The following is a 135,881-nucleotide window of genomic DNA, read 5'->3' as shown; positions in this document are numbered from 1 at the left end:
AGCGCTCGCTACGAAGCATCCTGATGCTGCTCCGAATTTGATTGTGACGGAGGCTAAGGATCGTGTTGGAGGTAACATTATCACTCGTGAAGAGAATGGTTTTCTCTGGGAAGAAGGTCCTAATAGCTTTCAGCCTTCTGATCCTATGCTGACTATGGTGGTAAGTTCTTGGACTTGATTTTGAAAGTTTCACTCTTATTGAGAACAATGTAGTTGTTGAATTGCATGTATGTTTGTAGATGTGATGATGTTTTAAGTGTTTTGAATGTTTATGGTTTGTTCAGGTTGATAGTCGTTTGAAGGATGATTTGGTGTTGGGAGATCCTACTGCGCCAAGGTTTGTGTTGTGGAATGGGAAATTGAGGCCGGTTCCATCGAAGCTAACGGACTTACCGTTCTTTGATTTGATGAGCATTGGTGGGAAGATTAGAGCTGGGTTTGGTGCACTTGGCATTCGACCATCACCTCCAGTGTGTATTTCTGACCATCCTTTTAGATCAATTAAGTTTCTTGCAAAGCTAGGCTTTGTGTTGGTAGAATCTGCTCATGTTCTTAGAGTTTGGCAAAGGTGACAGGGTCGTGAAGAATCTGTGGAGGAGTTTGTTCGGCGTAACCTCGGTGCTGAGGTGTTTGAGCGCCTTATTGAACCGTTTTGTTCAGGTAGAGTGACAAATATAGCTTCATATGAACCATTTATTTGATTAGATGTCTGCGAATTTGATTATCTAGCAGTTTTGTTTTTGTTTTTTAGTGCACCATTAATGCTTTACATTTCATGCTTTAGGTGTTTATGCGGGTGATCCTTCGAAACTGAGCATGAAAGCAGCGTTTGGGAAGGTTTGGAAACTAGAGCAAAATGGTGGAAGCATCATTGGTGGTACTTTTAAGGCAATTCAGGAGAGGAAAAAAGCTCCCAAGGCTGAACGAGACCCGTGAGTAACATAACCTTTTTCAGTTGCTTTGGGTCTTTTGTGCCTTGATATATAATTGTATAACAACTCAACCTCCTACTCCAGGCGCCTGCCAAAACCAAAGGGCCAAACAGTTGGTTCTTTCAGGAAAGGACTTCGAATGTTGCCAGAAGCAATATCTTCAAGGTATGCCGTGACTTTTCTTTCTCTATTGGAAGTGAACAATGCAAACACTTTCAAATATTTTCTGAAATCCTTTTGCAATTTGACAGGTTAGGTAGCAAAGTTAAATTGTCGTGGAAGCTCTCAGGTATTACTAAGCTGGACAGCGGGGGATACAACTTAACCTATGAGACTCCAAATGGTGTAGTGTCCGTGCAGAGCAAAAGTGTTGTAATGACTGTGCCATCTCATGTTGCAAGCGGCCTCTTGCGCCCTCTTTCTGTAAGTTTCTCGTTTTGCGAACAAGGAATTTCACAAATATGGGTTCTTATATCACCTGCTGCAACTTTTTTTTTCAGGAATCTGCAGCAAACGCACTCTCAAAACTGTACTATCCACCAGTTGCAGCAGTATCTATCTCGTACCCGAAAGAAGCAATCCGAACTGAGTGTTTGATAGATGGTGAACTAAAGGGTTTTGGGCAATTGCATCCACGCACGCAAGGAGTTGAGACATTAGGTATATATCTTGTAGTTTTAATCTTCTATTATGTCAGAATGTTCATATAAGTTTCACTGGATTGCTTGGATTTCTCCAGGAACTATATACAGCTCCTCTCTCTTTCCAAATCGAGCTCCGCCCGGAAGAGTTTTGCTGCTGAACTACATTGGCGGGTCTACCAACACCGGGATTCTGTCCAAGGTAAAAAACAAGAAACACTTGTAACACATCTTCCTTCAAACAAGTAAACCTAAGAACTGATCTTTCATTCCACTCTTGGGTTTTGATTTCCGCAGTCTGAAGGTGAGTTAGTGGAAGCAGTTGACAGGGATTTGAGGAAAATGCTAATTAAGCCTAATTCGACTGATCCACTCAAATTAGGTGTTAGGGTATGGCCGCAAGCCATTCCTCAGTTTCTAGTTGGCCACTTTGATATCCTTGACACAGCTAAATCATCCCTAACATCTTCGGGCAACGAAGGGCTATTTTTGGGTGGCAATTACGTGGCAGGTGTAGCCTTAGGCAGGTGTGTAGAAGGCGCATATGAAACCGCGACTGAGGTCAACAACTTCATGTCACGGTACGCTTACAAGTAAATGTAAAAACATTAAATCTCTCAGCTTGCGTGAGTTTTATTAAATATTTGTGATATTGAACTTCAATTTCATTTGATACACAGATTGTAGTTTATAGTTATTATCTAGGCGAAGGGTGTTTGGTTCTCGCAGTCTAGATTAGATCCTGTATTGACTTTAAACAACTGAGCGTATCTTTGGAAATAGCCGACTCGGTCACTGACCCGTCCATCTCCTGGAATCCCACATTCTAAACCACCGTTTATGATGTTAGTGACTAAACCATAACCGACAGTTCGGTTTGTTGCTCTATCTGCTTTCGTCGGTCTGTATCGGTTGACCATAACGTCATGGCAGGACGGCTTAGGAATCTGTTCGGTCATCCAAAACCAAAGAGCTGTCTTGAACGCTAAAACAGAGTTGTTGGCAACAAGTTCTGGGTTCTGTAGACCGTCAAAACCCAATGCTCGACCCGCTTGTCCGTAATTGTAATTCCTATTTATTCCAAAAGGAGAGAGTAAAATTAACCAAAGGCTCTAAAACTGAGATACGATAATCAAATTGCAGAAAAGATGATTAAATTGTTTAATATTTTTTTTTTATTGGTAATAGATAAATAAATGGTTATTAGTTAATCAACTTAATATTGTAGACTTACCAAGAAAGTTGAATGGGACCTCTTCCTTTGTAAGACTTGCCAGGAACGCAAGGCCAATCCTTGTTAGTTTCATCACAATAATTACTCTGGACTCACTTCCTCTTTAAAACACAGTCCCCATGCGTACGGTCCGTCCGGTGCCGTGGCCCAACCACCTGTCGTCTCGTGAGATATTTGCGCCAAAAACGCAGCTACTTCGCGCCGCCTTGTCCAAAAGTTTCCTACGCTTCCGAACCTCGGGAACCACCTTGTAGCCTCCACAAAAGCTTCGTAGGGATAGAAACCTTTTGCAGGGCATGCGTTGTTGTCCTTGTGGATGAAGATTTGGTCGTAGAGAGATCTTGGGACTAGTCTCATGATTGGTGCGGGTTTATATTTGGAATGTTTACGAGCTTCGGTTTCATGGAGAGAGGATGATATTGAGAAGACGAAGAGGAAGAGACAGAGCAATAGAGGAATTTGTTTCTCCATATTTGTTCTTTATTGTGTTGTGTGAGAGAAGATGGGGGTTTGGCTTCGTTGTTATATAGAGAGGAGATGTAGTAGTGGAAGACTTGAGTTAGATGTTTTTGATTTGGTCAACGTTTTGACCTTTTTTAGTGGAGTTTATTGTTTTTATTTTTGTATATAGTTTTATTTCATTTTAGGGTCTACTTTATTTTTGTTTCTTTCTGTTCAACGGAGACCCATTCTTGAATATATAGGATTACAAATTACATTAGTTGCAAACCGGATTAATTATTGAACCATTTCAATTTGAATTGAACTGAGTAAAACTAATATGAAGACTAAAATGAATTATACCGTGGATGATAATGTTATTTGGAAGTTATAGTAACCCATATTCGAACATAACATTTTAACTCTTGAATTAAAAAAAATAGGGATGATTAGAATTTTTATTAAAGTCTTATTTTACAAACTACCAGAGACGAGGCTTGAGGTCGGTGGCTAACTAAACATGAAAAACGCCAAGCAACTTGTGAGATGAGTTGGACCAAGTCGTGACGACGACTTTTAATAAGATAAGCTCCAATTGTTTTAAGAAATATAGTAAAACACCAACCTATATAGCTAGTTGTTGAGGATGATTTCTACCTATTAATTTGGCAGTGAACCATCCATAACCATTACATCGATAAGATTGTTAGGATTGTTCTCAAAAACAAAATATTATTGACTTATTAGGATATGAGTTTATTATGGTGTATTAGTATATCTAAGTCTTTTTTACTTACTATCTTACTACACTTGTATAGAGTATAAATACTCTTTGTATGACCATTTTGTTTATTAATGAGAAATATATTTTTACATCAAAGTTTATATGGTATCAGAGCAAATTCAATTTCTCATTCATTCTTCCGCGTTACATCTTACTATACACTTTTAGTGACCTTACGGGAGGAGTGTAAAAATTATGTTGAATTACCAGTCTGCATTTGTGGTAAATGTGAGTATAATGCAGCTACTATATAGGAGAAGCTACATGAACGAAGTCGTGTAACTAAATTCTTGATGGGGCTTAATGAGTCTACTCGCATGCATATTCTGATGTTGAAGCCTATTCCAAGCATTAAGGAAGCTTTTAATATGGTCACTTCTGATGAGAGGCAGAAGACTATTAAACCGAAGCCTGATAGCATGATTTTTCAAACTTCAGCTCCTCCTCAAGACAATGCTCCTTATCTAGGTCTCTTTGACAATGTTGCCTATGCTGTTATTCAGAACAGTTATCGTCCTAGAGGATCTAGGCCTCTGTGCACTCACTATGGTCAGACTGGACATGTAGTACAGAAATGCTTTAAGTTGCATGGTTATCCACTGGATTATATACCAGGATTTAAGAGTACTTTTGCTAATTATCAGGCAAGTCAGCGTTCCTCTGCACCAGTAACTCAGTCTCGAGGACATGCACCTAACCTCCCTTGTTCCCAGACGCATGCGGTTGCTAATGTGATGACAGAGCATACTCCTTCTTATCCACAGTCTACTCCTGCTGCTGCTGTTAACTTTGATGTTAGTACTCTGATATATCATGGTTTTTAGGTGTTTTTAGCCATGATATAAGTCTTTTTTATAGAATCTTTTCAGTATTTTTAGAGTCTTTTGAGTCTTTATAGGATTTAGCATGGATGAGAACAAGCATTAAGGCTGAAGCTGTGAAGCATTGAGGCTGAAGCTAAATAGGAGGATTTGGAATACATTCAAGCATTGAGGCTGAAGCTGTGAAGTTGGGAGATGAGTTCAGAGCTATGCATCGACGGATGCAGCCATAGTGTCGATCGATGCAGTATCCACAAGACAAATCTGAAGTTTTCCCACAAGTTTTGAAGATTTACAAAGTTGTCCCAAAAGTTTTCCATATTTGCATCATTAGCCTCTGGACGTGTTTTAGAAATATTTATAGGATTTTTATGGTCATTGTTTAGACCTAAGTTATTTTCTGCAACCTTTTTGAGAGAAGAGATATTGAGAGCTTTTGGGAGAGAGATCTGAACTCCTTCGAGAGAAGAATTCCTGAACTCCTTCTTTTTACTTTTAATTTCTATTGCATATTATTCAGAATTATGTCTTGTTCTTCATTAAACATGTCTAAGTAGTTTGCTTGTTAGGTTTAAGGTTTTTCATAGGGTTTTTATGGTTTATTAGATCTGTTATTTTTAGGGTTCATTATCTTATATGATCTTCATCTTAGGTTGTTCATCATATTAATTCTTGATTGATCACCTAGAATTAATACATTAGGAAAATAAATTGATATGAGAGTGTACTTGATTTTCTTGATAAAACATTTTGATGAGCAAAATTATTTTCTGCAAAGAGATTTGATTTAATAATTTTGTGAACAATCTAAACTTGAAATTAAAGCTAATTTTTAACCTAGAATTTTGCAAAGAGATTTGGATTTTTTGATTTTAAATTTAGATAATATTTGCAGTGAGAACTGATTTATTTTACAAAAAAGTTTAGAGTTCTAGATCTGATTTTAATTGCTTGAACCTTATTAAATTATTGATTTAATAATATGTAATTTCCTATGCCTAGCTATTTGATTCTTTGAATTTACAACACCTTTTGATTCTGTTTCTGCATTGTTTTTAATTTAATATTTTGATTTAGCATAATTAAAAGATTATTAAATCTATTGTGTGATCTAGAGTCCTTGTGGATACGATCCCTAAGTACTGCAGTGATCTCTTAATTTGAGAGAGTAGCTCTAGGGTAAATTTGAGCATATCATACTCTAACTAGTGATCAGATACAAACCCTTCTCCAACAGCTGAATGCTCAGGTTAAAACTTCAGAGAGTCCAGTTTTATCTTCTCAAGTCTTGTCTATTACAGAACATGGTGCTATGACTATTCAATCTTCATCTCGTAGTCCTTTATCCTTTCCCACTTCGTTTCCTTCTGCATCTTTACGTTTGAAAATAACCGGCTCACTTTCCAACATCAATGTTTATCCTCTTTATCCAAACACATTTCTCATGGTAGTTGGATCATAGATACTGGAGCAACTAGTCATGTTTGCTCTGACTTGACCTTTTTTAGTGAAACAGTTACAGCCTCTGGTGTCACAGTCTCATTACCAAATGAGGCTAAGGTGGATATAACACATTGTGGCACTATTCAGTTGACAGACTCTCATTTTGCATAATGTTCTACATGTTCCATCATTCAAATTTAATCTCATTTCCGTTAGTAGTCTTTTACAACATAATCATGGCTCTGCTCATTTCTTTCCTGATTCTTGTGATCTTCAGGAGTCTATTCAGGGCTTGATGATTGGTAAAGGATTCTTATTGCATAATCTTTACATCCTACAACTTGATTCATCGTCTGCACTCATCTCTCCGCCATCGTCACCTGCATCTACACATTTTTTTGGATCCTTGGAAGTAGATGGACATCTTTTGCATCAATGCCTTGGACATCCATCTCCTGACAGGTTAAACTTCTCATTGGTACTTTACCTTTATCTAGTCTTAGGCATGATACTCCTTGTGCTGTCTGTCCTCTAGCTAAGCAGAAACGATTACCTTTTACATCTAATAATCAGTTGTCTTTTTTTCCTATTGACTTAGTTCATCTAGATATTTGGGGACCCTTTTCTGTTGAATCTGTAGAAGGTTTAGGTATTTCCTTACAATAGTTGATGATTGTACTAGAGCTACTTGGGTTTACCTATTAAGAAATAAAAATGATGTCATTATTGTCTTTCCGACTTTTATGAAGTATGTTTTTACTCAATATAATGCAAAAATTAAAAAGATTAGGACTGATAATGCTCCTGAACTTGCTTTCACTGATCTAGTTAAGACACATGGAATGATTTACCAGTTTTCTTGTTCATATACACCCCAACAGAAATCTGTTGTTGAACGGAAACACCAGCATCTTCTTAATGTTGCTCGAGCTCTCATTTTTAGTCTAATGTCCCTCTAGCATATTGGACAGAGTGTCTCCTTACTGCCGTATTTCTTATTAATAGGACACCCTCTCCTTTGTTGATGAATCATACTCCCTATGAACTTCTTAACAACAAGAAACCGGATTATACTTTTTTACGATCATAGAATATTCTTTTGGTTATAAGGGTTACAAAGTTCTTCACCTAGATAATAATCTGATTTCCATTTCTCGAAATATTATCTTTCACGAAAATGTTTTCCCTTTTGTTGATACTCAAAATGGTCCTAGTTCTAATGATCTTTTTGACATGTCTATATTGCCATTAGATATTCCACACAATATAGACTATTTTCATACCCCTGCATCTCATACATCTAGTACATCTCATGAATCCACATATGATGCATCTCGAACATCTACAAATACAAATGCTACTGGTGACTCTTCTGTTGATGAGACTGTGTCCGCCGAGACGACCATTATTTCACTATCCGATGTCAGGCCAAGGCGATCATCTAGAGCACCATGTTATCTTTTTGAATATCATTGTTCTCTTAATCAAATTTCTTCTTCATCATTGTCTTCTCCTTATTCTCTTACCACTAAAAGCTTACCACTCCTTATCCCTTGTCATCTTATCTCACCTACTCTAATATCAAACCATCCTATAAATCCTATATAACCTAAAAATTTTCAACAAGCTATAGCATCTCTGAAGTGGACGCAAGCTATGAATGTGGAATTTGGCAACATGGAGCGTACCAAGACTTTCAATGTTGTTTCACTACCACCAGGTAAGAATGTGGTGGGGAGTAAATGGGTTTTCACAATAAAATACCATGCGGACGGCTCTTTAGAGCGAGTCTGGTTGCTAAAGGATTCACACAACATGAAGATGTTAATTATTTTGGTACTTTTTCACCTGTGGTTAGACTTTTTAGTGTGAAGTTACTCTTAGATCTAACAGCTAAGAAGGGTTGAAGCCTTACCCAAATGGATGATACAAGTGCTTTTTTGCATAGTAAACTTGATGAGGAGATATATATGAGTCTTCCTCAGGGATACACACCATCTTCCGGCACCTTACCACCAAATGTAGTCTGCAAGCTCAACAAGTCTATCTATGGCTTGATGCAGGCCTCTAGACAATGGTATCGATGCTTTTCAAAAGCTTTATTGGATGATGGTTTTACCCAATCATATGCCGACAATACCTTATTTGTCAAAGAAGAAGTTACCTCTTATATTGCTCTTATTGTCTATGTGGATGACATTTTGATTGCGAGTAACAATGACGAAGTTGTAACTTCTGTCAAAACTTGCCTTGCTAAGCAGTTTAAGACAAAAAATCTAGGACCGATAAAATTCTTTCTAGGCTTAGAAATAGCTAGAAATGCTGATGGTATCTCTGTTTGTCAAAGGAAGTATTGCTTAGAGTTGTTGGCTGATGCTGGTTTGTTGGGTTGCAAACCTAACTCTGTTCCTATGGATCCTAAAATTGAGCTTACAAAGGAAACAAGTGTTTTACTATCTGACGAACAACCATACCGAGAGTTGATCGGCAGGTTGTTATACTTGTGCATCACAAGACCGGATATTACCTTTGCAGTTAACAAGTTGAGCCAGTTCCTTTCATGTCCTATGGATGTTCATCTCCAGGCTGCTCGCAGTGTTCTCAAATATATGAAGAATAGCCTAGGCCAAGGAATCTTCTTTTCTGCATATTCTGAAATTTGTCTAAACGGGTTTGTAGATGCTGATTGGAGAACTTGCAAAGACTCACGACGATCAATCACTGGTATGTGCATCTTTCTTGGAACTTCACTGATCTCTTAGAAATCAAAGAAGCAAAACATAGTGAGTTCAAGTAGCACTGAAGCAGAGTATCCACTTGAAGGGGGAAGGAAGTATATTGACTTATTAGGATATAAATTTATTATAGTGTATTAGTATAGCTAAGTCTCCTTTAGCTTACTATCCTACTACACTTGTATCGAGTATAAATACTCCTTGTATGACCACTTTGTTCATTAATGAGAAATATATTTTTACATCAAAGTTTTTAAAATAACAAAATTCTCGGTTTCTTGGAAATACTTCTTAGATATTTGACTGTTTTTTTTTTTTATGATAAAAATTTATAGTATAGGAGTCAAATCAACTGAGCGAACTCTCCTGTCCTCGACCAAGTATATGCAAAAATCTAATTTGGTTCACTCTTCAGTAGTTATATCTTCTATCTTTCCTTCGTTGTCAATCCAACATAATCGATATAATTTGTCCATGATAAACAAATTTAACCATTTAAAACCCGAAAACTCCAAAGTCAAAACATACTTAGACCATCTAGTAAAAAATAAATCTGAAATCACATTTCTATTATCTTTAGATTAATTTTTCTATTAAATTGGTCAAGTATTTCTAAATAAGGTTGTTCACTTATTATAATGTTTTTTTGTTTTGTTTTTTGGGATGTTATTTTGTTTTGGGTTATAATTGGTAAATGGTAGACCAATTAATTCGACCACGTGATAACAGAAAAGAGACGTTTAGTTCCACTACATTGGTGCGATATGAAGTGATCACCATTGCTTATAGTTTAATTCACACTTCCATTTTACATCATCAAAGGCTATGAATAGTTTATATATAGATCTATCAAGTGGTCTTACATCCAATCTCGTCAATTGATTGTTGCAAGAATATATATATATATATATATATATATAAATATATATATATATATATATTATATCCTTTCATATTTTGTTCAATCCAATCACATCATTTGAATTATATAAGAAAAAAAAATTACCAATATCGAAATAACCATGTTGGGAGACATATCACACTGTAAAATTGATCTTATCATGTATTTATAAAATAATAAGATTCTCATTTTATCATTGATTTATATTTTCTTTAAATTATAATGACAAATCTTAAGAAATATTTATATATAACCTTTATTTAAACACACAACACTCAACAAATAACAATTTGGAATATTATGTAAATGGGTATTACAATCTAAGCTCTACTAAATATTGAGAGCAAAAAAAAAGTTCATAATTCTTAGAAACACGTTAACAGTTTAGTAATTAGTAGTATCAAAATGAATTTTGTCTCTCAAACATAAGGCGGTTTGGGCATAACTTAGGCCCAGTATTGGAATGTGCCAGCCCACCAAAACTATATTAGTTTTCTACACTTATTTACTAACCAGAAAGATATATGTACAAAATATATATATGTATTATATATATATATATTTCTTTTAGTACCAGACTACTAGCCATTATTTACTTTCTCTTTATGTGAATGGATTTTCACATTGTTAGTCATTGATTTAGACAACCTTACTCTTTAATTAGCTTTATAAAACTTTTATATGATCTTCATTGTAGTAAACCAGGTTGATGAGTTCAAATGTCAAATACCATTTTAGTAAAATCCAATAGCGAAGAACAAAGAAATTTTATTTTGCTGTCTTTTTGACCTGATGAGTATACTTTTCTCCAAAACCAAATGAGTACTTAAGTAGTAGTAACAAAGTGGATCTTGGAAATAGAGTTGCTTTCACATTTGAGTAAAAATAGTCGGATTGGATACTACACTCACTAATAACGTGATTTGTAACTTTAATAAAAGAGTATACACCACAACTAATCTTTATGTCTTCGAATGTTTTCAGCGATAAATGGAGTATGATGTGAATTCAAATTTCAAAAACAAAAATCATACTGCAGCTGATCATATATGTATAACTGGAGTGAAAGGCCGCGTACTGATCACAAACTATACGCCATACATTTGATAACGGTTTATTAATTACAGCAGTTTCTAACCCTAAATTCGATCAGCTAAATGCATATTCATTATTTTTATATTTATTGGGTTAGAAAAGTTGATCAAATAGTCAGTAATTGGCTTTCGTTTTCACTCAGTAAACCCTAATTGTCATGATTGGAAAAGTATTAGACTTGGAAGTTAACATATATAGCGGCGAAGACAAATATCTACCTTTTATTTTTCTACGCTTTTGCTTTTGTTTTTGGCAAAAGCAATTGTTGAATTTCAATATATTTATAATATAATTAAGTTGATTTTAATTATTAAGTTTGGATGTAAGGCGTAGCTTGTTCGTTTCGTTACCGCAGGTATCGCAGGCAAACGGCGGTTACGACAGCCACAATTATCGTTGTTTATTTGGTTGCCGTAGGTACCTGCGGCATAACGCTGCGACAAACGCAGCTTCTGATTTTGAACGTCGATTAGATGCATCGATTAAAAATATTACGTTTGCCGATGTCGTTGTCGCTGCCGCAGCCGCCTGCGTCTACGAAACGAACATGCCCTATATGTAATCGATGAGCACGGGTTGGAATTCATTTTATTTATATTATAATTTTAGAATAAAATATAATTTATATGATTATTTTTAAAAGTTTTTTTGGATAAAACATTATACAATAAAATCATATGCTAAATATAATGGCTTAAAAAAATATCTATTTGTAAGTTTTAAATTGTTAATTTTGTAATTTTATGTATGAGAAATGATTATGTTTGTTGTTTGTTTTTATTTTAATTTTTGAACATGTTTGGTGAAAGTTTTTTAATATGACATGTGCTTAGGTAAGATTTTATTTTCAGTTGCACAATAAGATCTCGGAAATCACGATTAAGTGTGATAAATTGCCAATATTTTATTCTTTTTTTACGCCTATGAATATATTTTTATGTCTAATAGTATATATTTTGTAACAATATATCGAATACTAAAGATTTTATTTAGGAAATTATATAAATCATTGGAATATTCTCTTTAAAAAGATTCTTTAGGATATTCTTAAGTGTATTCATATAGCCCATGAATTGACCAATTAATCAATAACGTTTTTTTTGTAACCAACCTATATTTAATGATAACTTATTTTGTAACCAACTTATAAAAATTATATAGTCTACAAAAAAAGTTGTGTACTTCCGTTTTATTAAATAGGGGATTTGTAGTATACCTCTTTTTCAAAGTCAAGACTCAAGAGTCTGTGTTTAAAAAACTGCTTCAAACAAAAATTGTAATGTTGTAAATCACTTAGGATGGATCTCCATAACCGGCTCATATATTGTCTAAGTCCATAAGGCCCATCGACCATCTTCTCTTAGTCCTAGTCGGTTTTGTACTAAGGGTTTATCTATCCCTATATATATATGTATTATTCGATTGATTAATGATAATATGAAGAGAGAATACAAGCTTTGTTTCTCTAGTTTCACAACACGTTATCAGCACGACTTGTTCTAAATCTCCAACTGAGAAAATCCCTAAAATCCTAAACCGCCGCCGCACATAAGTTCTTGTTCGTTCAAGCTCGGCGACCGCATCAAGTTCGTGATTGTTCAAGATCGGCGATCAGCTTGTGTTCGTGATCAAGTTTTGTTCGTGACTAGTCTGAGGTTCGTGATCAAACTCGAGGTATATCTGAGGTCTTTAGCTCCCGGATCAATTCCAATCAACCCCAAAACGGTGGAAGGTAAATAAATCGAACTCATCGGACACATATATCGAACCTGATCTCTTAATCATATTGGAACCCTAAAACATACAATTACACAATCAACAAATCAAAACCCTAAGCTTTGAAACCCTAAACCCTAAAACTTTAAAATTCGGATTGTATGAGGTTTAGAATTGCTTAGAATAAGATGGATTGTTATTGTTTTGATTGATTCTATGTCTTGCATGAAACCCTAAAACTAAGAACTTAAAATCAAAACCCTAGAGAAAAGTTTTTCCTAAAACCTCTTGTCCTAATTCTATTCAGAATAGGAAAATTTACTAAACTAAAAAGGAAATAATCTTATCTAGAGAAAAAGAAAACTTTAAAACTTAAAATTATTTGCATATTTCCTTGTCCATACTAGATTATATTTTTGTCTAGGATTGTTTCATGCATATATTAACTATATATTAAAAGACAAAAACTATATATTAAAAGACAAGAAATTATTTACTAAAATTGGCATGGTTCGGTCTTAAATACCGCATGGCCTAGACGAAATTAATTCTATGGTTCGGTCTTAAATACCGCAAGGCATAATCCAAAAAAATTGGCATGGTTCGGTCTTAAATACCGTATGAAAATAATCGGGTGCATGTTTTGTATTTTATAGATGTCCAAGATCGACAATCTCCGATATGCTGCAATTAATGTCTCTGGAGACAATTATTTACAATGGGCATTGGACACTAAAATTACCCTGAAGTCAAAGGACCTATGTGAGTGCATTGAGGATGATAATGATTGTACTGAAAAGAGTAGGTACAAGGCGATTTTGCTAATACGCCATCATCTTGTTGAGAGTCTCAAGAACCAGTACCTTACCATTGAGAATCCTCTTGACCTTTGGACAGAGATGAAAAACAGATATGGACACCAAAAGACGGTGCTCCTACCAAAGGCTCAATTAAAAAATCTAAAAATCCAGGATTTTAAATTCGTAGAAGAGTATAATTCAGAGCTATTTAAGATAGTCTCAATCTTGAAATTATGTGGTAAGGAGGTTACTGAGGAAGACTTGCTAGAGAAAACATTCTCAACCTTTCACACCAATAACATACTGCTTCAGCAACAGTATCGTGAAAACGGTTTTAAGACATATGCAAGTCTAATCTCTTGTTTGCTGCTTGCTGAGCAGAATAATGAGTTATTACTAATGAACAGTGCAATGAGACCTCCTGGTACTGCCCCATTACCAGAAGCTCACAAGGTTGATATGTCCAAGAAAGAGCCTAAAGAGACTAAAGAGTCTAACTACGTCCAAAGAGACAAGTATCACGGCCGTGGCCGTGGTAGAGGACGTGGTGGTCGTGGCAATTACCAAGGAAACCATTATGATGGTTATGGCCGTGGGAACCGATCCGACTTTGGTCGTGGTCGAGGTAGAGGCCGCGGAATTTTCAAACCGCAACATAAGACCAAATCCATTTGCCATAGATGTGGTATGGAGAATCATTGGGTAAATACATGCAGAACACCTAAGCACCTTGTTGATCTCTATCAAGAGAGTTTGAAAAAGAATCCAGAAGCTAACTTGGTTCATCTCGTTGGTGAAGAAGATTTCGACCATGAGAATGATGACCTATTGGATTATGAGACTTCACATTGTCTAAGAAAGGATAATTAAATTTAAATATTGTCTTGATTTAATTTTCATGTTTTATGCTTTGAATTTTATTAGATTATAATTTTAGTTTAAATTCAATTATTTTATTTTCTTCAATATATATTTGTTTGTTTTATTCTGTTATGTCTAAAACATAATTCTTGTCCATATTAAGAAATAGCTGAGGACAAGAACATAAGAGATATTTTGCATAATCTCATTTTGAAAAATGCCAATATTAGCACAATAGCGGGTATAGCAAGCTTAATTGAAAGCTACGGCCAGGCCCATATACATTTACCTAATGGCACGCATCTTGAAATAAGTGATGCCTTATATTCACCCAGCTCAAAAAGGAGCTTATTGAGTTTCAAAAACATTCGCTTGAATGGTTTTCATGTTGAAACTAAGGGTGAAGGAAACCAAGAGTTCCTATATATTACTTGTAACATCCGCGAACCGAAATCCTGGTTTAGGGGTTGCAACGGTCGATGCACTATGTGCATCGGTCGATGCAAGGTTGGTTTTCTGCGGACGAGTTTAAGTTAAACGCTGCGTTTTGGGTTAGGAAAACCCTTAACTCGAGTTTTGTCTCATTAGTCGTGTTTAGCCGCTTTTGAGAGAAAAGAAAAGAGAGAAAAAGTTCTCTAAGTGTTCTTGAGTGTTCTTGGTGATTTATGGTGATTGGAGGCGTTTCCTGTAGAGATCTGTAGCTGAGATCGTTGTAGGAGCTTCCTAGGAGCGTGTTCTTGCTTTTAAGGTTCAAAAATTTCTTGGTAAAGGTAAGTGCATGACCATGGCTTATCTAAGCTGGAGATTTCTCTGATCTGCTTGTTTATGTGTTGTTTGCCTTGTTAGTATGTTATTTGGGACGTTGGGAAGCTTTCTTGTGACTTGGGATCGAGTTTTGTGGTTGTAGGAACGAAGATCCGGTGAGAAGCTTCGGGGAAAAACGATGCTTGGCATGTGCATCGGTCGATGCAAGTGCGAGGATGGCATGTAAAACTTTAGGGTTTTCATGCTATGTCGAGCATGCGTCGGTCGATGCAATGGAAGCATCGGTCGATGCAAGTGAACCTTGCATCGGTCTATGCATATCATGCGTCGGTCGACGCAACCCCAACTGGTGTCGGTCGATGCATGTTTGGTGTCGGTCGATGCATGTTTGGTGTCGGTCGATGCAGAGTCCTGGTTTGTTATTGTTGATTGTTGGTTGATGGTTAGAGATGTCTCTATTGCTTGTGTGTATAGCCCAGTAGATGGGAGGATTGCCTTACTGAGTGTTTTTAAAATACTCATGCATTGCAATTTGTGTTTGTGGTGCAGGTAAAGGCAAAGTGTGATCGTGGAATCAAGGCAATGAAGAGGAGGATGTTCTAGGGACTCGATTGGTTGTTGTCTGGTATTGCTAGGTTGCTAGAGTTGGGTCATTAGAAACATTGTTAGGTTGCTGGTTCTATGATTCCTGTTGATTGATTTTTTTGGATATTGGTTATGTTATAATTATTGGTTTATTATTGGATATTTATTGGATATTGGTATTTGTTATTCCGCTGTTGGTTGTAATTGTGGTTAGGTGGCTAGTGGATATGAAACCACTAGTTGTAATTATTTAATATTATTATTTTTTTACTATTTATTATTAAAAATAAAATAAAAAAACGGGTCAGGTCGTTTCAGTTTGGTATCAGAGCCCTTACGGTTCTAGGCTTGGGTTCACTCGGCTTTGTGCTGTAGATGTTTGGGATTGCATGTGTTGATTGATTATGTGAGTTAATAAAATTGTGTGTGACATGGAGTCCTAAAACATCCTCTTCGAGCCTACAGTATGATTCCACCGTGAGTTTATGTTTTTGTGTTTTTGTATTATGTTAAGGTTGCTTGTTAGCCTCTGTTCTTGGAGGTGCATTGGCTAAAGGTGTTGTTGGTCGTGGACGGGGACGTGGTCGTGGTCATGGTTGGGCGGGTCCTGAGGCCAGCGAGTGTGTGGTCCAGAGTTCCACGAGGAGGTACGTCGGAGGGTCACCAGAGGGGGTTAGCCGGTGAGCGTGCCGAGGGTGCTGGGAACCCAGGTGTGGGGTTGCAGCAGGTGGAGCCCATGATCGAGATGATCGCTTGGCGGATCTGTTGGCTTACTATTGGTGCGGTTACCGAGAGGGGTACCATTGCAGGCTCCAATTGTAATGCATGTGGCGTGGTGCAGCCGAGGGCTACGGATGTTGAGGACTTTCCATCTTATTTTAGGAGGATGGAGCAGTGGTAAATGACCGGTGCGAGATTCTTCGCGAGAGGTATCGAGCCTAGAGAGGTGGATAGATGGACATATGTAGTTGGAGCAGATATTTTTCTGTTTGGTGGGTAATCCAATTGGATATTAGAAGTTGAGTGGGTAGGTGTAACATTGTAATTTTATACTCGTACGAAGGGAAGTACCTTTGGTCGAAATATGGTTATAGTCTTTAAGGATTGTTGCTCCTGAGGGGATGGTGGTTTTCCCAGAATACCGATAGCTCGAGGGGTTGTGGGCTCCGAGAGTGGCAGAGGGGATGATGTTCTCCTGAGGGGATGATTAGTTCCTCTCATTCCGAGATCTTGAGGATTATGGTCCAAGAGTGAGATGGTATAACTCGAAGACGGTGCTCTGAGAGTGAGAACAGTATGGCTCGAAGGTTGCTACCTAAGGGTGAAAGAGTTCGGAGCAAGCAATGCCTAGGATGTGAGTATAAACATAACGACTGAATGTAGACCTCGAGAGAGTGATGGTGGTTTAATCTCGGGTTTTGGATTTGTTGACCAGTGGGTTAGGGCTTTATGACTAGAGCAGTCATGAATGTGTGGCTGTTGCGCCAGGATTGTGCGGCCGGTGGTGCTGGAGTCCCAGGAAGGGCAGTTGCAGCACTTATGTGCCGGGAAAAGCATGTTTGCCCATATACATAAGTTGACGAGAAGCCTTCATGGCAGGATAAACTAATCGTTACGACGATGTTGGATGAAGTTCATTGGAGATGGACAAGGTTGCTAGATTCAAGGTTTTGGTAAGCCTGTTGGAGGAAATAAGTCAAATGGTTTGAGTTAGCGGCCTGCAAAACATTTGATGCGGTGAATCAGAATATGCGAACGTATGGTACTTGTGTGTTTTATTACGCTCGTATTGATGATTTGCTGTGGAGAATTGTCAAGCGGAAAAGCTATTTTTGGAATAAGCTATATTGTGGAAGTTTCCTTAAGAGACAAGTTACTAGAGGCTCTTGGACAGGCAAAAGGGGTTGATATTCGGGTGGTGGTGAGTTGATGTCGGCATACTTGTTTATTAGTCTAGTAGATCTGAGAAAGTAAATAGAGGATTCTTTCGTCTTATCACTTCACCGTGGGGGCGTCGGTGGTGTTCATCAAGTAGAAGGACGAGGTATGGGTTTATGAGTTTGTGGTTTCGCCGTTTGGGTTGACTAACACGCCAGCAGCGTTTATGAGATTGATGAACAGCGTGTTTCAGGAGTTTCTGGACGTGTCTGTCATCATTTTCATTGACGACATCCTGGTTTCCATTAAGAGTCATGAGGAGCATGCAGTGCATTTGAGAGCAGTTCTGGAGAAGCTGCGAGAGCGGAAGTTGTTTGCTAAGTTGAGCAAGTGTAGTTTCTGGCAGCGTGAGATGGGTTTTCTGGGTCATATTGTGTCTGCAGATGGGGATTCTGTAGATCCGAAGAAGTTTCAGGTTATCAGAGATTGGCCTAGACCGCAAAATACCAGAGTGATTAGGAATTTCTTTGGATTGGCAGGTTACTACAGGAGGTTGTGCAGGGGTTTGCTAGCGGAGCACGTCTGATGACTAGGTTGACAGGGAAGGATGTTCCTTTTGGTTGGTCACAGGAGTGCGAGGAGAGCTTTGCAAGCCTGAAGGAGATGTTGACTATTACTCATGTATTGGCTTTGCCTGAGCAGGGAGAACCCTATGTGGTTTATACAGATGCATCCAAAGTTGGTTTGGGGTGTGTGTTGATGCAACATGGGAATGTGATTGCCTACGCTTCGCGGCAGTTGCAGGAGTATGAGGACAACTATCCTACTCATGATTTGGAGATGGCTGCTGTAGTTTTTGCCCTGAAGATTTGGAGATCTTATCTTTATGGTGCAAAAGTACATGTGTTTACATATCATAAGAGCCTGAAGTACATATTCACTCAGCCTGAGCTGAACTTGAGGCAGAGGCGGTGGATGAAGCTAGTGTCAGATTATGATTTGGAGATAGCTTATCATCCTAGTAAGGCTAACTTGGTGGCTGACGCTCTGAGTCGGAAGAGGGTAGCTTCGGCTCAGGAGCAGGATATGGAGTCTCTGATAGGAGAGATCAGTGCGTTGAGGTTGTGTACAGTGTCTCAGGAACCGTTGGGTTTGGAGGCGGTTGATAGAGCAGATCTTCTGACTAGGGTGCGTTTGGCTCAGGAGAGGGATTTGGGGCTGGTGAATGCCTCAAAGGATGTTGATTCTGAGTATCAGGTTTCGGCTAATGATACTATTTTGGTGCACAGGCGGATTTTTGTGCCCAATGATGAGGAGTTGAGACATGAGATCTTGAAGGAGACTCATGAGAGCAAGTTCTCTATTCATCCACTAGAACACCTAAGTGAACTTAGAATCCCTATCAGACACAATACTCGCTGGCACCCCATGCAACCTGACTATCTCCTTCACATACTTCTTAGCCAAGACCGCTGCTCCATCAGTCTTCTTAATGGCCAGAAAATGTGCTGACTTAGTCAACCGGTCCACAATGACCCGTGATCTCAAGAGGTACGATCACTGGGTCGAGATGAAGAAGGATGTAGCTAGTTGGGTCGCTAGGTGCGATGTCTACCAGCTAGTGAAGGTTGAGCATCAAGTTCCAGGCGGGATGCTGAAGAGTCTACTTATTCTCGAGTGGAAGTGGGATATGATTACCATGGATTTTGTGGTAGGATTGCCAGTGTCTCGAACCTTTGATGCTATTTGGGTCATTGTGGACCGGTTGACTAAGTCAGCACATTTTCTGGCGATTAAGAAGACTGATGGAGCAGCGGTCTTGGCTAAGAAGTATGTGAAGGAGATAGTCAGGTTGCATGGGGTGCCAGCGAGTATTGTGTCTGATAGGGATTCTAAGTTCACTTCGGTGTTCTGAAGAGCATTTCAGGCAGAGATGGGCACTAAGGTGCATATGAGTACTACTTATCATCTTTAGACAGATGGATAGTCAGAGAGGACAATCCAGACGCTGGTGGATTTGCTGAGGATGTGTGTGTTGGATTGGGGTGACAATTGGGCAGATCACTTGAGATTGGTAGAGTTTGCTTACAACAACAGTTACCAGGCGAGTATTGGGATGGCTCCTTATGATGCTTTGTATGGGAGGTTGTATTGTACACTGTTATGCTGGACTCAGGTGGGGAAGAGGAGCATTTACGGGGCAGATTTTGTTCAGGAGACCTCAGAGAAGATTCGGGTTCTCAAGCTGAACATGAAGGAAGCTCAGGATAGGCAGAGGAGTTATGCCGATAGGAGGAGGAGAGATCTTGAGTTTCAGGTAGGAGACAGAGTATACCTCAAGGCGGCCATGTTGCGGGGTCCGAACAGGTCATTGACAAAGACTAAGTTGAGTCCGAGGTATATGGGTCCATTCAGAGTGATTGAGTGGGTGGGACCGGCAGCATATAGGCTGGAGTTGCCTGAGGTTATGCGTGCGTTCCACAAGGTTTTCCATGTTTCTATGTCGCGGAAGTGTCTCTGTGAGGATGATCGGGTGTTGGCTAAGATTCCTAACATGACTTTGGAGGCGAGACCAGTGAGGGTTCTCGAGAGGAGGATCAAGGAACTTCGGAAGAAGAAGATTCCTTTGATGAGATTCCTATGGGATTGTGATGGTGTTGAGGAGCAGACTTGGGAGCCTGAGGCGATGATGAAGGCAAGGTTTAAGAAGTGGTATGAGAAGCAAGCCGCGACTTGAGCTTGTCTAGCCTGGTCCCATCTGTAATCCGTGGCTGGAGCGGGAATGGAGTATTCCAGCCCATCTCTCTTGTTTACTTGGTCGCTTAGGGGTGGTTGGTTGTGCGACTAAGTAACAAGATGAGGTGGTGCTCGGGGTACGAAATTTCCGTGAGACAGTGGTTTGAGGGAAAGTTTCCTAAAATAGAAGTTGCTAAAAGTGGAAAGTTTTTGGAAGTGGAAAGTTCTAAAAATGGAAAGTTTTATGTGAGTTAGAATTTGTCCATTTTAGTGGTGGAGAGCCTTGGAGGGGCTTGTGTGGCCTTAGTGGCGGACTTTTGAGTCATTGTGTGGCCTTTGTGGCGGGCTGTTTAGCCAGTTGTTCGCCCTTTATGGTGGGTTGTTTAGCGAGATGTGTGGCCTTTGTGGCGGGCTGTTTAGCCAGATGTGTGGCTTTTATGGCGGGCTGTTTAGCCAGATGTGTGGCCTTTGTGGCGGGCTGTATAGCCAGATGTGTGGCCTTTATGGCGGGCTGTTTAGCCAGATGTGTGGCATTTGTGGCGGGCTGTTTAGCCAGAGTTGCATGTTTAGGCGGTCCTTCGGGACGAGTGGCCTTGGTGGCGGTCCTGTTTAGAACATTTGTTTAGTCTTTGTGGCGGTCCTGTTTAGGACATTTGTTTGGCCCTAGTGGCAGTGAGATGATCCATGTGGGGTCATGCGGTATTCCAGTAAGGGGATATGTGGTTGGTAGGACATTGCGATGTTTTACGCGAGCCACGGGAAGGATACCTGGATAGGGATAAGACTCAGATGTGTTCAAAATTGTTTGCTCGCGACTCTTGGGGGACTTTGGTTCTCCTAGTACTGCCATATTCTGAGACTTTGTGCCTTGGGAGTATGGTTGGTATATCGACTTCGGATGACGATCCGGAGGCGCGCTGTAGGGTGGCAACCCGAGAGACGAGTATTGGATTTCCTTATATATTATGGAATGCGGGCTTAGGCCCGATAAGGAGCCAATATTATGGCATGCAGGCTTCGCCCTGATGAGGAGGCAATAAAAACTCAAGGTTTAGACCTATGGGTAAAGGAAAGTCCAAAAGTCGAGAGCAAATAATGCCTGGAACGTGAGTCTATCGCCTAGAGGTGACCTTCCGTAGATCGGTCGGAGGAGTGCGGACCGTGGAGACGGTCGCACGGGAGTCCTTGGCTGATGGATATTCGTGATTCGAGGACGAATCTATGTTAGTGGGGGAGAATTGTAACATCCGCAAATCGAAATCCCGATTTAGGGGTTGCATTGGTCGATGCAAGGTTGGTTTTCCGCGGACGAGTTTAAGTTAAACGCTGCGTTTTGGGTTAGGAAAACCCTTAACTCGAGTTTTGTCTCATTAGTCGTGTTTAGCCGCTTTTGAGAGAAAATAAAAGAGAGAAAAAGTTCTCTAAGTGTTCTTGAGTGTTCTTGGTGATTTCTGGTGATTAGAGGCATTTGCTGGTAGAGATCTGTAGCTGAGATCATTGTAGGAGCTTCCTAGGAGCGTGTTCTTGCTTGTTTAAGGTTCAAAAACTTCTTGGCAAAGGTAAGTGTATGACCATGGCTTATCTAAGCTGGAGATTTCTCTGATATGCTTGTTTATGTGTTGTTTGCCTTGTTAGTATGTTATTTGGGACGTTGGGAAGCTTTCTTGTGACTTGGGATCGAGTTTTGTGGTTGTAGGAACGAAGATCCGGTGAGAAGCTTCGGGGAAAAACGATGCTTGGCATGTGCATCGGTCGATGCACTTTGTGCGTTGGTCAATGCAAGTGCGAGGACAACACGTAAAACTTTAGGGTTTTCGTGCTATGTCGAGCATGCGTCGGTCAATGCAATGGAAGCATCGGTCGATGCATATCATGCGTCGGTCGACGCAACCCCAACTGGTGTCAGTCGATGCATGTTTGGTGTCGATCGATGCAGAGTCCTGGTTTGTTATTGTTGATTGTAGATTGTTGGTTGATGGTTAGAGATGTCTCTATTTCTTGTGTGTATAGCCCAATAGATGGGAAGATTGTCTTATTGAGTGTTTATAAAATACTCATGCATTGCAATTTGTGTTTGTGGTGCAGGTAAAGGCAAAGTGTGATCGTGGAATCAAGGCAACAAAGAGGAGGATGTTCTAGGGACTCGATTGGTTGTTGTCTGGCATTGCTAGGTTGCTAGAGTTGAGTCATTAGAAACATTGTTAGGTTGCTGGTTCTATGATTCCTGTTGATTGATTTTTTTGGATATTGGTTATGTTATAATTATTGGTTTATTATTGGATATTTATTGGATATTGGTATTTGTTATTCCGCTGTTCGTTGTGATTGTGGTTAGGTGGCTAGTGGATATGAGACCACTAGTTTTAGTTATTTATTATTATTATTATTATTATTTACTATTTATTATTTTGTTTTTTTAAACGGATCGGGTCGTTTCATTACTAAAATCACCCAAGACCATAAGAAGGTCCTAGAGACTATACCCGCATTATCCACTGGTCTTTACCATGCTAAAATAAATATGATAGATGCTAATTTGGCAATGAACAAGATGTTCAATGAACAATTCACTTTATGGCATGATCGACTTGGCCATCCGGGTTCGAACATTATGCGTAAGCTAATTATGAATTCAAATGGGCACACTCTTAAAGAGAGACGAGTTATCCCTAAAAATCTCACGTGTGTGGCATGTGCACAAGGAAAACTCATTATAAGGCCATCACCAGTGAAAGTCACTAAAGAGACTTTAGATTTTCTGGAAAGGATACAAGGAGATATATGTGGACCAATACACCCACCTTGTGGGACGTTTAGATATTTTATGGTCCTTATTGATGCATCGACCAGATGGTCGCATGTTTGCTTATTATCAACTAGAAACCTTGCGTTTGCTAGATTGCTGGCCCAAATCATATGTCTGCGAGCCCACTTTCCAGATTTTCCACTTAAGACTATACGTGTAAACAATGCTGGTGAATTTACATCCCAAGCGTTTAATGAATATTGTATGTCCATGGGGGTAAGTGTGGAACATCCCGTGGCACATGTACATACATAAAATGGATTAGCTGAATCCTTTATTAAATGTATTCAATTAATTGCTCGACCATTACTCATGAGGTCGAAGCTTTCTGTGTCGGCTTGGGGACACGCAGTATTACATGCAGCAGAGGTTATACGCATCAGGCCATCTAGTGAGCATAAATATTCGCCATCCCAATTATTAACGGGTCATGAGCCAGACATATCCCATCTAAAGACATTCGGGGGTGCCGTTTATGTACCGATTGCACCATTACAGAGAACAAATATGGGACCTCAAAGTAGGATGGGAATATATGTTGGATATGATTCTCCCACCATTATTAAGTATCTAGAGCCAACTACGGGTGATTTATTTAAGGCTAGATATGCGGATTGTCAGTTTGCTGAATCCTAATATCCTATGTTGGGTGGAGAGACAAACAAGTTGGTCAAAGAAATATCATGGAATCAAACATCCTTGAATTGGCAAGATCCTCGGACTCTAGCATGTGAGGCAGAGGTCCAAAAGATTATACATTAAGAAAAGCTAGCTAATCAATTGTCAGATTCCTTTACTGACCCAAAGAGAGTTATGAAATCGTACATACCAGCTTGTAATGCACCAATACGTATTGATGTTCACAAGGAACACAATCAAGTTGCTACATAGTCTAAGGCACGTTTGAAACGTGGTAGACCAATATGTTCCAAAGATAAGAATCCTCGGAAATCTAACAAAGGTGCAAATAAAACCGAGGTTAAGGAAACTATAGACATGACCGCGGCAAATCCTAAGGTACCGAATGAGGTTTGGGACGTTGAACCTCAAGGTCCTGAAAGTATTGATAATAATGAGATCGCAATAAATTATATCATGTCTGGAATTCAATGGAACCGAAAAGATGTCGACATCGATGAAATATTTGCATACAAGGTAGCACTTGAAATAAATGAGGATCATGAACCCACGTCTATATTAGAGTGCACTCAAAGTTCAGAATGGTTAAAATGGAAAGAAGCCATTGAAGTGGAGTTAAATTCATTAAAGAAAAGGAATGTGTTTGGTCCGATCTTAGGGACACCATTCGATATAAAGCCAGTTGGACACAAATGGGTCTTTGTAAGGAAGACAAATGAGAATAATGAAATCGTGAGATATAAGGCACGGCTTGTAGCACAATGATTCTCTCAAAGACCAGGAATAGATTATGAGGAGACATACCCCCCTGTGATGGATGCAACGACTTTAAGATTTTTAATAAGTCTGGTTATAAGAGAAAAACTTGATTTGCGGCTAATGGATGTAGTAACCGCATATTTATAAGGTCCACTGGATAATGAAATTTATATGAGATTACCAGAGGGTATTGAGCTCAAAGATAAGAGTGGTTCTTGAGAACAATACTGCATAAGGCTAAACAAATTCCTTTATGGACTAAAACAAAGTGGGCGCATGTGGTACAATAGATTGAGTGAGTACCTAGCCAAAGAAGGCTATAAGAATGATCCCATCAGTCCATGTATTTTTATAACGAAGTTTGCAAACAAAGGGTTTGTAATCATAGCAGTATATGTGGATGATTTGAATATCCTAGGAACCTCTGGGGAAATCTGGGGAAATAGCCCAAATAGTTGAATATCTCAAGAAAGAGTTTGAAATGAAAGACCTAGGTAAAACTAAGTTCTGTTTAGGATTGCAACTTGAGTACATAAATAATGGAATCCTTGTGAATCAAATGACAAATACTGAAAAGGTACTCAAGAGGTTTAATATGGACCAAGCTCACCCATTGCCTAGCCTAATGGTTGTGAGAAGCCTTAATTTGGACAGTGATCCATTCGGTCCAAAGAAAGACGATGAAGAGATTCTCGGTCCGGAAGTGCCATACCTCAGTGCTATAGGAGCGTTAATGTTTTTAGCTAGCCACACTAGACCAGACATTTGTTTTGCCGTGAACCTCCTAGCAAGATTTAGTTCTTTTCCGACCCAAAGGCACTGGAATAGTATCAAACATGTATTGCGTTACCTACAAGGAACGTTGGATTTGGGTTTATTTTATACTAACTATAACAAAGAAGGTTTAGTTGGTTTTGCTGATGCAGGTTATCTATCCGATCCACATAATGCAAGGTCTCAAACAGGCTATGTGTTTACACACGGTGGTACAGCAATTTCGTGGCGTTCGATGAAGCAAACCATTGCGGCACCATCATCTAATCATGCAGAGATTATAGCCATGCATGAAGCCAACCGTGAGTGTGTTTGGTTAAGGTCCATGACACAACATATCCGATCAGATTGTGGCATGGCCGATGACAAGGGACCAACTATCTTGTATGAAGACAATACAACCTGCATCGCACAGCTCAAGGAAGGATACATTAAGGGAGATCGGACAAAGAACATTTTGCCTAAGTTCTTCTTCACACATGAAGTACAAAAGGTCGGAGAAGTTCAAGTGGTGCAAGTTCCGTCATGCGACAATTCAGCCGATCTCTTCACCAAGTCATTACCGACATCGACATTCAAGAAGCTCACGCACCAGATTGGGATGCAAGGACTTAAGGACTTCTAGTGATGCTTAGAACAGGGGGAGTAATATGCGTTGTACTCTTTTTCCTTCACCATAGTTTTGTCCCACTGGGTTTTCCTGGTAAGGATTTAATGAGGCAGCGTCCCCAAACGTATTACGGTGATCTCTTAGCATTTGCACGGTTGTGTCATCCAAGGGGGAGTATTGTAAATCACTTAGGAAGGATCTCCATAACCGGCTCATATATTGTCTAAGTCCATAAGGCCCATCGGCCATCTTCTCTTAGTCCTAGTCGTTTTTGTACTAAGGGTTTATCTATCCCTATATATATGTATTATTCGATTGATTAATGATAATATGAAGAGAGAATACAACCTTTGTTTCTCTAGTTTTCACAACATGTGAGACTTTTTAGAATTTTAGTTGTAATTATTGCTAGTATACTGAGAAATAGAACATAAAAATGGTAGTTTCAAAAATCCTCTTCATATCTCTATATAGCAATGTTGTTAAAAGTTTAACCATATACTATCATGTGACATATTACAAAAAAATGTCATTGTATTTTAATTAATTTAATAACTAACAAAAAAACTTATATTGGTTTATAAACTAATAAAACAATATTTTTGAAATTATTTAACAGATTCAATTTATTGTTTCAGAAATCTTAGGAAACAATAACAAACTGTTTGGAAAAATTATAAAACTTAATTTTATTTATAAAACTAAGATTAAATATTTGTATCCCTAAATCGTTTAATGATGACTGATATATTTTAAAACTAAAATACAACATTTCTTATATTTTTAAAACAAAAATATTAGATCTAATTTATTAAATATTTTTTTGCAATGTACATTGACGCAGTGACATTTTATTAAAATTTAAGAAATCACAAATATTAGATTTTATTCAATATAATATATACCTATCTGTTTCATAAAAAGTATCATTTTGATACAATGCACACAAATTGGGATAACTATTTAAATTTATATTTTACCTTCTACAAATACACTAAAATTTTTTCTCTTTCTAATTAAATAAGTTTAAATAATAGAAATAAAAAAGATATTTAATTTTATGGACAACATTGAAAACATAAAATGACACTTTTTTATAACAATAAAAATGTCATAATGACATTTTTTGTGAAACAGAGGGTATAACTAAAAAAAATCAAAAAATTAAATCAAGATTTCTAAACACGACTGCTTCAATACGAGTGTTGTTTTATTTTATAGATTTTACCAAATTTATTCAGTTCACGGATTTGAACATTGTATCATGTACCAATTTGAAATCATAACATAATACTACGTAAATTAAATGTAAAAGATTATATAAAATATATAGAATAAATCAAATAAAAGTTCTACTATTATATAAACAATAAAATACAATAAATTTTACGCAAACATTTTCCCTTGCTCTACAACACGGGTAACTATTTAGTATGTAATATAAATTTTAAATGTTAACAATGACAAAAACGGTTTACTAGTATTATTTTTATATATAATTATATACTACCTATCTTGTTATTTCTTGTAATTTAAAAAAAAATGAAAACTGGTTTCAAATTTTTTCAAAATAATTTAACATATGATATAAATATTGCGTCGAAAACTTTTCAACTATTTCCAAAGATAAATATGCTTCTTGGCTCTTGCAAACCCATATGCATCACTTAAATGACTATGATGCATATCTCTATATACTTATTTAAGAAATGTTATTAAAATCAATTATTTGAATTAACATTTAACTAATCTCATATGAACTTGATATAACTTTTTAATTTATTTAGAAATCTCGATTTAACTTTTTAATTTAATTTTCTAGTTGTATATTCTATATTGAATAAAATACAACATTTGTAATTTTTTAGATTTTAATAAAATGTCACTACGTTGATGTGTAGTGCAAAAAATATTTAATAAATTAGATGTAATATTTTATATTTTTAAAATATAAGCAATGTTGTATCTTAGTTTTAAAATATGGTTTTGTGTATAGTAGTATTACTTTAAATATATAAATGTTGTAATATAAATTTTAAGAGACACAAACATAAAATTTTAATTGAAATGCATAAACCTCACACACTTTCCTCCACTTCCTTATCACCTTCACTTGTATCTTTTAGCCAAATCTCCATGAATGCAGATCTTTGACTATATCATATTGAACTATTTTCTATAGAATATGTTTTCGATATTGTGGGAAGAAGAAACTAAAGAATATATCTTCTCAATAACATGTATTGCTTTCTTTTATAGGCAAATTTTGTAACAAAAAGTAAGACATACTATTAATATATAAGTTAAAAATATTGCAAAACCTTTTTCATATTATCTAGAATCTGTTTTGACGATATTTTAGTTAATGTTGTATTGATATATCCGATTTACAAAATAATATATCGATTATTGAGTGTTATTCAGAGATATCCGTTTAGATTCTGTGATATATAGGTACAAAATACTTTTTCAAATATCATAGCTATACTTTTAGAATCTACAAATAAATAAGACAAAATAAAAAAACGTTGGAATAAAAAATGACAAAACAAATTTTTACTGTTTTCAAAATGGCATGCATAGGTGCAGCTTATGCAGTTCAATTTAAATCTTGTAATTGACAAAATCTAGAATCGTTAGAACAAAAAATGACAAAACCAATTTTTAATGTTTTCAAAATGGCATGAATAGGTGCAGTTTATGCAATTCAATTTAAATCTTATGTGTATGTCTCTTAAATTTTATATTACAACATTTATATATATATATATATATATTGCATCTATATATACTTATTGTTTTATAATGTTTGCTATTTTTCAGGATATGCTATTCCGTGAAGCAAATATACCAAAATGGAGTCACTTTACTGCAAAAAAGGTACTTGAAGATTCTTTTACCTTGTTTTTCATTATATATCAGCGGAACATGTACTATCAAGTTCATATGAGATTAGTTAAATGTTAATTCAACTATATATTTAAAGTAACAATACTGTATACAATACTATATTTTAACATTAAGAATATAAAATATAAAATATATCTATTTTATATTTTAAAAATATAAAATATTATATCTATTTTATTAAATTTTTTTTTGCACTGCACATCAACACAGTGACATTTTATTATAATCTAAAAAAACAAAAAATTGTGTATTTTATTCAATATAATATATACAACTAGAAAAATAAATTAAAAAATTAAATCGAGATTTCTAAACACGATTAGTTCAATACGGATTTTGTTATATTTTCTGGATTTTACCAAATTTAGATAATTTACGGATTTGAACATTATATCATTTACTAAAGATATAATCAGAGTATAAAACCAAGTAAATTTAAATGTAAAATATTTTAAAATATATAGAATAAATCAAATAAAAGTTTTACTGTTATTTTATAATTAACAAATGACAGTCAAATTTACCCAAACATTTTTCCGTACTGTATAGCACAGATAACTATCTAGTAAAATAATTACATGACACATAACAACCAAACTCGGGATCAAAATGTGTTTTTGCATTTTATTTTAGAACCGAGACAACCGTACTAATACTATTACTATCATATATATATACCGAGTGATATTGGTTCTGAAATTTGACCTTTAAGAAGTTAGCGATCAAACGTGAATTACGAAAGTAAAACAAATTATGTCCTAATCAACGTCAACCTCATCCTAAACAAACGTGACCTCTTTACACATTTAATTGGACTAAAATCCATCCACAGACTGGCAAAAGTATGACGGTTGTAAACTCAACTTTTTGGTATGTTTTGTCCTCGTCAAGAAAATTAAGGTTTGTTGTTTCTCTCGAATTATACTAATTCAATTATCTATAGATTAAAAAGAGCATATTTCGGAAATGGCACATGTGTATTTAACAAAAAAAATAATATATATATATATATATATAGCGACTTATAAAAGTAAGTTACTGATGAGAGTAGTTAATCTTTAATTTGAAGGTGTAACTAATTAAGTTTGTTTTTCGTTTTCTAGTTCTTTTCTCTGAAAGTTTGGTTTTTGAAGGAAGGAGAAGTTGACATAAAAGAAAAAAGAGGAGAGAAGGTAAGGAAGAATTATAATAATCAAACAGGTTTCTCCGTCACACATATATATATGATTAAACCTAATACATATATCAATGATAATTAAATACGTGGTTCATTAATTTGACTTTTGTTAGACCATGTGGATGGATGCACATATATACAAACAGTAGCAATATCTATACAATTATATAAATTACCGCCTTTAATTGGACGTGCATATCGGTGGATTTGTTAACTATATATATACATGAGCATGACAAGTTAACTATAATATTCTCCCAGTTGTTGTCCACAAAATAAATTAAAACTAAAATTCTGCCCGTCAAAAATATACTTTCTCCCATATCATAATTCAATAAGTGGATCTTCATCGCAATTTGAAAACGCTCGAATCGTGTTTGGAGGAAGAAAACTTTGATGTGCATTAAATCTAATAACGAATATCTATTATTTTGAATTTAGTACTATATAAGCTCAAAAAAGATAACTATTAGAAACAAAAACTCATAGTTAGGAGCAAACACAAAATCTATATATACATGTGAGACATTTATAAAATAAATCTTTAAGTTGGCACTTATTTACACGTATGCCATTGACATTAAATAATTAATTTAATAAATAAATTAATTCTATTTATATTTATTTTTTTTATAGAAACTAAGTGTTTTAAAAGGTAAAAACATAATTGTAAATGTATACAGATTTTATTTCCTTATTTTATAAGGAGGTGAGTGAAGAGGTAATATTCTTTAAAAATTTGAAAAACTGATTTGTTAAAAAGTGATTTTTAGCCTCACATACTATATTTTACTTTCATGGGTTTCGTATGATGAGTTTTTGCGGATTAAAAATCTTTGAACATGTTGCATGATCCGCCTAGCATGGCGGGTTTGGACTATAGAACCAACACTAAAACTATTAGTTTATTTTATATATTATATATTTGTAGTCATAGTTTGGAAAATTAACTTATAAATTATTTAGTATATGAACTACAAAATATTACACATACTACAACACATTCTTAATATTCCAACAAAAAAAACTTGTATACACATAAAAATATATACTAAGATACCATATAGGCATATACCTTTGTTTAATTATAGAAAACAAAACTAAGTATTTTAAAATTTTATATTCTATCTAATAACAAATTTAATATAATTAAGTTATAAATTAGATAAAACGTAAAAAGAAGAAAAAATATTCTAAACAAAATTATAAATTAATTAGATAAAATTTAATTAATTGGGAATTTGAAAACTAAATAAATTAAAAATTATTATTTAAAATACATTAATTTATAATTTAGTCCCACGGTGTACCGCGGGTGAAAACATAGTTGAAACAACATAATAAAATATCTACATTCATCAAGATATACATATTCATTGTATTTGTATACATTTTTCTGCTATTTTGTTCTAATAAAGATATAGACACATCCATGCGTTATTAACAAGGGTATGAACCCCTAAGTCTATATTCGACTGACGTGCTTGAAAACGAACACATGCGTCGTGATGTGCATAATCAACGAATGATATAAAAACAAAAAATTATAGAAAGATAAAATGACCAAATAATTGATTCAGGAGTGAGTGTGAAAGTGTGAAACTGTGAAGGAATTGTGGATATAAATTTAAAGAGGTCGCCCCCTTTTCAAAGTTGCTACGAAAAAGATTGGCAATTTGATGCCTAATCCCCCTACATGCTGGTCCCAGCTAGTTTTGGACCTCGTTGCTTCTGCATTATTTCAAGAAAAATACAATTAGTATGTAATAAAATATATATATACAGCTTTAACATTTGTAGTCATCGAAAATTTTATATTTCTTTTGTTTCACATGTTTAAATTTAAAATTTTGTTTTAAGATATATACATAAAGTATTCAAATGCTAATTTATTACTTTAGAAAACATACTTTTAAATAATTATGATAATATACAAGTCTTTATTTATTAAAATAAAAATATAAAATTTCATAAAAATGTACAAACATCAGTTTATATCTAATAATAGACGATGAACTTGTTTTGTTAAATAACATAGGATGAAATATGATGAAATTAGTGTCAAACAAGTCTTAAAAACATGAATGGTTGATAATCCACAGTACTTTAACTAAACGATGCAAAAGTATACTACTATAAACTTGTAGGTACATGATCCGAAGCTGTATAACTTTGGATTACATATGATGATTATTTAATAAATATATTTTACTAGATATATACAATACAATTTATATACAGTATTTGCATGTGAGGAGAGTAAATACAAGTAGCTAGCTAAGAGGTCAAACTTAATTAATAAATCTAGCTAGAATTCCACGATCCCTCACTAGTTAACAACTACGGGAAAATAGCCGCGGACCATATTGCATGATTAAAATCCTCTTATTTGATTTATATGTAACGTATTCTGTACGTTATACATTGCAAAAATACAGTATATATATCAAGAAGATCATTTAAAAAGGCAACAAAATGGACCATATCTTGCCTATCTAATTTCTTGTTTTGTTTCCCTCCCAAACGTGTGGGCAAAGTGTGGGACTAACTTGTAGACTTTTTCTTCTACTCTTTATTTGCTTGCTTTGGGCTTTACCTAAGCGCCGTTTTCGTTTACTCGATTTTTCTACCTTTCCCAATTTTAGTTTTCGTTTATGTTTGGAAAGTATTAAATATTCAACATACGTATATAAAATTTTTCCAGTCCAAAAACACTTTAGAGTTTGGCATATATCTGATTCTTTTTAGTTTTTTTTTTCTGGTAATTGTTTTTTCAAGTTTTGGGAATAATAGGCACTTCTATACATATCAAAGAAAGAAAATTAAAGGTCTATAGTTGGTCATTTCGCCAAACTCTTGTATAGCTCGTCTGGTCTATGAAGGCACTCTAAGTCTTGTTCATGACAAGTTTTAGGCTCGAGCAAGGCATTGAGATATATAACAAGAGAGAGAAGAAGACGAAGAAGAATATTAATGTGTCAATAATTCATAAACACATATATACATGGTAAATAAACTTTGCAAAATAATACTCAAAATTCGAAACATCCCCAAAACTTTTTTTTTTCCAGAGAATTATGGGGTTTGGGTAACCGTTTAAGTATATGAATGAATGAAAAATTTGTTATACCAAAAAAAGGGTAATGAACAAGGCCACAAGATTGACCTAAGCTAACCTTAAATTATCTTTTTGTATGAGAAAAGGATTTTAACGATTTCCAAAACGACGAATTATATGTATAATGTTTGGTAGGAGAGTTCCCCCCACAATTTAACAAATTATTAAGAAAAAAGTAAAACAAACTACACTTGTAACTAAGAAGGATTATATTTAATAAAAAAAGATATATATATTTTGGCAAAGAAATAAATAATTATATTTTGGTTACTATAAGAAAAATGTACATTGCTATTTTAATACTCCCTCCGTTTCAAAATATAAGATGTTTTGAGTGAAAGCATGGAGATTAAGAAATAACCACTTTAAAAAAATTCAACCAATCATAAACAAGACTGCATAAAATAAATAATAAGAATATATAAAAGTAATCTAAGTTACTTAAAAAGTTTTTTTTTTTTTTTTTTTAAGTTATTTAAAAAGTTGAAAACATCTTATATTATGAAACAAAGAAAAACCTCTAAAACATCTTATATTACGAAACGGAGGTAATTGTTTACTGCTATGTATATTTTTCAAATCATACCAAACAAAATTGCACATATTATTTAAAATATATTTAAACTAATCATTGACTTGCTGATATATGAAATCTCCTCACATGGAAATTGCAAAGATCACGACTTGAAAGTTGAAATGTTGGACATGTTTAAACCCCAAAAAAAAAGTAGAGAAAGAAAAAAACTCATATGTTCTTTAAGTTCTTAAATTATATGTTTATCAATTATGAAATGTTGTTTTCCGTTTTCTTATAGTATTTTATAGTACTAAGTACGATTTTTTAATAGATAATTAAATAAAACCCTAGAGGAAAAGGACCTTCCAGCTGTAGATTTCAGTGTCAACGGGAGACATGGCATCTTCTACATCATTGACCAAAGTTCTTTCCAGATCTTCCATTCAATTATTTTCCTTATATTTGGACAAGATAATGTCGACATTTATATTAACATCCTCATAAGAAACTGATTTTCTAATCACAATAGACTTAGACTGGTCGACGAATAGAAACGTGTAACGAAAAGGACAAAAGTCAGTTATATGTATTTAATTTATTTGAAAATTATATAGAGAAATACGAAAACCATAAATCATAGTTTTGAAAGAAATGTAATGATGTCAAAAAAAAATGTGACGTTGATTATGAAGAAATGAATATATATATATACGGTGTATAATACTTTAATTTAATTATTTGTCCATCAAGCAATAGGAAACAGTCAAATTCTTTCGTTCTCTCAGACAACTCATGCATAATTCTAATGAAATGAATAACAACTAGATTTTAAGATGCGGTACATTATGGAATGAATTTTTCTAATTTTAAAAAATAAATTTTCAGTTTTATTTTTGTGCTTTGCACAAGAAAAAGTTATATTTATGTGTTAATTTTGTTTATTTTGTTTAATATTTAAAATTGTATAATTGTATTTGATTGTTAATTTAAAATTTAACCCGTGATATATTGCAAAATAAATTACTTTTCACATTATTGTAAATTTATCAATTTTATTAAATTTTGATTCGCCAATAAATGATGATTTGCTGTGTTGTAACATGGAATTAGTGAGATTTTAAATTTATGTTACTACTGGCCAAAATCCATACCCGCCAGTGATATTGTCTTGTAATAATTTTTTATTCATCTAGAACCGAGAAGTATCTTGCTTTTTTTTTGGTTCAGTTTCCGATCTAAATTGCTCATGTAGTGCTCAAATTTGCTGTTTTTTTGTACAATGCAAGTTTAAGACTTTTATTACTTTGACTTGTTCATGCAGTGTTGAATTCTCAGCTCAAAATTATCTTGTTTAGTCAAAAAAACATACTTCATTTGCGGAGGTTAAAACAAAATACAAATAAAATCATACATTGTTAGTTTCTTTTTCTGTTTTTATCCATGACATCAGTGGCTCAATCTATTTTAAACAACTTATAAAAAAACGCATGTACGATGGAAAATCATTTAGTATTTTGCAAAATCTTTGGAAATAAATTTGCCAAACAAATTATGGAAAATTGACATTGAAAAAGGTAAAAAATTATAGTTTCTATTTTCACTAAAACATTTAAAACTTGTAATTAAAAAGGAAAATAGAAATTGATTTTGTTCATATATTTTAGGAAAACATGTATACCCGATTGCTTAATTATTTTGATTTTTTTTTTAAATACAATGGCATTGTCTGTAAATAAATCTGAACTCCAAGTCTTCTTCTGAAAATAATAATATATAGATATAATGATACCCAGCATATTAGAAATTTCCTTCCGTCTGATTCTAGATTTCGTTTAAGAATTTTCTATACTGTTAAAAATCGTAAGTTACGTTACTAAAATGATCTGAGGAAAAAGGTTTCATCCAGGATCAAAAAGAACAATAGTATTATTAACCCACTATTCAGTTTCTCATCTGATAGTTCTTGATTTTATTTTTTTTGGCAAAGCTTATCGGTTGTATCAAGTTATTGAAGTTACTACAATTCATTCATTTTCTTTAATGAATAAAAAAAAAGGGTGCAAAAATTTCAGCGCCACTAAATATAGTAGCCTTTAGGACGGTCCTAATATGGTAGTTTTTTTTTTTTTAAGTGAACAAAGATCATCGCTAAAACTTTGATCTAGAACTAAAAATAATTAACGTATGCAAATTTCCAATAATAATAAAAAATTAATCTAATCATTAGAAGTTCTCGTTAACTAAGTTACTTTATAAATATAAAACATCTAACTAGTTATGATCCCAATTAGTAGTAGCTTAACATCATCATTTATTGATCAATACTAGGTGTGAAATTAATTAGATATCATGAAAATGTATAATAGTACTTCAATTTGGATATTTCCGATCAGATGTAGCCACTATCATATATAATCCATCCAAACATAAAAATCAGAATATTGTGAACTAAGTTAATTTGTATATACACTACTATACTAAAAAAAAGCTAGAAAACGAATCAATATAAAGATATCAAATCTGAATCTGAAATAACTAACCAAATCATAATAATATCCATATATATATATTCATATACTCTAATGACCTTGCACGACGGTCTTCTCTGAGCTCGTTGACGATGACAGATATTAAGAAAATTGAAATTCGATTAAAATGTGAAATATTAAAAACAAAAAACAAAATGACTTTTAGTAGTTTAGCTTTCAATGAAATGGTCTCTCAAGTTGGTGATTAGGTTCTTTTTTCTTCCTTTTGTGGTTCCCACTCTTCCTCACCGTCCGATAGTGCCACCGTTATGCCGTGCCGTCAACTCCGTTGACTTCAAGACAACGCTTATTGTCTTTTTCCTCTTGAGTCTCTTCTCCTTAACGGCTACGATCGGCGTTTTAATTTATCTCCGATTTTACACGTCACTCTTTCGATCTTACCCTTTTGTACTTTCACACGTGTACATTTCTGGCGTTATAAATCGTCAATTTTAAATGATACTGGATATTACACCCGCGGAACTAATTTTTAATTTAAAAGTGTAAAATATAATTTTTATTATATTAAGTATATATGTAAGTAATATTTTCTAAATTGTAAGTTAACAATATGTTACATCAATATATTATGTAGTGTATCAGTAGTATGCTATAGGTGTAGTGTGTTATAGTAAAGTTAGGATATCATAGTGTTAATTAAATTTTATGTAATATTAAATCTACTGTTTTTTTTTATGTGTCTATTTAGTTTGCAATGTATAAATAATAGTATTTTAAATTATATGAGTATACTCTATTGTGACATTGTAATTTTGTTTATTTCATCTACTTTGGAATATTGTTGTGGTGTGTATATAATCCTTATAATTTTTGACGTATTAAATAAAGATAAGCTCTCTATGAGTAAATTTTTTTCTTTCTTATTAGTTATGATACAAATGTGTATATAATGTCTTAGCAATGAGTAAATGAAATTAAATAATAATATCTGTTATAGGGATAGATAATATGGGTCGTGTATTTTTCTACAAAAATGAAAGTTTTTTTTTTCTTGTTCTCAACCGGCAAAATTTGTGATATCTGAGAAAGCAATGAAACCACCATATCTTCTTCTTTCCTTAGCATCTCCGCCCAACTGTATTTTTTAAAGTCTGATAAAGCAATTGAACTGTTATCATGTTCTAATTTCAATTCTCAGTAGAATAAACATAGAGAGCTTCGATTTCATCAGATCCTAATCAAGAATTCCAAATGTAATCAAATTTTGGAAATGGTTCTGAGGTAAATTTCTCTCATTTTTTTTTTTTTTTAATTCGATCTGATATAGATGTTATTACATCCAGATGTTAATAGATTGTTTGGCAATACGAAAGATTATCCAATATGGAAACAGTATCATTGAGGATTGCTTTTCTCATCAAGTCAGCGAATGATTTATACAAATCGGAAGTGATGAGCTTATGATGATTCACCTAATATGAAGTGCTGCCAATATTCAATTATGACATGGATACATGATTTCCAAATCCTGTCCACATAAATCCAGTATTCACATATAAAACCTGAAGCTGCCATGAGAAAGCTAAGTACAATTGACCTTTACATAAATCTTTAGTAGTCAGTGTATTCATAATGATAATGACTAAATGCTTAACTTTGAAGGCTACTTTAATTTCTACACAACAGCTAATATAAGTGGCAGTAATAATTCAGCAATTTGAAAAGAAAAAATGGTGAGTAATAGAGGAAGGTGTTAAAGTTCTAATAATCAAGATTTATTGTTATTGTTATATATAGGTAATTGTTTTTGATTTCCTCAGGTTCAAGCTCATAAATGTAACATACTACTGGTGCCAACAATAACTGTCTTTAGTTCTTTACATATTCAGGTTAGTATATGTAGTAGATGTGTTTGTTGTATCAGCTTTTAAAATTTGACAAAATTTGAAACAGATTAAATGAATTGGCTCTCTGTTTTACATAAATGTAGTAAAGTAAAGAAACTGTGTTTTCCAAAAAAAAAAAATCAAGACACTTTCAGTAAAATATAGAGTTATGTTATTCCTTACAACCAATAATGATATGGCTGAGTCATGGATTTCGATTGAGAGGTCTTATTGTAATTGAATAGGTACCTGCATTTTTTATTAAACATAGTAATAGTTGTTTGCTTCTGAATTTTGCCTCTTTCTTTAGTATTAGTATTCTCAAACCTTTTTTGGATGTAACCTAGACAAAAGTTGGCCATGAGAGAACACGGGTTTAGGCAAATATTTTACTCTGAAATAATGAAACCCAAAAGATGCATTAGTAATAGAAAAGTCTAATATCTTAGTTTTGTTTCATTTATGCAAGTTTATTTGAAAATTTTCTTACTATGGAATCTGAGAAAACCAACTCTAGCGTTTCACCAGTGTTTTGGGTATATTGACGCCATGAATGAATGACCTTCATTTGGACCCTCCATGTGGTTTTCGAACATCTTTCAAGAAGGCAAAAGTAGCAGCCATAGAGAATTAAGAGAAAAAGTGTTTAAGATTTTTTGTGAAAGTGTACAGATGTGATTGTTTAGGATTATTCGAGTTTTAGGTTAGTATTATTTATAGGGAACCGATTAGGTCAACGAACACATCTGTTACGATACCAAAAAAGATCCGATCAAACAAGTAATTAGGGAGATAATTACTATATTAGTTTGTTATGGTATGTTTGTGTGATATGATATATTCTGACATTTATTTCTGTTTTGCTTGATTGATTTAGAAGATATTTGGAAATCAAAAGGTTTGGCCACAAATCTCGCTTAAGATCATCGTCGAAGGTAATAAAATCTTTGTATATTTAATATTAAATTTTTGAAATTTTTTTTTGGGGGTGGGAGGAAATTATTCGGATTAATATTAATAGTAGAACTGAAATGGGTTTCGGCCTTCAGTTGTTTATTGTTAATCGTAGAACCCAATTTATCAATTTCAAAAATTAACATAATAGCATTCCTGTAAATAAGTTGGAACTTCAATATTTTTTTCATAAACTGCTGCAAAAATGTATATATAGATTTTTGACAACCCTTTTGTATATTAAGTATAATAATTTTCTAACAGTTCTAAACAAAATTAGAAAGAATACAAAATAACAATAACGACATAGAAATATATCGAGATCAAATCTGACATTTAAGAACCACTCCAAGATCGATCAATCTTCCTATATTTTTAAAAGTTGAAAGAAAGAGTCAGACTGATACTTATCATCAATTTTTTTTAACACGTCATCATTTTTGAACATTATAAATTTCATATAAACAAACATTAAGAATTTAGCTCTATCGCAATTTTCATTTTATCTTTTTTTTTTCATTATTTATATAAGAACGACTAGATAAAATTTGCGTTTACACATAATTTACGTGATTTATTAGTGGAAAAATCAATCATTATGATATTCTGGAAATTATAAATTACCAACCAACTAATAATAATAAAATTAAATCTAACAGCAGTTGCTTGGTCGTCATTTTAAAAATGTGTAACATTTGACAAAAGAGTGATTTCTCGTTGAAAATAAGACACCTTTAGCTAAGACCTTACACAACTTTAATTATCCTCATAAATTGAGTCTTTATATATAGGGACTCTCTCTTTTTTTTGTTCTTTCCTTCTTTCTCTACATCTCTGTCTCTCTATCTCTTTATTTTGTCTGCAAATGGAAGAACATACTCAAGATCGCCGTGAAATTGCGTTCTTGCACTCCGGCGAATTTCTCCTGGGAGATTCCGACTCAAAAGATCATCAACCAAATGAGTCTTCGGAGGAACATCGTCACAAGTCGTCTATCAAAGAAGTTGATTTCTTCTCCCCCAAAAGTCAGCCGTACGATGATGATATTGGCCATGTGAGAACGACGACTACCATCGTTGGATCTTCCGGTTTTAATGTAAGGTTTCGAATTATAGATATGAATAAAATATACTATATGTTTGGGCGTTAGTAATTCATTACATAAACTTTTCATTGTCTATTAGGATGACTTAGTTATGGTAAATTCATGTCATGGAACATCAAGCGATGATGGCGATGACAAAACCAAAACCCAAGTAAGTGTTTCTGAGTTTTTAATTTTTTTCCTTCGCTGTAATTTCAGGGTTTATTTTGGTTAACAACTTAACATAGTTTCAGTGTTTGTATTGATGATAATTCACTTACCTGTATTTGTAAACAAAGTTAATCAGATAGTTAATTCTGTTGTATACTTGATTATCTCGGATCATGTGAGTTTCTAAATGCCCTTTTTTTTCATTTCTGTATATACACAATTTTAATTAAATTTTCCTGTCATATCGTTTAGTCCCGTATACAAAGTTGTAGGTTGTTAATATAATAAGTGAGTTGTTTGATATTATATTATTACGGTTAAAATCAATAATTTTTTTGCAGATTATTAGGCTGAAATTGGAGCTAGCGAGGCTCCACGAGGAGAATTACAAGCTGAAGCATTTATTAGATGAGATCAGTGAGAGTTATAACAACCTCCAAAGAAGAGTTTTGTTGGTGAGACAGACACAAGTGGGAGGTCTACATAAACAACATGAGGTACTTGATATATCATTTGATAAATTCATGAAAATGATATATACATATAAAGTAACAGTTATAACAGTACTTTATAACTTCATTTTGTTATGATATTTGTTCTTTTTTTTTAAGTTATTTAATATTTACTTGTTTTCACAGCTGGGAGATTGGTTTAGTTTTCAGCGTAGGATTTATCCGGTTTCAAAGTATCAATTAAAATTTGAAACCATGTGCAATATAGTTATCTAATAGATGTATAGTTCGGTTATGTATTCAGATTTTCATCCCCACCTGATTTAATAAAGCCATAAGCAAACTAAATGAATACAGCTTTTATTTTATAACATGAAGAAAAAAGAGAAAGAAAATAGCCAAATGAATCGGTCAAAAATACAACTAAATATTTAATGGAGAATTAAATTTTGTATTTTTTCGGAGATATTTCAGACTTAAAAATCTTTATTTGTAGTTAGGTACGTTCCTCTATATGCATCACATTTTTTTTCTGTCGACAGTATGTACGTATATGAATCTTCGATCACCTTAGATTTTTTTATAGGTGAATGCATATGTATGTGGTAGTTTATAATATGTGTGCGTGTGTGTGTATCTTGTTGTGATCGATCGATTGGTTTTATATGTTTAATTGACCAAACTAATATAATTGAATTATACCAACCCTATAAGATAATTATTATGGGGTGAATTTACTCTCAAATATTTTACTGTCAAACTTCTCACGAAACTAATACATTTTCTTAAACTTTTTAATTTTTGTTTTTGGTGATAAGGATACACCTCAAGCTGGTTCTTCACAAGCTCTAGAGGACATGAACAATGAAATCGCAGCCACTACCTTGAAACGACGGTTACTAGACGACGTGGACGATCGTGATATGCACCAAGGACGATCACCAAAAACTCCAAGATTAGACCAAAACAAGAGTAATAATCCTGACGAGCAACAAAACCCTCATGATCAGCTACCCTTTCGAAAAGCTAGGGTTTCCGTCAGGGCTAGATCTGATGCCACCACGGTAACTTTCTAATCTATATATGTTACTAAATTATTCTTTACACGTATATATAACTATATACATATAAGTTAGAGAAATTAAATTAATTTTGTTACTTAATATATAGGTAAATGACGGATGTCAATGGAGAAAATATGGTCAGAAAATGGCCAAAGGAAATCCATGTCCTCGTGCTTACTATCGCTGCACCATGGCCGTTGGTTGCCCTGTTCGTAAACAGGTTAGTAATAAATTTAGAATTATACCGGAAAAATGCAGAAAAAAAAAGAAGAAAAAAAATTTGATGTTAAATTTATGTATTGATTTATAAGGTTAATTATATTGGTCAATAATATGTATTCTGCGGGTTTGAATCTATATGCTGATACAATGACAACGCTAATAAATACATATCCTTGTCAACTTAGAAAAGTTTAAAAAATTTCAAAAGTTTTGCATATAAAAATTTGGAAAGTTTTCAAGAAGATTACATAAAAATTAACAATTCCAAATTCAGAAAGGCTTTACTAAATCCCTAGCAAAATTGTGTATATTATTTTTGAATCACAAAAGTAGAGTGCGACACATTTTTAAAGAATACTCAATTGTTTTTTTTTTTTTTTTTTTGTTGAATACTCAATTGTCTTACGTAACAAAATAATATAAATTGCTTATTGTGTACATAGGTCCAACGATGCGCGGAGGATACAACTATTTTGACCACAACATACGAAGGAAACCATAACCATCCTCTTCCACCGTCAGCAACCGCCATGGCCGCCACCACCTCGGCCGCAGCCGCAATGCTCTTATCTGGCTCCACCACAAGCAACCTCCACCAAACACTCTCTAGCCCTTCGGCCACGTCATCATCTTCCTTCTACAACAACTTCCCATACACCTCCACAATCGCCACACTCTCAGCGTCCGCTCCTTTTCCCACCATAACCTTAGACCTCACCAACCCGCCTCGACCACTACAACCACCGCCGCAGTATCTGAGCCAGTATGGCCCCGCCGCGTTTTTACCAAACGCTAATCAAATAATTAGGTCAATCAATAATAATAACAATCCGCAGTTATTATTACCTAATCTGCTGGGTCCACAAGCACTACCACGTGACATGGTCGATTCAGTAAGGGCTGCGATTGCCATGGATCCGAATTTCACGGCGGCGCTTGCGGCTGCGATCTCAAACATTATCGGAGGTGGTAATAACGACAATAATAATAATGATATTATTAATGATAACAAGGTTGATGCGAAAAGTGGAGGTAGTAGTAATGGAGATTCGCCACAGCTTCCTCAGTCTTGCACCACTTTCTCTACAAACTAATTTAGTATCACTATTAAATTGCTATCTTATAATTATTGTTATTACTACACACATCTTATAATGCGTATCATATGTTTTCTGGTGTACATTATATACAAATAGAGGGAGAGAGGGAGAGAGAGAGAGCTCTTATAGGTTTTTTTTTTGTTAATAGGGCTAGATTCCGGCTACTGTTTATTTTTTGTTTTGTTTTTCATATATGTTGAAAGAATGACACCGATGGATCTGTATCTGCATCTATATATATGTGTATCTTAAATATTTTATGTTAAAACGTTTTGGTGTTCCCATTATTTATATATAACAAATTAACAATGTAAGTATAATATGAGTAATTAACATTTTTGTTATATCTAGTGGATATATACTATAGGATGTCAAAAGAGCAGGTCCGATTCACAGGGAAAGCCATTGAAAGAAAAAATTCGGGTCTAAAATTTTGAAGACCTTTTTTACTTAAAAATCTATTAAATAAAAGTTTTTTTTGTAAGATATATATAAAGGTTTTTTTATTTAGATGTAAAATATCTTTTATATTTTGTAGATATGTAAAAAGCTATGAAATATCAAGTTGTGGTCTTTTCTAGAAAACCTAAAACTTTTGTAATAGATAAAAAATATATATTTTTTAATTTTTGCGTAGGACACTCGTGAATGTTGGGCCGGCACTGCAAAAGAGATATAAAATATAAAAAGTGGAAAACCAGTGGTACTATCAACGACAAGGATAAGCAATTAGTAAATTACCTACTAAAAATGTTAGCATTTTCAATAAGCGATGAATCGCTGAAACTTGTTGTTATAGCGGGTGAATAAAATAAATACGAAGTTGTCCCGCACGTCTCCATTCAGAACATTAAATAGTTATAGTCTATCGCTGGTCACTTAACTACTACTAAACAGTAATAGATTAATCATGGATCGGAAGCTGCTACTGTCAACAACTGTTACCAATGATTACAAACAAACAAAATATGTAAAGATGTGTAAAAAGCACTAGTTTTTAACAGCTTATAATGAACTCGATCTCGGGTTATTCTATCCTATAATGAGAATTATTAATTCACCCCATGTAGATGTAGTTTGTATTCTCCTTTTGAATTGTTCTCATCTTCTCTACTTACTCTCTATTTGAGGGTTTGACCACACGGAAAAAAAATAAGTTTATATTTACCACAACATATAAAGTTTAAGGCCCATTTAAGGCCCAATAGTTGACATCATCTCTTACATATATGGGCCAATTTATAAATTAGTCATGTTAAAAAAGAGGTCAATGAATGAAATGAATCATGAAAGAGTCGTCGGATGAGTAAAGTAAAGTAAAGTAGATCTCCGAGCGTTACTTCAAAATTTGAAAACCCGACCGTTGGTCTCGTCGTCGTCCTCTTCTTCTTAATACAAAACAAAGAAAAAACAAAAACCAAAAAACTCAACCAGTTTAATTATTATTAAATCCCCTTGAATAAAAAAAAAAAATCAGAGTAGTCTTTGAGCTAAGAGAGGAGCGGTCTCATGGAGTCATGATTTGCTTAGAGATTTCTTCTTCGGTGAAGATCTGAAAAAAAAAAAAAAAAAATCAAAACTTTTGGAGTTACAATGATGAGACGACGCCATGGCTGGCAACAACCTTTACACCCATTACAGGTTTCACCTTCTTTTTTTAGAAAGTTTCTTACTTTATTTGGAAATCTCCCTGTATCTATTTCAATTTCATCTTTTGCGATCTATTGAGGAGTGAACTGTGCTGAGAGTCTCTTCAATTTGTGAGCTGAATCATTTAGTTGATAATGTTTCCCAGGTGTATGTAGATAGTTTCTGAAACTTGTTGATTAGCTAATTTATGGGTCACCAGAATTTAAAAATCTTGACTTTTTTGATGAATCCTGTAGCAAAGTTCTCTTCTTTTGATTCTTGGTTACTAAAATTGAGCTGCTTTGTGTGCAGATTGTGGGAGCTGTTATTTATAGTGTTCTGGTGGCATCCTTTTATGTATTCCTCGGATTATTCATTGGGAATCGAATAGCTATTATCTCACTTCTTTCGGTTTTCTCCTTTGTGGTAAGAGTTAAACTCAACGAAGTTGGATTTGTTTCTTGTAATCGAATCTTGGAGAACCAACCTTGTGCTGAGAGAATTTTTCCCTTTTTTTCAGGCGGTTTCGGTTATAGCTTTATTCGTGAGGTGTACTGCGATTGATCCTACGGATAAGACTAGTGCTAAGAGAAAGAGAAAGTCTAAATCCAAAGGAGTCTTGATGAAGCTGAGATTCAAGGTTGTTTTGAGTCAAGTTATTCTGAGGTTTTTCAGGAGATTAGAGAGTAAGATCTTGAGAAATTTTCTCAGAAGAACCTATTTGGATCCATGGAAAAGCAGTGTGCAGCTTGAACCACTCCTTTCATTCCCACTTGTTATGAAAGATGATGATTCTTCTGTTACACCAGACCCTAAAGAAGAAGATGACATCTCTTACTGTTCACTTTGTGATTTAGAGGTTTGCCTTTCTTTTTGTGCGCTAAAATCAACCACTTCTGTCATGATTTAGAGGACTTACTTTAGACGTTTATTTCATATTTATATAGGTCAAACGCAGCAGTAAGCATTGCAGGACATGTAACCGGTGTGTTGAAGGGTTTGATCATCATTGCAGGGTAAGGTTTTTAAGGGAATCTTAGTTTCTGAAACTGCTCTTCTGTCTTAGATTTGTATACATAAGTTTTCTCTGTGTGTATTTGGTGTATTCAGTGGCTTAATAACTGCGTTGGGAAAAAGAATTACACTACGTTTATACTCCTGATGGTTTTCGTCTTGCTCATGGTGAGTATTGATTGCTCTCTCAACTACTTAAACATAAACCTCAAAAGTTCTGGTTCATTGACATAATGATATTGACTGCTTTTACTGTAACAGCTCATTATAGAAGGTGGAACAGCCATTGCCGTATTTGTCAGATGTTTTGTGGACAAGAAAGGGATGGAAATCGACTTGAAAAGAAGGCTTTACGTAGAGTTCCCTAGATGGGCTGTTGCTACATTATCTGTATAGTTTCCTATACATATGCTCTTTACATTTGCTTCCTTCCTCAAGACATCTAATGCAGCTTCATCTTGCTTATGAGTTTGTAATGTTTTGTTACTCTTACAGGTTATATTGGTCTTGTTCACAGCCTATGGCTCGGCTGCCATGGGGCAGCTTTTCCTCTTCCATGTAGTTCTCATAAGAAAGGTAACTCTTACAGTCTCCAGCTAGTATTTATCAGCAGAAATAGTTTGGTTTGACAAGTAATGCTCAAATATCTGCAGGGGATGAGAACATATGACTATATATTAGCGATGAGGGAGGAGAATCAATTTGCAGAAGTGGACCCTTTTGATGAATTAGATTCATCTTCAGATGAAAGCTCAGATTTTGATTCACCTGAAAGACCAAGACACACGTTTATCTCCAAATTCATGTGCAGGAAAGCAAATGAGGTGATTGTCTAAATGGTTTTGTTGTTTTCCTTTTCATGTTGTGTCTTTGAAGGATTCTCAAAGATTCTGTTTTGTTTTTTTTTCACAGAATCAGCAGAGACTATCTATAAAGATTGAAGGAGATGAACGTTCACCTTCCACACTGATCAACAAGAAACCTGGTTTTCATGTAAGCATAAACCCATGGAAACTGATAACTTTAAGCAGTGAAAAGGCTCTACTAGCAGCTGAGAAAGCAAAGGAAAGACTGAGAAAACCGAAACTAGTTACCGATACTGAAGAAGATTCACTTAAGCCACTTCCATTAGAGACGAAATTTGGACTTTTGTTAGATCCAGACAACAATACTAACGCCGTGTTACCACCATCAGCAACTGCAACAGTAAATCTTCAAGTTTCACCAGGAAGATTCTCAAGCCCAAGGAGAAGGTTTTCAGGATCTTCATCTGCCACTGTGCCATCACCGAAGCAAAAATACAGGAGTAACTTTGACTTGAAGCTAACAGAAGTCTCAAGGGAGCTTGAAAGTTACATCTCAAGACAGGTTTTATGTTCTGTGATAAAGCAAGATGGAAGTGAAGCATCACCAAGGTAAAAGATCAGAAACTGCTATTTTGATTGTTGTTCATCAATTCTGTTACTTATGTTCTGGTTGGTTTGTTCTCAGTCTCTGAGAAATATTTAAGATCTGATTAAACTTTTTGCATCCTCTTGTTCGACTTTATACAGAGTATATATATAAAAATATGTTATTGAGATGCCGAATGTTTTAAAAACAAAGCAAGAGAAAACCCTCAACTAACAAATGGATAAAGAAAAGAAAGGAATATTCAACTACAAGTTTCCTAATGTAGCCATTAACGTGGCTTCTTCTACTGTTATGTTTTGTCCAAATAATAAACTAGCAATCTCTGGATCCATCTCCTGAGTCAATTCGTTCCGAGTAGTGGCGGCTTGTTCACAAGGTTGCTGCTGTTCTCGAGTCAACTGTGGCGGCTTTGTTGTTTGATTCGTAGTCATCAACGAAACATTGTCTTCTTCCTCATTGCCTTGTTGTTGAGTCTCCATAAGAACCACTGAAAGATGATTGCTCTGATGATATGACTGACAATAATGCGGTTCATCTATGGCTTGGTTCATTGATACTGGAAGCTGTGAAGAGAGATGTGTGGCTTGTCCATTAATCTGGTGTTGATGTTGCTCCATTGAGAAGTTTTGATATTGATGATCACCCAATATGTATTCTTCTTGAAGCTCCATTGGAAGTTGTGAGGGGTCTGTGTCTTCTGGTAAACCTTCAAAAAGATGCATGAGATGGTTGTAATCGTATTCGTCTTCCTTGAAACTCGTAACGTTTTGGTGATTTTGATCATTGTGTTGAGCCGAGTATAAACCAGAACTTCCAATCCGATGATGCACCCCTATGGCTTGAGCCGAGAGTGGAGGATCCGTCTCTTGTCTACAAAACTGGTTAAGGTATTCATCCATGTTTCCATAACCATAATGCTCATGCACAAGGTTGTTAGTCGGCTGTGGCGGCTCTGTGGTTGGATTCATAGTCATCAAAGGAACATTGTTCTGTTCCCCATGTTTTAGTTGAGAAGCCGAGTTTCCGACCATATTGTCTTGTTCTTGAGTCTCCATATGAATAACTGAAAGATCATTGTTCTGATGATATGGCTGGCCATACTGCTTCTCCTCTATGGCTTGGTTCATCATCATAACTGGAAGCTGTGAAGAGAGATGGGTGGCTTGTCCAAGAATATGGCGTTGATGTTGCTCCATTCGCAACTGTTGATGTTGAACAGCCAATATGTATTGTTCTTGAAGCTCCATAGGAAGCTGTGAAGGATCGTATGGATTAGCCGTGTGTGAACCATCCATCTCTTGTCTCCGAGGCTGGTTGTAGTACTCAGAAATGTATCCATAACCTTGATGCTGATGATCAGACCCCTCCACTAGTCCAAGAATATGGCGTTGATGTTGCTCCATTCGCAACTGTTGATGTTGAACAGCCAATATGTATTGTTCTTGAAGCTCTGTAGGAAGCTGTGAAGGATCGTATGGATGAGCCGAGTGTGAACCATCCATCTCTTGTCTCCGAGGCTGGTTGTAGTACTCAGCCATGTATCCATAACCATGATGATGATGCTGATGATCAGGCCCCTCCACTAGTCCAAGAATATGGCTTTGCTGATGAGCGAGCTGGCCATATGAACCAAATTCTTGGTGATGCTCAATGCCTTGTTGAGTCTCGCGAGGAGGAGGAGCACCCAAGTATTGAATATCTTCAGCAGCAGCAACATGAACATCATTGCGATTCTGATTCTCTTCTTCCCCACGCGGCGGCTGTGGCTGTGGCTGTCCAATCACTATAGGTTCGAGTCTTGGAGCGTATGCATAAAGAGTCTTGTCCTTACCCGGTTTAAACTTGATTGTACACAGAACCACTTCCTGATGAGATCTCTGTTTTACTTGATGATCATCCAAAATATACTCGTGCATCACCCAACCCGTCTTTTCCTTTTTGATTTTAAAGCTTATAAGCTGCATAGTTCCGATCTTGACTCCGTCTTTTTTTATATCCAGATGACCATTCGTCTTCCACGTACCTCCCCCCGCCACTCGGCTCATTCTTTTCGATTCAGCTTTTGTTCTCGTAAAGAAGTAGAACCACATGTTCCTTTTGGATCTAAAGTGTCTTACGTGCTGAAGAAGCCACGGTTCTTTCTCGTATATATTCATCTCGTATATATAACTAGAGCTTTTCCCTTCCTTTCTCCACCGTAGATAACGGTCGATGAGCTGCAAATTTGTGGGATTGAAGCGTGAACCCGGGATTTGAGATCGTCGTCGAGTAACCATCATGCTTCGACGGTGGCTTTATGTCTTCACGGCTGTTGTACTTGTGGATGAAGCTTAGCTAGGTTCTTTGTGTCACAAATTGTGTATGCCCAAGTTTCTTTTTATATGGCGGAGAGGTCTTTTCTTTTATATATAGTCAGGGAAAACTTATACAAATCCTATTCGTAAAAGAACATGTTTTAGACACAATGCATGCTATTCAAAATTTAAAATAAATAAAAACTATTTTACCTAAATACAAAAATCTAGAACACACTATGTGATCTATAATAGACTTTGGATTTTCCCATAACGTTTTTTTTTTGTAACTCTTTCAGAAGTATTTTTTTTTGACATAATGTATCATATGGCCAAGCTAAAGAGAGTTTTTTTTTTTTTTTTTTTTAAATTATCAGCGTAAAAAGTATAACTATATTTAGGGCCGCAGGCCTCAACTGTTAGTTAGGCTCTACTCATCTAAAAAGTTTGACCAAAAAGAATGTACTGACGATTTATATTTTGCATCAAAAATTAGGATTAACCGATTAAGGAATCATACAAACTGGGATCGGCAATTATTGAATATATACCGAGATATTTTTGATTAATAAAAAAAATTACAAAGTAATGGAGACGTTCTTAAACATGTAGTACCAGTGCCGTGCCTAGGTACTTTGGGGCTTTGAGCGAAAAAAAAATGTGGCCTAATTAATTTAGTTAAATCACAATTTTTAACTAACCTAAATATAACCATAAGAAAATAAATGAGCGGCAATACAAAATTAAGGGTCTCAATGTATATAATGACATGCATATTTCAAACAAAATACATATGCAAAACAACTTAAACCAACTAAATCAACAAAATATTTTTAATAATGTGGCCTAAAAATCAAACGTATAATTCCATGTTGACTTAAACGTAGTAAAACTAACTGAACATGTTGACTTCATATTTTTAATTCCAGTAATAATATATATAGATACAGTATATTCATACTTGATCCTATGAATAACAAAAGATGGTCAATTTGTTGATGTCGTAGTAGCAGCCATGTTTTAAAAAAAAACAAAAACTAATTTTGGTAATTTGGCTCCATATTTTGGTATTTTATATATATATATATATATATATTTTAAATGACTTTTCTTCTTGCGTGTTAAGTCATCTTAAAACAACTGATATGTAGTTTTGACCAAGAATAATACAAATTGGGATTTTATATGACTTTATTAATTATTGACTTCAATATTGACTTCTTCATGGCCAACTTGTAATCTAATTATGAATAATTCAAATTGGGATTATATGTGACTTATCAATGATCCATTAACATAATTTTACTTATATTATAAAGTAATGAACAAGTTCGCGCTAGGTATTATTATATACTATACAAGTTATAAAACCTCACTCAAAGTGGCAAGAAGAATTCTCAGCTATTTTGGTTTTATATATTTTTCATATCTTAATTTGAAATCCGATCTAAGATTGTGAAACATTCTCTGCCAAATTGTGTTTCTGTGCAGCTACAACAATGGCTCAGCAACCGCAACGTATAATCAAAAGCTCATTCTTATCCTCTCCTCGTTCTTATTCTTCAATCTCAAACCGTCCTATCACGCTCCTCCTCTTTCTCCTTCTAGCTCTCTTCCTTACCCTCGGTGTACTCTTACCCTGGCCAGGATCTCCCTTATTACTATTTCCAAACAGAGTCTCTTCTTATTCTACTTCTTTGTCTCCGGAAGCCAAATCCAAATGGCGTGACTATACCCTCGCTGTGGCTGCCAAGTTCGTTGCTAAGAACGGCACTGTGATCGTCTGCGCCGTGAGCTCACCCTTCTTGCCTTTTCTCAACAACTGGTTGATTACTGTTTCTAGACAGAAGCATCAAGACCAAGTCCTCGTGATTGCTGAGGATTACACTACTCTGTACAAAGTCAACGAAAAGTGGCCTGGCCATGCCGTTCTTATTCCTCCAGCGCTCGATTCAAAGACCGCACACAGTTTTGGTTCCCAGGTAAACTAACTTATCATCACCTTTGATTGAGATATACATATCCTTAGCTTCTTTGAATTCATGATGGGAGATCTAGCCAAAAATGGTTTTGTTAATTTATATATGGATATCTAACTTAATATTAAACGGGGATGGATATATATAGTGGCTCTCATGTTGATTACATATATATCCCATCACATTTTCTGTCGTAGGCTTTTAACGGGTTTTCATTGTACATTGGATTTTGGATGTTCGTTGATTTCATATGTGATACCTGAAACCGAACCGAATCCCAAATTTCGGTTTGGTTCTTTGGATCCGGTTAATATGCCTTGTTTGAGTAGTCAAAAAGGATTTCCGTTCATATATCCATGACTGATCATATAACTAACTTATTCGTCATATGCGATTAGGGTTTCTTTAATTTCACAGCTCGAAGGCCGCAGCACCTCTTGCACATTTTGGAGCTAGGTTACAATGTTATGTACAACGATGTTGATATGGTCTGGTTGCAAGACCCGTTTCAGTATTTGGAGGGAAGCCATGACGCGTACTTCACGGACGACATGCCTAAAGTATGTGAAAACAAATCACACAAATAGAGTATTTGGAAATTTTAAGAGTGTTTTATTTATCTAATTCTCGGGTTGGTTTTTGTCTCCAGATTAAACCTTTGAATCATTCTCATGATTTGCCACCTCCGGATCAAAACGGAGAGACTTATATTTGTAGCTGCATGATTTACTTGCGTCCCACTAATGGTGCAAAGGTTCTATTGAAGAAATGGATAGAGGAACTTGAGTCCCAAGTTTGGTCTGAGTCCATCCGTTTTAAAGCAAATGATCAGCCTGCTTTTAACTTAGCACTTAACAAAACAGCTCATCAGGTATGTTTCTTCGTGCACATAAAATTCTCTAATCTACTAATTAATTAACGAATGCTGTTTTAAGGTTTTGTTTCAATCTCTTTGGTGTAATTTTAACTTGTTTTTTTGGTGGTCTTACTGTTGGACAGGGGGATCTCTATTTGCTTTCTCAGGTAGCTTTCCCAACAGGAGGATTGTACTTCAACAACGAGACATGGGTTAAAGAGACAAAGGGAAAACATGTCATAATCCACAATAACTACATTATCGGTTATGACAAGAAGATGAAACGTTTCCACAAATATGGTCTATGGCTAGTCGATGATCATGCTCTTGAGTCTCCATTAGGGAAATTACAGTAAATTCTAATGAGGTAAAGAAAGATAGTTCCACTGAGCTAATTACTTGACAATTTTTTGGGATCTTTAAAGGTATGTGTGAATAATGATTAACTCAGTTGGCACTTGAGTTTGGTTAAATCCACTTGTAATGTTAGTAGAAACAGAGGAAAACAGGGAAATAAAAAAGATAGGGAGATTTTTGTGGCAGACAAATTTTGGCATGTATGTAGTAAACAAATGAGATTCGAGATGTATATGTCTTTGACATTATTTGAATCACAAATAGTTAAAATATAATAATTACATGGAAACAGAGATGCAAAATGACAACATGTCAACCACTACTTCTTGACTTATAACCGAACTTAACACATGAGCCGCACAAAAGCAAACTAGACTTTTATTTGTTTATTGTTTCATGAAATTTAGGTTTATTACCGACAGAGCAAAAGCTAGTTTTATTACCCCTCCTATCTAATTATCTTTGTTTCGTTTCATTCACAATGAAGGGTTTTTTTGATCAATCAACGTACGTTCACAAAATGAGCTAGTGATTCTGCTTTTGCTTTTTCTCTGTATGAATCCAACAAACTGTATCGTATGGTTTAAGGACCACCATACGATATTATTTGACTTAGCTAGCTGCATTTTAAAGACTTAGCTTCTATTTTTCTTTTTTGACAAGTGGTTCGTGTTAATAAAATAATGCTAATGATTAATTATCATACAACCATATTTAATCATCTTTATTGTAAATGAAACACCACCAGTTCAAAAGTTTGACATTCCCTTTAAAATATGTAACTACCAATTTTATAAGAACATCGTTGATGAGATTAAGGAGAGAAGACTTTTGAGTTTTATGAGAGAGAGAGAAACGTGAAAGGAGCATCCTTATTAGCTTTGAGATTTCAGATCCAACTACTCTTTCTCCTTCTTCTTCTTCTTTCTTCTTCTTCGTCCAAAATAGTGTAGTATACGACTATGGATTCTGAGGGAGTGTCACTACCGTTAGTCCACAAGCATGTTATGATGCCTTGGAATGATCTGAGGAGAGGTGATTGTTGTGGGCACTTTGAAGCTACCAGCAGTGATGGCTACTATTGTAAAACCTGCAATTTTTTTGTTCACAAGAAATGTGTCGATGAGTCCTCCGAATATATCGAGCATCCATCTCACCCCGATCACACTCTTGAGCGTCAATTACTGGCGGAAAACTATCAAGCTGTCTGCGATTTATGTGGCAAGGCTATTTATCAGAAGACTTTAATATTTTTTGTGACATCTGTGGATTTGACGTGGATCTGTACTGTGCCAAGTACCCACCACCAGAGGTTATTGACATGTCCAAGACGCATCACCACAAGCTCACCCTTTTCAAAGAACGGATCCGGTTCGACTGTGGTGCTACATGTTCGAAGAATACTGGTTATGAGTTTCCTTACAAATGTCATGAATGTGATTTAGCCTTCCATGTGGGTTGCGTATGGGATCCGTCAGAGTTAAATATCCCTTTAGAGGTAAACCACTCTTACCACCCGTGGCATCCTCTTAAGCTCCACACAGGTCCACCACCGGACTATTCTGATCGAACATGCCGCCTTTGCGCGAGACAGATTGACGTTAGATTGTTTTATCATTGTTCTTTTTGTAACTTCACCTTGGATATGCGTTGTGTTTTGAACCCACCACAACAATATCTTCTGAATCTGAAAGCACATGATCACCAACTCACCCTTCTCCCACGACTCGATTCTTTTACATGTAATGCTTGCGGTTTGAAGGGAGATCGAAGCCCTTACATGTGTTTTCAATGTGGTTTTATGATCCATCAAGACTTTCTTGACCTTCCACGCGTCATAAACATTAATCGGCATGATCACCGTGTTACTCGCACTTCAGTTCTTGGTTTTGTCAATTCTTTATGTGGATTTTGCCACCAAAAGGTGGACTGGACTTGTGGAGGTTTTTCGTGTCAGAGATGTCCTGGCTATGTTATTCATTCGAAATGTGCTACTAGATGGGACGTGTGGAACGGGGAAGAACTCGAAGGAGTACCTGAAGAAACAAAAGATGTAGAGCCATATGTGGTAATAGATGACTAACACAATACAACATTTTAGCCACAAAGAGCATTACCTAAGACTCCACGTTAATGGTGTTCTTTGTGACGACAACAAGCGGTGTCGCGCATGCACACATCCCATCTTTCTCCAATCCTTCTACAGCTGTATGGATTGTGACTTCATTCTCCACCAAAACTGCGCTGGATTTCTTAGAATGAAACGGCATGTACTACACAATGAGCGTCTTACTCTTGTTACAAACGAGGCTAACTTTTTTACTTGTTATGCTTGCGACAAAAGGTCCAATGGTTTCAAATACCAGCATGGGAAGAAGATACTCGATGTTCTGTGCTCATCCCTTATATTATCAGAAAAGGAAGCTTTTGTTTGCAATCGGTGCAACAAGAAGATTTGGACAGGTCTTGTGCTCAGGTGCATTGAATTAAATTGTGGATTTGCTATATGCTTCAATTGCACCACTATGCCACAAGTGGTAAAACATAGAATTGAGGATCATCCTCTCTCACTATGCTATGGTGAAAAGGCTAGTGGCAAATACTGGTGTGACATTTGTGAAAAAGAAACCAATCCAGAGACTTGGTTCTACACATGTAAAGACCACCAGGCTAGTTTGCATACAACTTGTGTCCTCGGAAACTTTTCGGGGCTCATGCCAAGAAGTACAATAGAGGATTGGCAAATATCTTATGAGGTGGTGCTCAATAATAGTATATCTCGTCCACTTTGTAATGGTAGCTGTTTGTGGGGTTGTGAGTTGCATTGCATTTTTCCTATCATCTTGAAGAGAGTTGGAACCTCTGATAAATACGTTTGCTCTATTAAATGCCAATGAAGCAAAGATGTCGAGCTAGTGGGGTTTTCTTTCAGATCTACTGTACCATTTTTTTTACAAGTTCATTTCCATTATACAGTTGATTTCCTTAATGTATTATTTATGTTGATTTATATTAATCTTGATTGGTCTCATGTTCTGTATATACTATTACTTTATGCCCCGTCACACTCTCGATGTGGGATTTATTACTCGGATCATAAGCTTGAGTAGTAGGTAGTCCTGAAGTTTTCGGTTTTGAGCTGTGTTTTTTTGATCCGAAAAAAAAAACAAAAGATGGTCAAACTTGTGGATGTAGTAGCAGCCTTTTTTTTTTGTTCCCATCTTGATCGAATTTGAATGATTACGTATTCATTGTTTCTGTGTGTGTGATGTAAAACATATCTGTTTACTCATCTATTCATCATATATCCGAATAGGGTTTCTTCAATTTCGCAGCTCGAAGGCCGCAACATCTCTGTCGCACATTTTGGAGCTAAGCTAGAGATCAGTAATGAATGTTGATATGGTTTGGTTTCAAGACCCGTTCCAGTATGTGGACACAGAAGCCATGCAGTGAAGTATGTGGTCATTTTTTGGAAGTTTTATTTATCTTAGTTTATGGGTTTGATTCTGGTGCCAAATTAAACCTTTGAATCATTCTCATGAGATTCAAGATATGATCCATACAGTCACAGAGTTGAGTATAATTATATGTTAACATAGATGTACAATGAATGATGACAACATGACAAAACACTACTTAAATGACTACTTGATTCATAATCAAAACAAGCACATAACTAAGACGGTAACAAATTAGGCTCATCTTTGTTCCATGATTTAGACTTTATCAAAAACCATCACAAAAGATGCAAAGAGGTTAAGCCTTTCTTAAAAAAAAAAAAAAAAAAAAAAATGCAAAGAGGTAGCAACTCTTGAGTTTGAGTTTGAGATACTACAGTACAGAATACATTCGTCTTGGCTAAATACGGAAAAGACCTTTTTGTCGTCTATGCGAACACTGAACGCCCCCAATAAAAAAGTGGGTATTTCTGTCGAACAGTTGGTGTGCATAATATAACCCCACTAAAACTCTCGATGAGAAGCATCATACCCATAAACCCTGCGAAAAAGATAGAAGCTGATTCGAATCCCGTCAAAGAATCAGAGTAAGCTTTCTTATTATTTAGAATCAAATTCAATCTCTCCTTTCTCTCTACTCTGTTGTTTACGAAGTCTCTGAGGAGTTCGTGTTTGTAGTTACTATGAAGGCGAACGTCTTACGCATCTGCTCGGCTTGATTCAGAGGTAAACAACACTCTCTGGAATCCCTAAGACTTAACAATCACATATATCGATTCTTTTTTTCTTTTTTTTGGTTAAGAATTTGTCTTTTCTTTTGGGTGGAAATTAGAGGAATTGAGACTTCGAAGCTTTCGAATGTGAACTCATTGCCTGAGAAGATATGGCTCAAGGTTACTTTACTTCTCTCTTGCTATAGTTCCTTTCTTTCTTTCTTTCTCAATATTCGATTATCAAATACGATGGTGATGTTGATGTATCTCAGAAACAAATCGCCATTGGGATCAACGAAGTCACTCGTGTTCTCGAGAGGATGAAATCCAACAACACTAGTGACCAACAACAAAACCCTAAACAACCTCCTGTTCAACTTCAGGTACAACAACACTTAAACCCTCTTCTTAACAATCTCTCTCATTAGAGAAACTTCGAACTGATTTAGAGAGTTCACAGGTAGTGATTGTAGTAGCAGACTGTAAACCGAGGATGCTAACGAAGCATATACCCAACTTAGCTGCTTCGAGGGGTGTTCCTGTTCTCTATATTAGAGACAACAAACGAGCCTCTCTCAGATTAGGTGAGTTGGTTAAACTCAAGACTGCTCTAGCCATTGGTGTTAAGGCCAGAGGAAACGAACTCAACCTAATACTCCAACAGATTCTCCCCAGTGATTTTTTGATCCTGTAAGAGCAAAGAGTTTCTTTTGATCTTGTTTTGTTGTGATCCTTTCTCATTGTAGTACTAGTATATACAGATAAATGACATTAGACAACCAAATGTAGCGATTGAGCTATTTTTCTAAGGATGAATTCCCGCTCTTGTACCCAAAAAAGATTTACAGTTTACAGCTCCTAGGCGCTGGCAATTGAGGATGGCTTTTCACTAACATTATCCACTTGTTTGCTCGGTTTCCCGTTCTGAGACTTCTTCTCTTCGTCCTTCTTTACCCGCACTGGTTGAAACTGCCACAGTTGAGAAAAAAAAAAAAAGATAAAGAATCAAAACTTGAATGAATAAACTATTCTGTGAAGTGAAGCAAAGGTATTGAATTAATGAGGAACCTGATATATGGAGTATATCACATTTCTTCGTATTTGAGCCATCATCTCCAGGAACAGATTGTATCCTTCGAGCTTATACTCGATGAGTGGATCACGCTGCGCATATCCTCTAAGCCCCACAGCTTGTTGCACAAACTTGAGTGCTTGAAGGTGTTCTTTCCATAACCGATCAATATTGCTCAAGATTAAGTATCGTTCAGCATCTTTCATTAGGCCTGGTGATTGTTTCTCCACGATTTCCTGTAAAAATAAAAAACAAGCTTAATCAACCACGCAGCTTCTGGTATTTCATACCAATGTGAAAAAGGCTTAGAAACCATCTATAACTTACTCTTTTCTGCAAGTATGCATCGCGGCCACGCGCACGGAGATAATCTTGCAATTCCTCATAACTTGATCCTTGGCTTTTCAGTAAATCTGGAGTGAGGTCGTTCAACAGATAACAGTACCTAAGAGATTGGAGTTTGGAAGTTAAGAGCTTAAACAAATGGAAGTGATTTCTCTCTAATGACATATCTTATCTAAAGAAATGTAATTCTTACTGCTGAACTTTCGCAATGAGCTTTTCAAGATCCCAGCTTTCTTTTGGAGTATCCGGTCCAATATTAGCCTAGTAGTGGGAAAACCAGTGCCAGCTGTCGGTATTCAAAGACTCGAGGGAAGAAAGAACTTGTTTTAGCAGCATCAATTTCAAAAAGCTTACCTCGAGAATGTCATCCATTGTCAATTCAGCATACTCGATAATCAGAGGCTCGAGGCTGTCTGAGACAAGGGCGCGCCTTCTCTCTGTGTAAACACGATCTCTTTGGCTATTGAGAACCTCGTCAAATTCAAATAATTGCTTTCTGATGTCAAAGAAGTAATTCTCAACTTTTCTCTGAGCTTCATCTAGAGCTTTAGTAAGCATCTTGGATTCGATCGGTAAGTCTTCCACCCTGAATGCTCTCATCATACCCTAAGAGTTATATGCCAACTATGTTTAGGCGATTATTCTCCAGAAGAATGAATAAGATGTATATACAAATGTCACCTGAATCCGATCTCCACCAAAAATGCGGAATATGTTATCTTCAAGACTAAGGAAGAACCGGGAACTTCCAGGGTCCCCCTGCCGGCCACTTCGCCCACGCAACTGTATGAGGGAAACAAAACATATTCAAGAAGGTTTATTTTCGCTGGAAATGAACCTGAATCAACCATAAATATCCTCACAACAATTATTTTAAGGTAACCTGATTGTCTATTCGGCGTGATTCATGTCTCTCTGTCCCAACCACGTGGAGTCCACCAGCTTCTACAACCTGCAGCAATTTAGGAGAATAAAAGATCAACAACAGACACTTGACAGAGATTCACATACTGCTCTGCTGTAACAGAACTAACCTTCTTCCTTTCTTCATCCGTATAGCCCTTGTATTCTTTTGCTATCGCCAGAAATGCATTCCTCAGTTTACCTATGACTTCATCCTGGACGGGACCCTGAGAGGAGGAGGAAAGTTCAATGACTCAGATAACTAATTTAACATATCAAGATATACTTCCAGGGTATCTCAGTTGTTCACCTTTTCACAAGAATAAGATAGACGTTCCTCTGCTTCAAGCTCAGTTAACGATTTCTGGCCCCAAGCCGCTACAGCTGATTGTACAGCTTCCTCAGCTAGCTTTACTTTATCATCTGACAAATTGCATGGAAATAACTTCTCATTCACCTGAAACGTAGAGTTTTCTGTCTATTTAGTTCAGTGTATTCATTAGAGTCCATGCTTATCAAACCCAGACTATTAATAAGGCCAAACCTTCCACGTCCTCTTGGGAGGGGCCTTCTTCACAGATACGAAAACACCATCAGTAGGCTTTACCACTCTGTAGTAACAGTCAAAGTGTAACAAAATTTCAGGTAAAAAGAAACTATGAACTCCAAGGTTCTTCGTAAAACATACATAACCTGTAGCAATTATATCAAGGGTGGATAAAGGATCTATCTTATGTGCACAAAATATTTATTACCGAACTAGAGTTATGCTTACTCTATCATTAATCTTATTTATATCTAAGAATGGATCATGCATGTGATACCTGGGCATAAGTATCTCACGAAGCTTCAAACGTGCCATAAACTCTGCGTTTCCACCGAGAATTATGTCTGTCCCACGCCCTGCCATATTTGTGGCAATTGTTACTGCCCCTAAACGGCCACTCTGTGCTACAATTTCAGCTTCCCTCTCCACATTTTCTGGTTTGGCATTGAGGACCTTTTTATACAAAATATATATAACATCATCTGTCAGTTTTCTTGTACAGGGAATAGAATTGTTTAGATATTTTTAACTGGTTTATCTTTACATACAATGGTACACCATTTGTTAAGATTCCAACAAAAAATGGACTGATACATTGTTAAAAAATGGACTAACGGAAGCATAAATTGTTGGATTTAATTCTGCAAAAGATACACGTTGAAGAGTTTTAAATCAAAATTACATGCAAGCCTTACCTCATGAGATATTCCAGCTTCCCGCAATAGTTGAGATACTTCATCACTCTGCTCGACACTGGTGGTACCAACTAGCACAGCCCTACCTGTCTTGTGCATTCTAGATATCTCCACTACTACTGCCCGCCATTTGCCATTGACTGCCTTGAAAACAACATCTGACTCATCCTGCAGTGCTTTAACAAGGTACATATAAGACTTGGAAAGAGATAAGCTTTTTTTGAAAAGAATAAACACCAAAATTGGAATCTAGTACAGCAGACAATATCATTCAGAAAGCATGGATGCTTAACATTTTCCCACTTTAAAAGACCTCACAAGAAAGCACACCTTCTAGATCTTCCCATAGAGAGAAATTCAAAAGAACTAGTCTGAATATGGAGGTGCACGTTCAGAACATAAGATGCGAGACAAACCTTCCTTATCATGGGCTTGTTTGTGGGTACAATTGTAACTTTGAGCTTGTATATGCTCTCAAATTCTGCACTCTCTGTTGATGCAGTACCAGTCATCCCGCAAAGTTTTGGAAACTGCAGCATAATTGAAATTATGTAATACAAATGCGAAATGACTATATAATATGTGGGAAGTAGGCAATTCCAACCTGCAGAAAGAAATTTTGATAACTAATTGATGCCAGAGTGATAGATTCATTTTGAATAGGCAATGCTTCTTTTGCCTCAACAGCTTGATGTAGTCCGTCACTCCAACGCCTTCCCTGAAAGAGAAAACTACTTCAGTGGGATCCTACATACAGTTTTTTCCCTATGGCTTTTTTGTGGCCTAAGAATATTTATTTCTCAGCCGTAGCCATTGAGATCCCTAAAAAATGAAAAATAGTGATAATAGTTTTTATTAATATGAATATTTTATATGAATAAGCAAAAAACATAAACAAGCACCTGCATCACACGACCAGTAAACTCATCCACGATAAGAACTTCCTTTGCTCGGATTATATAATTCACATCTCTGAGAAAAAGTTCTTTTGCCTTAATGGCATTAAGAACATATGATGCCCATTGTTCACGAGGGTCATACAAATCTTTCACGTCCAGGATTTCTTCTGCATCCTCATAACCCTGTTCCGTTAATAAAACAGTCTTCTGCTTTTCATCAACCTACACCAAAAAAAACTCAGTGAGCAGTTAAAATTTGAAGATGGATGGCCAACTCCACTTAATAATTCATACTACGACAGGAATAACTAAGGAGTCTTACAGTGTAATGTATATCCCGCTCAAAGGCTGAAGCAATCTTTGCAGCTTTGTAATACTGGTCACTAGGTTTCTCTGCGGGCCCAGAGATAATGAGAGGAGTCCTTGCTTCATCAACTAGTATGGAATCAACTTCATCAATAACACAATAATTGAAATCCCTCAATACGAGCTCCTCCACACTCTGTACATTCAGTAAGTTAACTCAGTAATGACACTCAAAGAACATTCATATAATCCAGAATGAAAGGAAAAAAATAAAGCAAGAATTACTTTCCGTGGCAAGATTGTCTCTCAGATAATCGAATCCAAGCTCACTGTTGGTGACATATGTGATGTCACATAAATAGTTTTCCTTTCTTTGCTCAGGTGTCATATTCTCTGTCATAAGTAACAAAACATGTGAAGCAACTATAAAAAAACAGGGATAACAACACACACTGACCAAAGAGTTGAGAGAAAGAGACATACGTTGGATTAGACCAACCTTCAATCCAAGGAAACGAGGAACTTGACCAACCCATTCACAATCTCTCCGAGCCAGATAATCATTGACTGTTACCACATGAACACCTTTCCCACTTAATGCATTCAAATAAGCTGGTAAAATGGCAACAAGTGTTTTCCCTTCACCAGTTCTCATTTCTGCTATTTCTCCTTTATGAAGAACCATACCACCTGCAATTAAACCAAAACAGAGAGTTCTATTTCACTCAATCAACATTCCTAACAGTGAAACCATAAGATTACATTCCACCAAGATTGTGTTACCTATTAATTGCACATCGAAAGGTCTGAGTCCAAGAACTCTCCTTGAAGCTTCTCTCACAACAGCAAATGCTTCCTAACAATTTGAAAATTTCCACAAATTGAATCAAAATTTTGGTATCGAAAACTACAAACTGAAAGAAACTAAAGAGATTGGAAAAATTACAGGTAAAAGTGAATCCATGGATTCTCCTTTCCGAGCCCGTTGCTTCAACGCATCAGTCCTCCCACGCAACTCTGAATCCGAAAGAGCCGAAATCTCAGTCTCCAATCGATTAACGGAGGCGACGGTGGATGCGTACTGTTGCCTAGTCGACTCTCCGTTATCAGAACCCTTGAAAATCCCGCTAAGAAGACCACCTAGTGAAGCATTCACACTCGTGCTCCTCCGCCGAGAGCAGCTACTACATCCAGATACTCCCAACTTCACAGTGTTGCTGAATTTGGTTCCCCAAAACGACGACGAGTTTAGAAGACGGTTCTGACGGAGGATGATTCCATCGGCGATCACGAATTGAGGAGATGTAGGTGAGAAGATCGAGGGGCGGTGGTTAAGTAACTTAGAGTCGCAGAGTGGAGACACCATCCTCGACGGCGAGCCGGGAGAATTGCCGGCGGGAGCGACAGTAGCCTGGCTGTGGAAAACTTTGGCTTTCCGGTTTTCGTGTGTCGTCGAGCGAAGAGCACGAGAGAGAGAGGAATTGAGACGTTGGTGATAAGGTGATAGTAATTACCTTTATACCCCTGGACCCGACTTCGTGTGGATAACCTCTTGTTTTGCCACGTCATCGAGTTTCGAATAGCAGCTTCTACATTTTTTCACACAATATTTTTGTTATTTCCTACAGACGATTTGTTTTTTAATTTCTTTGATTACGCAGTTTTTTACTAATCAGTTATAACAAAAATAACAGGATTTTATATTCTGTAAGAGTTGAAATTTGAAAACATGACATGGTCATCAATCATCACTACTCTTTTTTATTTTGCTGTAATAACAAAAGTATAATTTTGTTCAGAAAACTATAAAGAGAATCCTAAAAAAACAAAAGACTCATTACAGTGTGTGTTACAGTAACAGAGAAACCAAAACAATGTTCGAGAAGAAAAGGAGGAGAAAAAAAGAAAAAGAAAAAAAAAAAAAAAAGGATGAAGCAGAATAAAAATGTAGACTACTACTACCTGGGCTCAGGAGGCACTATTTTCAAACTCCTCATCCATTCGCAGAAACTAGCTTCATCAAACTCTATAAAACTACTCTTTAGCTTCATTCTTTGCTCCGCCGTCAATGTTCTTATCTGTGGAAATCTTGCTTCCTGCACACACAAAAATTGGGTTCAAAAGGGTAAAAACCATTTAATGAACCAAAGATCGATCACGTTTAGAACTCGATCTGCGATGTTTTACCTGCTCATAAGGTGGGTCTTTATGTGCTGGTATAAGCCGGCAAACAAAATATCTAGCCTGGGAACTTCCCTCCTGTTATACACAACAATGTCCACAGGATTTAGAGTTTTGTTTCAGTGGATTACCAGATAGATATCGAAACAATGAGAAAAGAAAGACGAGAAAGCATGATTCTTTTGAGAAATGCGTATCGGATTCTGAAATGTTAAGGACCTTAAATGCTAGAATGCGGGGTGCTGGAAACCGGAATTCAGTAAGTTCTTCAGCCAACGTTCTGCAAGCTGCTAAGACTGCAGCACTCTTGATCTCATCAGCAGACAGTTCGGCTCCCTAAAAATCAACAAGAAGTAATAATTAATATAATGTAATCCAAAAATCTCTACCGACAATTGCATGAACATAATAAAGCCACAGAATTAAGACGAGAGAAACTTACCAACCAAATAAATACATCTGTGCCATGGTCAAGGATAACAGCCTTATCTGATTGCATAGAGAGATCATACGCTGGTAGTTCCTCGAATGTACCACCTTCTTGGTGCATCAAGCAACGTGGCGCAACCATTCGAACAGACAGATCAAAAGATGCATTTAGAAACAAATTCCGAAGCACAGATCTTTCATCTTCATGGCCAATTATGTTTCCCAATAGAGGACCCCTTCTAAGATGGAAGAGGAGTTCCGGAAGGGATGATAGTTCCTTGGGAAAGCTATAAAGCTTTGATTTTGGTACTTGAGAACCAAATTTTAAAGCAATGTCTTTGATTCTTTCGTCTACAATGGCGCGCATATCGACTGCGTCCTTCTGATTTTTCGCTAATAAAAGTGTTCTCTTGGAGATGAGAACCGCAGCAGCTTCGTCTACAACACTCTGAAGATATGCTGAGATACTATCAACAGTTGGCAATTTGAACGTAATTACCCGAGAAACATCTGCTTGATAGATATCAGAATAATGGAAACCAAACTGGAAAAAGACGTGATCGCTTTTGATGTCCCTCTTATTCTCCATCGAGAGAGAGAAGCTTTGTGTTTCTTCAACACTTAGCATCTGAATACAGAGAGCCGCATCACTCTTAAACGTCTCATGAGTTTCTGAATGTGCTTCTTCGCCAGGTCCGATCACTTGAGTTATAAGAATATCATCTGAACACCGTACTTCAAGCAGACCATGTGAACCTGCTGCCCTAGTGGCAGCCCTCTGCAAGTCTACACCAAAGGCTTCACCAAAATCATCGTGAAGAACCAAAACACCACCTGAAGTTTTTGCAAGTGGCTGTAGGACAGGAACTCTGAGAGGACAAGTTCCAGCACACAAAATGTCAACAACTGTATTGTGTCGGTGAGCTTCACGCCCCAAATTATCCATCCATTTTATGGCTGTCTTTTCCATATATGGGTAATTTGGATGACTCATTGAATGAGGCACTGATCCAGGACCATATGTAATGGGTCCACCAGCGCAAACAATGATTCTACTGTTACCTCCTGCTCTTCTGACCACTCCCCGGGACATCTCTGCTGATGGCCCTTGAATTATAGCCACAGCAGCTTCAACAGCAGTTCCAAGGCACCTATCTCTAGATGCTTCAGGAATATTCAATGTATATGGTCTCAAGGACGAGAAGATCTCATGTGCTACCTTTAGTGATGCATGCATCGGTGACAAGTATACACCGGTCCCATAAATCAGCGATTTCATGGACTCTGCAGATGGTGATTTTGCACCAGAAATAACATCGGCTGAAGCTACGGATTCTTCCGAGAAATCATATATCGAAACAGTACGACCATACAGTAGAATCCCAAGCCTGGTGGTTTGTGGAAGTGAGTCTACAAATGCATGCAAAGAGCTCTGCAAGTGCTGAAGGTGTGGTTCATCTAAACACTCATCTATAACAAGGACGACAGGTGCAGATGTCCGAGAATCAGAGGCAGGAACAAACCCAGGTCTCTTGTTTCCAGTCTGAACATAATCAACCAAAGGCAATGAAAGCTCTGGAAAATTTTGCAACTCATTCTTGCTCGAAGCCACGTATTCACCTTTACTACCATTCATGTTCTCGCAGATGACACACTGCCATTGGCCTGAGCCAATTAAAATGGAGCTATAAGGATTTGAATACGCTCCACAGTTCAGACAGCGATGTGGATCACGTTGGATAATCTGAGGACCAGGACTAATCTCCCTCCCCGCAGAAACTATTGCTCCAAAACCCAAGCTAGCAACATTTGCTAGCTTCTTCTGCTTTAAAACCTAGATGAAATGGACAGTGATGGTTGCATATAAATAAAATTATCACATAGCAGGCACTCGAGAGGATTAATAGAAAGGATCACACAGGCTGTTGAATAAGACACAATATAGCAAGTGAAACTGGGAGAGCTAATTCTGACACACACACACCAAATGTGAAATGAAAGGATAAGAAAAAAATACCTTATTTGCAGAAAACAAAACATAAGGTGAGTCTGCAGCTATTGGCTCCTCCATTCTAACAGCATCTGGAAGATCACGCTGCGATCCAACTGATGAACCGTTTGAGTAAAAAGAAGGTGTAGATACAGGAAGAGAAGAAGCCGTAGCTGAAGAGTATGCCATAGGCTGAGGAGTAGCTGGAGAAGTACGGAAAGGCACAGCAGCTGGTTTAACCGGAGTATTAAAGACAGGAGGACCAGGCGGAGTACTCAGACGAGGAATGGGACTTCCAGTTCTGATACCATTCGCAGGTGACAACAGATTTGGGGATTTCATCGAAGGCGAAGACATCTGATCTGGTCTAAAACTTGGTTGAGGAAACCTAGGAGGTATAGGTGAAGCTACAACTGGAGGAGAATGAGGAACTGGGGTTCTATCTGGCTGTGGTGATGGTCTATTTGGCTCTAAAGGAGTAAGAGTTCCCGGGTAATTAACCGAGGATCTTTGCGGTAAGTTAGCCATTGGATTCCAAGTTTTCTATAACTTCGGAACGCAATAAATCGAACAAAGTAAGATCCCACGATTCACAAGCTGAACAGCCTTAAACTGTTTCCAGATCAAGAATCTGCAGAGAATTACAACAAGTGAACAAACAAATCCTTATTCCTTAAAACTGAAGCTTGTAATTCAAATAACTCAAGCTCAAAAATTCCAAAAACCTAAAGTTTAAACACATTTCACAGGACAATTGCGAAGTTATACTAACCAAAATCACTAGTTCGTTTTGTTTCTATCATCCACAAAAGATCAAAATCCGCATAAGCGTATAGCAACTGAAATATACACAGTCAGTCTCCTACAAGTAAAAGCCCAAAGTAGACATAAGAACTCAAAAAGGCAAAATCACAAAATCAAGCAGAGAATTTAGGGCAAGGAAACAGAAATCTGAAGAAGAAGAAGCATGAACAATTGCGATACCTTAATCTGAGAAATGATTCGAGAAATCAGGAAGAAGAAGCTGGGCAGATTCGTAGACGAAATTTTGACTCGCATTGAATCGTAGCTTCCGAGTTATTACGATCTCTCTCACCAGTACTCCTCCTCTCAATTCTTATTTTCTTCTCTGCCTTTCACATTTTCCTTTAACTCGGTGCGTGGCAGTTTCGTAAATATTAACACTTTTGCTACATCTATTGGTCTTTCCAGTTGCCACTTTTGCCTTGCTGGCATAATTATAAGATTTTATTGGTTAAAAAATCAACTGCCAACACACTACATGACGTGGCATCAAACGACGTCGAATTTTAGATTCTCAGTAAACAAGTAAGTAACGGTTAAATTTTGAGAAAATGACGTCGTCTCATAAACCTTGTGGTTTAAAAAATTCAATGAATCTAATCAAAATGTGTATATACAGTATATTGTTCTGTTGTTCTTCACATAGGACATCAAAGATTTTACAGATAAATGTATTGTAGTATAAAATAATGGGCAAACAACAAAAAAAACTTAGATCGATATATTTTTGAGGACTTGAAGGAACAAAAAAAAAAAAAATCAATTAGAAGCATTGATGTGAAGTTGAACGAGCGAGGCATAAACACCACCTTCGGTATTGATCAACGTCTCATGCGTCCCATTCTCTACGATCACACCGTTCTTGACTACGGCTATGACGTCAGCGTTCTTGATCGTCGAAAGCCTGTGAGCCACTACTACGGTGGTCCGGTTGACCATCACCCGGTCAAGCGCGGCTTGGACCAACCGCTCAGATTCTGCGTCCAACGCGCTAGTTGCTTCGTCTAGTAACAGAATCTTAGGTTCTTCCACGATAGCACGTGCAATTGCCACGCGCTGCTTCTGTCCACCTGACAACTGTATTCCTCTCTCTCCCACCACCGTATCGTAACCCTAAAATGAAATGAACAAGGATTTTTGCTTGCGCAGTAAGTAATCTCTCTGTTTATCAAAACTGAATTAAAAACAAAAAAAGCCTTGTTTAAATTACCTGTTGTATACTAGATATGAAGCTATGTGCGTTAGCGAGCTGCGAGGCAGCTAAAATCTCAGCCTCCGTGGCTTCATTGCCACCTTTTCCGTAAGCAATATTGGCTCGTATGGTGTCGTTGAACAATACAGGCTCTTGTCCTACGAGCCCCATTTGTTGTCTCAGCCATTTTAGTTGCAGCTTCTTGAGGTCAACTCCGTCTAGATTTATATGACCCGAATCCGGATCGTAAAACCTCTGTAACAGAGAAATCACTGTAGATTTACCCGACCCACTCTCTCCGACCAAAGCAACCGTCTGAAATAAGCACAAGGGTTAAAAGAGAAACTAAAGGATATAGTAGTCTTTTGGTCATGTTTTGTTACCTGTCCGGCACGAATGGTGAAACACAGGTCACGGCTGAGAAATACAGGTAACTACCACCTTGCACTCCATCACCAATTTCCTGTTTAAGGACAGTAAAACGGTGGACATTAAACGGCTGTGTAGAAATATTGTAGGCCAATGTTATGAGAAAAAATAATGAAAATTTAGGTCTAACCTCATCTTCAGGGAGATCGCCGGTAACCTTTGGCTGAGAGGCTTTGAAAGATGTTGATATTGTTGACAGTTGCCATAATCAGCCCATTTCGTATTGTTGACTGAACCCTTCAAATCTGTCTGGGTGAGGGTGGTGGACTTATTGAAGATGCATTTTCCTCTTAGCGACCTAAGAATGTCATCATAAATTTCGTCCTTCAGTAGACTTCTCTCCACTGCCCACATTCTTTGTAGACTTGATGTGTGTTCTTTCAGTCTCCTGTCCACCTCAAGAAGAAGTTGTTGATCTGGGTAGTGGTCTACCCGATCACCATTGTTGGGGTCTTCGCTGTTGAGTTTGGTTGCTTTACCTTTTCCTTTGTTTGGTTTGCTCAACTTATCAGGTTTTGACTTCTAGGTTGGAATTGACGGTGGCTTTTGTTTGTTGGTTTTCACTTCCGGTTCTAAACTGATAAGTGGAAGGTCCGCCATTCCACCATGCCAGTCCCCCACCTTAAAAATGTGGCTGTTTTTAAGCTTCTTGTAAAAATAGTCAACCCGCTCATCTTCTAACTCATCCTCCCAGATGATGGACCGGTCAACCGGCTCTTCAGTGTACATTATACTCTCCACATCAAGCTGGTAATTAACAACTACGTCAGACATATGCAACTTTTTTAATGGAGGACGAAAAAAAGTAGCTTGGTGGAAACTTACATTTTGTCTATCTCAGTGGTGAGAATGTTAGAATTGTGGAAACTCTTCAACATTGAGAGGTGCTGGACTGAGCGATCAGAAAAAGTAAGCTCATCATCCGCGTCCGGGAGATAACTCTCCAACATTGGAATGGCATTGAGGATCAGCAACTGGAAAACGAGGGTGAAGCCATGTGTTGCTGTATGGGACCGCATCAGTTTTTGACATAAGACATCAGCAGACTGGTTATACTTACCCACCATAACTGTCTCTATTGTCCGTTCGAAAGACTTCCTCCCCCAGGGGTAGGTCATAAAACTCTCCAAGTCCTTCAGCATCTCTGCAACCTTCTTGCTTGCTCGGACTTTAGAGGAGTCACAAACAAGTATACCTTCCTGTTGACATTTCAGGATCTTACTCTCACTTGTAAGATCAGTTTCTCTCATCTCTCTATCTCTTTTTTGGACACTCTGTTTTGTTCATTGAATAACAAGAAAGTTAGAGAACTTAGAGAGATAACACAAAGAGATTACATTTTATTTTCGGATCTCTAGAATATCTTCCTTACAACACAAGCACACATACATATAGTAGTTTCTCTCCACTTGCCACACACATACTTATGCCCATACCTTAGGCCATACTTCTACTCTCTTACACAAGCCACACTAGTAGCCACTCTACTTACTCATTGGAACCCTAGTTCCTTGATTCACTCTTACACATTCAACAACTCTTAACAACTCACTTATACTCTAACTATGACTAGGTTTACTTTAGTTATCACAACTCTTCTTGTTGGACCTTAACTAAACACTTATTCATATGGGCCTTATCATCACCGATGGCCCAATTCACAAAACACAAACCCAAATGGTTTGTTGACTTTCTTCTCCTCCCTTGACTCCTCTCTTCACGTCGTCTCTTCTCCGACAACGTTTTCTTCTTTACGGGAGCTTTGCTGCTTTGCTTCTTCTTCTTTGTTCTTCGACTGACTGATTTCTCTTTGTTGCAGATTTAATCAAGAACTCAATTCTCAACACTTCCACTATGACAATGAGTGCAAGGAGTTTCCTACGTTCCCCATCCATTCTATTACCTGATGCCTTCATCTTATCACGCTTCAACATTGAAACAATTTCCTGTATGGTGTAAGTTTCTTTTGGTCCAAGAAGAGTATACCAATATGCATCATCTCCTTCCGCAGTAGTTTCGAGCTTCTTAAGCTGTTCTTTAGATGGATAAGTGGAACAATTCAAACCTGTGAGTAGACCAAACTCTCGGAGGGAGAAACGAATTGGGTGACCACCATACACAAACCACATTTCGTGACGCTTGCGTGTTACAAGAGATCGACTAGTTTACCAGAGAGTGAGCTTTTGCGGATAGGTAATTGAAAAAGACGGCCAAAACAAGATTCTTTCAACCACTCAAACTCCGGAGATCCCTTCAAAACTTCAACGATGTCCAACATATATTCCGGCTTTGAATATGAGTTGATACGACCTCTTGTAGGGTAGCGATTGGTTGCGAATAACCTAGGAGGGAGGAAGGAGGGGTTTATATCCTGGGAAAGTTCCTCCTGCAACAGATCAGCCTCCATCAAACTATGTCCTGGGCATCTGGAATGATGGACAACAATATTGTTAGCGAAGCAGTATATTGACAAATGTCTATCAGTATTGCCTATTAATTACCCTTCAACATTGTTGGAGCGGACTTACATAGTTGAAGCGGATGGATCCGGGCTACAGTGGTCCTTATCGATTTCCTCACCATTGTTACCTTCGTTTTCGCAACTGTTACGACGGAGAACATATGATAAGTGAATAAATATGCTCCCAAAGTAACTTCCGATGCACATTAATTTCTTGTATAGTGAAAGACAAACCTAGATGGGATTTGAACATTGTCCACCATAGCGGGAGGAAATCTACATTACAGACAAAGGGTTGATATTAATGTCATGGCTTGAGGGTTAAAAGAGATCAACATAAAAACACAAATGGTAGACGACAATTACGAAAAATTACTTGTATAGTGATGCAAAGTAATTTCTTGTATAGTGAAAGACAAATCTGGATGGGATTTGTACATCGTCCACCAGAACTATCGAAATCCTACATGACAGACAAATGTTTGATATTAGGAACATTAGAGAAACATACAAACAAATGGTACACGAGAAGGACAAAATGTACCTTTTTTGTCTACCCCCTCTTCTGCTTGTGATGTCCTCAGGAAACTTCGAGAGGCCATCGAAACTGCCTGAAACCCCAAAAAAAATTAAACGACGGACCAGATCTGCTGAAGTAAAACTAATACTTGTAGACAACATCATCGAGACAACCAAATATACCTATTTTGTCCAGATCTGAGGAAGAAACCTCCAGTTTCCGGGATCTCCGAGATGGCGTGTACACTGCGGGAGAAAAAAAAAAAGATAAAGAGTATGAGATCTAGTCGATTGATAGTCTTCAAAGGATAGACAACAGTCGAGACGGTCCAAAATAACCTTCGTGGTCCGTTGGGGATGTTGCTTTCGGTGTGGTCCAGAATTTCGTCCGGCCTTTCGCGGTGAACCTGAATTTCCGATATATCGGTGGCGATGGAAGGCCTAACCGACGGTCCAAGAGGTCGGAGAATTCGTTGGAGGAATGATTTGATGGTTGGTTGTTTATCCATAGTCGCCGGCGTTACGATGGAGATATTGAACAGTTAGTGATAAAGAGAAGAAAGGAGAAAGAAGAGAAAGAAAATGAGAAGTTTTGTTTTCGATTCAGAAGAAAAATAAAAGAGAACTTTAACCCGTTTATCATATTAAATGACTGACTTCTTTATGTCACATCCAAGAACTCGAACAGACGCACAGATTAGGGCGCAACTTCCAAAGGTTTCAATGGCCATACAAATGAAGGGCAAAACGATCTATTTACGTCAATGCGATGGCAGGCGGGAAAATGGAATTATGGAAATGGCAAAACCCAATAAGTTGGTCACTGTACATGGCATGATTGTTAGATTTCTCAAATATCATACCTACTTACTTAATTAAAAGATTATTGAGTCAAAAAAATATTAATAATCGATACAAACATAACACGGCTTAATAAATTAGTAAATTTAAATGTTTGATCAAATTATATTTTTGATGAGTTAAATTATATTTTTGATGAGTTAAAAACGAAGAAAAATTGATTTTATCAGTTAGAAGCACTGATGTGAAGTTGAACGAGCGAGGCATAGACACCACCTTCGATATTGATCAACGTCTCGTGCGTCCCTTTCTCTACGATCACACCGTTCTTGACGACGGCGATAACGTCAGCGTTCTTGATCGTCGAAAGCCTGTGAGCCACTACTACGGTGGTCCGGTTCACCATCACCCGGTCAAGTGCGTCTTGGACCACCCGCTCCGATTCTGCATCCAACGCGCTCGTTGCTTCGTCGAGTAACAAAATCTTAGGTTCTTTCACGATGGCACGTGCAATTGCCACGCGCTGCTTCTGTCCACCCGACAACTGTATCCCTCTCTCTCCCACAACCGTATCGTAGCCCTAAAATGAAATGAGAAAGAGTTAAGCTTGCGCATGCAGTAAGATATCTCTCTGTTGAATAAAAGCCTTGTTTAAATTACCTGTTGTTTACTAGATATGAACCTGTGGGCGTTAGCGAGCTGCGAGGCAACTATGATCTCAGCCTCGGTTGCTTCTTGACCACCTTTTCCATAAGCAATGTTCGATCGTATCGTGTCGTTGAAGAGTATAGGCTCTTGCCCTACAAGCCCCATTTGTTGTCTCAGCCATTTCAGTTGCAGCTTCTTGAGGTCAACTCCGTCTAGAGTTATATGACCCGAATCCGGATCGTAAAACCTCTGTAACAGAGAAATCACTGTAGATTTACCTGACCCACTCTCTCCGACCAAAGCAACCGTCTGACATATAAGCGCAAGAATTAAAAGAGTACTTTATTTGTGTCAAGTTGACAATAGTCTTTCGGTCATGTTTGTTACCTTTCCGGCACGAATGGTGAAACACAGGTCACGAAATATCTGAATGTCAGGTCTAGTTTGGTAAGCGAAGCTTATGTGACAAAGTTCGATATCTCCCTTTACGCTCCCCAACACCATTCCCGATTCATCTCTCGAATCTATCTTCGATTTCGCATCAATAATTCTGAAAATAGAAGCAGCAGCACCCTTAGCTTTACTCGAATCAGGAGCAAAAGAACTCGCCTGCGATATCCCAATTGCTGTCATCGTTAACGCCAAGAAAACCTGCAGATTATATCGTAAGAACTATTAGCTCTCTTCTTGTCAAGATTCACATTCACTATAGAAGAAAAAAACCTGGAAAACATCGTTGAAGTTTGTCTTTCCAGCTTTAACCAATCTAGCACCCGCGTAGAAACAAGTACCGTAGACAGAGTAAAGAATGAAAAAGGAGAGACCAAACCCTAATCCGCTGATTAACCCTTGCTTAATTCCAGATTTAATCGTATCTTCACATCGTTTCTTATACATCTCCATCACTTTCTCCTCCGCACAGAAAGACGCAACGGTTCTTATACTCCCCACCGCGTCGTTCGCTACCTGACTCGCCTCCTCGTACTTTGCCTGGAAACATTTTCTTCCAATACTTAGTTTCTTCTTGAACAAGAACCCTAAATCCTTGATAACTCATTAAAAAAAAGTAAGGTAAACAGAGAGTATCCAGTTCGCAGAGGACCAACCTTAGCGTCTGCACTGAAGCCTTTCATGGACATAATTTGAACATAACCATTGATTCCAGTTAAAGGAATCATTACTAAGATAATAACCGCCAATTCCCAGTTTGCCGTGAAAGCTATGATCAGTCCTGACACTGCGGCTGCAACGTTCTTAACAGATAAAGACAATGAGTCTCCCACAAGAGTCCTAATCAAGGCTGCATCTGCAGAGAGCCTCGCTCCCATTGCACCACTCGAGTTCTCTGGCTCATCGAACCACCCAACCTCCATGTGCACAACTTTCTCAAAACACATTGATCTTATCCTCCGAATCAGTCTCCCTCCAGCGATAGCAAACAAGTAACTATTCGTTGGATACAGTATCAAAGAGGCTACACCAAGAAGAAGGAATATCATCGACCAGAATCTTGAATCTCTCTGCATCTCATGAGGTGCTTTGAAGAAAGCTCCGATTACTTTAGCAAAGACGATCCCAAAAATTGGGAATATAGTTCCGCTCACTGCCCCTACTAAGGTTCCAAGTATAAGAATGGGAATCTCCGGTTTGTTTAGAGAAGCGATTCGAGTAATCGACACATTCTGTGATAGTTCTTGAGGCATTTTAGTATTATCTTGGCTTGCAAGTAAATCAAGATTAGAAACAGAGTCACCATCATGCCTTATGCTGTGGTTTTCTAATGGACTGCTCACTGATCTTGATCCATCTAGCAATCCATTAGAAATATCCAATCGATTTGATTCTTTATTTATCTCTTGTAACCGTATAAGCTGTGAATAAGCCCCTTCATGATCCTTGAGTAATTCCGAATGTGAACCTGTTAAACCAAAAAAAAAACAGAGAAATTTTTCGGAGCTGAATCAAACCCTAAAACTGAAATGCAGAAATGTTATTTTACCTTCTTCCACTATCTTTCCACGGTGAATCACAGCAATCGTATCAGCGTTTCTCACCGTGCTTAACCGATGCGCGACAATCACAGTAGTCCGGCTCATCATTACCCTATCTAACGCTTCTTGAACGACTCTTTCGGATTCCGCATCTAGTGCGCTCGTCGCTTCATCTAACAGCAAGATCCGCGGATCTTTAAGTATAGCCCTCGCGATAGCAATCCTCTGTTTCTGTCCTCCAGAGAGTTGAGTTCCATGTTCCCCTACCAATGTCTCTAAACCTCGAGGCAACTTGTCGATGAAATTAGCCGCGTTTGCTATCTTTGCCGCTGCTTTAATCTCTTCAACCGTTGCACTCTCTTTCCCGTACCCGATATTCTCCTTTATACTTGAAGAAAACAAAACAGGTTCTTGACTAACCAATCCAATCTTTCCCCTAATCCACTTCACCTGAAACTCCTTTAAGTCGACACCATCAATAAGCACTTGTCCAGAAGTCGGATCATAAAACCTTTCAATCAAACTGATCACTGTAGATTTCCCACTGCCGCTCTCTCCTACCAAAGCAGCGGTTGTGCCACTCGGAATCGATAGACATAACCCGCCAAAAACCTCTTCTTTAGGCTTTGCAGGGTAGCTAAAACACACATCTCTCAGCTCAATTACGCCTCTAATATCATCTAAAACCTTCCCGTTAAGGTTAAAAGCATCAATCGACGGCCTTCTTTCGATCGTTTCAAACATCTTATACGCTGCAGCTTTACCAGCCGCAAATGCGGTTAGACAAGGTGTTGTTTGCCCCAAAGACCTATACAAAGAAAAAGAAAAAAAAAAAACAGTTTTGTTAAACCGTTTTTAACTGTGTCTTGTACTTCAAAGAACAATATGTGTGTTTACTCTCACATGGAACTCGCAACCACAACGACCATTACATTGATCACTGCACCCCCTGTATACCCTTTTTTTAGTATCATTTCTCCACCAAACCATATAGCCAAAGCGTAGCTACAAAAGAACACCAAGAACATTACTCCAAGACCTAAACCCGTAACGAAACCTTGCTTAACATTGAACTTATACGCCGAATTTATAGACTCTCTGTAGCTACTCATCGCTTGCTTCTCTCCCATGAAAGAAGCAACCTGAATAAAACATGCATACATCTTGGTTAGATTTGCAAAACTTTTGATGAACAATCAACGCAAGAAATTTTAAAAACAGGGAAAAGGAAGCATTTTTACGGTTCGAATAGACCCGAAAGTTTGCTCAACAACAGTTGATGCTTTTGCAGAAGCAGCTTGTTCTTGAGAAGAAGCCCTAGAAACTATAATCGCCATAGCTGCACCAGCCATAGCAAGAAGAGGAATTGAGGTTAACATAACAAGTGTTAGTAACCATCCTTTTACAAACGCTAAAACAAATCCACCCAAGAATGTTGCAATCAGCTGAACAAACTTCCCAACCTGCCAAAAGTTTTCACTTTTAGAAATTTTTTCTATTTTTTTTTTTTTATAAATGCTCTGTTTTGCCTGCTTTTGGTTGTTTACCTTCTCACCCATGGCATCTAGTATAAGAACCGTATCACCAGACATTCGACCAATAACTTCTCCAGTGTTTGTTTCCACATCGAAGAATGCAATGTCTTGTCTTAGGATCGTTTGTAGATATAAACTCCTTATTCTTGCGGCTTGTCTTTCTCCCGTTATCATCCAACAAGCCACCTCTTTACAATAAAGAGTAAAATATATTCATTCCATTTGAAACATAAAACCAATGCTAAAACCATATTTTATGAGAAATGGACAGAGTATATGAATATTGCTTACGAAGAAAGGCTGCTACTAATGTCCCAAGCCCAAGGTAGACAAATTTCAAACAAACCTAAATGTAGAAAGAACCAAACATAATATAAAGTTAACATCCAAAAACAGCTACAAAAGATTGTTTCTTTTTTGGGTTATAATCTAACCTTGGAGACTATCTCAACAATGTCTTTGTTGTTCTGGTTTTGACCAATCGAGTCGATGAGATCACCAAACAAGAAAGTCATTAAAGGAAAACCAAGACCGTTGCCAATAGCTCCGATCGAACCAACGACCATCAACAACACATCCCAAGAATCTGAGAAGGAAAACAGTTTGTAGAATGGTACGGTCTTTGTCTTTGTCTTTGTCTTGTCTTCCTTTTTCCCCTTCTTCATCTCCTCCTTATTCTGAATGAACTAAAATTTTCGACTAGATTTGCTAAAGAGAAAAATGACCCATCAAGTTATTTAACAATGACACAAAGTCTTAAAGAGCCTATACAGAAAGATCATACAAAACATATGAAGGATCATAAAAACATTTCAAATTTTTGTTTACTAATTACTAGTTGTTTAGTAATACAAAAATCAGATAAATATTTGTTTAACAACATAAAATATTTTAAATAGTGTTATTTTTGGAAATTTGTGCAGTGTATTATAATTGTCCATAAAATTTGTTTTAGTGTTATTTTATGATATTTCTCATATGGTTTAAGAACCTATATATTTTCTATATTATTCCAAATTAAAAATATCAATAGTCGTCTTCTGTTATGGGGGTCTACTAATTTCTTTCATCAACTCAAACTAAACTTGATCGTGTATTCCATTATTCCTTATTGTATCAAAATGTTAAATGTTATAGTGTATTAAAACCTAAAAACAGGCATAATTGTAATGGGCCTTAGATAAGCCTAATCAAAAAGTAGGCCATAGTGATGTAGATTGCGTAGGTTTTTTATTGTCCTTTTTCTTTCATGAAGCTAGGTGAGAGCATCCATGCTCCATGAGATGATATATTATTTGAGGTTCTCAAACAATGTTTTTTTTTTTAAATATATAATTTGATTTTATAATTGAGTTTTAATTTGGAAAAGAAAAAATTGAACCATTCAATAAAAGTTAATTTGGTTTGCAAGTCTTCCAACATCTTTCTTACTCTCTCTATCTCTTTTTCCTTTTTATTTAATGTCGAATTGTCGATAATCGTTTTATGACACAGATTGAATAGAGAATGAAGTTTATTCACTGCACTGAAGTGTTTATGAATCGTGACCAAAGCTGGGCCATTGTTTGATTGTTGTATATTAGTAATAGTATACACATTTGTTAAATAAATAGAGAGTAACTGGTTAAAAATATAAGAAGAAAAAAAAAAGAAGTAAAAACCTAATGAGCACCTTTCACGAATCACGAAACGAACCCAACTACATATTCTCACTCAATAATACAAAAGAAAATAATATCTCACTATTAATTGAGAATATAAAAGAAAATAATTATTGATTTCATTAAATTCATTGGCTCACAATTAATGGTAATCTCTTATTGCTACAATTAAAAAAAAAAATCTACCCGATGTATAATAACGAAAATGATTAGCTAAAACCGTAAATAACAGTGTTGATTAGCATCTGTATCTTTATAACGCAATAAAATAACGTACATTTTTATTATTATTACTAATTATAAAATAATATAAAAGAGATGATATTAATTTTAAAATTGTATTTTTTTTGTTTTAGTGTTTTTTTGTATGAGCGGAGCCAATATAGGATATGTGGATCAAATGTCTCTGGTGAATTTTTAAAACAAATTAAATTTTTTATTTTTTTCCTATATTCTTTTTTCTCCTATACTCGTTAAATTTTTTCTCCTATATTCTTTTTTAATACATTTACACAATAATCCGTAGAATTTATATCGAACTCTTTTTTCGTCTTACTGTATTAAAGTCGGACCCATTAAATATCAAGATCTGTACTTTGCGTAAACTAATACGCATGTGGGTTAATATATAGAAGGAACATAACTTAAAGCTCCCGGTAATGTATTTTCATACGTGGCATATGTCCCCCATTTCTTAAAACTCTATAAAAATAAAATAGAAAAATTGCTAATCCAATCACACTTCTCTCTCTCTCTTTTCCCGATAAAAAAAAAAAAAAAAAACCTTTCTTATGGAATTTTCCGGTCAAAAAAAAAAAATCTCAAAAATTTTGATTAGCTTTTAGTACAGAGAGATTACTCATTTCTTTGGTAAATGGATCATCACCACCAACCTCTCATCAGCCCTCAATCACGTTTCCGTCTCGAACCCATCCCTGAGAACCCAAACTCCTCCTCCTCCTCCTCGGCCGCCGTCACAACAATCCCTCGCTCTATCTCAAACACTTCCTTCTTCCACGAGATTTCTCAAGAACGTCTTCTTCATCTTCAAGACCTCGAAGAATCCGTACAAAACGACGACGAAGACCAAGACGAAGAAGACAGAGACCAAGAAGAAACAGATCGGTTCTACTCCAATTATACAAGACCACTTCACAGATGTCGTACAGCTCCAGCTATGGTAATAATCAAAGACTTGAGACCAAACAAAACCCAAGAAACAAAGAAACCATCACCAATCTCAAAATCAATCATCAAACAAGCTCTGTTATTGCTGATCATCTACTTAACCTTAGGGGTTTCAATCTACTCCTTCAACAGAGACCACTACTCAGGGATCGAGACTCATCCCGTTGTCGACGCTCTCTATTTCTGTATCGTCACTATGTGCACGATCGGTTACGGTGACATCGCCCCGTTGACCCCATGGACTAAGATCTTCGCCGTTGTCTTCGTTCTCTTCGGATTCGGGTTCTTGGATATACTTCTGAGCGGTGTTGTCAACTACGTTTTGGATCTTCAAGAGAGTATGATCCTAACCGGAATCCAAACCAACCAGCAGCAGCAGCATCACCATCGCTTCTCTGCTAAAGATTACATCATCGATTTCGAGAAAGGGAGGATGAGGATAAGGATGAAGGTTGGTTTAGCGCTATGCGTCGTCGTTTTGTGTATCGGCGTTGGTGCTTTGGTTTTGCATTTCGTTGAGGATTTGGGTTTCGTTGATTCGGTTTATCTCTCGGTTATGTCGGTTACCACGGTTGGGTACGGTGATCGGGCTTTTAAGACGCTTGAAGGGAGGCTTTTCGCCGCGGTTTGGCTTCTTGTTTCCACTCTTGCGGTGGCGCGTGCGTTTTTGTATCTGGCGGAGGCGAGGATTGATCGGCGGCATCGGAAAGCTGTTAAATTGGCTTTGAATAGAGAGATCACCGTTGAGGATTTGCTCACTGCTGACACTTATCAACATGGTTTCATCAGGTTTAAACATTTCTAACTTTTAAAACTTATTTTTATAAACATTTTTGATTAGTTTTGGAACATTTTGGTTATAATTAAGATTGAGTTGGAGCTGTTTCTAATAATGGGTTTATGCCATTTCTTAAGGTTTATGTGTTCAGATTGTGTAAATCATTAATCTTTAGAGTAATCATGTTAATCTTGAGACTTTTTCTTGCAAGCAACAGTCTTTGTTACATCTTTATCCATATGAGATTAAGTGATTAATCTTCTGACACTTTTTTTTGTTTTGTTTGGATTTGACTTTGGTGTGTGTGTCTCAGTAAATCAGAGTATATAGTGTTGAAGCTTAAGGAGATGGGGAAGATCACTGATAAAGACATTAACCAGGTTGTGATTCAGTTTGATAAACTTGATTCCAATAATTTGGGCAAAATCACTTTACCTGATCTTTTGAGGGGTCCTTTGTGACAAAAGAACATTCTCTGTCTCTGCTTTTTTTTTTAGTGTTCCTTCTTGTACAATTATCTTAATTTTTTTTTTACCTTTTTAAGAAAAATAACTGAGTATATATATATATATAGCAGCAATGATTTATACAAAGAATTATCTCTCAATTTATAAGAGATAATATAAATGTGTATGTGTTTTTTCTTTTTTGCTTTGTATAAACTCAATGGCCAAAGATATTTTCGGACAAGGTTTCCTATTAACAATTTTCTTTATATTATTTTGTTTTTAAAAATGAATATTGAGATATTTTATTAAATAAAAGGTTGGTAAATGAATTTGGTGAGATATAATTAAGAAAATTAAAAATGATATGGAAAAAGAAAAACTAATCTTTCACTTCGTGAGATCATTCAGTGGGAAAAAGACTCTAAAGCTGACGCTTTTTTGTCTTTTGATTTAGTAGAAAGGTCGATTGACCAAGTCTCCCATCATAATCCATGCACAAAATTTAGCAGAACAAATATTTGTTTAAAACCGGTAACATTGATTAGAGAATCAGTTAAACACAGATTGGTTTAAGGTTCTTCTGCTTCTGCATAATCAATTTTATCATTTAAAAGTAAACAAGTTGAGAATACTTAAATGACACTATCCAGATTCCGGACAATGACTATAACAAGATAAACACAGCTTATTATCGTCAGCACTGTGTTAAGTTTTAAAGCTATTTACGAATCAATAATGGCTTTGATTGGTAACACATTTAACAGCGGTTGGAGATTCAACCGCTCATTTGTTTATCAATTGGATGAGCGATTGAAATAGGCGGTTGAAACGAGTGGTTTGAACAACTGGTTGAAAGAGGTGGCTAGAAGCTTAAACGAGGCAGTTTCCAACCGCCTTAAAATAGGTGAGTTTGCAACCGCCTTGTTTATAAAATGAGCGGTTAAAATTTTTTTAGTTATTAAAAAAAAAATTTTGTAAAAAAAAAATAGTTATGTATTTATATTATTTATGTAAAGAGTTTTAAAAATAAAATTGATAATTTCTAAAAATTGTTTAAATTTTAAACTATTTTTTGTTGTTATTTACAATAATGTTTTTACTATTCGACCGCTCGTTACCAATCATAACTATTATTTAACCGCTCGTTTGAATTTAACAATTTTTTTCTTTCATCTTTGTAACCGCTTTCTCTTTAACCGCATTCTTTACAACCGCTAAAAAAACCTTAACCGTCTTGTTTAAAAGATGTTACCAATAGAAGCCAATATTAAATGTTTTTGATAAGCTTTGAAAGAAAAAAAAAAAAAAAGAAAAATGTTTTTGTTTTCGTACGTCTGGTATCGTGTGAACCGACAAATAAAGAATCTCGTAAAGGCAATGTAAATGGCTTCCACATCTATATTCATTTTTTCCTTTTGAATGGATCAAACATATTATCTGTTTTTAAAATAAAATAATTAAAATCATTTAGCAGTGTCGTTGTTTGTTGAGAATGATTGTAGTTTCGTGTTGTACTCAAAGATAGATAATACGTGTAATTTCGTATATCTGACATAGATAGTTTTATACTTCCCACAGATATACGTTTGAAACTTTATAAAATATTCTAATCGGCTATATATCGGCATCGGTATAATCAATTTTGAAAATGCATGATATTTTTGTTGTTGTTGACAAGACTAGTCACCACCTTAAAAACGTACCAAAAATCGAACTGGATAAGTGTTTGGGTAGGATCTACATGACATCTGCATAGTCTATTATAGATTGGTGTGTATTCTAATAACCGAATTACCTAATCTATGTTCGTCGACAGTCCATCGTAACCAAGTACCAACATGTCTTTTCTGTTTTTTTTCCCCATAAAATTTTCAATTAAAAGAAGTGACCATACGAGCTAAGTTATGGCATTTACGTTATACAGTTTAAGAGTAGAGAGAGTTAAGCAAGAACTTCATCTATTTTCTTTCATAAAAAAGCTAACAAACAGAGTGGTAAAAGGTAAAAGAGAAAGAGTAGATTGTTTAGAAGCTTTTCAAAAGTCCACGACCTTCGACGCTCTCTTCTACCACGATCCCTTCGTCCTTTTACCGTTTATACATTGCTTTTCGGATCTTTTGAGTTGGTTGGTTTTAGACTTTTAGTTAACCAACATTTCTTACAACAGCCAAGAATAGGTAAATGACAACATAGATAATTAGATTTCGCTCCCGATCAGTATAGCATAAACCAACATTCATAATGATTAATGATAAACAAATTCAACCGTCTAAGCACAATTATATAGTTATCATATACTATAGGGTAATCAACATGCAACAGTTAAATGGTAAATGACAGCATAGACAAATTTATTCAAATCTGCTAATACTTCCCATTGCTTTAAATAGACAACTAATTGCATAAAATCCAGAAATGTAGGGCACAAACTACAACTACAAAACCCAAGAGAAAACATCGCAAAGATCAAACTTAATACTAGTAAACAAACCATAAACTTTCATTTGAAGAATACAAGAAGAAAAACAGAAACATAGGGATTTAATTATTCGTCCATGGTAGGTGTTTAAAGAAACATAGCAAAATATTAAAATCATAAATAATGATATTAAGCTTGAGGTTTGTCCCACTTGAGTGGCTTCACGACCTCCCAGGTGAAATCAGGGTCGTCTCTTCCGAAATGTCCATACGCCGCCGTTTTCAAAAACCTTCCATTTCCTCCTCTCTTCAAGTCCAAGTTAATGGTCATCATTCCTGGCCTGAAGTCGAAGGTCTCTTTCACGATCTTCAATATCTCCTTGTCTGGAATCAACCCTGTTCCGTAAGTGTCAACGAACACAGACAATGGCTCAGGGACTCCAATGGCGTATGAGACCTGGACAAGAGCTCTACGAGCCATTCCATTAGCCACCACACTCTTTGCTGCCTGCCTCACAATGTAAGCTCCACTTCTGTCGACTTTGGTTGGGTCTTTGCCTGAGAAAGCACCTCCTCCGTGAGCTCCCCATCCACCGTAAGTGTCGATGATGATCTTACGTCCAGTCAAACCAGCGTCACCATGTGGTCCACCGATCACAAACCTGCCTGATGGGTTGAGGTGGAAGATGGTTTTGTCATCGAGGTACTTCTCTGGGATGATTGGTTTGATCACGTGCTCCTTGAGGTCACGAGCGATTTCGTCATTGGTCACAGTTTCATCGTGCTGGGTTGAGATAAGGACGGTGTGGACACGGACTGGAACCATAGCTCCGTTGTCGTTGTAGTACTCAACAGTGACTTGGGTCTTGCCATCTGGTCTTAACCAACGGCAAGTTCCATTCTTTCTGACTTCTGTGAGACGAGCACCGATCTTGGTAGCAAGGACATGGCTCAAAGGCATGAGCTCAGGGGTTTCGTCAGTGGCATAACCAAACATGTGTCCTTGGTCTCCAGCTCCAATGTCTTCTGGACGCTTGGTGAAGTGACCGTGAACACCTTGAGCAATGTCTGGGCTCTGTTGTTCGATGTTGACAAGAACCTTGCATTTGTCAGCATCGAGACCAACATCATCAGAGATGAATCCAATGGCGCGGCAAGTGTCACGGACGATCTTCTCATAGTCGACTGTAGCCTTGGTAGTGATCTCACCAAAGACCATGACCATGTTGGTCTTGGTGCATGTCTCGCAAGCAACTTTGCTGTCAGGGTCTTGCTCAAGGCAGGCATCGAGAACTGCATCAGAGATCTGATCGCAAAGTTTGTCTGGGTGTCCTTCGTTCACAGACTCGGATGTGAATAGGAAAGTCTCCATTTTTCAAAAGCCTATAAGAAGAAAAGAAAGATTTGAATCATCAACCTCATAGAAATTAAAGTCAGAACAACATTATGAAAGCGTTTCAAAATCAAAAAGAAAGATGCTACACTCAAGTGACATAAAGATAGAAAGAATCCAGCAAAATCATTATCAAAACCGCATAAAAGAGATGCATCTTATCCAAAAAAGATTCGATTTTCTTCTGATACACAAAGATGCCCAAAGTGTGTTGTTATGAGAGACAGTAGCAATTCTTAAGTGATGGAGATCTCTATAGAAGAATGAACAGGAAATATCTTAATAGTTCATGGACTAATGAATTAATCAAGGAGACTCTTTTCATTAATAATAGCTCAGACTTAAGTGCAAATCATTTAAAACCCCAAATCTGTGAAAACTGATAAACCCATTACGCAGATCCGGTACAATGAAACCTGAATCGAGTTCCGAAACTTGATAAAATGAAGTAAGATTAGATACTACGAAAGGACTCGAAAACGAACAGATCCGGATACACCACGTATAACCTAACCTACTCATATCCTCAAATCTAACAAAAAAAAACTTCAGAATCTCATTTCATTAGGCACACTATCACAGATCCAGTTACAAACTATCAAATCTGAATCGTAAAGCATCGAAAAATCTCATTTCATTGCAGATTTAACGAAGCATACGACCCAAAACCCATGTAATCGCGAGAAGAAAAAAAAAATCGATACAGAGAGGGAGAAGGAGAAGAAGAGGGAAACCTGGGACGAAGGAGCGATATCTCAGATCTCGGAGAAACAGATCTCTGAAAGCGAATCTAATAGCGAAGAAGAAGAAACGAGTCGGGGACGATTTGTGGATGAGAAGGGGGTTGGGCTATTTATAGGGATTAACGGCACTGTTGACTGTCAACCGGATGGATGAGTAGGTCTTTTTTTTTTTACTTCTCATCGGCTTATTCGGCTACTTGCTCATGCTTTTAAAAACCCAATTTTGGAAAGTGAATCATTTTAATATATTATTTTCCTTCTCACTAAGATATAGTTATATACAATAAGGTGTTGTTGCCAAGGAAAAAGGTAGAACTTAAACTTTCATGACATAGTTTTGGTAGGTGAAAAACTATGTGGTTGTTAAGAAAAAATGATGACCATTGAATGTGTCACTAAACGGTTGGATTTAGACTAGAGTCTTCTAATGAAAGATTTGACCTACCTTATTCATATATTCTATATATATTTTTATACAGTTAAATTACTTTTAGAAAAATATATATTTTTTGAATTTGTATATATATATATATATATATATAGTGAATATATGGGTATATGTCTGACCATTGATGAGGAAATTTATTGACTTGGTTTAAGTTGGTGTTAGGACTCTTTTTCTCTCTTTTTTTTTTTCTTTTACCTTTTCTTTTGGTTTTCAATTATGAGTATCCATTCATGAGACAACTGACAATTACACAATTAAGATGACCCAAAAAAAAAACTAGGGGGTATAATCAAAACAAGATTTTGGATGATTTGTGATTTTTTTAAAAATCCACCGTTATTCAACTAGTGATTTTAAAATCACATCTCAAATACACCGTTATTGAAAATGAAACTTGTTAAAAATCATTCAAAATCACTCACAATCTACTGTTATTCAATCAACAATTTGCAAAAATCATAATAAATCCACTATTATTCAAAACCAAATTTTTTTTTTTTTTTTTAGAAAAACATAATAGTGATTGTGAGAGACTTTGGATACATTTTTGTAAAGGAAATCCTATTAAAACAATTCCACCTTCGAGAATGGTTTTGAAGAATTGGTTTAAAAAAAAAACAAATTACGATTTTGCTATAAAAAAAAATTATGGGCTCTCTTTCTATCTTATATATCTCAACCTCTGAGATAATATTACTCTGTACCTTTCTCTGTTCAATTAGTGCTGGTAACTAATTGGCTATGATATTATCTCAATCCATTGTTCTTCTCTCTCGATTACAGTAGTAATGGGGTTTGTGATCAGTGTAAGGTATGGAACCAATAAATTTATGCTTTGGTGGATATCGTTAATTTTTAGTAATGTTACTTTAGTCAAGTTGAATAATTATTTTGGTGGATAGAGTTGAAATACAAACTCTTTCCTTAAAAACAAATTAAAATATAGTCTATATATATAAAGAAATAATTACTGATTTTGGATTTAATCAATGAAACTTGAATAACTAAAGATATAATAAATATGACTTTTTTACCGCAAGAATTAACTATGACTGAATTATCATATTCGGCACATGTATAATAATAAGTAATAACACTATTAAATGTTTTGCAATCGAGCGAATCTCTCAATTAATTACTAATTTAATGTAGCCAACCGGGAGGTGCCGGTGTCCCCAACAAGTAGCTGCTGGTTTCGGGAGTTCTACTACTAGACTGATTCGGCTCGACTCGGCTCCTTAAAACGGCTAATTCGTGTGTGTAGCTGCTCATATTTCTCTAGTGGGGTTGGTAATGCAACTCTACCCATTTTTATTTAATTGGGAGAAGGATGTTTTTGTTCAAGGCATGATAAGCCACATAATGTTTATTTAGTTTTACTTAATCGTCATTTAAAGAGGCCCACGCCTAAAGTTTACACACAATAAAATCAACCTGGAACAGTAATGAATATACCCGTCTTGTCATACTCAATACCATTTGTGCCATCAGGTTGCTTCTAGCGGAGTGTAACATTGTTCAATTAGTTGGTGATGTGGTATATTGGCAAAATTTGTGGTTTGCGAGGAAAATTTTATTTTGGAAATTGAGTTGTTGTAAGCAAGAAAGCGCTAGCCGCTAAATGCTAAACAGACGGTAACATTTTAACATCTAATCAAAATTTATATAATTTTAGGCTGATTAGAAGTTTAGAAATAAAACATTATAAATATATCATAAATCGATAATACAAAAAAAAAAGATTATCAGACTATTAAATTATGAAATCACAATAAAAATAAAACAAAGTTATTTCTTTAATTCATATCAAATATGAATGTTTATAACTATATATGTACATGAAGATAAAATTTAATTAGATGTTAAAAAATACACTGAAACAAAATCTATGCAATTTTAGACAATCGTCTCAAATGAATTGATTTACCAGTCAACTTTAAGTGCTAGTAAAATAATCGTAAGTCCAAAATCGTAGAAGTCATGCGGGGAGATTACGATGAGATAAAGTTAGTAGTTGAAAGAATTGTATTTGTTGCATGCGAAACTCATGCACACAAAACAGATACACATATTACAAAGATATATGTTTTGAGACCAGTCTTGAAAAATCGTATTTTTAATTTTGAGTCTTGAAATGTCTATCTACTGTGAACAACATCTGATAATTACAGCCACAGGAAATGGTGTCTCCGATACGAGAAATTCAAATAAACATTAATTAAGTTCGTTAGAGTCATGAATTATTATACATATCCTCACTTCTCGTTTTCTTCTTTTACAAATAGGTATCAAGAATTTATATAATTAACTAGACTTAACTTTTTTGGATAAAATCTAAGTTCATGTAGTCATTAACAAGTGAACCGACACATCAATTAAGAGCAATACTACTAGTCTACTACTATAGACCTGTCAGTATATGGTACGGCTGACCATATAATATAATATGTACAGAACCACGGAAGCATCCGATACAGTCGACCGTTAGTAAATTTTAAAATAATATCCGCAATGATTTCCGTGAAGCAAAAAAAAAACGATCATCAATGAGTAGTGCCTACTGCCTAGTGGTTAAAATAAAATAGTACATAATGATGTAAAAAGATCTATATCCTTAAAACTACTAAAAAAAAATGGTTGGCCTCAAACTATAATTTAAAACACATTTTACCTCTTCCAAAACTAAAGAATAGTTTGATTGATCAGTCAACAAAATTTGGTGGATATGGGAAAAAACCATTGGTTGTTATTCTTCTATGGATCTGTACAATTATATATTTTTTTAAACAGATTTGGTCACCAAACACTTAATAGTCGAAAAATCAAATCTCAAAAGAGTTTATTAATAAAATTGTATTGATTGATTAGAAAATTGAATAAGGTCATGTGAAAATGGTGATATTTGTTTTCAAAAAGGTCCCCACATTGGCACAATTCCCCATTTCCCAAATCTTGAGCAATAATGTAAACTCAACATCAAATTGGGCTCAGACATGATACATACCACATTTAATAGAGCACCGACAAAAATCACAATTCTAATCAAACTAAACCAAAAAATCAAAATCCGGTTTACTCTGATCACCAGCACCTCAAAATTGGTTCTGTATAAACTACAGGTTTTTGAAATGCATCTTGTTATCTCCGAGCCTCACCCTTAGCAGAGGGTAGCTTTAGGAAGAAGTTATGGCAGCCAAAAAAAAAGAAAGGGAGTCACCTCAAAAATCGGGTTCTAAACCGAGCTGTTAACCGGAAAATTCAACCATTTGGATCCCACGTCCGGCAATAGCGATCTGGTATATCTTTCTGCAGATAGATTCAACATACAGATTTGGTGTGAGATGTCAAACAGATAAAAAAGATTATGGAAGTACTGTATGGGTGCATTATTACTTACTCATCAATGGCTTTAGCATCGAGCGCCTCTGGCTCAGGCACACTGACGACTATATGAGCGTGCTCGATCAGTTTACCATCTTTTTCAAGAAACCAGCAACGCACACGTTGATCAAGACCTGTCGAGAACACCCAGTTCGTGTCCATCCACACGCCTTCATCACATTAAAAACCAAGATTTCAGTCTTTCATTAGAGAAATGCTGAAAGATATATTAGTCTAGTAGAGGCTTATATCATTTGATCCAGAAGGAGTTTTCTAGGTACAGTACCTTTTATGGCAGAGCTATGGGCTGATGCAATACCTCCACGGTCTGTGAGTCTGATTCTGTAATTTGGGTTTTGGTTTTTATCTATGATTTCAGATTTGTTGGCTGGACTACCACTTTGGATGTTGAAGCTAAGACAATGAAGGGCTTGATCATCACCCCCGCTAATCACATTGAACAACATCATACCATCGCCATCACTTGGAGAACTGCTCGAGCGAGAAACATAAAGGCAGTTAACTCCAGATTGATGAGCGTTCTTCACGACATGTGAAGGCTTTATCTCGCTTGTCTCAGGTGGATAATCTCCTTCACCTTCGTTTTTATCATTTTCATGAGGAACGCCATTTGTGAATTCCAAAGACGTGGCTGGATCTTCTTCTGCAGCTTCACCAACTGAGTTGCTGCTGTCTTGTCTTTTATTAGATATGTTGCCTTTTAGCAGTTTCCATTTCCTACCACCTTGACTTCCTCTTCCAGTTCGTGGTCGTAACTGACAATCAATGAACTTCTCAATATGAATGCTGGATACTTGCTTTACAAAAGCTTCTACACATTTAGTTACATCCCAAAAGGCTATGCTTCCATCTGTGGCTCCACTGATGAGGAGATACACATCACTTGATGATGTATTACCTGTCAGGGTTTAGTTATCGAAAAATTATTACGCTAGTGGGATATTTAAGAAGGCTGTATCCCTTAATTTACGAAAAGACAAATTGGGTAAGGACAAAGGACTTTCATTTAGCATGAAAGGAAACGAATTGATAAGAAGTCAAATGATAGACAAGTATTAATATCAATGGCCTAACCTTCATGTGGGGGATGCAGAGGCACAACGGCGTGTTGTAGTGACAGAACTGGCGATTTCAGTGGAACTAAAGATGCAACATCAAACCTGAAATCAGACGCGGTAAATATCAAAATGAAACACAAAATCAAGGTCAAAATCCAAGTCATCAGACAAGTAATTACCATAATCTATGTGGCAAGACTAGGGCCCGTAAGGTAAGGGTGGCATCAGAGCAAGCCACAGCGACAAAACAGATAGTTAGCCTGAAAAGATGAACAGAAAACATTTCAACATTTGTTATCACTGATGGGTTCAATCAAAGCAAGATAAGGCTGTCCCTCTAACCTGGAACCAACACATTTTACAAGAAATGCAGTGGTAGCCATGTATCTCCAGTCATCTTCGTAGCTTTCTCGCCCATGATACGTATTAGATCCTAACTTTGTGACGTTAGCAGTAGTATCTTCTTCAACCCCTTCGAGTTTTGGAGATTTCTCAATCTTTCCACAAAGACGAGATTTGGTGGGCATGTCAGTAGCAAGCCATTGGAACGTCACTGAAGACACTTCCGATGAAGCTTTAATGTGTCCATTATCACTAATACAAGATTCTCCCTTTTTATTTTGTCTACCATTCCTTAGGAGCCAAGAAGTTACAACACGCTTGGCTCCAACAGAAATCAGTAAGCAAGGACTTTCACTATCATCCACTGCTGAGTCTTGTTCGCACACGTCTGGTAAGTTAGGTATATCTGAAACAACCATGTGCACGTTTGATACACAACAAACTGATCTCACAGCTGAGCCTCCAACATGTTCTCCTAGTAGCTCTGATGTTGACCAATTTCCTAACTCAGATGCATACCTAAATAACCCCAAACACTTAGACAAAAATACTAATAAACTGCCATCAAATATCACTTAATTAAACTTTAATAAAACTAGTACCTACCTAGTCAATCTCACAGATCCACCTTCACACCCTGTTGCAATCCAACTAGACTGATCAGATATTTTATGTTCTTCGGAATCAAACCCGGTTTTCGTATCCGCAGAGATGAAGCATACAGAATGCAATTCTCTTCCATGAAATTGTGTATGCAAATTTAGAGGAAAAATTTTGGTCTTCTGTCCTCCAATCCAGTGTCTATGAATATGAATGACATCATCCTAAAAAATTAGACAGGTTGACATCAGTCAAAGACCAAACATTATTATATAACTTTAACCGAGATAGAAGAGATGCACCTTCACATATGCAAAACAGTTTTGCCGCTCAGGGACTTCCCCGAGATAAAAGGAATGGGGTCGGCGCCATCCACCACATGAGATTTGTGCAACCTATTGACAGAATATCATTACAGCTCGCATTAAGAAGGTGAATAAAAGGAATAAGTCAAGGGTTGGACCTTTGCTTCAGCTGTTAAATTCCACAATATGAAATCTGTTGACGCAAATCCGGCTGCATAGTTAGTGTTTGGATGGTCTTTCGAAAGTTGCACCCCTTGACAAACAGATTGAACTAAGTTCAACTCTTTCAATTGTTTCAAACCCATAAACTCTAACGTCTGCCTCTCTCTGTCATATTCGAAATAGCATATGCAACCATCTGCTCCAGTCTAAACATGAGGTTGCGAAAAGAAAACGAAACAAAAGAAAATAATAGTGAGGATTGCATGATTTATTTTCCCTAATAAACCAAAAAAAACTACCAACAGCAAAAAAACGAGGTTAGATTAGGCATACCGAGCATATTTCAGCTTTGTTGGAAGTTATTCGAGCAACTGAAAGACTGGAAACAGTTGAAATCCCATGAGCACCTTTGAAATATATTAGTGAAGGTATCTTCAATTCTGAAGAAACAGAAACTCCGTTCAGCATGTCCTTTGACAGAGGAAATAGTGTGATATTGCCACGTAAATCTCCACACAGAATCACCTACAAACAACAAGGCTTAAGACACAAAACTCTTGGCTGCAAACTTTTTAGACTTAACATCTTAAGAAAATTTATGTCCTAGTCTTGGGGATATCCAAGAATGATTGGTGTTCTTTGCTCTACATTTAGTTGGCCATGGTGAGAAATTAATATGTCCAGCGGTTGAAACTAGGGACTATAAAGAAAGTAATAGAACTCAGACACATGGCAACAATTGAAACGGATATTACCTCATCTTCTACTGATGCATCTACACACATTATTCGCTTTCCAAAACAAGAGGAGAATTCAGCCAAGAGGGAGACATCATAAGTTCCAGCAGCACTAGAAGCAGCAGATTCTAAAGGATCGGATAGTTTCCACAGCTTCAATAGTCCTCTAGGATTGCAAGAAAAAACAAACCTGGAAGACAGAGACTGAAAATTGTAATCTCAAAAATATCTCCGACCAAATGATTCCACACAATTGATGCATTGTCCAAGAAATTATACAAATATATCATTGTTCATGCTCAACATCTACTTACCTATAGCCTAATGATTTGCACCAGAAAGCCCCCAGAAGTTGTCTCTCTGGGCTAGCCTTCCAACTTTGATTCATGCCCGCATGCGGGAGATCAATATCACCAATAACCCGAACAACTGTCATATTCCCTTTGCCATCTCCAAGAGCAACCCAATCATCTAATGCAGAAGACTCGCGTACCTCTCCGCTAGGCATGACATCCATGGTAATAATAGGCCCCCCTTCAGGTATGCAAACCAATTCAGTCCACCTTACATTTCCAGATGATAATAACCTTGCGTGGTACAAGCAACCATGGTTTGTGGCCACATACATGGTATCTTCCTGCGTGAACTGCAAGCAACGTACATACTCACTCTTGCTGCAAGGGAGAAACAATCATATTTACAATTATACACAAAATCTTTACAGTAAAAATAAATCCAAAATAACAAAAAAATTTAGACTCTTATCATTACTTTGCCATTACTTCCATTCATGTTCAATATCACCAACTTATGTATTCATTTGGCATACTGTACCGAAAAAAAGATTTCGTAGACACTAAAAATTTGTGAAGTGACATGTATTACCTGTCCATGAGACCAGTATGCTCCGCTGAATTTGGGAGGCAGGCTGAAAAATATTCCACTTTATCTGGTGAATTAAGCACTCCTACAGTATCTAACAACGCTTTAGACCCACATTTATGCAATTGATGTACTTTGATTGCAGAATCAAATCCGGCAGTAACAAGAAGGGATGAGTTTGGATCATACAAACATCTCCATATGCCTCTTCCACTGTATAGTACACAATATCTTTACATCAGTAATAACATAAAAGCATGATGTGAATAGTGTGATCAACAAAAACACCATGTTACCACTTACATATGTTCCTTTATCACTTCCAGCTGGGTACCATCCACACCCCAGACACGGCATGTACAATCCTCACCAGCAGTGACAATCAACTGTAACAGAAACACATCCAATTTCAACAATCTATAAGTTAAATTTTCAATGTACACATCATTCTTATATGATCATAGGTGCGAACAAATTTCTATGTAATAAAACTTATGTTTAGAAATTAGAACAGTGGCAGTATTATCCCTCAGAAGCGATGACATTCACATTTTTAATGTTTGTAAGCTCTTAGCATAATAATAAAATAACCAGAAATATAAGTCAAAGACAATCGAGGTACATACAGAATCTGAGATGCAGCAGTCCCAAACCCGAACACTGTGGCCAAACAGCACAGGGCCAACGACCTCCTGCGAATCGACTTCCCATATCCTAGCACTATAAAAGAAAAAATTATGCAAATAGATAAAGTAATCAAGGAAAGGTGAGGTATTAAATGCTTAACACACAAAATAACTGTTCACCTACGATCATCAGAGACGGAGACTAGTTTCGATCCATCCAAAGACCAGACAATGCGAAATATTGAACCCTCATGTCCAATAAGTCTAAGCATATGAGAAGCACAATAATTCCCATGGTCGACATTGTCACCATCAAGGCCAACTACCCTCCAAACAAGGATCTGCCAACAACCAGTCGATTCCAGTTACTAAAGCTATAGGCACCAAAATAGTAACAAGACTAAACAAAGTACCATTATACGTGAAATATGAAAGGAAAGAAAAGTTCACTGACCTCATTAAATATAGTGCCAGAAGCGATGCGGAGAGTAGAAATACTGTTTCCCCATAGACGCATAGTATACAGTAGACACCTATCTGCAACCAAACAAACAAATTACCTAAGTAAAAAATAGCTCGATAAATCAAAAGCTCTAACTTAAGAGTCTTCAAAACCCTTAAACCCCAGTACAGCAAAACCAACCTGGTGACTGAATTTCAAAAGCCATGAGCGATTCTTTAACATTCCAAATGCAGAGAGAATTATCACTACATCCAATAGCTAGAAGCTTATCTTCTTCTTCCAATGAACCAGTAGAGTCCTATCACAATAACAAACCTAACCCATGAGGTCTAATGTACATTATAAAACCAAGCAGAGACAACACAGAAACGGAGATATGAACCTGTAAGAAACAAACGTCGAAGACCCAATTGCTAAGCCTCGGCAAAGATTCAAATATTTCCAAATTCACGGAGATTTCACCACTGCTCGAGGCTAATTCAACAATCAATGAAAAGATCTTCACTTTCTTCTCCCCGAATATAACAAGTTTATACGTGTATCGCTCAGCCGAACGAACAAAGCTGCTGCTACAAACAGTTCCATGGACGCGAACCCCCTCAAACACTTGAAACGAGCGAATCAACTCACCGGAACTCAAATCGTAAAGCAGAATGTCCGAACCGGAACCTAATTGAAAAAATTGAAACTCCAATTACATCAGAAACTCCTAAAATTTAATCATTCTAAGAGTTTATGAGAAACACAAAAATTTCTCGGGAGAGCTCACCGGCGAGAAGATAAGGAATTGAAGAAACATGTTGAGGGAGATTGAGAAAAGCTAGTGAAGAGACTTCTCCGAGGTATGGACCGGCGTGAGGATTCCACTTGCGGCGGCTGTTTTCTTCCGCCATGTTAAAACAGTGCGGCTCCGACTCCGACTTGAGAAGTTCAAAGTTTAGACTTTAAAGGCAACACAAAACTTTTGCAATAGTAGTCAAACTTCGCACGTGAGTCAACGAGTTTCGAACATTTGGGCTTAAAAAATGTAAGGCCCAATGAGTTTTTTAAAAATTAGTAGAAAATAAATTATGCGGTGAGTGAACGAGATTCGAACATTTGGGCTTATTATTTATTAGGCCCATTAAGTGTTAAAAAATTTAAAGGAAAAAAATAAAATATGCGGTGAGCGTGGATCGAACACGCGACCTTCAGATCTTCAGTCTGACGCTCTCCCAACTGAGCTATCCCCGCATTAATGACTTACTGTTCGACACGTATTCTGATATATTAAAAATATTTATTTGTTTGTTTTATTCGAATAAAAAAGCGAGATTACATTATTTTTATTATTTTACTTTTGCCAAGAATATTGGCTGACTGTCTTATTCATATATCGCACGAGATCCACAACGGCTCCTCAAACTGACCTCCAAGCTTATCTCCATCCTGACCGTTCAAACTCAACCGAGTCAGATCCAATTCATCCACAGTATGCCACGTCGGAGTCCCATCCTCATACCCATTCCACGTCAGCCTCCTCAACCCCGTCCCGTCCACTTTGACAATGTACAAATCCCCATACGGCTGAAACTGATTCGGAATCGCCACCGGCTCCGCCGTTATCCCACAGAGGTTCGCCGTGAAAACTAGCCAATCACCATCCTTATTGAAACTCACGTGATTAACTCTCTCCCTTGCCGCTTCCTCCGAACCTTCCGGTCCCGCGATTTGAATCCTCCTCAAACCAGAACCGTCAGGTCTCACCACGTAAGCACCGAACGCAGCGGTGTTCTCTGGATTGTGCCGGTTAGATGAGAATCCGATCAGATCTCCTTTCGGAGACCAGCAAGGCATAGTATCGATCCACGGCCCTTCCGTTAACCGTCGTATCCCACCGCCGTTAGATTCTCCGTTAACGGCGTCTAGAATGTAGAGATTCTTATGACCTGATCTACCAGATCGGAACACTACTGATTTGCCATCGGGAGAGCAAGAAGGGAAAGCGTTGTTCCCAGTGTTATCGAGTGTGAGAATCTTCACATCACATGGAAGCTCTTCTTTATCGGCGGTGAGATCTGAGGGATCGAACTTAATTCGAGCTATCTGAACCGCCATACTCGCCGGACTGAAGATTGGACCGAGAGATGTGTAGATTACATGACGCTCCGTTGGACTCCATGAATTGTAGAAAGCTGTACGGTCTTTGATCAACGTCCATCGTTTTGAGCCGTCGGATTTCGCGACTTTGATACCACCGTTGATGTCGAAGTCGGAGTTTAATGCGATTAGGTCGCCGTTAGGTGATGGTGCTGGAAACGATCCGTTTATTCTGAGTAAGCTGAGGGTCTTGATTGGTGAAACGATGGATTCTATGTTCGGAACGATTGACTCGCCCTGAGTTGACTCGCCGCCTCTGAACCGGTGGTAGCCGAGGAACTCGGAATCGGCAGATACGAAGGGGTTGTAATGGTGGAAACTCGGATTGAGTGGCTCAGTCACTGGCTGAAACGTTTTGTGTTCAAAGTCGTAAATCTCGATGTGACGGTAGGTGACGCCGCGGCGGCGAGTTGCGACGGCGATTCGTTTCTCGTCGTGGAAAGCTGCAGGTGTGAAACAGTGGAGTCCAGATGGAGTGACTCGGATCGGTACGATTGGGTAATCGGGATGTTTCTGGAAATTTTCCGGTATATCCACCCGGAATATGCTCCACCAACCGTCGTCTGCTTGGTGGTGGAAGAAAACAGTTGAATCGCCGGACCAAGTCGGCCATCCGCCACGCTCGCAAATCACCACTCTTGTCTCCGGTTCAGATGCTTTGAAAACAACTATATCAGTGTTGATCTCGTGAAACTCACCTCCCCAAGATCGAGATCCATAGGACGCGACGGCTAAGAGTTCTCCCGATTGAGAAACCGCCGGGCTAAAATCGGCGACGTCTGGTGGAGTGACACGTGTAACCTCTCTCTTCTCGCCGTTGAGTTCCACGGCATAAAGCGCAGACCAATTCTTGAAATGACGATCAGGCTGCTCGTGAGCTGAGATGAAATAGAGTATGTTGGATTGAGTAACGATGGGACGGTCGTGGAAGTAGCTATCCGGAGCTCCGGGAAGCTGCTCGGGTTCAGAATTTCCGGGTCGGGTTCTGAAAATCGTAGCGGATCCGTTTCGTTCCGAAACAAAGACGACATTATCGCCGCTGGTGAACTGAGCGTTGAAGTTAACGGAAACGCCGTCTGTTAAACGGCGTTCGAGGGAGGTGGCGATGTGGAGAGAGAAGACGTCGAAGCCGTAGTGAGTTCGACCAACGGTAGTGAAGATGATGGTGCCTTTAGGTGTTTCCATTGCGGTGTATATTTGAATGATCTTGGTGGTGGTAAGCGATTGGATTATTTATAGAGTTGGTTGATGATCTGGCGAGTGTTTTGATTATTTGTCTGAGTGTGAAGTGTGAACGGAACAAAACTGATCCGTACGTACGTGCGTGTGTAATGACGTTGCAGTCTTCCTTCATAGGATCTTTATCCTCAGTTAAATTACGTGGGTAATCGACGCAGAAGAGAGATTCATGTACATGTAATAGAATGTGAGAAAATTGGTTTTGTATACTACTACTACTACAGTGGATTTGACCAAAGACAATGAGCTAAACAATAGTAAGATTTTATTCGTTTGTGTGATGATTTCGTAAAATTTGTATTGTAATTTGTAGTTATGCAAAAGACCATTCTGTTTTCCAAAGATTATCTCAACGACCATCCTTAAAAGTTGAAAAACACACGAAGTTGTGACTTGTAAAGAGGTTTATAAAATAAATATATCAAAAAATTGCTGGCGTGCACCATATCCATATGTATGTGTATATCTGTTCTATGTCTTCTTTCACCTACCAAGTATTGGAAAAACCAACAACAACAATACAACATCAAGCAAAACAAGGACTGGGTTATCATCCGGCGACCAGTAGAGTATTTTCAGGCGAGATGCTTGCCGGAATATACTTCACTAGCTTTGAATCTAACCCGTGTTTCTTAACCCACTTCATCCTCCCCGCATCAATTATCTGTTTGCATTTAAAACCTAAAACAGCTCTTTCCATGGGTTTCATTTTCTTCACAACTTCCTCCACGCTGCTCAAATCATCTCTCACTTCTCCTTCTTCTTCCTCCTTTGCACTACAGCATCAGAAGAACAATTAAAACGAAATTACTTATTTGAAGTAAACTTCTTTATCATCTCTTAACTCCAAGATATATTACTTTGCAACAAGAAGGTCAATGTCGTCAACACCAGGAACATTGGAACCGTGATCATCATCAACAGCCCAGCTAGTGAACGAAGTCATGATATGGAACTCGTCCTTGGAGATCCCCAGGCTAAGGATATATTCTTTATCTGCGAGACACATGACCATATTCTTGTTTAATTGAGAAGTTCTATAATACTCTGATAGATCAAAGACGAAGTAGTGACTGAGTTTACTTACTTATGTAGCTTTTCCATTGGCAAAGATGATGGCAACAAGTCGCAATAGCGAGACCTCTAGGTACCGGGCTTTCACCATCTTGTCTCGACAAACAACATCTTAAGCTCAAATCTATTATCAACGCATCAAAATGTACATCAGTTAGCAAAAACAGACACTCATTACGAAGTGGAAATCTAAAAGACTAAAGTGTAGGAGTAAAGACATGAGTGTAGTGACCTGTTGCAGGACCACAGAGATGTTTCCCAACAGCCACATAAGGAACACCATGTAAAGATTCAACTGCGTTAAGGTCCAAATCCTCGACTGAAAACACAAAAGAATTTATCTTTTGATCAATACTACATAACCCGGAACAAGTATACAAGAAAATGTACTAGATTTAAGGGAGCCTTACTATCGATTCTCATACGCTCTAATACTAAGTTCTCCTTTTGCCTCAATGACCGATCGGCCTAGAAGTGGTCAAATAGATGAGGACTGAGAAATAAGCTAAATTACTCAAAAGAATGAATTGAACACAAACAAAGCAAGCTAAACCAACCTTGAGCTTATAAGATTTCCTCTCAACTAGATACACCTTATTGATCCCATAGCAATCTGCTAGCATCTGTGTTAAGTATCCTCTCCCAGCGCCAAATTCAACAACCGCAGACACACTACTATCGTCTTTCTCTTCCAGATAACTTTCGCAACATTCCACCTTTTCGTTGCACTTGTTCAATACCCCAAACTTTTCCAAGTTACCAAGAATCGAACCTTGCTGCAAAACGTGCTTCTCTTGAAACGGTATCTTCCTGCCAAACAAATCACAGAAACTATCAGTAAAACAGAACCCTTCTCATCTCACTAAACCAAACCCCAACAACAACAAAAGCTCCAAACTTTTCTAACAATTTACCTATCTATCTCCTTATTAAACCATATGTTACAAGCTTCAGGTGACAGATACGAATCTTCGATATCTTTACAAATACCGCCATGAACATCATCAATTTTCTTAATTAGCTGACGAAACTTAGAAACATTCATACTATAGAGCAGATTCCTCTTCATCTCTGAAGTAACAACAGAACAAGATCCCATCTTCTTATATTCTTCTCCGGCATTAATACCTTCTGATAAAACCTTTTACCAGACAATGCTACGGTCTCTTTAAGTAAAGGACATCTCTTGATATGCCCTTCGAGATTCTCCTGCAACACAGAGCTACAAAATTCGAATCAAACAGTTTGGCAAACTAAAACCTTTGAAAAAAATAAAAGCTTTGACTTACTGAGATGGATCAATAGGGCATGGAATCCATTCACCTTCCAATCTCTGACTATGGTTCCCACAAAACCTGTTTAGCAAAAAAAAATCAGCTCTCCTCACTAATTTTGGAAAAAAAAAAAACGAAGGTTTAAACTTCTTCGAAAAATCAAAACTCACAAAGAACTCTCGATTGGAGAATTCGCTCATGATCTCTTCTTCTTCGGAAGCCAGAAACTGGATCGATTGCTACTACGTTTCGCCTCCATTCTCAGCGAGAGAGAGAGACAGACAGAGCAAAAGAGAGAGATAGAGAGAGAGACAAAGGTCTCCAACGGGCCCTAAAGTGAGCTTCGTTTGTAGCCCATTAAAAAGATGTAACCATTAAGTTCTTAGAAAGAACACGTGGCATGTGGAAAACAAAGAAGCATGTTTCTTCTCCTCCTTTCATACTCTTTACATTTTCTTCCGCCGGAAAAAACTTAAATCACACAGAAAACGCAAGGAAGACGACGAAGAAGAAGAAGAAGAAGAAGAAGAAGATGTCTGCGACGGCGGTTTTTTCTCTAACAAACTCCAGAGCCGTCTTCAACGGATTCGATAACCGGACATTTCTTTGCCGGAACGCCGTAGCTGCTAAACCAAGTTCGAGATGTTTTCCTTCTCCGATGAAGCCTTCGTCTCTTGCTTCTAGATTCTCTCCTTTGATTTTAACCAATAAATCCTTTAAAACCTCAGTATTCAAGAGATTTGATACTCTCATGGAATGGCAAGAATGCAAGTAAGCGAGATTCTATTTCCTCTGCTCTCCGACTTGAGCAAATTTGGCTAGATTTACTTTCCTTTGTAGAACTGATTGGTCTGGAGATACAAATTTGAATACTTCTTTTTTATCAACGGTAGCTTTAGATTGTCAAATTTTGATGCTTTTCACTGTTCATGTCAATGAAGGTTTTTTTTTTTTATCTCTGGAAAATTACAGAGTTAAGAAGAAGGTTGAAGTGCCTGTATCAGTTGCTTATGGACTCTACTCGGAGCGTGAATCAATTCCTAGATGGATGACATTCATTTCTTCCGTTAAGGTGATTTGACTTTGTTTGTTTGTTTGTTCATATGGTCATGACTGTTTCTGTTGGCTTTTGGATTTGTGTTTTTTTTGATGTTCCGGATTTAGTTCTTCAGATATTGAAGGACAAGCCTGATTTATCTCGATGGACCTTGAAATATAAAGCATTTGGTCAGGATCTTGAGTACGCTTGGCTTGCTAAGAACTTGCAGGCAAGTATCTTGAACTGTTGTTTATAATTAAAGTAGCTCCACTCACTCTTACCTTGTTAAACGACTTTGATGAACAGCTTCAGTGAGTAGTTAAACGACTTTGATGCTCTATATTTGGGTTTCACATGGATTCTGTTTCATGCAGCCTCTCCCGAACCAGAAAATACACTGGATTTCTCTAGAAGGCCTTCCTAACAAGTAAACAGAACTGAAACGAATCAGTGATTCTGAATCTCCATCTCTTGAACCAACCTTGATGTAAAGGTCTTGCTTTTTTTTTTTTTTTTTACAGGGGCACTGTCCGCTTTTTCCCGCTAGGACCTTCATCATGTGATGTAGAAGTGAGATTTCATTGTTGTTAGCATCATCGGTTTTTGAGTTCCCAATGATTATTTAACCAATTTCGTCTCTTCGTTTCTGAGTTCTTCTTTGCTTTGTTTGCAGCTAACCTTTGCATATGAAGTTCCGCTGCTACTTATTCCATTTGCAGCGGTAAGCAAGCATTCTTTATTCAACCTGTAAATTGTATCAATATTCAATGATTTCGGGAGTGAATATCATGTCTTCTGGTAACATTTACCTCTAATGTTTTACAATGCATCTTTGCTTTCTTCAGGCACTTCAACCGCTAATGCAAGGATTGATCAATAATAGTTTGGAGCAATTTGCAGAGATAGCAAAAAGCACTAAGACCACTTAGTTAAACATCACAACACAACATCACCCCACTGTTCTTACAGGAGTTTGCACAGAGAAACCTCATATAGATTTTTTTATAGTGTGCATTTCATACAAAGAACTGTTATATCTATATATAATATATATAATCACAACATTTTACTCTTCGTCTAAATTTCTGAGTTTATTATATCTATGTTGTCAGGAAAATAAATATACAACATTCTTATGTATCATTGATTCATTGTATATGAAAGAAATGAAGTAAATTTATAAAAAATATAGGATCAAGTTTCATCCTTTTTTAATATATATAAATGTACATACGTTTCTAACTAATTCCAATGTTGACCGTCCACACAAATCACCGCATGCTCTTTTCCTGTGTTTTGTGTTCACTCGTACAGTTCCGACAATTACTTTCCGGAATGTCACCTATCCTGAGACTATTTCAGGTCAATCAAGCTTAACTCTGGAGTTCTCTCAGGACCCTGACCGAAAATATAAGTACACTTTGGTGACATAAGTCGTCAAATAAATTCTTTTAAACCTCTATGCAAACCAGGGTGTCACAACTCTGGCCACTATGGATTACATGTGAAAGTAATAAAAAGATCAGGAAATCCAAAATGTTTAGATATAGTCATTGCATCTAAATAGTTTTCTCTCATATATCTAGGACAACCAGTGAATGATTTTGGTAAATAAAACTGCCTCCCTTGCTCATTCATATCTACATTCCAGTTTCTGCCGTCTTTTTAACAGTGCTAAAAATTCTCTACCGTTAAACTCGCTTGATTGTATTTGATGTAACCCAACCAGTTACTCGCGATGGCAGTATAAGAATCAACCAAGAATTGTTGGAATAAGCGTTTAGAGTGCAGAAGGGTGCTTGACTCGTTTTTCCTCTACTGAATTTGGAATGCAAAGACCTGTCTCATACTTATATGTTTTCTTTCTTGTTTACTCTTTACCCTTCCCATTTTTGTATGCCCTTTTTTAATTCCAAGCCTATAACCATCCTCTCCATAAAGAAATAATAAGAGATACTATAATGGTAGATAAGAGATATGCAATTCACTTATCCTTTGTAGTTCACCAGATTTTGCTTGAACAACAATGTCACGATGACCCATTTCCAAATTGAAATCTCCAGAAATCAACACAGTTACTTCAGAAGCTGTTGGCATGTGGTACGTCCTCCCATACTTTTCACGACTACTAACTATCCTCATATGGGAAAATTCATTAGGATTTGTATTGAATCTCTCTTGCTGATCTAAAGGTGTCCACATATGGATTCACATCAACATTTTCATGATCTTCTCGATTAGTTGTTAGAAGTTAGAAGTTTAACCCTGCTATCATTTGGCATATTACAAAAATATCATTGCATTTATATTAATTTAATAACTAACAAAAGACTAGCTTATATTAGCTTATAAAATAATAATAAAATATTTTCAAAATTATTTAATAAATTTTATTTATTGTTTCAGAAATCTTAGGAAACAATAACAAACTATTTAGAACAATTATAAAACTTAATTTTAATTATAAACTAAAATTAAAAATTTTTCTATGCTAAATCGTTTAATAATTAAAGATATAATTTAAAACTAAGATACAACATTGCTTATCTTTAAAAAAATATAAAAAATTATATCTTAAATTTATTAAATATTTTTTGCATTGTAGATCGACGCAATGTCATCTTATTAAATCTAACAAATCAAAAATATTAGATTTTATTCAATATAATACCTAAAATTAAAAATATATCAAAAAGTTAAATCGAGATTTCTAAACAAAACCGCTTCAATACGGGGTTTTTTTTATTTTATGGATTTTACCAAATTCATATAATTCACGGATTTGAATATTGTATCATGTACCAGGTTGAAATCAGAGTATGAAACTAAGTAAATTAAATGTAAAAGATTATAAAATGTATATAGTAAATCAAATAAAACTTTTATTATTATTTTATAACTAAGAAATTACAGTAAACTTTACGCAAACATTTCTCGTGTTGTACAACACAGGTAACTATCTAGTATATGAGTTATTATTAAAAACTTAAGAGATTAAAAAAATTAGTATAGAAAGGTAAAAAGAAGGGTTCAAAAGGAGTAGTAGAATTTGAGACATGGGGGTCAACTCACTAAAAACAAACCAAATTTGCAATTGTATAATACATATACAAGCCTAAATTAGAAATTTCATAAATGTTATGGGGTCAGTTGACCCCCTCCTTATTCACTAGCTCAGCACCAACCTATAACCATTTCTATATGTACACTCCATTTTAGAGAAATAAACTTGTCTAACCTATCCCAAAATAGAGATCTCCATTTTTGTGTCCATGTTATAGGGAACTTTTAATTCATTTTTCATTAAATTATAAATTAATATAATTAGTCCCTTAAAGTTTATATATATTGAAAATTTATACCCAAATAAAGTTAGTTATTATTTCATACTTAAACTTATAAATAATATGGAAACAAAAATGTTTAGCAATTCTTAAGCAAAATTAAAGCATTTTTTTTGCAATTTTTTACACTTGGTAATATTTTCAGATTTTCTTCTTCTTATTTACACATAGTTATGGGTTTGGTGTGTCGCATGTATCATTTTTATCTTTGCATTTTTTTCAATTATAAATATAGTTGGATCATATTTTTCAATTATAAATATAGTTTTAACCATGCTCTAAGAGTCTTCCTCTTTCTTTATGATTTGAAATATCGAAACCTTCCCTTCCACTTAGCATTTTTCAGACTTAGTAATAATTTTCTATTTGCTTCTCTTCGTCGTGAGGATTAAAGTGATAGTTTTTTTTTTCTTTTTTTTTCTTCATAACTAGAATCATCATTCAACATAGATTTGTTCAACAATGTCACACTCCTCTGCAGTAATCACTCAAGAAATCTAAGAAAGCTCTTCTGCACTCACCATGCCAAAAGCTTCATGGCGGTTTCTGCTACTGCAACGAAAAACCTAACTCTGGATTTGGTTCATAGCAGGTTTCGTCTTTCTCTTTACCTTTTTCCTAATTTTTTGATGTAAACCAATATAAGATTTTTAGTTAGTTATTAAATAAATTAAAATACAATAACATTTTTTTATAATATGCTATATGCCACATGATAGTAGAATTAAACTTTTAACAACATTACTTAAATAAATGTATAAAGATGTTGAAAAAATTATGATGAAATAAATGAAAGAATTTGACGTTTTTACCTATTATAAAAAATATTAAAATAGTGTTAGGTTAATGACTAATAGCAGTCCTGTAATTTAATTTTTAACAAAAAACATGTCATATTTAGTCTTCTCAATTAATAGTAGGGATTATTATATCTAGAGATACTAACAAAGTGATGGTATTATATTCGATTATCTTTCAATTGTCAATATCTCCATATACCAAGTATTGATATTAAAATTTGTGTATTTTAAAATTGTTCCGAAGATTGAATAGTTGTCGACATGAAACAATACTATTATTTTGCACACGAAATAGAAACATCACAATCTTGTGAATAATGGAATGTATGAGCACATGAATTCAAGAAAGTCAAAACCTTTTAGTGGCCAACGATGTTCAATAGTATCATATATGCATTTTTCCAACAAATCAGGGCTTTGTCATGAACACGATGACATAATGCATGTATTTTGAGCTGTCTTAGATAATACAGATAAGCCTATCATAAGCATTATGTCCAAATCATTAATAAGATTTACAAAAATATATATATTCTTGCTTGGCGTTATGTTTTTTTTTTTTTTTTGGTCAAATAAAACAAAGCTTGGCGTTATGTAAAAACATTAAATATCATCATATATATGCAACCAAACAAACCAATCCAAACCCTAAATCCAAAATGTTAAAATTGTCTCGTGATCCGATTCTATCTATCACTACATTGATTCTCATCACATTGTCTCTCTTCTCCTATGAAACTGAAGCAAGACTCCATCATCACAAAGATAATGACAATCCCAACCCAAAACCAGAGCCACCGTCTCAGCCTCCTTCTCTCTCACCAAACCCTAGTGACCCGTCACAATCTCCATCTCAGTCCCAAGATTCCGACCACGAAGTAGTCTACAACGTCAGGCACTATGGTGCGGTAGGTAACGGTGTCTCTGACGACACTGAATCGTTCAAAAAAGCTTGGGATTCAGCTTGTAGCAACGACAACAACAACACTGTGTCGGTCTTGCTTGTGCCTTACGGTTTTACTTTTATGATCCATTCCACTATTTTCACTGGTCCTTGTCGCTCTTACCAATACTTCCAAGTAAATCAATATCAAATTTATTTTTTATTTCTTCATGAGTATCAAACTTTTAAATAATTCGGGTCTAATAGTTATAAATTCTCTTGTTTAATTTTTTTTCTCAAATTAAATTAGGTTGATGGGACCATCGTGCCACGGGATGGACCAAAGTCGTGGCCGAGCGGTTTAAACAAAAGAGAATGGCTCGTCTTTTATAGAGTCAACGGAATGGTTCTAAAAGGTGTGGGAGTTATCGACGGCCGTGGACAAACTTGGTGGGATCTTCCCTGCAAACCTCATCGGGTAAATAACAATATATAATACTAAATGCACATTTTCACTAACCATAACAGAAATTATTAGAAAATTATATTATGACATGTGAATCTTAATATGCTCAAGCAGAATGTCAACAAAACTGCACATGCTGGTCCATGCGAAAGCCCCGCGGTAAGTAAAATCAAATATTTGAAAAAATTATGTTTTTCTTAAATTTAGTACATTACTTGTAATGTTGAAAGATGTTTACATGTTTTTGGTGTGGTCAGGCTTTGAGGTTCTTTATGAGCTCGAATCTAATTATGGAAAGTCTGAGTATAAAGAACAGCCCACAGGTTCACCTCAAATTCGACGAATGCCATGTAGTTCATATCAACCTCCTTCGAATAATATCTCCGTCTTCTAGTCCCAACACTGACGGCATCCACATTGAGAACTCCAACTCCGTTGAGATTTACAACTCTGTTATCTCCAACGGTATACATCTAATATACATAATGTCTATACACTTCATTTTTGAATATACTTAATTAGAGTGTAAGCAAACTCAAGATTCTTCATTTCTTCGATAGGAGATGATTGTGTCTCGATAGGATCCGGATCATACGATATCGATGTACGAAATCTCACTTGTGGACCAGGCGGGCATGGAATTAGGTAAAAACTACTCGTGATTTATAATTTAGTTTTTACCATTTCATAATACTCAATGTTAATGAAATGATATATTTTGTAGCATTGGAAGTTTGGGCGACAGAAACTCACGGGCATGCGTCTCCAACGTTACGGTTAGAGACTCTGTCATAAAATTTTCGGACAACGGAGTACGGATCAAGACGTGGCAAGGTGGATCCGGGTCTGTCTCGGGTGTAACGTTTGACAATATCCATATGGATACTGTCCGCAATCCGATAATCATAGATCAGTACTATTGCACGGCTAAAAGTTGTGCTAACAAAACATCTGCAGTTTATGTGAATGATATAGTATATCAAAGTATAAAAGGCACATACGATATTCGTAGTCCCCCTATGCATTTTGGATGTAGCAACAATGTCCCGTGCACAAACTTAACACTTTCGGATATTGAATTGTTACCTTCAAAAGGAGAGACTGATGTGGATCCGTTCTGTTGGAATGCTTATGGAATCACAGATGAGTTCTCTGTACCTTCAATCCCGTGTCTCAAATCGAATCCGTCGACGTCTTTGTTAGGTGGTCTTTCAGGGAAATGTGGATCACCATGACTTGATTTGTGGGAAAATAATGGAAAGAGCGATTATTTTCTCTTTTTTCTTTAATGGTATAATCTATATATAATAGCAAACCCATTTTTTGTGTCAATTTTAATCCAATGGATGAGATTAATTCTACTTTTCCATCTAACGGTTTAAAATTATTAATGACTCCAACAGTTGCAAATTATTAATCATGTCTTTTCATCGCACCCCCATCTTTTGAAAATCACACCTCTTAATTTTTGCATCTCTTTGTTGTACCTCCATGTTTCAAAAATCACATCTATTAATTTTTACATCTATTAATTTTTACATCTTTTTATTTCACACATCTATGTCTTACACCTCTTTGTTGTACTTCCATGTTTCACATCTATTAACTTTTACACCTTTTTATTTCACAACTCTATGTCTTCCACCTCTTTGTTTATTATATATAAACTTCTCTGGACTACATAAATAAGTTACGAAAAATTGTCTTGCTTTCTGAGTACTAAATAATTGTTTTATTGAAGTGTTTTTTAACTAACAAGCATCAATCTCTAATTCAAGGTAATTTTATATTTTCGCTGCGAATGACCTGTTAGTATTTCTTCACCGAGCATGTTAATTTATTTTCAGTTAGATTACTATTACTGTTAGATACGGTGGAACAAAATATGAGTGTATGTGGCTTTTTAATTTGTTAGGTTGGGAAAGAGTATAACATTCAAGCATATCCCCTATATAATAAAACGGAAGTACACAACATTTTTTTGTAGACTATATAATTTTTATAAGTCGGTTACAAAATAGGTTATAGATTAAATTAAACATAGGTTAGTTACAAAAAAAGGAAAAAAAATAATTGATCATTATGTGGGATATATGAATACAATTAATAATATCCCAAAGAATCCTCTTAAAATCTTTATTATTCCATGTATTGTTATACCATATATACTATTAGCCGTAAAAAGTAATAAAATCTTGGTAATTAATCACACTTAATCGTGATTTCTGAAATCTTACTGTACAGTTCAAAATAAAATCTTACCTAACATCCTTCCAAGCTTTTAATATAAATTATTCTTTTTTTTTGTTTGGAAAAATATAAATCATTCAGAACTGAAAGAATTCACATGAAAGAATTCCAAGAAATATGAGCACGAGTTGAAATTTCAACAAATATGATTTCTCAGATTAAATTAAATTTTGCAATAATGTTGTTTGGTAGACATTCTTGATCAAGATGATTTTGACAAACATATGTTACATATTTAGTCCTAAAATTAATATGCAGTATACTTTGGATTAAGTCATAGAATTAACAATCAAAATACAATATATAATTTTAAACACTAAACAAATCAAATAATAATAAAAAATTATCACACAACTTAACTCGTAGTATGCCGTGGGTAAAATTCTAAATCTACTAGAATATATCTTACAAAATAGTTGTTATTTTCATAAGTTATATTCATCATATGATTTCATGACATAGTGTTCCATCCAAAAAAACTTTTAAAATAAATAAAATAATCACAAATATGATGTTTTGAATAAAAATTACAAAATAAACAAAAAAAATTTCAACCCGTGATCTAGCACGGGTCATATTCTAGTAAAGTTTATAAGAGAGGCATGATTACATGCAGTGATACTAGAGCTACGAATAAGCCAAATTTTTTTAACAAACATGGTATAATTTTATATATGTTCTATTATTGACTTATTTAACCTACTTTTTTTTTTTAATAAACATGGTATGATTGTAAAAAAATCTTTATTTTTGTTATGTAGGATGTCCATTAGATTTAATGATCCAGGTTAGTTTCCATTTTTTTTGTAAATAAAGTTTTTTAAAATTTTAGTTGAATTTTATTTTTTATACTTTCTGGGTATTAAAATTTTTGATAATATATAGAAATATTACAAATGAGCATGAAAATAGAAAGTGCCGAAGAAAAAACCAGACATACTTGTGACAACACAAAATCAAATTCTAGAAAGCGTAAGCACGACCAAATGACAAGTCAAGTTAAGAAGAAAATGTCTACTAAAGGTAACTTATTTAGTCTTTGATGACTTTCTAATTTGTATATACAATTTTTAAAAACATAATGTATAGCAGTCACTTTTAGAGTGATCTAGAATATGCCCAAAAAAAGAAAAGCAAGAAATTTATAAAAAGAGTTTAACACAAAAAAGAAAACATCAAAAGGTGAGATGTTATTATCACCTGTTCACCACATCGACTTCGTTTTCAATGTCGTTGATTGAAGAACATGATGGTACCGATTCATAGACATAAGTGGGAAATCAATTCCTAATATATGGTGGTTCTGTACGTAATTACGCTAAACGAAAAATGTCAGGAAACCTAGAATTTGCAATAAGAGATATATTAAACCCATTAATTAGTTACTACTCACTTGAAATGGGAGTATCCAGGTTCGTCCTACAAAATATTAACCCGGAGGTTTCATAATAAAATATATCGAACAAAGGAGTATATACGGAAATAAACTTCTCACCACTATTGAGCGAAAGTTCTCCATTAGAGTTTTTTTTCCAATAATCGTGTTTCTTCGTCGTACCTCCATCTTTTAAAAATCGCACCTATTAAACCCTTTGTTAATGATCTCAAAAGTTGCAATGTTTTGGTCCAACAATTGTGTTTCTTCGTTGCACCCCAAGCTTTCCATGTTGGCACCTGTTAGTTTTCACACCCTTTTGTTTTACACCTATTTATTTATATAAAGTTGCAATGTTTTGATCCAACAATTGTGTTTATTCGTCGTACTCCTAGCTTTCAATGGTTGCACTTGTTAGTTTTCACACCTCTTTGTTTTCACACTCTTTATTTTTTTATATATACAGATTTTTATGGACTTTGAAAAGAGTTTTTGTTCTTTGAGTATTATTAATGATCTCACCCTTTGTTAATGATCTCAAAGTTGCAAAGTTTTGGCCCAACAATTATGTTTCTTCGTTGCACCCCCAGCTTTCCATGTTGGCACCCGTTAGTTTTCACACCATTTTGTTTACACCTCTTTGTTTATATAAAATTGCAATGTTTTGATCCAACAATTGTGTTTCTTTGTTGTACTCCTAGCTTTCAATGGTTGCAATTGTTAGTTTTCGCACCTTTTTGTTTCACACCTTTTTGTTTGATACCTCTTTGTTTTCACACTCTTTGTTTATATATATATATACAGATTTTTATGAACTTTGAAAAACGTTTCTGTTTTTTGAGTATGATTAATGATCTCACCCTTTGTTAGTGATCTCAAAAGTTGCAAAGTTTCGATCCAACAATTGTGTTTCTTCGTTGCACCTCCAGCTTTCTATGTTGACACCCGTTAGATTTCACACCCTTTTATTTTATACCTCTTTGTTTATATAAAGTTGCAATGTTTTGATCCAACAATTGTGTTTCTTCGTCGTACCCCTAGCTTTCAATGGTTGCACTTGTTAGTTTTCGCACATTTTTGTTTCACACCTTTGTTTCACACTTCTTTGTTTTCACACCTTTTTGTTTATATATATATATATATATATATATATATATATATATATATATATATATACAGATTTTTATGGATTTTGAAAAGAGTTTTTTTATTTAAGTATTATTAATGATCTCACCCTGTGTTAATGATCTCAAAAGTTTCAAAGACTCGATCCAACAATTGTGTTTCTTTGTCACCCTGTGTTAATTATTTAAGTATTATTAATGATCTCACCATGTTTTCACACCTTTCTGTTTCACACCTCTTTGTTTATATAAAATTGCAGTGTTTTGATTCAACAATTGTGTTTTTTTGTCGTACCCCTTGATTTCAATGTTTGTACTTGTTAGTTTTTGCATCTTTTTGTTTCACACCTTTTTGTTTCACACGTCTTTATTTTCATATTTTTGCATCTTTTCGTCGTACCCCCATCTTCAAAAATCCCACCTATTAATTTTTCACATTTTTTTACCCTTCTATGTTTTACACCTTTATATTTTACACCTCTTTGTTTATTATATATAAACTTTTATGGAATACAAAAACAAGTTTCAAATTTATTGTTTTCTGAGTATTTTTTATACTTACAATTTAATAAATAAAATTATAGGTTTATATGTTTATATATTTAGCAAACTCACTTTTAGGGGTCAATTTAAATATAACTGATGAGATTATTTTTATTATCTCATCTAACTGTTTAGATTTGTTAATGATCTTATAAGTTGCAATATTTTGATCCAACAATTGTGTTTCTTCGTCATACTCCCAGATTTCAATGTTCACATTTGTTAGTTTTCGCATATTTTTGTTTCACACCTCTTTGTTTATATATATATATATATATATATATATATATATATTATGGATCTTGAAATGAGTTTTTGTTATCTGACTATTGTTTAATACCTCCAAAATTGAAAATTCTGAGGATTATTTTCTTTCAATTTATTAATCAACATTAATATACTCATCTTTGTTAAAAAATTTGGATTGTTTTATTTATTGATTCATTCATCTAATTTTTGTTTGGTGTCGTTTCCCATCTAAATGTATTGATCATCTCTTTCAAGTATTAATTTAGGTAATTAATTGTGATTTCTAATTTTTCATAAATTTATCTTTTTAGTCATTTGGTTTGTTGCACTTGCAGCTATGAGCTCTTTCTCCATGATTCTCTTATTATTTTTTATAAATTTCGATAGAATAATAATTTAAATTTTATTTTATGTGAATATCTTTCAAAATTAGATTATCTGAGTATGATTCGGTAAACCTAGATTTATATATCTTTAACATTATTCTCTTATTGTCACTGAATCGATTTTTCGTTTATATATATATATAACAAATATTTTATTTAACTAATTTGGTTAATTCATCTTAGTTATTATTTATGACTTTTATATTATACAGTTAAAAAAATTACCAAAACATTTTCACTCGAAATGTGAAATTAACAATGTTAATCATTTCAAGTTTTCAATTTCCCATGCGGTTACGCACAGGCCGACATCCTAGTATATATAAATAGAAAGTAGACAGAACATTACAACTTTGGCAGTTGTTTATCTCCTTCATTTTTGGGTGTGTCGCAATTAGGGGTGTCAAAATGGGTAGAAACCCATGAGTTTATCCTGTTTGTCTATTATTTAAACGGGTATGTGTTAAATTTTTATACTCATAAATAAATGGGTTTTGATGGGTTTGTCCAATGGGTTTAACGGAATAAACCCATTAGGGTTATGGGTTACCCATGGGTTAATCGAAAAAAACAAAAATAATAAATATATAATATAATATAATATGTATCTATTAATATGTAAAATATCTTCTTTTTTGTAACTAATTTATGTAAAATATCTAAAATAAATGTTAAGTTTTTCTTCTTTGCTAAACAAAAAAAGTAAATAATAATATATATGTCAATGATCTAAAATAAATGTGAAGTTTTATTTTAATATCTAGATATTATTTTCTTAAGTTTGAAAACTTTGGTTGGTTTTATAATTCTATTTTATATAATATGTTATGGATTTAATATTAATTATTTTATTTTATTTTATTTATATACGGGTAACCCATATAACTCATTTAGCCATTAAGTTTTATATTATTGGGTTTGGGTATATAAATTCAACCCATTATAATAAATGGGTTGGGTTGAACCCATCTACGAAAATCTCGAACCCATGTGGATATAGGTCGGATTGGGTCGGATTACCATTTTGACACTCCTAGTCGCAATATATCAGAATATCCATTAAAAGTTCAAAATAGTGTGAGTTATGAGAAGTCCATTATTATAACTAAAACTTTAACAAGTAAAGATTCATATAAATTTGTCTTTAGAACATCAATATAAAGTAACCTAAAAGTCTAAAACGATACCATTTTGAGCAATTCTCCTTTTATGAAATCAGAATTGCTCTTGTTTTGTTTTTTTTTTTTTTTGGTTCAACAACCAACCAAGAATATATATTAATAGAGAAAGATTAATGAATAAAAAACCATGGAAAAGAAGAAGAAGCAAATCTGGCCAATCATATACTTTTTTTTCCTGCGTAAAATTCAAGTTTTTATATCTTCAGAAATATACAAATCAAGAACAAGCATTTTCTTCACCCTAGATGTAGATGGTCTACATACAATCACATTTTGCGAGTTGGGGATTTGACCAAAATCCAACGGCCAGTATCATAGAGCATCACAATCTGATACGCTAGATCAATTTTTCTAGATGCAAAGTAAAGGCATAGTCAATAATTAAGTTCCACAGTCTTCTCTAGACCCCAAAAACAAAACAAAAAATGCAATTACCGAGCAAATGGCGATGACTAATAAGTGTTAAATTATGGAGTATTGAATAAACTACCTGATTGTTTTCCACAATGTTAAATTACTTTCTTGCCCCCTGATCACGTTTTCCACAATGAACATAAATTATGGAGTATTGAATAAACTACCTGATTGTTTGACAAAAAATTAAAAAAAAAAATTACCTGACTATAATATTAGTAGTATATAATATTATAATATACTCTAATTGACATGTGTTATTAACTTGTTTTTAATATCAATTGCATTATTTTATTTAAATTTTCTTTAGTTGGTCATTCTTTATTTCATTTCATTAAATTATTATTATGTATTCATAGAGTTAAATATGATTTAAAAGTTAAATATTAAAATCCTCAAAATATGAATAAACTTTGTGATCTTGAAATCTAAATGATTAATTTTGTTTTATTTTGAATAAAATGAAAACAAAATAGATGGTGAAGTCAATGAGAATTTTCAATTTTCACATCCTACTATTCAAAATCAATTAAAATTCAAAATACCAATTAGTAAATATATATAAAAAAAATTATAGGTTAAAAGGGGTACTTTAGTCTTTTTAAAACTCCATCACCTAATATATTACGTTATCTTCTCACAAATAAACATTTCTCCTCGAAACCCTAAAAATTCCCCGAAATAAAAATAAAAAGAAACAAAAACCAATCTTTCTTCACTTCTTCTTCTTCTTCTTCTACCTCTTCCTCTTCCTCTTCATCATACTCTTCCTCCTTCCCCACATTGTCATGGCGATAATGAACAAAGAAGAGAAAAAGTCAGAGAACATGAGGATCAACGAGATCGATGACTCACACGAAGACGAGGAGTTGGAGAACAAGAAGATGGATATGTTCTTTAGTCTGATCAAAAACTATCGAGAGGCCAAGAAACGAAGACGACAAGAGTTAACTCAAGATTCCGGCGACGTTGCTTCGGTTCCGGCCAAGAGATCCGACTCCGGCATTATTCCTGTTTTCCGTCCCGAAGATTTCTCTCACTGTGTTGATTTAAACTTAAAGCCATCATCGAATTCGATTGTCCCTACCAACAAGAATCAAGAACAGGACAAGGAAGAAGAAGAAGCAGAAGACGAAGAAGAAGAAACAGAGAAGGAGACAAGAGAAGATAATGGTTTGGATCTTAATGGTGGTTTATTAGATAATGGTTTAGATCTTAATCTTGCATTGTAATGATAATAATACACTCTGTTTCTGGTTCTGTTTTCGTGAATAAGAAACAAATTTTTTTTTAATTACTTGATTATTAAAAGCGACATTGCAATTACACACATAAATCAGTGGATCATCAACAAGTCAAGAAGCTGCAGGTGAAATTGCCATTGCTGAATGTTAACTTCTCAGCTTTGACAACAGAATCTAGAGGAAGAGGAACAAAGGTTTTGTCTGGACCATAGAAGTGAGGGAAGCTATTCACTTCATCCACAGATTCATAGATCAATCCATCTCCAAGCTGCAAAACAAACACATGAGTATGTCAATCTCTAATGTTGCATACTCCAGTCTTAGAATCTATAGACTATATTGGCAATTGTCTTCTCAGCCCTAAAGCGTATTCAAAATATCATGGAAGCATAAGTTTAGCTTCAGGATTCAAATGATTCCCATCAGTGTGCATCCTAAGACTATTGTTCTATTACTTAGATGGTGTTTGTCCTTAACGCAGCTTGGTAAACAAACGAGTAGTACCTCGCTTTGTGTATAGTTTCTAAACTTTGGTAGCATAAACCACATACAATCAACTCTAGGATCAATCAACATCACAAAGTACACTAATACAAGGCAGGCTCAAGAAGTTTCTTGCTTTCATCTCAAACCCACTATTGTTAATTGTTCATCTACTTAAACATAAACAAACATTTGACAAGATCAACCACTCACCAAACTAGAGGATCCCTAATACCAAAATACTTATAATCCCCATATGTTTCAAAATTAAAGGATAAAGAGTCAACATCAAATGAACAAACCTTCTTAGGATCGACTTGGAGAAGGTAAAGATCTTCTTTAACATTCAAGAAAAAGTTCTTCAATGTTGATTGTACCTAGAAACCAGAGAAGCAATTTCATCACTAAAAGCAGCCAAAATCAAATCTACATAAAAAAGTATTGATCTTTCACAAGGTCAAAGCTAAATCTCAGTGTTTCGTAAACACCCATATGGAAAAAGCCGAGATCTTTAATATATATATAGAGAGACCTGATCGAGCTTGCTGAGATGGAAACAACCAGTAGACTTATCGAGTTCTCCACCAAGAGATGATCCATTCTTCTTAAACTCTTCCCATTCTTGATCCGTACTGATTCTGTATATGTAATCTTCCTCAGCCATTTATTTGTTTCACACCTCACCCTGTAAAATCGAAAAATCCTAACTTTTAAAGCAGACGAGAGAGACTCGATCAGAGCCAATTCACTTAACCGGTGTAAACCGGAAAATGAATTTTATACTTAACCGGTAAACCGACTCGTCGTCAACTTCGAAGTTACTTACTTACTTCCATTTATACTGCCTCCTCCTCCTTCGCTTTCGATGGTTGAAATCTCAGTTGGTAAGGAGAAAAGCAAACTCTCGAAAAGTTGTGTAAAACTAACAAAACAATCATGGCGGCTACAATGGCGAAACCCATCTCGATAACTTCACTCGGTTTCTGTTCTGATCGAAAGAACATTGCTTTCTCTGATTGCATTTCGATTTGTTCTGGATTCAGACATTCTCGCCTCGATTTGGTCACAAGATCACCGAGTAACACTCGTGTTTTACCTGTCGTTAGAGCTGAAGGATCTTCTGGTAAGCCAACAATGATGGGGGTTGTTTCTGATCTTTCTTTTGATCAATTGGGTTTATATTTTGAGTGTGTTCATAGCATTTTTCTTATCTTTGTTAGATTATGTTCCAGACTCAAAATTTTACAAGGTTGAAGCTATTGTCAGGTAAAGCATTGAAATTTTGTGGTTCCATTTGTTTTGTTGTATCAATCATTGGTATGTGACACAATGTTGTTTGTGTTTCTAAGTGGAGACCTAACTGATTTCTTCATTTTGAAATGTATGAATGTTGGGATATTAAAAGGCCATGGAGAATTCAGCAGGTTTCGTCTGTAAGATCTTCCTTGTCCTCTCTCAGTTTTGATTTGTGAAAAGATTTGAACTTTGCTACTCACTTGAGGTTTTCATTATTAGTTGTTATCCAAGAAGACTCTGAATTCTTTGAAATGTGGATTGGTCAAATCTTCATTTCTCTAGTGTTTAAAATGTGAATTCGAATTGAAGGGTTTAGTGTTGTTACAGTTATTGTATATACTTGTTACTTCCATTAACATACAGATGAGTATTGTACTTGTGAAAAATCAAACTAAATCTTGAGTTTCTCTGTTTCATGAATATATATATATATATATATGGAAAAAAATATCAAGGCTTTATTGAAAATCGGGATTCGAGGTGTTACTGTCTCTGATGTTCGAGGGTTTGGTGCACAAGGTGGTTCCACAGAGAGACATGGTGGTAAGACCTCGCATTCAAGAATTGGTTTTGATGATTCTTCTTATTGTCAAAATGTGTTCATGACTTTTCTATACACATGGGTTGCATTTTGCAGGCTCTGAGTTCTCGGAAGACAACTTTGTTGCTAAAGTTAAAATGGAAATCGTTGTTAAGAAAGACCAAGTAAGTATATGGTTCAAAATAATCAAAAAAATTTAAGCGAGATTCGAGTTTAGACCATTACTTTTTTTCTTGTTGCAGGTGGAATCTGTAATCAACACAATAATTGATGGAGCCAGGACAGGAGAGATTGGTGATGGCAAAATTTTCGGTAACTATACTCTTTTCAAAATATCAGATTTATGTTTCATACCTCAAAATGCACAATGAATCTATCCCAGATTGTGACCGTCTCTTGTTGGTTGTGCACAGTTTTGCCAGTGTCAGATGTCATAAGAGTTCGGACAGGTAAAAAACCTTCAAAAGTCTTTTTCTTGTTGTAAGAAAGACACAAATCTTGGCTTGCCTTAAAATATGTATGTATGTTGATCAAACATTTCAGGTGAGCGTGGGGAGAAAGCAGAGAAGATGACTGGTGATATGCTTTCACCGTCCTAGGAACAAACCGAGCTTATGAATGGTGTTATCATTTCGGTCTCTAGATCTTGTTTCTGCGAATAATAATAATGAATGGAGTCTGTGTTTGGTTTTCTGTTGAATCGATCAAGATGCGTTTTAACTGTACATGAATTATGCAGAAAACATCTGTCCTGGTTCTCAGACATCGAAATTATGTTCCTAATAAAAATTGAAGTCCCTGTTTTTATTTTGGCAATCTGAAACCACAATGCTTTGAAGACGCCATTGGCCAAGACTTCTGGCAACAAGGGTTTACTTTATCACTGTCAACAACACATGGCCCTGAAACAGATTAAAGTCTACAATGCTTTGAACATGTTCATGTAATGCACATTAACATTATGTTATGGGAATCATGGTTATAGTTTGCTCTTAAAACTATGTCAATCTTAGTACTTAGTAGTGTATAAGTATCTAAATTAGTTTAGAATATCTGTGAGTTTTCTCATAATTATCCCATTTATGTATATTGGTAAACCAGGTTAATTAGGATTAGCATTCTCCTCTCTATATAAATATATGTACCTTAAATTTTATGATCATGAGATCATTGTACAATACTTCCAATCTCTATCAATCATCAATCTCTATACAAGTAGTTCCTTGAAGTGTTTTTTTTTTTTTTTTTTTCACTGAAAGGATTAATTATATTGATAACGAAAGTTCGGAAAGTTTACAAATCACAAGATAAAAACGAATAATGAAATTACAATGACACAATGCTCAAATATGTAACACTAGTCTCTCGCTACCTGAAAATGGACATGATGTTCCCTATGATCAACTTGTGTTCAAGTCCTTCTCGTCAAAGTGCATTTGGAATCAGATTCGACACTCTAGGAGTAAAGTGCCGTGGTATAAAACGGTTTTGTTCCCGCAGAGTCCCCCGGTATTCTTCCATCGTTTGGCTCGCGAGTAAAAGATTGGCTCTCAACTGGCTCGAGAATGAGAGTATGGGGTGTGAACCAGCCATGTATCTTTTGCAGTGAGCGTGATGAGACCCGTGATCATCTGTTTTTTCGCTTGTCCGTACACATTCACAGTCGGGTCTGATTTAACTCGTCCTATTCTCCGGCGTAAGCTATCCCCGGCCTAGTCAAGAACGTTAGCTTCACTCCGCACAACACAGTTAACGCCACTAGATAAGACGCTCCTCCGTATTATACTCCAAACTACTATCTACATGCTGTGGCGAGAGAGAAATGAGCATATTCACAACAATGTATTCAAACCGACCAATCGACACTATTTTAAGGGCTATTGACAAAGCAGTGTGTGACAGCCAGGGACAGAACCGTTGGACGTCTGTACGTCGACTATAAGGTAGGACAGTTCACCGCATCTTGTCTCTCCTCTACTACGATCACATAAGACATAAGCATACGTTCTAACATATGTATAGTCATGTCTACTCTTGTGTAAATGAGGTTAGTATCAATAAATTTCACATTTAAAAAAAAAAAAAAGACAGTACACGTGTAAAATTATAAATAGTACATTAAGGAGACCAATGGAAATTAACTTGTAAAAGAAATTATACAAGAAAAAAGAAAACCCCACTCGCTAGACATCGTGCTTCAGATAGAAATGAAAAGTCATGCAAAACATAGAGCAATAGTATTTATCATAGGTTGCACGTTTCTTCAAGATGATAGGAAAAATGCAATGCAAGTTACACCACCTGCAAATTGGACGAGTTATACCATTATTGAGCACCACCTCATAATATTTTTGCTCATATTCAATGGTGCTTCTTGGCATGAGCCCCGAAAAGTCTCCGAGGACACAAGTTGTATGCAAACTAGCCTGGTGATCTTTACATGTGTAGAACCAAGTCTCTAAATTGGTTTCTTTTTCACAAATGTCACACCAGTATTTGCCACTAGCCTTTTCACCATAGCATAGTGAGAGAGGATGATCCTCAGTTCTATGCTTTACCACTTGTGGCATAGTGGCGCAATTGAAGCATATAGCAAATCCACAATTTAATTCAATGCACCTGAGCACATGATAACTCTTCTTTTTGCAGCCATTGCAACAAAGTTCTTCATTTGCTGAAGTGTAATATAAGGCAGAACCAAAATGACTTGGATGGAAAAATGGCTCAGAAATAGAACCGCACCGAACATCGAGTGTCTTGAGCCAATTATAGTATCTGAAACCATTGGACCATCTATCGCAAGCATGACACCGAAAGTAATCAGCGTCGTTAGTAAATAGAGTAAGACGCTCATTGTGTAGCACATGTCGTTTCATTCGAGGAAATCCAGCGCAGTTTTGGTGGAGAATGAAGTCACAATCCATACAGCCGTAGAAGGATTCGAGACAGATGGGATGGGTGCATGCCCTGCACCGCTTGTTGTCGTCACATATAACACCATTAACGTGGAGTCTTAGGTAATGCTCTTTGTGGCTGAAATGTTGTATTGTGTTGTCGTCTATGACCACAAATGGCTCTATATCTTCTGTTTCTTCAGGAACTCCTTCAAGTTCTTTCCCATTCCACACATCATTCCTAGTAGCACAATTAGAATGAACGACATAGCTAGGACACCTCTGACAAGAAAAACCTCCACAAGTCCAATCCACCTCCTGGCGACAAACTCCACATACAGAATTCACAACACCAAGAACAGAGGTTCTAGAAATGCGGTGATCATGCCGATTAATGTTTATGACGCGTGGAAGGTCAAGACAGCCTTGATGGATCATAAAGTCACACTGAACACATATGTAAGGGCTTCGATCGCCAGTCAACCCGCAAGCGTTACATGTAAAAGAACGGAGTCTTGGGAGAAGTGTGAGTTGGTGGTCATGAGCTTTCAAATTCAGAAGAGACTGTTGTGGTGGATTTAAAACACAACACATATGGTGAAATTACACGAAGAACAATGATAAAACAAGTCAACATCAATCTGTCTTGAGCAAAGACGACAAATTCCGTCAGAATAGTTTGGTAATGGACCTGTGTGGAGCTTAAGAGGGTGCCAAGGGTGGTAAGAGTGGTTTACCTCTAAAGGGTGTTTTACTTCTGACGGATGCCATACGCAATCCACATGGAAGGCTAAGTCACATTCATGACATATGTATGGAAACTCATAACCAGTAATCTTCCCACATTTAGCAGCACATTCGAAGTCGCGGACGCGCTTCTTGAGAAGGGTGAGCTTGTGGTGATGCGTCTTGGAAATGTCAATAACCTCCGGTGGTGGATACTTAAAACAGTATAAATGAACGAATAAGCTCTTACGAGAATAGTATAGGTAGTTATTGGTCTTTCCACAGAAACCGCAGTCAGTAAGCATAAGACTGGGATTTGGGTGAGATATATGTTCCATATATTTGGAGGACTCATTCATACATTTCTTGTGGAAGAAAAAATCGCAGCGTTTGCAATAGTATCCATCACTGAGAGCTTCAAAGCGTCCACAACAACGACCTCTTCTCAGATCATTCCAAGGCATCAAAAGATGCTCGTGGATGACCGATATTAACACTCCCTCAGAATCCATGGATAGATCGAGATGGTTAAAGAAGACGAAAAAAAAGGTTGGATCTGAAATCGAAAGAAGGTATGATCGATCCTTTAACGTTTCTTTCTCTCTCAACTGATGTTCTTATAAAATTAATAATTATCAGACTTTTGAATTTGGTGGTCTTTCATTAACAATAAAAAGATAATTATTATGCTTTTATGATGGTGACAATATAACTAATCCATTAGTATTTTTTTATTAAAACAAACCACTTACAACAAAATAGTAAAGCGGGGAAAAGGCTTTTGATTTCTAGCAATTTGGAACAGTCAGAAACGGTAAAAAGCGGTTTATATGATTAGTATCAACCCTTAGCAATTACAAATGCAGTGCTTATGGGTGGTGATAGCGGGAGAGGCCAGTAACACCTAAGTCTATACAATGCAGCTAAGTCAAATGCTATCATATGGTGGTCCTTAAAGCGAAGAATATACAATTTACACTTTGTTGGATTCATGCTAAATCATGCATATCTCTCGTTTAGATGAAAGGAAACAAAGATAATTAGATGGGAGGGTGCTAAAACTATAGCTTTGCTCTGCGGGTAACTAGCTTAATATCATCAATAGTTTTAAAAAAAAAGAAATTATTAAAATTTAGTTGAAAAAACTTTAAGTGTTAAATTAAAATACGTATACACATGCTGAACTTATGGACCTAGCCCAGGGCATATTATGCTGGACCCGAATCTCGAATCTAAACCGACCCAAAGTAGGTATCTTGAGTAATGCATCTTAAACTATTTTGCCAATATTAGTTTTTTTGTCCTTTGCCACATTAGTTTTTTTGTCCTAACGTGAAACATTAAATATTTATATATATACATATATTTTAAAATTTATAAAAAATAAAAAAATTGTTTTTTCTTTTTTATGGTTTATTTGAGTTCGAGTATACTCCAATTACCTGAACCCGAACAGATAATACCCACCCGACCCAATTGTATAAAAATCTCGAACGGTTCTATATGTCTAAACCTGAAAACCCGAACCCAATCCCGAATGCCCAGAGCTATATAGGCCCGTAGAATAGGATGAAATACTAAATCCGGTTTATTTTCAACGTATTTAAAATTTAACACTTAAGTTTCAAAATAAAAAATTATATTAATTTTTTTTTAAGATTATCAAAAATTAGTTGAAAAATCTAAGTGTTAAATTTAAAATGATTGAACTTATAACCAAACTTACAGATCCCTAGGATAGGACGGTATGCTAAATCCGGTTTGTTTTCAATGTATTTTAATTTAACACTTAGTTTTTTTAATTAATTTATTAAAAATTAGTTATATAAAAATAGTTTCAGAAATCCCACTTACCCGCGACATAATCGCACCAGTGACGTAATTGCTCAAGAAGAGCTCGCCACCTTGTTTTGCGTTTGGTCCCACCGTCCCAGTCTGAAACCACCAAACTAGAAAAAGTAAAAGAAAAGGAAAAGAACACAGTGCTCACAAAAGAATCACTACATACATCTAACGGTTGTTGATACATTTCCATCACATCCACAAAACAACAACCAATCTCATTCATCCACAAACATTATAGAATCTGAAGACATGGATTTAAAAAAAAAAAGTCTATGTATAAGGTGCAACTCTAGACAGGAAAATCTAAACAATCTCCAGCTAAAAAGCTTAACATAAACAAAATCAGAGTGTATTTAGCTAGCTATGATTGAAGCATACAGTTTCTACGAAGCCATCAATTAGAACAAGTTCGTACACTATAAACGATCAAGAAGCTCCATTTGAATTACACACACACATGAATGGATTGAAAAACCGCAGAGGAGAGGAATTGAAAGAGACCTGCCGATTCAGAAGGAGAAAGAAGCTGCGAGAACCTTTGCAAAGAAGAGCAGGAAGGAATCCAAAGAGCATTCATAGTTTGGGTGCATCATGATGATGATGATAATGATGCTTGATGATGATGATGATGAATATATACTCCATCATTTGCCCAAAGATCCATCCTGAAACGAAAAACAAAAAAGCAGACAGACGAAGTGAGAACGGTGACGGCGAGACTTCACCAGAGATCGTGAAACACAAGAAAAAAGAGAGAGACGTAACCAGACAGTGTGATAGACTCCTCGACTAGGATCTATGCCCAAGACACACTTTGGGTTTGGCTGCCATGAACCATACAAACCAGAGGAGCAACTTATAGTCGAGGAGCAGATTGTACCGGAAGAAGCATTAATTGTTCCGGCAGATCCTCTAACAAATCAAAATCTAAGAGATTCAATCAAGCAATCAATGGACTATTTAGGGAGCTGGACAAGGAGCAAGAAAACATGGTTCAAATCTGTTGGGATGCAATCCAAGTCCCACATCTGAAGTTTGAAAAGATTATCATTAATATATAAAGGGTTAGGGTCAATCTACTAATTGCCAATTAGTTTTTAGTTAGAAGCCCAATATAAACCCAAATTTAACAAAATCACCTTTATGATGATCACAATTCAAGGTGTTTGGTAAAGGGATAAGTGTTGCTTATACATTCTTTTTTCATTGTCAAGTTTTGTCCCAATGGGTTTTCTTGACAAAGTTTTTAATGAGGTCTAAATAACACTTTAGAAGCCTCCCTTTATCAGCCCTTTTCGTGGTCAAAGACCCATTACTTTGCTTTGACCTATTTTTTATCTCTTTTATTCAAACTTTACATTTATTGCTTTTGTAATTTCCAAGACTCTTGCATGACCTTGTAGTTTTTTTTTGAAAACCATCAAACATTTTAATCAAAAACCCTTTTTTTTACTTGTTTGATCTGAAAAGTGTGTAATATCTTCCCAACTTGTGTAATATTTTCCCAACTTGTTTACTTCTTCGTATGTCATATATAAGGTTTAATCAAGCCACTAGTTAAGAGATTTTCATCTCTTTTGGAATTACAATTCATTGCCCCTTCAATCTGCTGCATCCACTTTCTTCTTCATCTCCATTCATCTATCAATTCCGCTGCATCACCAAAGTTCTATCTTTTGTTCATCATATTTCCGTCCTTTCGAACTTCAAATCCAACAAAGTGTGTCTTGGGCATAGATTCACGGCCAGGAGTCTATCATGTGGTATCAGAGCCCACATGATAGACTCATGGACGAGGATCTATGCCCAAGACACACTTTGATAGTTTTGAAGTTGGAAAGGATGAAATGATGAGGAACAAGGATGGAACTTCGGCGATGCAACGAAATCAAAGATGAACGAGATGAAAGTGAAGGTGGATGCAGCAGATTGGACAGGGGGGATGAATTGCACTTCCAAGAGAGGTGAAAATCTCTTAGACTATTGGCTTGAATATAACTTAGATATGACATACTAAGAGATAAACAAGTTGAGAATATATTACACACTCTTCAGATTAAACAGGTAAAAAGAGAAGTTTTTGATAAAAAATTTGATGTTTTGCAAAAAAAAAACTACAAGGGGATTATATAGGAGAGGGAGGACAAAGGAGAAGAGGGGAGAGAAGAAAAACATGCAAGCTCATGCAAAGAGTCTTGGAAATTACAAAAGCAATAAATGTAAAGTTTGAACAAAAAGAGATAGAAAATTGGTCAAAGCAAAGAATGGGTTTTGGACCACGTAATGGGCTGATAAAGAGAGGCTTGAAATTGTTACTTAGGTCTCATTAAAAACTTTGTCAAGAAAACACATTGGGACAAAACTTGACAAGGGAAAAAGAGTGCATAAGCAACATTTATCCCTTTACCAAACACCTTGAGCTGTGATCATCATAAAGGTGGTTTGAGCCATGTCTTCTTGCTTCTTGTCCATCTCTCTAATTAGTCCATTGATTGCTTGATTGAACCTCTTAGATCTTGATCTTGTTAGAAGACCCGCCAAAATGATCAATGCTTCCTCCGATGCTTTCTTCGGTACAAGTTGTTCCTCAGCTTTGTGTGATTCTTGTGGTTGGGTTGGGTTGGGCTGGCCATGATCTCATCATGGTGGCGGTGAAATCTTTGATCGTGTGATCAAACACGAGCTATAGTAATGACATCGTTGGTACAGATGGTCATCGATCGAGCTTGACGGGGATGTAAGAGATTGGTTAAGAGATATTATTAAGAGAGCAAAGCAGAGCTTTCTCAAGAAGAACAGAGATCAGCAACGTGTTGGTACGGTTAGTTTTTTTTTGGGTTTTTGAATAAAAAAAGGAAATTTACATCTTCTATCTTAATGTTATCAGAAAAAAAAAAACAACTCAAACAAATAGTCTCTCTGTCCTTAAAAGATTGATGTTTAGAATCTTTTACACATTTTAAGAAAACAATGATTATTGAGTTTAAATATATTTTTTTCTTTGACCAAAAGATATTATTTAATTTTAAACCAATAATAATTCAAAATTTTAAATATTTTTAAATATTGAATTTTAAATATTGTTACCGTTACCGTTACCCCTTACAAAAATCATATAATTATATAATAGTGTATATTTCTTTTTTTTTCTTTTTTTTTACTGCCTAACAATTTATTTGATGGGACTTGCGTCGTACGTTTTGCTGTGAATGTTGTTAAGTTTCATCTGAAACGCTGTCGTTTGTTTCTTTGCAGTGGCAATGAAGACAAAAATTTATTTGAGCAATGTTTAACACTTTACACATGCATATATTTTTCACAATCCAATCGAGTTGAAAACAAAATAACCGCACAAACATTTGAAAATTGAGCTTTGGATAGCTTGGTCCAATCCAAGCGATTATACACATTAAACACCTAAATCTTGTCAAAGATCAAAGACCCTTGTGTACACGATCTTGTTATTGGAGTTTGGCTCTGAGACAAGCTATCTCAAGATAGGCTCCTGTACAGAGAAAGAAGGTATAACAAAATAAACTAATTATTGGAGTTAGGTCACAAGGGAGAGAGATTTTGTTATACCCTTGTGTACACGATCTTGTTATTGGAAAATTGAGCTTTAACAAAATAAACCAAACTCCAATAACAATATTTGTAATGCAAAAAGCACATCATCGGCGAGCCCAAATTTCTTTGGAGTTTGGTTTATTTTGTTAAAGCTCAATATGAGATTATTCTTTTTTAGCAGTATGTTGTGTAACTTGTATGAGTTTTTACTATGAAGTTATCAAATTTACTGAAATTTCGGTTTAGTTTTTTGGTTATGTTTCGGTTTGAGTAATTTCATTTCGGTTAGAGTCAGTTCAATTCTGTTTGATTTTTATACCCTTTCTTCAAACAAGTCCTTCCATTTTTTTTTTGTATGGATGAGAAGATTGGAAGATGTCTGTCTTAGCGATATCTTCTCCTTCAACTACTCTCATTAGACCACTAAAACGCAACGGGCTAAACCGGTCACCGGTTCGAAAAGTCCTCTGCTTCAGCCAGAGGAGACAGAGCAGAACCGGTACCGGAAAATCTTGGATCGTCCCAGTAAGTCTCTCGCTTTTTGGGTCAGGCTTCGTCTTGGGTCCTCTTCTCGATGGTCTCCATTCACGTGTCGATCTCGTGGTTTACCAAAACGGAGCTTTCCAAATCGGTCCTCTTCATACAAACATCTGGGTAAGGTCAAAACCCCACAACTTGAAAATTCTTGAATGTCTTTGATCATGTATTTTTTTTTCAGGTACCGTTCATGCTTGGCTTATTTTACTGCACAGTAGGCTTACTACAACTCCTATTGGATGAGAGAACCTCTATAAATCCTCCACGTGGTAATCTAGACAAAACCGTAATTTCCCTCTTGTAAGTACGTAGTATTCTTGTTGTTGTATAGTATAGTAGTTGTGTATATGAGGACAGTGGAAGTAAAACTCTATATGGTTTTGGTGAATGAAACAGAGCACTGGTGTTGTTCTTAGAGTTAAGTGCTGAAATGTACAAAGCTGGCGTTTCAGACAACATAGAAGCTTACATTCTATTTGCCCTAGCAGAATTTCTTTGGTTCTCTTTGGATAGAACTTGGATTGGCTTCGCCATTGCCACTCTCCTTGGAATTGCCTGTCCCTTGGCTGAAATCCCCATCATGCAGTAAGTAAACCAGCGATTCAATCCCTTCACAACAGAATTAAGTCTGACAGATTGACATAACCTGCATATAAACAGATACTTCCATCTGTGGTATTATCCAGAAGCAAACATAGAGATCTTTGGCCAGGTAAAAAGTGTTTATACAGACATCTTTAAAGAAAAACATACATGAATACTCTGTTTTGTTTTGTTTTCCGGTGAAGGGATTGGTTACTTGGACAACAACTTGCTACTTTGTCTACACACCGTTCTTGATCAACCTGGCAAGATGGCTCAGGACAGTTACGGAGACAACGACTACAAATGTGGACATTAGCTAAAACAAAGAGCAATAATGACTTTACATAATATAGTGGCATTCTTCATGCTTTCTAGCTTGTAAAGGTTACATTAGTTATGTCCTTGAACTTTTCTTTAATCGCTGCTTGTATTCCCATTCCAATCGACTCCGGTCCAACATATTTTACAACGCAATCCTCGCCTTCAACTGATAAAACTTGCACACTTCCGCCATAGTTCTTGATCGCTGGCCTCAGTATATCAAGATGAGCATTCACTGCCTGCAACCCAAAACCAGTCAAAGGCAAACACAGAAGACGAAGATATCAACGTTGGCTAAGTTCTTAAAAGAAGCCTCACTCACCTCAACGGTTATCTGCTTAACTTCTTCATCAAAAACTTGTCGGATATCTTTCAACGCATCCCCAAACTTTTCCTTAAGTACTCTCTCTATTCCCATTGTCATGGTTGTTGAAGAACTTGGACAGCTGGTACATGCTCCTAAACATACGACACAATTCCACAATCAACAGTAGCTCAATTACATAACATGTGAACACGATTGAACAATACAAGGACAAAGAAAAACTAGTAACTACGAAAAAAACATGTACAATGTAAAAAGGATACCAACTTTTGTCATAATTGATTATCAATACTGTCACTACATTCACATGACAGCTGCTAATTTTGAGTGCTACTATTTCAAACCAAGAATCCAAAAAAATACAAAAAAAGGCTATGGCTCAGTCATGTTGGAAACAAACACATCTGTGATATGAAAGTAGAAGCTACATGAGTGAGTCCTTCTTTGTTGATTATTACCTTTCTCTACAAAAGATTCACTAATCCTACCAAATTTGTAATTCACTAATCCTACCAAATTTGTAATTCACTAATCCAAGCTCGAATCCAGAGTACTATAGAGAATCTAAAGTAAAAAAAAAAGGCTGCTCAGTAACAGATTCCAACAACTCAAACTCCAGAAAAGTTTCAATCTTCAACTCCAAAATCTGAACTTTTGTATATGAAATCGAAAAATTAAAATAAAGTAAACAAAACAAACCTTGGAGTTTAAGAGAAACAACACCATCTTCAACGGAGACAACGTCGACGTTACCACCATCGGAGATCAAGAACGGCCTAACATCCTCGAGCACCAAATCAACGTTTTGAGGCGTCAATTCAAAAGTCTGAGCCGAATACAAACCTGGCGAAGATACACCAGATGCTAAAGGCGATATCTTTTCTCCTTGGCTCGAACCACTTATCGCAAATCGCCGCAAAAACGCCGTTCTAGAGATGCATCTGTGTTTGTTATCAGCAAACCCAATTTTCTGGTTTTGATCGGAGATTACAGGAAACCCAATCCTCGTTGAAGATGATGAAACCATAATTTTGAAGCTTCCGCTTATTGAAGTCGCCAGAGAAGAAGCCATCGTCCTTCAGATATTTTGATCTCTAAACTTTAACAACAACCAAACCAAAAAAATATCAGTAACACGACGGAACGGAGAAGAATCGCTAAATTGCGAAATGGTCCTTTAGTTTAAGGAGATCTTTAATTAAAGGATCATATCAGAAAATGAATAGGGTGGACCCAAGAAGTGGGCCGATCGACATAAATTACGACCCAGTCCATTTAAACGAGGGAAGACACGTGTCGATTATGTATTAGTGTTAGTTTGACTTTGTGTCTATACGTTGGACCAATCACATAAGAAGCTTCATAAAACTTCCCAATTTCCAACACAGTTGCTATAAAAATGCGATAGTGACGGCCAACACACCACACCACCCCACACCACAAAAATATCTTATCAAATACCATATGGGGACTAACACAAATGATTTCTGCTGTACAAAAATTTGTTTCTTCTTTCTATGAGAGGAAATGAAATACGTATACAACATATGATTATTAGACCGCCTAGCTATAAAAAGTGTAAATTGACTTTAAAAAGGCTATACAATTTACTATGTAAGTTAAGTTTTTATAATGCAAGTTTCGATTGACTTAAGTTTTTATTTTTTGGTTTCTCTAGTTGACTTCACATGCTCACATGGTTTTTAGACCGCCTAGCTAGAGAACCTATAGTAAATGTAAAGCGAATAACTTTACGTTTTGATGTATAGAAACTATTTGACAAGTACGAATATGCCGTATTAATAATATAAGGTAATTAGATTAGATTAAATAAACTTTCAGCATGATAAAGAATACTCCAACCAGCCATTATATGTGAAAGCCTCAAAGGCCATATACATGATTTACAATAACTTTGGTTACATTATTTGGCCTAGACGACCGTTAAAACATTTATGATGCATGTGCCAACCAAAACATAACAAAATTTAATAACATCTTTCAACTTGTCCGAAATAATAGTGTATAAGATGATTTTTGAATCATTTGTAATAGTATTTTTTTTAGGACATTATTGTTTCTCTTAATTGTATATGCACTAGAACGGCAAAGGCAAAATTGTCTGACAAAGATTTTGGATATGATATAAAACATAAAAGATAATGTTTACATTACCAATAAAAACAAAACGAAAAGAAAAAGATACATAGCTACATGTACGTAGACATTATTAATATAAACAAATTAAATAATCGATTGGTTTACTTTTTACACCGAAACTCACTCACTCATATCCTAAAACAAATTTAGTTTTTCTTAACTACTCCATTATTACCGGCCAAGATCAAATACTTGTCCTTTCTAGTGAGTTTGGTGCACTCGAAATCCAACGCCTTCCCAATCTTACTCTGAACATGATTGGCCACCTCAAACTTCGACTTCCCATCAGGATCTTGACACGTGGCACTAGAGACAGGGTCGAGAAACTCGACGTTGTAGGTAGGATAAGGGTCCATGAGGAAGAAAAGCGGGTCAAAGGCCTTGAGACCACTTGCCGTCGTACCATAGAAGAAGGTCACGTGTACCGTCACAGCCACGGGAATGATGACGTCACTAACCTCGGTGAACAAAGGACTAAATCTAAGCATGTAAGGTTCTCTACAAGTGGTTCCTTCAGGACAAACCACGAGATCTCCTTCCGTCAACAATGTCTCCATCGCTTGACCGTCGCTCACCCGATCACGGTTAAGTCTAACGGTCTTGATCGGTGCCAAAATCTCGGATACTCTACTCAAGCTATACGTTACGGTTTTGATGTTTTTCTCCTTAAGCGCGAATGCAACGTAGAGAGGGTCCAATAAAGTCCTGTGGTTACACACAAAGAGACGACCTTTGCCCTGACTTGAGTTCGGTTTTTGAGATGAAATGTAGTCGTTAGCGACGGTTAGTCTGCAACCGGAAAAGCAGAGGATTGGGATTGAGAAAGAGTAAGGGATGCAAAGAGAGACGAAGAGCCTGGCTGCTGCTGCTACGGCTGCGAACGGACCCCACATGAACAAGACCAGTGTGTTCATTAGTGTTGGTTTGATTGCGAGCCGACCGTCGTGGAAAATCAATGGTTTGGGGTATTGGCTTCGTGGTAGGGTTTGCCAGCTTCTCTTGTCTGATCTTTTTACGAAATAAATTTCCTGTTATCGAGAAAAAGACAAGAGATTCAGTTAAGTTCAACGTGAAAACAATGAATGAAAATACCTAACCAAAACTCAATTACTGGTATTGGAATTCAAATCCACAAGATATATATATATATATATATATATATGTCATGACTAATAATAACTATGCACACAGGTTATGTCGTCGATATTGATTCGTTATTTCTCTTTTAATTTGTTTGCCTTTTTCATATTGTTATAAATTATTTCATTTTCGCAATCTGGCAAGTTTGTGACTCACCGTCACTACCAATCGGCAATATACATATCTATTTAATTCTTTGTCGCTTTTTACTTTTAATAGGTCATGATCTAGATATCAATATCAATATCTATATTTTTGGCAGCTTCAATTTTTAGTAGTTAAAACATTCTCGTTTGGTACTATCAAAAATATTCTTTTTATATCAACTACTAAATAATTTTAAAACTGTGAACGTAAACGCAAATTTAAAAAAATTATAAAGAGACTGACCTGGCAAAACTGAGAGAATAGATACCGATGAAGAGAGGTATTGAAGGATGTGATCCCAATAACACGACCGGTGTTTAGTCTCTCTTTACGAACCAACTCATCAAAGACAAGATCATGTTTGGTCTTATCCTCCATGATCCCTAAGTAATATCCTCCAACGACCTTCATTTCTCTCCCGACCACAACATCAATCTCCAAGTAATCTCTCAAGAACCCTTCGATCATAACTTGAGGAAGATCACCACTCACTCCGATTCTCTTCCCTCCTCTCTTCAACACTTCGAACATCTCGAGCCCGACATCTTCTAGAAAGTGTTTAGGCAAAACCGCTCTCCCCGCTCTAAAACCTTCTTTTTTGATGCCGAAGAAGCTCACCATTACCATCACTTTGACACCCATCTCGTGGCTCATCAAGCTTATAAATGGATAGAGAATGAAAAGGATGAATGACCTTACTACACCTCCCGCCTCGAATGCTACGAGCATGAAGTAAGGGAAGAGAGAGTTGGACTTGAGAAGAGCTCCTTCTACGTTGAAGATCAATGTGTGGCGTGATAGGTCGGATTGAAGGAGAGAAGAAGGGCCATTTTGGTATTTTGGTTTCGGGTTCCGGTATCGTCGGAGGATGAACCGGTAGAATAGAAAGACAAGAGATTGGAATATTGGAATCTTAGCGGACATGATTGGCTTTCGCAGAAAGCAAAGCTTTTTGTTTTGTTTGGTTTTAGACACTTCATGTTGGATAGCAATTGAGGGGGTGTTTATATAGCAAGACCATGACAAAATTACCCATAAACGTGTTGCAGATTTACAAGAAATTGCCATTGATGGTTAACGTACAGCTTGCATGATTATACATTAAATGAGATTACCAAGTGAACATGTGAATAGTATATTTGAAAAGTATATACGCGTGTCTGAGTAGACCAAAACTTTTGTTACCAAGAGTATGAGTAATGAGTCAAAAGCTTTTGTTTAATTTTAATTTTAATTATAATTTATAAGTATAATTATTTTGGTTTGAATAAAAATAACATTAGTCAAAGCTAGCTAGTGTATATAAATCGGAGATTAACACAAATAAGTCATAACTTATATAGTACGTGACTACAAGTCTTGTTCCACTTATTTGTATTCAAATGTTATCATAATTTTTTAACTGAGCGAAACGGATACGTCAACTTTTACAGTTATATATACCAAACAATAAAATATATGTGATGGAGAGATCCGTTTAATATTGCGTATTATTCTCTTGGAATGGTTATCTCTTATTTTTATTTCGAATTGGTTACTATTATATCTCCAAGTCGGAATGTTTCATTAAATGCTTAGAAAGTCAATAAGAACTTCTCTTTGTTGTTGTTTATATGACAAGAACGTAATTGATAGTAACTACGACTAATGATAGAGAAATCATACGACTTAAGTATGTCGATATTTGAATCATTAATAGGTAGTTGTGTTAGAGCAAAATTGAATTTTCGTTTTCGTAACCATCGTTCATTGATCGCTTGTATTCGAGAAGGGAAAAGGGTCCACTTACATCCAAATTAGATTATCTTGACACCAAACGAAAGAAAAAAAAAAAAACTGTCCTACAAATATTAAGCACAGATATGGAAAAATCAATTGTTGGCCCAAAGATAATTCGTTAATTAAATGAATGTAGTCCATAAAGGTTAAGATCCAATTAATATTGCACAACTTACAACTAATTCCAAGTTAAAGGAGAACCAACATGAAATCATATATTCATTTTTCCAATCTTGGTTATAAGGAACAATAGGATGGTCTTTTGAGCGCACCCTCTTCCCCAATAATTGCATAATACGAATTGATGGGTAAAAGTTGAAAATGTAGGAAAATGTGGGGATGATATCAATAAAGACAGTTCAAAAACGCATTGAATGCTAATGAGTCGCCGGCCACGTTTACAAACTGTGTGGTGTTTGCGTGGGCGTGGGATGGGGATCTCTTTCTAGATTAAAAGTTTATTCTGTTCATTTTTTTTTTAACTTTGGTCAAATGGTAAAATATTCATATCATTCTTTTGTTTTCGAGATACATAAATTTAACTGTCGGTTTAAGTATTTCTACATTAATACTACAACTCTCGAAGACTTTACAGTGCATGTACGTCACTGTACTTTGTTTAGAAAGAGATGGAAGTTTCCAAATTTAATTTGAAACGGAACGGATATATATTTTTGTATCTTGCTTTCTCTTATTCTTGTTACTCTCGGCAATCTTTAAGTATGCAATTTTACAAACTATCTGTTTCTTTTTTCGTTTGAATATATTTTTACGCTCCTATCATAGAAATAATTAAAACATTAAACGAGGTATAGCTAGATAGGGAAGAAACAAAAAAAAAACCATTGATTTTAAGATATATGGATCAATACATCCCTCTTTACTCAGCATGGCTCGTGAAAGACTAGAATCAAAGTTTTTTTTTTCTTGAAAAAGACTCGAATCAAAGTTTCTTATATAATTTTTAAAAGGTATTTTGCTGAGTCCATGACTCATGAATGTCCTGATCATGAGTTGACGAACATACTTGTAATAAAAACGATAACTTAGACAGAGTTGTAGATTTAGTAGATCGATTCACAAAACACAAGAACGACAACTTAGAGAGAGACAGAGAAAATACCACATTGCATTTGAGAATCATGTATTATTCGTTAGCTTAGGCTCAAAGCTATGAATACACAAGCTATTATCTAGATTTGGTCATATTTGGATTATTGGGATATCACACATCAAGACTTATGTTCACACTAAAATTCAAATACAATCTTATCTTCTAACGAGATCAAATTAACTTATGTTCACACGCTAATAATTTAGTAGTATCCAAACTTAGAAATTTTGTAGGACAAAATACACTCAAGTGTCATTGTGGTAATAAACACATAAATCTACAGACACAGTTTGTAACCCGTCATGTGAATCAATATACAAGTTGTTTGATGGTCAAAACCCAAACAGAAAATCATTTAGAAGAAGAAGAAACCCTCAACTTCAAGAAATAAACAAATAAACAAACCCTCAATCATATACCAATTTTCTACTAATTCAAAATTTCGTCCAAAAATCATATTGGTAGGAAATATTTTCTACCATAAGTTTCATAGTAATTCATGATGATTTTTTTTCTTTTCTTTTTAATGATGCTTTCTTGTAGTATAAATGAAAAAAATAAAAAAATAAAAAGGAATTGGAGAAAGAGTTGACTCTTAGAAGCATGAGAAAGCTTGAAGTTGAAGATGAAGGGCTTAAATTAAGCTTTTTTTTTTTTTTTTTTTGTCAAGTAGGGCTTAAATTAAGCTTAGACGAGTTAATTTTAATGCATGATCCGCGTAAAGTGGACGTAACATGTAAGGTACGTACATTTCCCTTTTTCGTGTAATATTAAGGTTTGTACCCATGACACAAAAAAATATTATGAAATTCTCGTTTTTTTTTTTTCAACCAAACATTGATTAAAATAGAATTTTAAGATTAGTTGGCCAAACCAAAGAATAAAAGTTTACAAAAGAAGTTTCAGAAGTTAAAGAACGTGAAGATCCAGCTAGACAATCTGCTCGTACGTTTGTCGCACGACGGAATTCTGGAAAGAGTGAAGGAAGGAAAGAACGATCGGAGCAATGTGAAGTCGTCCAACAAATTCGAAAAAGCAGGCCAATCATGAGGGGACTGCACCATTGCGTCTAACTCTGCACAATCCATCTCAAAACTAGAACAGTCAACACCTGCCCCCAGAAAAGACTCCATAGTCCAAATCAATGCTTGTAATTCTGAGTGTAACGGTGTAGGGTTT

The 135,881-nt window shown here is 36.0% G+C and overlaps 25 protein-coding genes, 1 non-coding gene and 4 pseudogenes across 31 annotated transcripts in view; 13 read left to right on the top strand and 17 right to left on the bottom strand.

Moving 5' to 3' along the window:
• The window catches only part of LOC104707933 (protoporphyrinogen oxidase 1, chloroplastic), a 2,627-nt gene extending 381 nt beyond the window's left edge, over positions 1-2,246 (top strand). The window contains exons 1-9 of one of the 2 annotated variants that reach the window (XM_010424392.3): positions 1-160; positions 285-470; positions 576-660; positions 785-932; positions 1,017-1,097; positions 1,184-1,355; positions 1,433-1,592; positions 1,672-1,775; positions 1,871-2,246. The exon at positions 1-160 is cut by the window's left edge and continues 381 nt beyond it. In XM_010424392.3, the coding sequence (XP_010422694.1) occupies positions 1-160; positions 285-470; positions 576-660; positions 785-932; positions 1,017-1,097; positions 1,184-1,355; positions 1,433-1,592; positions 1,672-1,775; positions 1,871-2,170 (1,396 nt within the window). In that variant the 3' untranslated portion in view covers positions 2,171-2,246. Of the gene's footprint in view, positions 161-284; positions 471-568; positions 661-784; positions 933-1,016; positions 1,098-1,183; positions 1,356-1,432; positions 1,593-1,671; positions 1,776-1,870 lie in introns of both variants that reach the window. The other variant, XM_087462073.1, reaches the window with a different exon arrangement.
• On the bottom strand, positions 2,174-2,644 carry LOC104707934 (chitinase 10 pseudogene; annotated as a pseudogene). The gene has a single exon (XR_015564000.1). The product of XR_015564000.1 is annotated as a chitinase 10 pseudogene (transcript).
• A 244-nt stretch (positions 2,645-2,888) lies between these two features.
• Positions 2,889-3,278, bottom strand: LOC147940430 (chitinase 10 pseudogene; annotated as a pseudogene).
• A 10,121-nt stretch (positions 3,279-13,399) lies between these two features.
• LOC147940429 (uncharacterized) lies at positions 13,400-14,413 on the top strand. Its single transcript, XM_087460421.1, has one exon. The coding sequence runs from the start codon at positions 13,400-13,402 to the stop codon at positions 14,411-14,413; it is 1,014 nt and encodes a 337-aa protein (XP_087316547.1).
• Positions 14,414-37,356: 22,943 nt separating this feature from the next.
• LOC104707932 (putative WRKY transcription factor 47) lies at positions 37,357-43,368 on the top strand. Its single transcript, XM_010424391.3, has 9 exons — positions 37,357-37,448; positions 37,541-37,900; positions 37,988-38,056; positions 38,931-40,103; positions 40,192-40,263; positions 40,604-40,759; positions 41,533-41,778; positions 41,885-41,998; positions 42,444-43,368. The coding sequence occupies exons 4-9, from the start codon at positions 39,873-39,875 to the stop codon at positions 43,092-43,094; spliced, it is 1,470 nt and encodes a 489-aa protein (XP_010422693.2). The 5' UTR covers positions 37,357-37,448; positions 37,541-37,900; positions 37,988-38,056; positions 38,931-39,872; the 3' UTR covers positions 43,095-43,368.
• A 984-nt stretch (positions 43,369-44,352) lies between these two features.
• On the top strand, positions 44,353-47,323 carry LOC104707931 (protein S-acyltransferase 18). The gene is made up of 9 exons (XM_010424388.3): positions 44,353-44,741; positions 45,042-45,155; positions 45,250-45,588; positions 45,677-45,745; positions 45,840-45,911; positions 46,005-46,133; positions 46,239-46,319; positions 46,397-46,567; positions 46,656-47,323. The coding sequence occupies exons 1-9, from the start codon at positions 44,694-44,696 to the stop codon at positions 47,160-47,162; spliced, it is 1,530 nt and encodes a 509-aa protein (XP_010422690.1). The 5' UTR covers positions 44,353-44,693; the 3' UTR covers positions 47,163-47,323.
• A 78-nt stretch (positions 47,324-47,401) lies between these two features.
• LOC104709819 (uncharacterized) lies at positions 47,402-48,055 on the bottom strand. The gene is made up of 2 exons (XM_010426377.2): positions 47,962-48,055; positions 47,402-47,862 (listed from the first exon to the last, which is right to left on the bottom strand). The coding sequence occupies exons 1-2, from the start codon at positions 48,053-48,055 to the stop codon at positions 47,402-47,404; spliced, it is 555 nt and encodes a 184-aa protein (XP_010424679.1).
• A 2,767-nt stretch (positions 48,056-50,822) lies between these two features.
• On the top strand, positions 50,823-52,931 carry LOC104707930 (UDP-D-xylose:L-fucose alpha-1,3-D-xylosyltransferase-like). Its single transcript, XM_010424387.2, has 4 exons — positions 50,823-51,432; positions 51,828-51,989; positions 52,079-52,300; positions 52,429-52,931. Exons 1-4 carry the CDS (start codon positions 50,950-50,952, stop codon positions 52,639-52,641), a joined length of 1,080 nt encoding a protein of 359 aa, XP_010422689.2. The 5' UTR covers positions 50,823-50,949; the 3' UTR covers positions 52,642-52,931.
• A 545-nt stretch (positions 52,932-53,476) lies between these two features.
• On the top strand, positions 53,477-55,670 carry LOC104709818 (uncharacterized; annotated as a pseudogene).
• Positions 55,671-56,501: 831 nt separating this feature from the next.
• On the top strand, positions 56,502-57,714 carry LOC104707927 (uncharacterized). The gene is made up of 5 exons (XM_010424384.3): positions 56,502-56,690; positions 56,782-56,829; positions 56,936-56,996; positions 57,089-57,199; positions 57,277-57,714. Exons 1-5 carry the CDS (start codon positions 56,620-56,622, stop codon positions 57,508-57,510), a joined length of 525 nt encoding a protein of 174 aa, XP_010422686.1. The 5' UTR covers positions 56,502-56,619; the 3' UTR covers positions 57,511-57,714.
• LOC104707928 (protein translocase subunit SECA1, chloroplastic) lies at positions 57,521-63,074 on the bottom strand. The gene is made up of 20 exons (XM_087462072.1): positions 62,530-63,074; positions 62,367-62,439; positions 62,067-62,273; positions 61,874-61,976; positions 61,600-61,780; positions 61,281-61,499; positions 60,983-61,096; positions 60,795-60,908; positions 60,379-60,546; positions 59,961-60,136; positions 59,681-59,747; positions 59,447-59,593; positions 59,268-59,363; positions 59,117-59,185; positions 58,915-59,016; positions 58,588-58,839; positions 58,427-58,494; positions 58,216-58,333; positions 57,885-58,124; positions 57,521-57,785 (listed from the first exon to the last, which is right to left on the bottom strand). Exons 1-20 carry the CDS (start codon positions 62,947-62,949, stop codon positions 57,675-57,677), a joined length of 3,045 nt encoding a protein of 1,014 aa, XP_087318198.1. The 5' UTR covers positions 62,950-63,074; the 3' UTR covers positions 57,521-57,674.
• Positions 63,075-63,318: 244 nt separating this feature from the next.
• Positions 63,319-67,393, bottom strand: LOC147940428 (protein transport protein SEC23 A). Of its 2 annotated transcripts, XM_087462071.1 has the most exons (7): positions 67,168-67,393; positions 66,956-67,045; positions 66,211-66,814; positions 64,207-66,027; positions 63,984-64,100; positions 63,771-63,842; positions 63,319-63,679 (listed from the first exon to the last, which is right to left on the bottom strand). In XM_087462071.1, exons 3-7 carry the CDS (start codon positions 66,709-66,711, stop codon positions 63,542-63,544), a joined length of 2,649 nt encoding a protein of 882 aa, XP_087318197.1. In that variant the 5' UTR covers positions 66,712-66,814; positions 66,956-67,045; positions 67,168-67,393; the 3' UTR covers positions 63,319-63,541. The 2 variants fall into 2 exon arrangements, with proteins under 2 accessions (XP_087318197.1, XP_087318196.1); XM_087462070.1 differs by lacking the exon at positions 66,956-67,045 and having other exon boundaries at positions 67,168-67,348.
• A 299-nt stretch (positions 67,394-67,692) lies between these two features.
• Positions 67,693-69,382, bottom strand: LOC104709815 (ABC transporter B family member 5-like). Its single transcript, XM_087461301.1, has 5 exons — positions 69,187-69,382; positions 68,739-69,087; positions 68,563-68,596; positions 68,198-68,494; positions 67,693-68,100 (listed from the first exon to the last, which is right to left on the bottom strand). Exons 1-5 carry the CDS (start codon positions 69,380-69,382, stop codon positions 67,747-67,749), a joined length of 1,230 nt encoding a protein of 409 aa, XP_087317427.1. The 3' UTR covers positions 67,693-67,746.
• A 546-nt stretch (positions 69,383-69,928) lies between these two features.
• On the bottom strand, positions 69,929-72,294 carry LOC147940427 (uncharacterized). The gene is made up of 7 exons (XM_087462069.1): positions 71,928-72,294; positions 71,772-71,834; positions 71,614-71,680; positions 71,446-71,532; positions 71,304-71,345; positions 71,137-71,211; positions 69,929-71,034 (listed from the first exon to the last, which is right to left on the bottom strand). The coding sequence occupies exons 5-7, from the start codon at positions 71,330-71,332 to the stop codon at positions 70,755-70,757; spliced, it is 384 nt and encodes a 127-aa protein (XP_087318195.1). The 5' UTR covers positions 71,333-71,345; positions 71,446-71,532; positions 71,614-71,680; positions 71,772-71,834; positions 71,928-72,294; the 3' UTR covers positions 69,929-70,754.
• Positions 72,295-72,557: 263 nt separating this feature from the next.
• Positions 72,558-77,321, bottom strand: LOC104709814 (ABC transporter B family member 3). The gene is made up of 11 exons (XM_019229074.2): positions 76,998-77,321; positions 76,855-76,909; positions 76,576-76,751; positions 76,270-76,491; positions 75,932-76,170; positions 75,037-75,836; positions 74,144-74,955; positions 73,761-74,027; positions 73,425-73,688; positions 73,050-73,346; positions 72,558-72,969 (listed from the first exon to the last, which is right to left on the bottom strand). Exons 1-11 carry the CDS (start codon positions 77,226-77,228, stop codon positions 72,616-72,618), a joined length of 3,717 nt encoding a protein of 1,238 aa, XP_019084619.2. The 5' UTR covers positions 77,229-77,321; the 3' UTR covers positions 72,558-72,615.
• A 1,549-nt stretch (positions 77,322-78,870) lies between these two features.
• Positions 78,871-80,893, top strand: LOC104707925 (two-pore potassium channel 5). Its single transcript, XM_010424382.3, has 2 exons — positions 78,871-80,201; positions 80,504-80,893. The coding sequence occupies exons 1-2, from the start codon at positions 79,099-79,101 to the stop codon at positions 80,649-80,651; spliced, it is 1,251 nt and encodes a 416-aa protein (XP_010422684.1). The 5' UTR covers positions 78,871-79,098; the 3' UTR covers positions 80,652-80,893.
• Positions 80,894-82,989: 2,096 nt separating this feature from the next.
• LOC104707924 (S-adenosylmethionine synthase) lies at positions 82,990-85,483 on the bottom strand. The gene is made up of 2 exons (XM_010424381.2): positions 85,185-85,483; positions 82,990-84,440 (listed from the first exon to the last, which is right to left on the bottom strand). Exon 2 carries the CDS (start codon positions 84,427-84,429, stop codon positions 83,248-83,250), a length of 1,182 nt encoding a protein of 393 aa, XP_010422683.1. The 5' UTR covers positions 84,430-84,440; positions 85,185-85,483; the 3' UTR covers positions 82,990-83,247.
• Positions 85,484-88,479: 2,996 nt separating this feature from the next.
• On the bottom strand, positions 88,480-95,209 carry LOC104707923 (uncharacterized). The gene is made up of 20 exons (XM_010424380.2): positions 94,988-95,209; positions 94,601-94,887; positions 94,399-94,516; positions 94,210-94,292; positions 93,936-94,096; positions 93,756-93,849; positions 93,433-93,515; positions 93,133-93,342; positions 92,562-92,921; positions 92,266-92,437; positions 91,844-92,035; positions 91,507-91,716; positions 91,346-91,438; positions 91,050-91,267; positions 90,444-90,962; positions 90,281-90,361; positions 90,118-90,203; positions 89,309-89,941; positions 89,039-89,192; positions 88,480-88,947 (listed from the first exon to the last, which is right to left on the bottom strand). Exons 1-20 carry the CDS (start codon positions 95,109-95,111, stop codon positions 88,887-88,889), a joined length of 3,939 nt encoding a protein of 1,312 aa, XP_010422682.1. The 5' UTR covers positions 95,112-95,209; the 3' UTR covers positions 88,480-88,886.
• A 169-nt stretch (positions 95,210-95,378) lies between these two features.
• TRNAF-GAA (transfer RNA phenylalanine (anticodon GAA)) lies at positions 95,379-95,451 on the bottom strand. The gene has a single exon. It is a non-coding gene; the product is annotated as a tRNA-Phe (tRNA).
• Positions 95,452-95,485: 34 nt separating this feature from the next.
• On the bottom strand, positions 95,486-97,966 carry LOC104707922 (uncharacterized). The gene has a single exon (XM_010424379.3). It carries the CDS (start codon positions 97,540-97,542, stop codon positions 95,587-95,589), a length of 1,956 nt encoding a protein of 651 aa, XP_010422681.1. The 5' UTR covers positions 97,543-97,966; the 3' UTR covers positions 95,486-95,586.
• Positions 97,967-97,985: 19 nt separating this feature from the next.
• On the bottom strand, positions 97,986-100,289 carry LOC104707920 (uncharacterized). 2 transcript variants are annotated; one of them, XM_019228661.2, is made up of 9 exons: positions 100,115-100,289; positions 99,960-100,025; positions 99,585-99,879; positions 99,228-99,480; positions 99,081-99,138; positions 98,903-98,989; positions 98,684-98,794; positions 98,457-98,592; positions 97,986-98,372 (listed from the first exon to the last, which is right to left on the bottom strand). In XM_019228661.2, exons 3-9 carry the CDS (start codon positions 99,767-99,769, stop codon positions 98,147-98,149), a joined length of 1,056 nt encoding a protein of 351 aa, XP_019084206.1. In that variant the 5' UTR covers positions 99,770-99,879; positions 99,960-100,025; positions 100,115-100,289; the 3' UTR covers positions 97,986-98,146. The 2 variants fall into 2 exon arrangements, with proteins under 2 accessions (XP_019084206.1, XP_087318193.1); XM_087462067.1 differs by having other exon boundaries at positions 99,585-99,892; positions 100,115-100,253.
• LOC104707921 (uncharacterized) lies at positions 100,283-102,126 on the top strand. Its single transcript, XM_010424378.3, has 7 exons — positions 100,283-100,715; positions 100,917-101,016; positions 101,117-101,212; positions 101,358-101,410; positions 101,505-101,553; positions 101,657-101,704; positions 101,829-102,126. The coding sequence occupies exons 1-7, from the start codon at positions 100,345-100,347 to the stop codon at positions 101,910-101,912; spliced, it is 801 nt and encodes a 266-aa protein (XP_010422680.1). The 5' UTR covers positions 100,283-100,344; the 3' UTR covers positions 101,913-102,126.
• A 3,578-nt stretch (positions 102,127-105,704) lies between these two features.
• Positions 105,705-107,844, top strand: LOC104707919 (polygalacturonase At1g48100-like). The gene is made up of 6 exons (XM_010424377.2): positions 105,705-106,206; positions 106,321-106,488; positions 106,591-106,635; positions 106,734-106,941; positions 107,037-107,121; positions 107,201-107,844. The coding sequence occupies exons 1-6, from the start codon at positions 105,787-105,789 to the stop codon at positions 107,709-107,711; spliced, it is 1,437 nt and encodes a 478-aa protein (XP_010422679.1). The 5' UTR covers positions 105,705-105,786; the 3' UTR covers positions 107,712-107,844.
• Positions 107,845-114,786: 6,942 nt separating this feature from the next.
• LOC104707918 (uncharacterized) lies at positions 114,787-115,292 on the top strand. Its single transcript, XM_010424375.3, has one exon. It carries the CDS (start codon positions 114,787-114,789, stop codon positions 115,228-115,230), a length of 444 nt encoding a protein of 147 aa, XP_010422677.1. The 3' UTR covers positions 115,231-115,292.
• LOC104707917 (uncharacterized) lies at positions 115,173-116,533 on the bottom strand. The gene is made up of 3 exons (XM_010424374.3): positions 116,258-116,533; positions 116,028-116,102; positions 115,173-115,510 (listed from the first exon to the last, which is right to left on the bottom strand). The coding sequence occupies exons 1-3, from the start codon at positions 116,387-116,389 to the stop codon at positions 115,346-115,348; spliced, it is 372 nt and encodes a 123-aa protein (XP_010422676.1). The 5' UTR covers positions 116,390-116,533; the 3' UTR covers positions 115,173-115,345.
• Positions 116,534-116,544: 11 nt separating this feature from the next.
• On the top strand, positions 116,545-118,369 carry LOC104707915 (nitrogen regulatory protein P-II homolog). The gene is made up of 8 exons (XM_010424372.3): positions 116,545-116,848; positions 116,946-116,991; positions 117,131-117,158; positions 117,477-117,564; positions 117,659-117,726; positions 117,805-117,874; positions 117,976-118,011; positions 118,106-118,369. Exons 1-8 carry the CDS (start codon positions 116,662-116,664, stop codon positions 118,159-118,161), a joined length of 579 nt encoding a protein of 192 aa, XP_010422674.1. The 5' UTR covers positions 116,545-116,661; the 3' UTR covers positions 118,162-118,369.
• A 1,236-nt stretch (positions 118,370-119,605) lies between these two features.
• On the bottom strand, positions 119,606-122,463 carry LOC104707914 (uncharacterized; annotated as a pseudogene).
• Positions 122,464-126,662: 4,199 nt separating this feature from the next.
• On the top strand, positions 126,663-128,190 carry LOC104707912 (uncharacterized). The gene is made up of 5 exons (XM_010424368.3): positions 126,663-127,248; positions 127,313-127,431; positions 127,528-127,716; positions 127,792-127,843; positions 127,920-128,190. Exons 1-5 carry the CDS (start codon positions 126,970-126,972, stop codon positions 128,034-128,036), a joined length of 756 nt encoding a protein of 251 aa, XP_010422670.1. The 5' UTR covers positions 126,663-126,969; the 3' UTR covers positions 128,037-128,190.
• Positions 127,835-129,609, bottom strand: LOC104707913 (nifU-like protein 1, chloroplastic). Of its 2 annotated transcripts, XM_010424370.3 has the most exons (4): positions 129,062-129,528; positions 128,360-128,496; positions 128,061-128,276; positions 127,835-127,976 (listed from the first exon to the last, which is right to left on the bottom strand). In XM_010424370.3, exons 1-3 carry the CDS (start codon positions 129,432-129,434, stop codon positions 128,088-128,090), a joined length of 699 nt encoding a protein of 232 aa, XP_010422672.1. In that variant the 5' UTR covers positions 129,435-129,528; the 3' UTR covers positions 127,835-127,976; positions 128,061-128,087. The 2 variants fall into 2 exon arrangements, with proteins under 2 accessions (XP_010422672.1, XP_010422671.1); XM_010424369.3 differs by having other exon boundaries at positions 127,835-128,276; positions 129,062-129,609.
• Positions 129,610-130,480: 871 nt separating this feature from the next.
• Positions 130,481-132,783, bottom strand: LOC104707911 (putative glycerol-3-phosphate acyltransferase 3). The gene is made up of 2 exons (XM_010424367.2): positions 132,053-132,783; positions 130,481-131,550 (listed from the first exon to the last, which is right to left on the bottom strand). The coding sequence occupies exons 1-2, from the start codon at positions 132,731-132,733 to the stop codon at positions 130,669-130,671; spliced, it is 1,563 nt and encodes a 520-aa protein (XP_010422669.2). The 5' UTR covers positions 132,734-132,783; the 3' UTR covers positions 130,481-130,668.
• Between the last annotated feature and the right edge of the window lie 3,098 nt (positions 132,784-135,881).

Source organism: Camelina sativa, chromosome 8 (genome assembly GCF_030686135.1).
Source record: "Camelina sativa cultivar CO46 ecotype springtype chromosome 8, ASM3068613v1".
Classification (NCBI taxonomy): Eukaryota; Viridiplantae; Streptophyta; class Magnoliopsida; order Brassicales; family Brassicaceae; genus Camelina; species Camelina sativa.
Note: the sequence above shows the minus strand (reverse complement) of the source record. Positions and strands in the feature narration are given on the sequence as shown.

Coding starts and splice junctions, on each gene's coding strand:
- LOC104707921 (XM_010424378.3), top strand. CDS start 100,345: ATGTGGAAAACAAAGAAGCATGTTTCTTCTCCTCCTTTCATACTCTTT. Junction 101,017..101,116: donor CATTCATTTCTTCCGTTAAG/GTGATTTGACTT, acceptor TTAGTTCTTCAG/ATATTGAAGGACAAGCCTGA. Junction 101,705..101,828: donor TACTTATTCCATTTGCAGCG/GTAAGCAAGCAT, acceptor TGCTTTCTTCAG/GCACTTCAACCGCTAATGCA.
- LOC104707912 (XM_010424368.3), top strand. CDS start 126,970: ATGTCTGTCTTAGCGATATCTTCTCCTTCAACTACTCTCATTAGACCA. Junction 127,249..127,312: donor CTCTTCATACAAACATCTGG/GTAAGGTCAAAA, acceptor TTTTTTTTTCAG/GTACCGTTCATGCTTGGCTT. Junction 127,717..127,791: donor GCTGAAATCCCCATCATGCA/GTAAGTAAACCA, acceptor GCATATAAACAG/ATACTTCCATCTGTGGTATT.
- LOC104707923 (XM_010424380.2), bottom strand. CDS start 95,111: ATGGCGGAAGAAAACAGCCGCCGCAAGTGGAATCCTCACGCCGGTCCA. Junction 93,850..93,935: donor TCCGTCTCTGATGATCGTAG/GTGAACAGTTAT, acceptor TTTCTTTTATAG/TGCTAGGATATGGGAAGTCG. Junction 92,438..92,561: donor TGCAAATCATTAGGCTATAG/GTAAGTAGATGT, acceptor TCTGTCTTCCAG/GTTTGTTTTTTCTTGCAATC.
- LOC104707913 (XM_010424369.3), bottom strand. CDS start 129,434: ATGGCTTCTTCTCTGGCGACTTCAATAAGCGGAAGCTTCAAAATTATG. Junction 128,497..129,061: donor TGTTTCTCTTAAACTCCAAG/GTTTGTTTTGTT, acceptor TCGTATGTTTAG/GAGCATGTACCAGCTGTCCA. Junction 128,277..128,359: donor TTAAGCAGATAACCGTTGAG/GTGAGTGAGGCT, acceptor TTTGGGTTGCAG/GCAGTGAATGCTCATCTTGA.
- LOC104707924 (XM_010424381.2), bottom strand. CDS start 84,429: ATGGAGACTTTCCTATTCACATCCGAGTCTGTGAACGAAGGACACCCA.
- LOC147940429 (XM_087460421.1), top strand. CDS start 13,400: ATGTCCAAGATCGACAATCTCCGATATGCTGCAATTAATGTCTCTGGA.
- LOC104707922 (XM_010424379.3), bottom strand. CDS start 97,542: ATGGAAACACCTAAAGGCACCATCATCTTCACTACCGTTGGTCGAACT.
- LOC104707928 (XM_087462072.1), bottom strand. CDS start 62,949: ATGGTGTCTCCACTCTGCGACTCTAAGTTACTTAACCACCGCCCCTCG. Junction 58,495..58,587: donor CAATGGATGACATTCTCGAG/GTAAGCTTTTTG, acceptor TCCCACTACTAG/GCTAATATTGGACCGGATAC. Junction 58,125..58,215: donor ATGCATACTTGCAGAAAAGA/GTAAGTTATAGA, acceptor TTATTTTTACAG/GAAATCGTGGAGAAACAATC.
- LOC104707911 (XM_010424367.2), bottom strand. CDS start 132,733: ATGTCCGCTAAGATTCCAATATTCCAATCTCTTGTCTTTCTATTCTAC. Junction 131,551..132,052: donor TATTCTCTCAGTTTTGCCAG/GTCAGTCTCTTT, acceptor TCTCGATAACAG/GAAATTTATTTCGTAAAAAG.
- LOC104709814 (XM_019229074.2), bottom strand. CDS start 77,228: ATGAAGAAGGGGAAAAAGGAAGACAAGACAAAGACAAAGACAAAGACC. Junction 76,752..76,854: donor ATTAGTAGCAGCCTTTCTTC/GTAAGCAATATT, acceptor TTTATTGTAAAG/AGGTGGCTTGTTGGATGATA. Junction 74,956..75,036: donor TGGAAAGATAGTGGAAGAAG/GTAAAATAACAT, acceptor TTGGTTTAACAG/GTTCACATTCGGAATTACTC.
- LOC104707932 (XM_010424391.3), top strand. CDS start 39,873: ATGGAAGAACATACTCAAGATCGCCGTGAAATTGCGTTCTTGCACTCC. Junction 40,760..41,532: donor GTCTACATAAACAACATGAG/GTACTTGATATA, acceptor TTTGGTGATAAG/GATACACCTCAAGCTGGTTC. Junction 41,999..42,443: donor GTTGCCCTGTTCGTAAACAG/GTTAGTAATAAA, acceptor TTGTGTACATAG/GTCCAACGATGCGCGGAGGA.
- LOC104707925 (XM_010424382.3), top strand. CDS start 79,099: ATGGATCATCACCACCAACCTCTCATCAGCCCTCAATCACGTTTCCGT. Junction 80,202..80,503: donor TATCAACATGGTTTCATCAG/GTTTAAACATTT, acceptor TGTGTGTCTCAG/TAAATCAGAGTATATAGTGT.
- LOC104707918 (XM_010424375.3), top strand. CDS start 114,787: ATGGCGATAATGAACAAAGAAGAGAAAAAGTCAGAGAACATGAGGATC.
- LOC104709815 (XM_087461301.1), bottom strand. CDS start 69,382: ATGTCTGACGTAGTTGTTAATTACCAGCTTGATGTGGAGAGTATAATG. Junction 69,088..69,186: donor GGCGGACCTTCCACTTATCA/GTTTAGAACCGG, acceptor ACAAAGGAAAAG/GTAAAGCAACCAAACTCAAC. Junction 68,495..68,562: donor TCACCATTCGTGCCGGACAG/GTAACAAAACAT, acceptor TGCTTATTTCAG/ACGGTTGCTTTGGTCGGAGA.
- LOC104707930 (XM_010424387.2), top strand. CDS start 50,950: ATGGCTCAGCAACCGCAACGTATAATCAAAAGCTCATTCTTATCCTCT. Junction 51,990..52,078: donor TCACGGACGACATGCCTAAA/GTATGTGAAAAC, acceptor TTTTGTCTCCAG/ATTAAACCTTTGAATCATTC. Junction 52,301..52,428: donor TTAACAAAACAGCTCATCAG/GTATGTTTCTTC, acceptor ACTGTTGGACAG/GGGGATCTCTATTTGCTTTC.
- LOC104707917 (XM_010424374.3), bottom strand. CDS start 116,389: ATGGCTGAGGAAGATTACATATACAGAATCAGTACGGATCAAGAATGG. Junction 116,103..116,257: donor ATCTCAGCAAGCTCGATCAG/GTCTCTCTATAT, acceptor TCTGGTTTCTAG/GTACAATCAACATTGAAGAA. Junction 115,511..116,027: donor TCCAAGTCGATCCTAAGAAG/GTTTGTTCATTT, acceptor TTTGTTTTGCAG/CTTGGAGATGGATTGATCTA.
- LOC104707915 (XM_010424372.3), top strand. CDS start 116,662: ATGGCGGCTACAATGGCGAAACCCATCTCGATAACTTCACTCGGTTTC. Junction 117,565..117,658: donor TTCCACAGAGAGACATGGTG/GTAAGACCTCGC, acceptor TGCATTTTGCAG/GCTCTGAGTTCTCGGAAGAC. Junction 118,012..118,105: donor TGTCATAAGAGTTCGGACAG/GTAAAAAACCTT, acceptor CAAACATTTCAG/GTGAGCGTGGGGAGAAAGCA.
- LOC104707931 (XM_010424388.3), top strand. CDS start 44,694: ATGATGAGACGACGCCATGGCTGGCAACAACCTTTACACCCATTACAG. Junction 45,156..45,249: donor TTTCGGTTTTCTCCTTTGTG/GTAAGAGTTAAA, acceptor CCTTTTTTTCAG/GCGGTTTCGGTTATAGCTTT. Junction 45,746..45,839: donor GGTTTGATCATCATTGCAGG/GTAAGGTTTTTA, acceptor TGGTGTATTCAG/TGGCTTAATAACTGCGTTGG.
- LOC147940427 (XM_087462069.1), bottom strand. CDS start 71,332: ATGGTGGACAATGTTCAAATCCCATCTAG. Junction 71,212..71,303: donor AATGTTCAAATCCCATCTAG/GTTTGTCTTTCA, acceptor CCGTCGTAACAG/TTGCGAAAACGAAGGTAACA. Junction 71,035..71,136: donor GATCCATCCGCTTCAACTAT/GTAAGTCCGCTC, acceptor CCATCATTCCAG/ATGCCCAGGACATAGTTTGA.
- LOC104707920 (XM_019228661.2), bottom strand. CDS start 99,769: ATGGGATCTTGTTCTGTTGTTACTTCAGAGATGAAGAGGAATCTGCTC. Junction 99,481..99,584: donor TTTAATAAGGAGATAGATAG/GTAAATTGTTAG, acceptor TTTGTTTGGCAG/GAAGATACCGTTTCAAGAGA. Junction 98,990..99,080: donor AGAGCGTATGAGAATCGATA/GTAAGGCTCCCT, acceptor TTGTGTTTTCAG/TCGAGGATTTGGACCTTAAC.
- LOC147940428 (XM_087462071.1), bottom strand. CDS start 66,711: ATGGCTAACTTACCGCAAAGATCCTCGGTTAATTACCCGGGAACTCTT. Junction 66,028..66,210: donor TTTTGTTTTCTGCAAATAAG/GTATTTTTTTCT, acceptor CATTTCATCTAG/GTTTTAAAGCAGAAGAAGCT. Junction 63,843..63,983: donor CCCGCATTCTAGCATTTAAG/GTCCTTAACATT, acceptor TGTGTATAACAG/GAGGGAAGTTCCCAGGCTAG.
- LOC104707927 (XM_010424384.3), top strand. CDS start 56,620: ATGAGAAGCATCATACCCATAAACCCTGCGAAAAAGATAGAAGCTGAT. Junction 56,997..57,088: donor CTGAGAAGATATGGCTCAAG/GTTACTTTACTT, acceptor GATGTATCTCAG/AAACAAATCGCCATTGGGAT. Junction 57,200..57,276: donor AACCTCCTGTTCAACTTCAG/GTACAACAACAC, acceptor GAGAGTTCACAG/GTAGTGATTGTAGTAGCAGA.
- LOC104709819 (XM_010426377.2), bottom strand. CDS start 48,055: ATGGATGAATACCTTAACCAGTTTTGTAGACAAGAGACGGATCCTCCA. Junction 47,863..47,961: donor TCATCGGATTGGAAGTTCTG/GTTTATACTCGG, acceptor ATCTTTTTGAAG/GTTTACCAGAAGACACAGAC.
- LOC104707919 (XM_010424377.2), top strand. CDS start 105,787: ATGTTAAAATTGTCTCGTGATCCGATTCTATCTATCACTACATTGATT. Junction 106,942..107,036: donor CAACTCTGTTATCTCCAACG/GTATACATCTAA, acceptor TTTCTTCGATAG/GAGATGATTGTGTCTCGATA. Junction 107,122..107,200: donor CCAGGCGGGCATGGAATTAG/GTAAAAACTACT, acceptor TATATTTTGTAG/CATTGGAAGTTTGGGCGACA.